This window comes from Callospermophilus lateralis, chromosome 14, assembly GCF_048772815.1.
Source record: "Callospermophilus lateralis isolate mCalLat2 chromosome 14, mCalLat2.hap1, whole genome shotgun sequence".
In the NCBI taxonomy this organism is placed as follows: domain Eukaryota; kingdom Metazoa; phylum Chordata; class Mammalia; order Rodentia; family Sciuridae; genus Callospermophilus; species Callospermophilus lateralis.
This window is the reverse complement of record NC_135318.1, coordinates 106,627,762-106,771,940: the sequence shown is the minus strand read 5'-3', so window position 1 is coordinate 106,771,940 and position 144,179 is coordinate 106,627,762. Positions and strand designations below refer to the sequence as shown.

The following is a 144,179-nucleotide window of genomic DNA, read 5'->3' as shown; positions in this document are numbered from 1 at the left end:
ACCATAAGGGAGTTGTACCCGTTTTTTCTCCTTTATAGAGAGGACAAAATGTTATGATTCGTTTGTCTCCGGCTTTTTTTGTTCAACATAATATAATACTCTGCTGGGTTACAACAACACAATATATTGACCCTCCTGGTTTATATCCAGTTTTTGATTATTTTGAACAATGTGCTGTGGTCAGCAGTCTCTGAGCCCCTAATGATCTTGCTTCCTGATGCTCACATTCTTATACAATTGCATTTCAAAGGACCTTGGCATTTTTGGTTCATCTGCTGAGGATAGCCAGTGGCTCTGTTGTGAACTACTTTTTGGCAGGTTCATGGGACAAGGAAGTGAAGGTGGCCTCAGGACAACAGGCCTCAGGAACTGAAAGCTGTCCGTGATCCTGGAGTGAACTTGGAAGCCGATTCCCCTCATCTCATCTTTGAAGAAGACAAGCTAGCCTTCAGAGAGGACCAACGGCTCACGTGAATCCTCCAGTTAAACTGCCCACCGATTCACCAGCCACAGACAGATTGGAAATAACAAATGTTCATTATAAAAACTGCTGTGTTTGGGAGGGTGATTTGTGACATAGAAAAAGTGAACTGATAAAGTGATATTAGCATTTGCATCCATATTTGTGTGTGTGTGTGCACAGCTTGCTTGGATGTAAATCCAACCATGGAATCCTTGGGTCACGGGGTCAGGTGTACCTTTATTCATCCTAGCAATTTGTCAAAGCAGTTGTAGCAACTTATTCTGCACGTGGCAAAACACGAGAGTTCCATTCCCTCTCCGTCCTTCACCAATGCTTGGTGTTGTCAGTCCTCTTCATTTAGCAAAAGTGGTGGGGGAGCAGGGGCAGGAGAGGGGTGTCATCAAGGTTCCCTAAACACAGTGCAGCTGGGTCTCTTCATGTTTGTGGGCCTTTGGGATATACTACTTTATGAAGTGCCTATTTTTAAATCTGATTGTCATCATTAATATGAATTTTTAAATACTATTGCCTGCAAGGTAATTGTTATTATACACGTAGCAGATGCTATCTCCCGAATTTAGATGGTCTTTAATTTTTAATCCTGATAAATTTAAGTTCTTAATTATAATATAGTCCAGCTTATGCTTTATTCTTAGTAATTTCTGTGTTTTATTTGACAAACTTACCCTATCTAAAAATTATGAAGCTGTTTTCCTGTTATCGCCTAGAAACTATCTCTGTTTATCTGTAGATCTATGATCTACTTGAAATTGGGTTTTTTTGTGTATGATGAGAGGTCGATATTCATTTTCTCCGATATGGGGAACCAATTGACTCAGCACCACCTCATTGAAAAGACTTTTAGTACCCACCACACTACAGTTCTCCCTTTGCCATAAATCAAGTGCATGCCTACAACATCTGTTTCTCAGCTCCATTTCTCTCTATTGGTCTGTATATCTGTCCTTGAGCCTAATGCATGGTGATTTAGTTCTTGTGGCTTTGTAATAAATCTTCATATCTGGTAACTTCTTCAAGATCGTCAGTATTCTTGGCCACCTTCATTTCAATACAAATTTTAGCATGAGCTTATGATTTTCTCAAAACAAATAAATCCCTTTGGTATTTTTATTGGAATTTAAATTAATTTACAAATCAACATGGAAGTTATTATTAACTCTACAGTGACTTATTCAATTCATGAACATGGATTGCATATTCTTTATTATATTTATAAATAATGAATTATAGTTTTCTTTACATTATTCTTCTTTATGTTCGCTCTTAGGTACTTAAAGTTGTTTTGATGATTTTGTAAAACTACTTTCTATTAAATTTTATTTTGTTGTTGTTGTTGTTGTTTCTTATTTGTGTTGATCAGCTTTTCATTATTATGACCAAAAGACCTGACAAGAATAACTTAAACAAGAAAAAGTTTATTTTGGGTTCAAGTTTTCAGAGCTTCAGTTCCTGGTTAGCTGACTCCTTTGCTCTGGCCCTGAGGCGAGGCAGAATATCATGGCGGAAGGGCATGGTAGAGGAACACTGTTCAGCTCTCGGCATTCAGGAAGCAGAGAGAGCAAATAAGGAACCAGGGCAAATCATGATACCCAAGAGCATGCTCCTGTAATCTGCTTCCTCTAACCACGTCCCACCTGCCTAGAGTCACCACCCAGTAGTCCATTCAAATTATTAATCCATCAAACGGATTAGTACACTGATTAGGTTACAACTCCCATAATCTTATCATTTTGCCTGTAATTGCTTAACACATAAGCTTTTCAGGGAGCAACTAAGAGCCAAAACATAACATTATTTATATAAAACTAAAATTTCTTCCACAAAAACTAAAGAGAAGGCTTGCTAAATTGATTTATTAATTATAAAAATGCACTGAGTATGTTATTCTGTATTTTTCATAATCCCTATCATGAACAAACATTGATACTTTTATTTTATTTCTCTCTAACCCTTACAGTCTCATAGTTTTTTTTTTTTTTTCCTGTCATATTGTACTACGCAGGGCCCACTTTAGAACTGGTAACTAGATATAGAGAATAAGTCATTTTTTTTTTCACATTTCTGACCTCAAAGAAAAGCTTTCAACACTTCACCATTGAGTATAACGTTCGCTGTTTTATTCAGATGATCCTCATAAAATCAAGAAAGTTACCTTTTATCCTTAGTTTGCTATGAGTTGGGAATTTTTAAAATTATGAATGGTTTTCTACATTATTAAGATGATCATTTAAGTTTTCTCATACCCCCTACAATGGTGAATTATATTGATTAATTTTGAACATTAAACCAACCTCACATTACTAAGGAAAGACAAACCTGATCATAGTATGTTACCAAAATGCTCGATTTTGTTTGTTACTATTTTAAGAATTTTGCAGGGCTGGGGATGTGGCTCAAGCGGTAGTGCGCTCGCCTGGCATGCGTGCAGCCCAGGTTCGATCCTCAGCACCACATACAAACAAAGATGTTGTGTCCGCCGATAACTAAAAAATAAATATTAAAAAAAATTCTCTCTCTCTCTCTCTCTCTCTCTCTCTCTCTCTCTCTCTCTCTCTCTCTCTCCCTCTTCCTCTTTAAAAAAAAAAAAAGAATTTTGCATAGATTTTTACATGCAGATTGATTTGTGACTTTCTTTTCATTGAATGTTCTTATTAGCTGTTGATGTTTAAGTTTTGCTCTTCTCACAAAATGAGTTTGGGTTTATTAAAATATTTCTACTTTGTGAAAGATTTTGTAAGATACTGCAGTTACTTTTTCCCTTAACATTTGTATAGATTACAAGTAAAACCAATTAGGTCTATGATTCTCTTCATGGAAAAGCTTCCGTATGAATTCAATGTTTAATAATCACAGAACAGAGTCACTACTTATTCTTGTGCCATCTAAATTTTCAAATGTATTGTCATAATCTTATGTGTAATGCCTTTCTTATAATATTTATAAATGTCCATAAGTTTGGTATTGATCATGATATTCCATTTTGTTATTCTTAAATTGGTTTTGTGTATCATTGCTCCTAAATTATTAATCAGGTTTGCCTAGTGTGTGTAAATTTTAATAGTCTCTTTTAAGAATCAACTTTTGTATCTGTTGATTTAATTATGTCTGTTTGCATTTATTGTTTTCTTTTATATGTATTGAGTTTAATATGTTGTTCTTTTGCATCTTTTTGAAAGGGTGTCTATATCATTATTTTCAGTCTTTTTGACATATGTATTTAAAACTACAAATTTTCTTATAATCTGGACTTTTATTGCATCCCACACATTTTGATATATAATTTTCTTCTTTTTTTATTACCTAATAATCTGAGTATTAACCAGGATTATCTCTCCTTTATGGCCCCCAAACTTCAATCCACTTTAACCCTGCTTTATCTGTGTGGTGAGGGCACATTGAAGGACAAGGTGGGGTGGACATAGGGCTCAGCTCTTGTCTTTCCTCCTCTTCTTTGCCCAACAATTCTTTGGTGGCCCTCTTAAATTATTCAGTGATTTACATGAAAATGATTAGACAGCCATCGACCATATAATATTTTCAAACAGAAGCTTTACATATTTTGATCAATATTTCTAAATGTTCTCTTACCTGCAATTTAGTCAAAAATACTGTAGTATAAAAGTGCCAATCTATATTCACAATCTATATTCACTTTTGGCTCACTGGTGAAGTAATGGCATCAAAAGTTTCGGTAAAGTCACTATATGTATATAAAATTGTCTTGGTTTTCTCAAATAATGCACTGAAGTGGAAAAAAAATCAAGATTTGTGAAATTTTATCTCAGGGAGTTTGAGCACAAAGCTCAAGTAGATATCTCCACAAAATATGACAAATCATTCTGAACATTATTTATAAATTAGAAAAATCATAACTTCTTTACAGTACTGTTGAGACAATTATAATAAGTCCTATACAAATAATAACAATTATTCGAGGCTCTAGAGATATTAGGCAATTCATGATGGTTACAGGTCCATAGCAAAACCACAAAATCATTATTATTCGTCACTTGAATATATGTGCAAAATCACAAATATTTCGGTTTTGAAGTCCAGGAGACTGCAATATTTTTTGGTCCCCTTTTGAATATGATGTCTTTAGCTTGTGTGTCCTTGTTAAATTCAACCCCTCCAACTCTAATGAGAGAAACCCTAATGAGGTAAAATAATACACCAATTTCTCAAAGGGTAGCATATCTAAACTCACCTATTGCAAGCCTTAGCCATCAGGAGTAAGAAGTGTACAGCCATAATTGGTCTGCTGAAATTTCAAACTCAAATTATTCACTGGTTTGCCTGAAGATTGTTAGAATGTCATGGTCTATGAAATAATTCATTCCACTGACAAGAAGCCTCTGGATTCAAAGAAATTATGTAATAACCCTGGTTTATTTAAATTGGTTGACTAGCTGCAGAAAAATTCTTCTAAAATAAGATACAGATTATAGACGATAATTAATTAATATCTTGAAAGTTGTGAAATGAAGTCCAAGTAGTCCAAAAGCATTTCTCATTAAATATCATTAGGTGATTCACCTTTTTCTATTGCTTTCCCACTAGCCACTATAGTTTGATTAAACAGTAATTCAACCTAGTTCGTGCTGTATAAAAATATTTATCATTCATATGTTTTAATATGTATTATCAATTTATTACTTTTGTTTAATATTCTTATCCAATTTTTTTTAAAACGACACTTTCCAACTGGCGTTTTAACTCCATTAAAAAAATTGTTTTTCATTCATGATGCGGGAGCCACATATAAATCTGTATTTTAGACTTTGAAAGCAGTTTTGTCACCATGTCTATTTACATCTCAACTATCCTTCAAACCAAGTGATTAGACCATTCACTTCAGCATTCCTGAGTACCGTTTGCTCAATCCTGGAGCTCATTGTTAGCTAAATTACTCCTTTCTGCTTATGAAATATTTGGCAAAGTTTCTCCATAGCAACTACAAGGATGCAGAGAAAGATTAGCAAAAATTGCCATTTTCTGCCTTATGAATGACTTTACAGTGGTTCAAACTCAAGAATATGATTAGGGTTTTCTTTTGTACACTTAAGCATGTGTGTCTGTGTGCATGAGTGTGTGTGTGTGTGACTTGCCAAAAAAGAACATCTCTGAGTGCATACCTTCTATCTCCATGTTTCAAGTCTCTGGCTCTCATTTCATCTTAATAGGATCAGAAGTCTACACTTAGATTTCACAATAATCTCTACTACAGGATTTTAAGCACTAGGGACATTTTCAATAATGAATATAAACACAATTGCAGCCCAACGTAGTGTTTGAAACAAAAACTAAGTCTGTCTTATTTATACCTACCATGACAAATTGTATTTTACTTGGATATTTGCTTTCGACTCAATTACTTTTGCTTGTCTCGCTTTAGCATATTAGATTTCTTTGAAGGTGATATTCTGAGACTACTGGGATGGGAGGTCACTGAACAAGGATAAGGCATGCTTTGTGCCTGTTCCTGATTCCTACAAATATCTTCCTTCCTCAAATCTTCCCAGGGCCTTTCTATAAAATTGAGATTAATTATGTGTTCTTTTCTGTGTGTGGAATGACTAACGGAAAGGAAAATAAAAGAAACCAATTACTTGCAAAACAGGAATTTTGCCACTAGATGTGTGCATATGTCTGATTCCATCTTACTGTTTTCATTATCTTACATTCACTTGCCATCCTTAAAGCTGATTTTTTATCTCTTTCTACATCTAAATTCTGCAGGTGAGATATCCCCAGTCCTTTGACCCTTGCAGACGACACCCTCTGCCTGAGACTGGGACTCTATTCTCTTATGGACTTCACCTGTCGTGTCTGCTTGGGAATGATTTCCTGAAAGACCTCTCCTCAGTCAAGTCAGATCCTTCCGCTGTCATAACCAGAGTATCCAGCTCTCCGCCTTCTCCTCCTTTACTGTACTTTGCATTCTTAACATTCGATTGCTTATTCCTTTTTTTTTTTTTTAAACCAGGGATTGACCTCAGTGACACTGAACCACTGAAGCACACCCCCAGACCTGTTTTATATTTTATTTAGAGACAGGGTCTCACTGAGTTGCTTAGTGCCTTGCTTTTGCTGAGGCTGGCTTTGAACTCGTAATCCTCCCATCTCAACCTCTGGAGCCGCTGGGATTACAGACATGCACCACCGCACCTGGCGCTTGCTTATTCTTAAACAAGTGTTTCATATGGGCACATCTGTCTCTTTCTCTTCTGGTGACTGTCCATAATCTGCCACAGACCTCCAGGGTAATCAATATCAATTGGTGACCAAAGGGGCTGACAGTGCCTTTGATTCTCCTCCCCAAACTAGTAAAGTAGTGCCCTCCCAAGCCACTGCACACAAAAATAATAGATAGATAAAAATCTCAGGGAAAGTATGAATAAATAAATCATTAGAAAACATTGTGATGCTTACCCATCTATTACATACACCTTGGGGGAAAACGGAGACTCCCAACTCAAGATTCACCCTGGAAACACCCCTGCAAGTTCCTACCCACCTTAGTCCCTCCTGAAGGCAACCCAGCCAGTTCTCCCCCAACTTGTTTATTTGCAATTTTTAATCCCCCTGTATCCAGGCAGGGCTGAGAGCTTCTTTTGTCCATTCTATAAAAACTGGATATCATGCATTTTTTAAAAGAGGATGTGTTGTCCAACACTTCAGGGGTGTAGGTGACGACAATCTCTCCGGAAAGTAAGCTGGTGATCTTACAATACCATCATACCCTTTGATTCAAATATCTCGCCTTCCCAGATTTTTACTCAGAAATCATCAGATGTTCATACGTGTTTTATCTACAGTGTTACTGTTATGATATTTATAACAGTAACTCAGAAGAAAAATATGCCCAATCCTAGAAAAATGATAGCAGTCGTAGACACAGTACATGAATACTTTGCTCACATTATTATTTGGGATGGTTATGCAAAGAAAATGCTTATACCATCAGCCATCTGTATCCACGGGTTCCACATCTGTGGATTCAACCAAGCTTGGATCTTGTAAACCTTCAAAAATGAAAATTCCAGAAAGTTCCAATAAGTGAATTTTGAATTTGCTACACGTGGAGCACTACACTGATTCCAGACAGGTGGAGTGAAGGGTAGTTCACCCTGCCCCAGCTGACCAGCTCCTCCCAGGACCGCATTCTGTCTCCAGCACCAGCTTGGGCATCTCGTGTGTGTGCTGTGTAATTGGGCCTAGTTCTGGGTCTATAATGAGCAGTAAGACCTTCTCTCCATAATCACTCACAAAAATGTATGTATGTAGATTTAGATATACTCAGATCATAGTAGCTATTCATGTAGCATTTACCTGGGTTAGGCATTACAAATACATGAGAGGATGTATGCGGGTCATAAGCCAACACTATGACATTCTGTGTGACAGACATGAGCATCTGTGGGTTTTGTTATTACTCATGGGGACCCCGGAACCACTCCCCTACAGATGCCAAGGGGACATTGTAATTGCCTGTAGGGCTTTTTATTCTACTTCCTTTTTAAATACTTTCCAGTTTTTCTACCTAGGACATACGGCCCACTTATTTTTAAAAAGATGATGATAGCAAATTCTAGGTAAATAAGAAAATAGTAAAAAAGTAAGGAGCATTGTTTACCTCAATAATGAATCACAGGGTACCAATCTGTCCATCTTTCAGAGCCCACTCACATCGCTCTCCCTCAGAAAGCCTTCCTCAGGCCCCGTCCACCACCTCTCACCTCCCCCATCCACAGCTTCAAAATGTTACTCAAAACCATGTCGATGTGCTTTCGTATTTCTCTTGGACATGAATCCCTGCAAGAGAGAGAGAGGGTGCATTTCATTCACTTACCCACCACTCAGCACCCAACCTCATCCTGACAGTCACAATGCGCTTATAGATGATCACTGAGTTCCAGATAATGGAATGCGATAGGTATATATGCATATGCATATTAGAGATGTGATTAATAGGTATATATTTCATATCCAAATCACAAACTGTAAATCAGCCAATGTCCATTAAAAGCAAAAAAATTAAAATGTGGGCAATTATGCCTGGGCTGACATGTCTCTGTTTAATGGTTTGTTTAGATTGCTGCCCTTATTAGGGGACCTTAATTCATTAAGAGGGTACTTGTTTTTCCCTTTACAAATAGCCTGGAGACAAAATAGTAAACCAAAGCAATTTATCACCTTGCCAGGCTAAGCAAACATTACATATGGCACACTGAAGAAACACTAATTAGATCTAATTGAGGGAAATTAACACAAAATCCAAATTACCAAGTATCTTAAAAGAAAGTGAGTCTTATGGTTTTAAATACAGAAGGAATCTTCCAGACTAACTCCTGATAACATGCTGCCAAGTGGCAGTCTGACTGGGCCTGTTTAACAAATAAAGAAGATTACATTCTGCTGAGCAGATTATTTGTTTGGGCTCAGATTAAAGCTGTTAAACTACATGGTGTTCTCCAGCTCCTGGCTTCAGAGATTTGCTGTCCTCTCTTCCTGCCTGGGCTCCCTCCACAGGTAAACTCCTCATTGCGGCACCTGAACTTTTCCATGCTGTGGTCCCAACCCGCATCTCAGTGGTAAGACTCATGATATTTCCCTCTACCTTGCATTTCCAGCCATTCCAAATTCATGGGCTCCGGCCTGTGGGCTGGCTGGTCCTACCGTAACAGGCCCACCCCATCCCACCAGGATGGACACCAGCGTCCCTGACAGTGGTAACAGGCCCACCCCATCCCACCAGGATGGACACCAGCGTCCCTGAGTTCTCCCGTGTCAGCAACACTTGAGGGACATCATCTTGTTCAATCCAGCCCAGCAAAAAAGTAGAGTTGTCTCCTTGGCAGGACAGGGAAACGAGGCTCTGGAGAATTAAGGACAACGATCACACAGTGAGTGGCAGACAAGCTACACCGCAATTCCCGTTCCATCTGACTGCAGACCCCTACCTCCAACTCTGAGCAGCTCCCTTTTCCCTGGGGAAGGCACCAGCTCTCTCCTGCCCTTGCCCTGCCCAAGCCTTTTCAGGACTCGCCCAGGCAAAGTCAGTCACTCTCTCTCCTCTGTTTTCCCCAGATAGCTATAAAGACCTTCTGCTCTGGCATAACTTGTCAAGCATCTGAACAGAAATAAACCAAAGACCACCAAGAGGTCTATGAGTCCGATCCCCATCAGACTGTCCTGCATTGAGTGAAATAGTCCAATGACTGCTGCCAGTGGATTCAGGAACATCTAACAGCAGCATGGTTCCCTCATTTGGAGACCTATGAAAATCACAGCCACCCACTCTGAGTCAGAAGTTAATGTATGTCATTATTTATTAACGGAAAGAGCATGCTCTACCATACAAAATGTGGTTGACTTAAGGGTAACTATATATCAGAAAGTGTAGATGATACCTGCTGGGGTTGACCATTAACAGTTTTTTTTATTTTTTCATTTCCCCTAGAAAGTAATTAGTAAGATACCTGTGCCTCAACCAGGATGATGATAATAATGAGCTGGCTTTGTTCTTTGTGCGAGGAGTTCTATAGGTAATAGCACCTTTAATGATCACACTTCTGCCTTGTGTGGCTCTGATGCCCAGCTCTCTTGCAGGCTGAGGAATGTTCTTTGCAGGAAGAACAGCTTCCTGATTGGGGGCAGCCCTCAACCGTTTGTCAGTGCCTCAGACCCCATGACATTTAACTCTTAAAACTGCTAAACCCTCTCCCCTCCTCTAGCTGCTTGAAATCAGGAGCATCGTCTGTAACTCTTTTCCTCCTGATTTTGTAAGGGCTATAACAAAAATAGAGTTAGTTATCTCCCTATTCTCAGACTATGGGCTTCTCAAGGACAAGGTCAGATTCTTATTTCTCTTTGAATCTCCAGTATCCGAGACCTTGCAAAAGCTGAAGAGTGTTTCTGAATCAGCAAGTGAATGAATGAATGAATATTACTTAGGAAACTGGAGAAGAGGTCCTGTGTCTACATACCTATCTGGGCCATCTACTTCCTCAAGGCAGAGCTTCTCTGGATCTTAATATTTAGAATTTTAATATCCATATGTGTATTTTAATTCCTGGAAGTCTTTAAAAGGTGGATCGAAGCTTTTACTAAGATATACAAAAATTTCTTGTCAGATCATCTGAAGGCTCAGTGTTCAAAATCTCACTCCTACACACTTTCACTAAATAGAGATGAGATTAATAGAGTCTTTTTAAAATATCAGTCTCCCTCAAAGGGAGATTACATTAGTTGATTAAGTGGAAACTCTATAGCCAAACTGGGGAACAAGCCACCTATGATAGAATGAGGTCTCAGGCCTGCATGAAGGCATATTGGGCTACAGGCACTGGAGATTAGAGAAAGGGATATAACCACAGAGAAAAATAAAACACAAGAAACCTCTTTTTTTTTTTCCCCTGGGGCCACGTAAAGACCATGAGAGGTCATTCCAAGGTTGATTGCCAGAAGTACACTTTGGGCCCCCACACTGCCTGCCTCGGGGCTCAGCAGCCTCTGCTGACCTTCTCACACCTGAGGGGGAAGGGGTTAGGGAGAAGAGGACAAAAGTGCTGCAGCCACTTCGCTCACTTTGCTCCTCTGCACAGCTGCAACTCTGAGTAAGGGCTCTGAGGCTGGCTTGACCCCTTCCTCTAAGACCCAGGCCAAGGGTCTGTGAGCGGGAAGGACTGCACAGCCTCCAGGTGTGCATGCATGTGCGTGGCCCCCAGGTGTGCACCCATATGCATGCCCCTGTGTGCTTCAACTGCATGTGTGTATTGGGATTTATTGTGATCTCACTCTGCTCCATAACTTACGCATGCACAATGCAATTTAAAAAATAAAAGCTCTTAATTGCCCAACATTAAATGGAGGGTCCTAGAAAGAACATGGGCTTTATTTATTCCACTGCGTGTGTTCCTTTCTTCTGTACCAAATGATTATGCACAGCTCAGTTTAAAACATCCATCAGTAATTTCTGTTATTTTCTTATTTCAGTTTCAATGAGAAGAAATAGATGTTACTATCAGGAGGGTTTGATACACGTGAAATTTCATTCCCTAGTTAACCTTGAAATCTTTCTTTCAGTCTTGTACACACGATTAATATAATTCAATAAAATGTCCCTGGTGTTAAAAAAAGAAAAGTTTGGGTCTGACCAGGAGAAATGTTGACAAACTGCATACTCAACTTTGCCCAAGCCTTTACTGTATAAGGCAAAGGAGCCTTGCCTTAGAGGGAGAGGGACTCAGGGCCACATGCCAGGTCCCCCTTCATCATCCCTATCACAGACTTTGGGACCTTATTTCCCCACAATCCATGGGTTCTTCTGAAAAGTGGGTGCTTAAGGAAATGGATACATCATAGTTCTAGTTCCTGTCTTTCAAAACTAGTGATGATAAAAATATCTGCAACTGGAAAGTCTGATTGGGCATGTATTAAAAAATAATTGGGGTGACTGAAATCACAAGTCCACCTATAAAAGTCCTCAAGTAAACTTTTACATTAAAATGAAAACAAAGCAGAAAATGTGCATAAGCTACTGGATGCATTTTGTGTTTCTCAGGTAAACAATACGGGGCTTTTCACAATGAATTTCCATTTGACTCTGAAAGGCCCTTTGTCTGCAGGCTTTCAAAGCAATGCTTACAGATTTTAAGTTGCTGTGAATGCAGGTAATATATCCATTGGGAGGCATTTTTTCCTGGGTCTTTTTTCCCCACTCAGAATGAGCTGAGTCAGGGAACAGAGAGAGAGAGCAAAGACTAGGGTAAGCAGGGGTGGGTGAGCGGGTTCCCTGCCAGACACAGCAATCTCACATAGGTCGTGACCTCCCAAAAAGGAGAGCTGCTCTGTGCAAAAGACCAGCTCTTGATGACAGTGTACATATTCTTTATTTCCAATATGCTTTTCAAAACAGGCCAAGAAGCTTAAAAAAAAACAAAAACCAAAAAAAAACAACCTGGATGGCAACTTTGTAGTCACATAGATCTGGACCCAAATCCTGAGGCTGGACATAGGGACAATGAGAATTGCCTTCTCTGAACGCCTGTTTCTTCATCTGTAAAAACAAAAGGAACTCATGCCAGAAGTGGTGGCGCATACCTGTATTGCCAGAGACTCACGGAGGCCAAGGCAAGAGGATCACAAGTTCAAAACTAGCCTCAGCGACTTAAAGAGGCCCTACACAACTTAGCAATACCCTGCCTCAAACTAAAAAATAAAAAGGGTTGGGGATGTGGCTCCGTGGTAAAGGGTGTCTCCACGTTCAATTGTCAGCAATAAGTCCTCCCCACAAAATAAACAAATAAAATAAAAGCACTTATATTTTCTTGCAGGTTTGATCATGAGCATGAAATAGAGAGCAGATATGATCGTTCCAGCTCAGTGCCTGACACACATGTGGAGCTGAGCAAATGCTGGTGGATTTCATCATAAACTCCAACCCCTCTGAGTTTCCTAACATCATAAGCACCACGGCAAACAAAAAATCAGAGGTTAGGTTTTCCCCAAGTAGAACAAGACAAGCAGGCCTAAATAACCACAAAACACTGGTTTAAAAAAAAAATGTATTTATAAGGTTGTAGAACACGTATTTGAGGAGGTGGAGGAAATGGACAGCAGAATGAATCAGGAAAAACTTAGAATATCTCTGTAGCCTTTTTGTGTAAATGTTAACCAGTCTACAGTTCAGTTGTTATTTGGAATTAGAAGCAAACGTTCCAGATCAGAGTTGATAAAGCGTCCTGTGACCTGCAGGGTGAATGTTTAGACTCATCGGTTCCCTAAGATATGCTGAGCGACAACGCAGTTTCTGCCCCATTTTCTTTTGGAACAAGTCAGAGTATATTTGAATGAAGGAAGGTATGAGTGGGTGATTGAACAGAAGGATATTCTAGCCCAGTAGATAAATGCCATTTATCTGCCATTGTTAGGCTATTGACCTAGCAAGGCCAATTTGGAATATCAATGTGCTTCTAAAATGACTTAGAAAATTTGAGAAGTAGCTCTACTGAAAACATGTGATCTGCAAACATTATCTACTTTACCTGAACCCTCTCAAAGAAGCCTAAACAGAGATCCAGATTCAGCAGGAGGCATATGAGAACCTTAAGAACTTGACCTTCAGCTGTGGAACAGAGATCCCTCCTGCCCTTCCACCAAACACTCTCAAAATTTAACCAATAATTCCTGTGATAAGAACAGTCTTCCCAGATTAGGTAAGACCATCAGTCAGGCCTACCAATACCATCATGTTAGATACACCATCACATTTTCCTAAAACAGCAATAATTTGTCACAAGAGGGACTTGCAGGACATTGCCATGATTATAAAGTCTAGTTTGAGATGAAAATTAATGCACATGCAAGCCTGGACCACTGTGGGTGTGACACAGGCAAACTCTTATGCAGTATGGCTTTAACAATGCTCAGAGTTCCCTCTCCTCTCCATATGTATCTTTTCATGTCTTGTCATATATCTGAATGATATATGAAATCCACCTGCCTGTGTTACTCGACCTGAGGACTTTGGTCTCTTTAAAATCATGAATACTCCTGAGTAACATTTTAGGCACTATTCATTTGGAACTCAGTGCAAATTATCTGTAAGCAAGACTGAGTTGGGGAAAAGATACTTGTGGCTCAGACTAGACAGTGCCAGAAAAGCCAAAGAAACCATTGCAGATTGACAGGTTAGGGAGCTTAAATGGAGCTCTGATTACTTTATAGTTGTTATGGATCCAATGCTGCTCACAATCATAGTCAAACTCATTCACTTTGCAGGGAAACCTCACCTCTATCCTGGATGCTAGATTTGCAGGTGGCTCAAGGGACTTTCAGCATGCTGGGTGCAGTCGGCACCCCACGTCATCAAGTCATGGGCACGGTAGGGGAAGAAGAGTGGTCAGAGGGGTGCAGAAAAGGATCAATAGAAGTTGCCACAAAGGGGCCGATTGTCCCATCTCCCTTTTTGATTATGTGACTCCAAGTTCAAGGCCCTTGGAAGAAAGCCAAATAAAAGGGAGAAATAGAAGCAGAACAGGAAGATGTATGTTCCTTGATTGGGAGTTACTGTAAAGAAAGGACTTGTCGGGGAAGAGGGAGGGGTATACTCAGAAAGCATGGCACAAACTCCAACCCAAGTGCCTTACAACCGGTGGAAAATGCACTCTGATCTACCTGTGTGATGAATGATAAAAAGGAGCAAACTATTGTTATACTCAAAAACATGGATGAATCCCAGAAAAATCATGGTGAGTGAAGGAGGCCGATCTAAAAAGGTTACAAGCTACATGATGCCGTTTATAGGACACTCTCAAAAAGACGAAACTACAAGAACCAAGAACAGACGGATGGTTGACAGATGGGGATGGGAGGGTTTGACTACAAAATGTCAGTACAGCGGATTTGGGGTGAAAAAATTCTAATTATGGTTACAAAAATCTCTACACGTGTTAAAACTATAGGAGCACACACAAAAGTAAATTTTACAGTGTATGATATTTTAAACAAATAAATGCAAACATGCAAGAGCAAAGAAAAAGAGTATGACAGATGATTAAATTGAAATGTATTTTTAAGTTTTATTTTATTTTAATTGAAATTATAGTGAAAGACCCTAGCCCAGTAACCCCAGGCCCAATTGCAAAACCATCAGGGCATGTTGCAGACCCATGCAAATTGTTTATCTGATAATCAGTTAAGGGTAGCCAGCTGTGAAAGAACAGGATGGTTGGGAAAGAACAAAAACCCAGGTCCCAGGGCATTCTTAGGCAAATAGGAACTGATAACATAAAGTGAAGAACAACTTTGCCCTTTAGGTAATCTATATGCTGGGTTCAAAATAACCAATAAGAAACCTGTTGCTTACCGCGCGCGCGAAACCTGCCCCTTTATCCTATAAAAGACCTGTACCCCAAAGCCCGGTGTGCCAGTTCACCAAAGCTCCGGCTGAGGTTTTGCTGAGCACCCGCAGGCGCCTGTGTATCAATAAACTGCCTCTTGTTTTTGCAGCCAGTGTCTCGTGCATTCTTCCTTGGACAGGGAGTCGGAGGGTCTTTCAATAGTTGTACACATTTTCAGGGGATAATGTGATATTCCAACATGTATATATATTGTGTAATGATCACGTCAAGATAATTGGCGTATCCCTCACTTCAAATGTCTATCATCTTTGTGATGAAATACTAAAAATCCTCTCTTCTAGTTATTTTGAAATGTACAGTATGTTATTGACTGTCGTCACCTCGCTGTGCAACGGCACACTAGGACTTACTCCTCCAACTAAATATAACTTTATATCTGTTGACTAACCTCTCTCCACACCCTGTTCCCCACAACCATGTCCAGCCTCTGGTGACCATTATCCTGTTTCTTAAGATCACCTATTTTTAGTTCACATATGAGTGAGATCGTGTAGTATTTGCCTTTCTGAGCCTGGCTTACTTCACTTAACTTAATATCATCTAGGTTCATTCATTTTGTAGCAAATGACAGGATATATGGCTGAATAGTATTCCACCGCCTAAATTTTCCTTATGCATTTGCAAGTTGCTGGACACTTTAGTTGATTCCATCTCTTGACTACTGAGAATAATGCTGCCATAAAGGTGGGCGCGCAGGTGTCTCTTCAACATAGATTTGAATTCCTGCGGCAGTTCTAATCTCAACTGCTTCAGGAAGCTCCATGCTGCCTTTCATAACAGATGCACTAATTTACATTTCCACCAACATGCTCAAGCACTCTCTTTTCTCCACATCCTTGCCAGATGTTAGCTTTTGTCTTTTTGTCATTCTAGCTAGTGTGAGATGATACCCTACTGTGATTTTGATTTGCATTTTCTTAATGATTAGTAATTTCTAGTGTTTTTTTCACTTAGGGCAAGATTATGATGGTAATGGCCTGGGATAAGCTGAGAAAGGCTCACTTTTTTTTTTTTCTGGTACTGGGGGGATTGAACCTAGGAGTGCTCTACCACTGAGGCACATCCCCAGTCCTTCTGATCTTATTTGAAGACAGGGCTTGCTAAGTTGCCCAGTCTGGTTCTGAAATTGCCATCCTCCTGCAACAGTCTCCAGAGTAGCTGATTACTGGTGTGCACCACCATGCCCAGCAAGGCTATGCATTTCAAGCCCTTGATCCTCATGAATCTCCTCCATGGTATAGATCAAGAAAACTGGACTTAGAGGAATTAATCATCTTGGCAATTAATGTTCAGATACTAATTGGTAGAACCAGAAATCTAAGCCATGTCCGTATTTCTCTAAAGCCTGTGGTCTTTGCATACATTTTACCAAGTTCACATGTCCCTCCATTCCATTTGGTAGAACACAGCCAGTATAGAAATGGCTTAAGGTATATTGTTCATTCATGAGTTGTTTAGTGTTAATGGACATGACTGAATAAAAACAGATTTGTAATAAGAACTTTTTATTTTCAAAAAATAGGTATTTAGAAGCATATTCCAAAAACCAACTGATAGCTGACTTTTTCCAAGCAGAATTCAATGCAAAAGAATTTTCATCCATTCAGAAAATCAAGACAGTGTTTTCAGATGGAGGAATGGGGACATCACAGCAACCTCAGTTCAAGTGAAAAGAAGGGAGTGATGGAAAGTCGTAGAGACTTCCCAGTTTGCAAGGACTCGATAATGTCAATATTGGTCACAAGTGAGTCCAAGAAACGGATATTTTCCTGCAGATGTAGAAATGGCCTTAATGTTCAAAGAAGATCCAAAACTTCCTGACATGTTTGAGTTCGGCGGGGGGTGGGCAGCCTTGGCAAATAGTATGATGTTTTATCTCTTTAAAAAATAAGAAGAATGAAAGGAGAGGAGAGGCTAGAAGGAGGAGTAAGGCGGGGGCAGAGGGGATCAAAGGGAAGAAGTTCTGGTACCGTGGTCTGGGCCTGTGATCCTAGCATTTAGGGAGGTCGAGGCAAGAGAAGAGCCAGATTCAAGTTCAGCTGGGCAATTTAGCAAGACCTGTCTCAAAATTAAAGATCATTAAAAAGGAAAAAAAGGGCTGGGGTTATATTTCAGTGATAAAGGTCACAGGGTTTTGAACTTCTATACAGCAAAAGAAAGGAAAGAAAGAAGTTATACTGTGAATTGAAACCAACCTTTAAACACACACACACACACACACACACACACACAACTTCATGACATACTTTTAATCATTCTCTGGGAGAAAAATCAGTACAGACTGTGCTCAAACAAACAAACCAAAAAAGACTCTTTAGCTTTACTAGAATAATCACACAAAGTCAAATTGCATTGCTGGCCACTTCTGAAATAAAGAGCATGAAAATCTGAAAATTAAAGGCTCTGAAAGAGCAGCTTGCCCGCTCCACCATAAGCTGGTAGATCTTTCTGTTTGTCACTGAACAAGCCATATTTTCAGGTCCAAGCATCCATTTTGTCTTTATTCTAAATAACACGAGGCAGGAGGTCCTGGGAACCAGCCCCAGGAAGACCCTCCTATAGACCCTGGTGGTGGGGAGCTGGTGGCCCTCCCAGTCCCAGTTCTGAGTACTCAGATCAGCATTTCTTGTGCCGGTTCAGTGATCATGAACTTGCATATATTTTTTTCCTTACTAAAATCAGTTACATTTTTATGAATCTTTTTTTAACCTTCTACAGCCTTAAGTTTTTGTTGCTGTTATTGTTGCTTTGTTTGCTTTTGCTACCAGGGATTGAACCATTGAGCCACATCCCTACCTCCTTTTATTTATTTATTTATTTATTTACTTTTATTTTGAGACAGGTGTCTCTCTAAGTTGCTCAGGGCCTGGCTAAGTTGCTGAGGCTGGCTTTGAACTCACAATCCTCCTGCCTCAGCCTTTTGAGTTCCTGGAATTACAGGTATATACGACCACACTCAGCCCTGCAACTTTAAGTTTTTAAACATTGGCTCATAAATTAAGGACAATGCTATTCTATGATGAATTTTGTGTTTCTGTGTATTTCCCAGGATGTAAATGAGCCTACATGCACCCAGGACACAGAATATGTGTGCTTACACATGAAACTCCAAGGGAGGGACTGGGATCAAAATGCCCCAGCTCAGCCCATCTTAGTAACTATGGAACACTTCTTTGGGTGTATGTAACTGTTCACCTTCACCTTCACCTTCACCATCATGACATTCTTATCTACCTGCTGTAATTTACTAACAGCTTACATTTTAGTTGTACTTAAAAAAAAAAAAAACAGCTTTATCGAGGAATGATTTACATACCATAAAATGCATTCATTTTAAGTGTACTGTGTTGGTTTTTGGATTAAAGTGCTATTGCTGCCTTAACAACTGCCCATAAACTTACCAGCTTAAAACAACCTGGATTTATTATCCGACAGTCTCCATAGATCAAAAGTCTGGCTCACTCCAGCCATCTTCTCTGCCATCCTCAGGCAGAAATCGGGGTGTCAGCAGGGTAGCATTCTCTTCTGGAGGCTCTGGGCAAAGATTCCTTAAAAGGTCATGCAAGTGTTTGGCCAAATTTAGCTCCTTGTGTTTTCAGGCCAGAGGTCCCTACTTCCTTACCAGTGGTGATGGGGCTGTCTTCACACTCTGAGGTCATCCTAGTTCCTTCTCTTGCTCTTCCTGTGGCCCCTCCATCCCTAGTGGGTCCACTCCTTCCTGCACTTTAAATCTCTCCAACTTTCCCTTCCAGCCAAAGAAAGTTCACAGCTTTTAAGGTCTCATGTCAAGACCCTGAGCCCATGTAGATAACCACGGATAATCTTCCCATTTTCAGGCCTGTACCTTATTACTTCTACAAAGTCCCTTTACCATCATGTGTTAGTAACACGTTCACAGCTTCCAGAGATTTGGGCAAAGACATCTTTGGGACACCATTCAGCACACTGCAGTCTTTATTTCCTCTGATTCCCCCAAAGACCTGATCTGATTAATGGGGCAGCTCACGTTTCTCACCATGTGACTCGGCACAGGGACTCCTCCAGTGTGTGCTTCCATATTGACTTCTTGGGGGCAAAGAATAAGAGTCTGACAAGAATCTGACACTTTCAAATCAATTTTCTCATTTAGTCCCGGCACCCCTGGCAGCAGGTGCCATTGTCCCCAATATACAGATAAGTAGAGGAGCTCGGTGGGTTGAGTAACTCGCTCCAGGTCACACTGTTAGTAGAGAAAACAGGATTTGAACTCAGATCTTCTCTCAAACCCAAATTCTGTCCAGAGGAAGTAAAAGATGGGGGGAAGTGTCTCCATCATTTCCTAAGGGTTTTAGCTTCCCTTCCTGGCAAGACTGTCACAGAGACAGACATTCTTTTTTTTTTTTTTTTTTTATTCTGTCCATAAATAGTTACTGGGTTCATGTCACATGTCAGCTACTCTTTTTAGGGTACTGAGGGGACTGGGCAGTTAAAAGGAAAACCAAAACAGACAAGTATGCCTGGTTTGCCCAGAGCTCATGTTGTTATGTCAAAGACAAGCAATAGTTAGATGTGTCCTGTAAACACGGTAAACTCCATCAGGAAAATCAAGCAGGCTAAGGGGCAAGAGAAGAACTATAATAGGGCAGGATGAATGAGTGGGACTCAGAATGAAGGTGACGTTGGGGCAGAGAACTGAAGGAGATGAGGCACACACATGGCAAAGGTCACAGGTGAATAGAACATGCATATTTATTTAGAAACTAGATATGTGTAGCATAACTAACTCAACTGTGGCTCTTTCCTTTGGTTTAAAGGGATTCTGTTGTTACTTAGGAGAACCTGACCTTCTCTCATATCCCCCAGTCAACTTAGTATAGATACCTCTCCACTTCAGGTCAAGGTCAAGGTCATGAGGTTTGGCCTTCTGATCATAATAAACTTTTATTGGCTCATACAATGTGGCCAGTCCAGCAAGTACTCTGCAAACATCACAACGACCCTGCGAAAGAAACACTCATCATTGTCCCTGTTTGTACAGCTGAGCATGCAGGGCCTTGGAGTGCTCATCCAACATCCCAAGGTCTCAGTGTGGCCAATGCTCATTGTCACAGCCCCTTAGCCATTGTGACCTGAGTCCTTTGAGCAGGGATTGTAAGAAGACAAGTGGTGTCCTTCTGACACCGTAAAGATCGCCCTGGTCTCCACTCCTTTTTTCCACTCACGTAGAAAATCTTCCCAAGAAGTAAAATTGCAGGCTCAATTCTAAACACATGCACTAGACTCAACAGGCAAAGGACTTGCTTTTTTATAATCTGCTTTGATGGAAGAGTGAGGGTAGAAGAGGTCACATGTAGGAAGGGATCCCTTTAAACTTATACAGAAGTCAGGACAGCTAAGTAAAAGGCAGTGGACCAGCAAAGAGCAGAATGGGGCGCCAACACCATGGCTGCTCCCAGGCATCTTTCGTTTTCCCTACTCCAGGAAATACCCACTGACTTATTGTCACAGCAAATCAGACCCCAGCAGGAAGAGGAAAGCAAGTGAACAGCTCATCCGTCTACCTAAGTTATTGACTTACTAGCTTCAAAACTGCAATAGTCTTTTTCTGCCCCCTGCCCCAAGGGAAAAGAAAAGGGGAAGCAGAGAAGGAAAAAGAGAAAAAAAATTAAAAAAAAAAAAAAGAATGAAACTAGAAAGAGAAAAGACAAAAAGTGAACAAAAGATCAAAAGAATCAATTTTCATTCCAGATTTCCCCTTGCAACTTAACTTTGCCCAAAGCCAAGAAAGAAATACCTATTCCTTATCTCAGATCTACAGAGATTATAATGTTTATTTCTTTGAATGCCAAGTCTCATATCTTTTTTTTTTTCCACATTACTTTTTATCAAAGATCAGGGAGGGCAGCTCCCTGGACTTGTTTCTGCCTTTATTCCTTTCTCTTTTAATAATAGCTCAGAAATCTAGCCACTCTCTGCCCACATGTGTTGGTTTTCATTAAAAGTGGAACATTTCTTGGCTAAAAGTTGAAAGAACACAACCTGCTCAGCTTAAGTTAACTTCGTCATTTTATCTCGCAAGTAGCAATAGAAATCTCAAAGTTTTGTTTAGACACTATTCTTTGATTTTGGAACAAGCTTCCAAAAAAAAAAAAAAAAAAAGGATTATGACTTTAAAAGCACACATTCACACGGGAACTCCGACAACCTTTAAAAGGTTTCAAATTCAAGTTCCAGCTTGAAAGTGGATCGTATTTGAATGGATGAGATTTGGGGTTCTTTTATGCTGAGCATGCTCAGTATTTGGAGGCTGCAGGACAGGTCCTCAGGCAAGTGGAGCAATTACAGAGTTGAAGATCAACAGCAAGAGGAAAAAATTCATCACCCGATCTATAAATAGATGTTTGGAGCGTTGTTGCTGAGGAGAACTGACCTTCTTTCATATCCCCCAGTCAACACGTCTGCCTGTGGAAAGTTGACATTGGGTGGCACTATTTTTCTCATGTAATTAAAAAATAAAATAATCACTTGATTCTAGTATAGATACCTCTCCACTTATGATGTGATCACATCCTGATTTAGCTCACCCTCAGTTGAAAATATCTTGTAGAAAATGCTGTATTTACTTATTTACATATTTATGTATTTTTGCAGTACTGCAGATGGAACTCAGGGTCTTGCATATGCTGAGCAGGTGCTATATCACTGAGCTACCCTCCTGGCCCTGGAAAATGTATTTAACACACTATCCTACCAAACATGCTAGCTTAGCCCTGGCTCCCTTAAGCACGTTCACAACACATTAGCCTACCATTGAGCCAAATCGTCTAGCACATTTTATTTTTATAATAAAATGTTGAATAGCTCATGTCATTTATTGAATACTTGTATCAAAAAAAAAAATCACTGGCAACACAGCAACAATCGTCTCTCCTCTTGAACTGACTGGGAGCTGACTAGGAGCTACAGCCCACTGCCACCGCCCAATGTCATGTCAGAATATTGTGCCACACATCACTATCCTGAGAAAAGATCCAAATTCACAACTCCAAGTACCATTTACATTGAATACAAATCATTTTTGCATGATCCCAAAATAAAAATTAAAAAAAAAAAATTCAAGTCCAACCGTAGTAAATCAGGGACCATCTGTATAACATTCATATGGAAAATTACAGAAATTAGAAGTGATATGATTGATGAATTAGGACAAAGGGAGTTCTCCTGTGTAACCAGCATGGATGTCAAGAAATAGCTATGTATCCCTTTGTATTAACAATTTTGTGTGCGAACTGAGCAGTTGCCAACTTAAATGTTATTTAAAACATGCCTGATGGGCTGGATCCTGACCAAAGTCAGTGTGCAAGATACGTGGGCTCTTCTATTTTTCTGTATGGATCTCTCGACTTAACATTGCACATGTGTCTGTGCCTGCCCATGCACACACACACATACACACACCAGCACTTCTGACCAGCTAGGAAGGAAACTGAACTTCTAGCATTACAAACATTAGCCAAATCCAACTTTTCGTACTGTTCACCAGTTGGAGAGGTGGGACAGGTAACGGGGAGACCGCAATTGTACAAGCAATCTGTGCCTTAGTAGAAACTAATTAAAATCTTTACAAACAATTCTGTTGCAAATCCAGGTTTTTAAAAATTCTATTAAAATGTTAAGTTTCAGTCCAAAGTCAAAAGGACTCCAAAATACCAAAATTGATTTAAATGTCACAAAAACCAACCCACTTAGATTTACGACAAGGATTCTTATCATCACACTAGTAATAGCACATGTGTTTTTTGGAGATTGCACATAGTACAGGAAACAGTTCAAGTATTTTTTACAATATCTTCAGTGAACCAACATAATAGCTTTTAAAAGGAAAATAGAAACAGCGATCCATAAAATTAGGAAAATTAGGAATCAACTGTAAAGTGTCCAGAAACGCCATTGGCGTATTAAAAATTCCTAGTTTAAATGTAAAAATACAGTTCCACAGGACAGAACTCCACAGAGGAGCTGGCCCATTTATGCAAGTGAAAGCTTGCACTAATTAATTTTCCACATGTCCATAAGGAAGAATGCACGACTAATACCATACATAGCTGCTGGTATTCTGTGATAGGAAAAGAAGAGCCAGTGATCAGGGGCACCCGAGAAAGGCTGCAGAATCCTTGTCTGGGTGATCACCTCCCCTCAAGCTTCAGATGGGGCGTACTGCATGTGGGGCAGGCCTAGAGACGCTGAGATAAAAAGATTCAGAACTATAGAAACTCCCCTGCAAACTAAACCCTATGTCCTCTCAGCCCGAATAGGTTCCTTTTCCGCAGTGGTTTAGGGGCTAGGGCCAGATGACCCAGTATCAAATCCCTCATGTGACACTGTCTCTGACTGGCCTTGAGCAAGCTGCTTAACCTCTGTGGGCTTTAGTTTCCTCAGGATGAAACAAGTAGACTCATAGCATTTCCTTCCTAGTGCTGTTGTAGGGGTTAAATGCAATAGGATATGTCTAGAAGAGTAGCTGTCACTTAGTAAATGCTCAGTAAAAAAAGAGCTTTTACGGTTATCATCTTCAATAACTGTTTATGCTACAAAAATTAAATTTAAACCCTGTCATTCCTTATGAGAGGCCACTGAACTTAGCAAAGAGTGGAATGCATAAATACCACTCTGGAACAAAGAATATAAAATGAAATGGTGACAAATCAAATGATGATTGCAGTTTTAATGGTGCAAAGCTGGTGGGAGTATTGATAAGGCATCCCAAGTTCTCACATTCAGTGGCCTGGAGTGGGATGTGACCTGGAGAGGCTGTGAGGCCCATCGGGAGCCCTATCAGCAGTGAGGTCTCACTGAGCTAGGAAACAGGAGACAAGGCAGGCTATGGCTCTGGTGGCAGGACACTGTCCCCCAGCTGAGCTGTGCAGGTTACACTGGAACACAACAGACTTCCTGCTGGGAGTGACTTCAAAATCTAGTTCAGGCTGGACATGGTGGTACACGCCTGTAATCCCAGCTGCACGGGAGATTGAGGCAGCAAGATCACGAGTTCAAAAGTCAGCTTCAGCAAAAGCCAGGCACTAAGCAACTCAGTGAGACCCTGTCTCTAAACAGAATACAATAGGGATGGGAATGTGGCTCAGGGGTCGAGTGCCCCTGAGTTCAATTCTTGGTACCAAAAAAAAAAAAAAAAAAAAAATCCAGTTCAGAAAGCAAAGCCCAAAGAGTAGGCAGGAGCCAATGATTCTCCTCCACATTGACTATTCTCCATCTGTCATTTCCACCTGGGGATTGTTCAACACCCTCTATCCGTTCTCCATAGCGAATTAAGTCCTTGCCTTTTCCATTATTTGATCCCCAACATGACATAGGAGGACCACCCTGAATTGTTCAACTAAATAGATTGGATCCATGGATGGGAGAAGATGCAAGTTCTGTTGGCTGACACAAAAAAAGCCAGAATCCAAAGAGAAACACCAGCAGATACTACCAGGTCCAGTGGGAAACTCCCATGGGGAGGGGTGAGTGGCAGGATTCACTCAGGGGAGCCCCCTTGCCAAGGAAACCAATGGGGACATCATGGAACAGAGCCAGGGCCATCACCAAAGGAGGGGAGTCATCCCCGAGCACCAAGATCCCCCTTGGAGACATCACCCTTGCCACAACGCAAACACAAAACCCTTGGAGGCCATATGAAGAGATTGTCTCTTTTAACATCGTTCTTGCCAAAGTTCCCTGCTAAGAAAGGTTGCGTGTTAAGAGGACCAAAATCTTGGAATATGGAATGACTCACTTCACAATGTAAAATGGTAACCTGACCTCAAACTCAAACTGACACTGTGGCTCAGGAACAGAGGAGTATTATGGTAAAAAGGAAAAAGAAACTCAGCTTACAGAAGATAGGCAGGCTGCTCTCCAAGCTTGGGTGGTGCTTAACAGCACAATCATTTAGAGCATCCCCCCTCTTCTTTCCAAGTGCACTTCCACAGAGTTCCAGAGCTCTTGCAATAAAACAAGCTAAGAAAAATATGGAACACTAGGTGTGTATCTGCTGGGCCAGACATAAATAATAAAACAAGGGCACATTGATTGTTCTCCACACCTGACATAAATACAATTAGCTGTGCCTACCTCTGACTTGCTCTTATGTTTCATCTAGACATAGTTTATGGCCGTGCCTGAGAGTGAGATGCTATTAAGTTGAGCTCCTCTTGGCAGTAAGAAATAATGAAGATGACAAACTTCCCCATTCCAGGACTTCCATGTCATGTTTTTTGTTGTTGTTGTTTTGTAGTTTTATAATGGACGTTTGATTTAAGAAGGAAATTCTTTCCCCTCCTTTGCTGCATAGGAAGGAGTGAGCAGGGACTCACTAAGCACACTCAATGCACATGCTATACTCCCAGGTTGCAAATCCCTCTGCGTGAGTAAATGGCAAAGAAAGGTGGCAGTAAAACAGAGACTGATGTCACAAAAGAGTGCGGTGACTTTGGATCCTCCTGATAAGAGGATTTGCATGCAGGCAGCACATGCATATCCCAACATTTATTTGGAAAGCAGAGCCACGGAGGCAAATGAGTGCATCTTCTCAACAGAGGTCTTGCTGGGGGAGGGGCACAAAATACAAGTGGAGGATTTAGTCCATCTGAATTCCTGGAGCTATTTACTACAGGGTCAGCCATCTGTCTCTTGCTGCAGTTTCCATGACAAGGCAAGATTTACCAAAAAAAAAAGAAAGAAAAAAGAAAAAAATAAGGCTTTAGCATCAAAAACAAAAAGTAATTTTTATAGAAATGTGCAGAATGTTTTCCAAGATACTTTTGTATCACACAGAGGGAAGCTAAGGAAGAAAAAAAAAAAAAAAAAGGCTAAGTTGATGTTAGGAAGAAAAGACTCAGGATCAAGAAAAATGACGAACATCTTGAAATGGTTTGTGTCAGATATAATTCCCATCGCGTGAAGAAGGAGGGCTTTCCTGTAAATCATGTAATGTCTGCATTTCTCTAGAGAGGAAAAAGAGTGCTCCTGCTCCTAGAAACTGCATTGCTCCTACTGGTGTCCACCCATCTGTGCCCCCACAGCCCCTGTGTCCTTCAGGATGCTCCCCCAGCGCACTGTGTGAGGCTGGAGAGCTTCTTCCAATCTCTGTGGCTACTCCCCTCCACATCTTCAAATCTCCTCTGTTTCTGCTTCCTCAACTCTTTTGCACACCTTAAAAAATATCTGATGAAATTTGAATGTTTAAAAATGTAAGTGAATGAGAACAGGATGGGAGCAGAGGTCCAAAGAAATAAAGAAATGAATTTTGCTTTGTCTTTAATCCATAACATCCCGAACAGATGCACATGTGGGGAGCTGATTTCTCAAATCCCAAAAAGGATCACCAGATTTTAGTGGACCTTCGTGGCCTGTAACAGTGGTTTTTAATTTTCTTACTTTATCCTTTAACCCATTTAAATCATTTATTCTACAAATGTCTTTGCTTTGTGCCAGGTCCTATTGTGCTAAGAGGCAGGGATGCAGTGTGGTAGGGAGGGGAGGGGCAGGAAGTCAAGGGGAAGAGGAGGGGGCATGAGGTGGGGGAATCCTGGAGGGACAGGGGAATAGGGAAGGGCGTGGGAGGACCACTTGAGCTCTGGCAGCATTAAGAGGCTGTGGGCTTTTCATTCTGAGTACAGAAATGCCATGGGGCAATTTCCAACATGAGGCTCTGTGGAAGAGAGATCACAGGATGAGAAGTACAAACAGAATATTTAAGGAAAGCCCAATGCAATCTAAACAGGATCCTTTCTGGCTAATAGGGCAAAGGCGGGCTCCAAGCTGTAGAATTCATTTCTTTCCTCCTCAGAAAATTTCTGAGGCAGAGAAATCCTGAAGGTTCTCAGCGTGTTCTGAAATGCCTCCCCGAAGGGCACCTCCAGAGCAGCCTGCCCTCCTGTAGGAACCGACCTGCAGGGCAGCTATCTTCAGGATTCGTGTGTTTCTGTCTTAAGTGATTTTTTTTTTTTCTTTCAATAAACCACACATTTCAGACACAAATATAAAATATATATGCACAGTTGAATATATAATTCTGTTACGGAATAAAAAATTTTTGACACTCAAAAAATATGCCTTGTCCACATTCGAGACTCCTCTGGGTCTGGCTGCAGCAGCCATGACTGATTTTTCTGTCCCCTGCCCTATTCCTCAGGATGGACAGTACCCACCTGCAGGGAGTTGATGCTCTGCTGCTGACATGGCCTGTGGGCTCCTCACTCCTCTGTCCCGTCCCTAACCCTTTCTTTTCCACACTGGCACCCTTTACCATTCCTCATGCTCACACCGGGCTGTAATTCCAAGTGCTCCGACGCCACCCCTTCCTCCTATTGTCATAGACACAGTGGTGCAAACTCAGAGTTAAATTGCTGTATCTGCTTGTTTACTGCCACCTATCAGTGTGGTTATATGTAACTTCTAGGTCTGTTGTCCCCCTCAAAATTTAAGTTAGACAAGAGAAGGAAGTACATCGTGCACTTCTTTGCACCTACCAAGGAGTTTACTTACACATATATCATGATCATTATAAAACGCTCAAAACCAAAGGTATTGATGTCATGTGGGGACTCAGACCTAGAAAACAGAATTGGGATCCCAGCAGGTGGAAGAAGATGCAAGATGCAGTTAGGAGAGTAGATGTGTTTTATTCAGAGGTAGCAGCAGCCTCTGGCCAGCCCCCAGCCATTTCCATTTAGCCCCGGAGTCTTTCCCATAGGCTTTTTTATATGCAGGGCAGACAGAGAAGGCACACTGCCAACAGATTGCATCAGTGGGCGCATGCTCACAAACAAAGGTTCATGACCGTGGTACCACCGTGGAATCAGTGTGTATGACCTTCACTCCACGTTGAAAACAGCCCAGCAGAAGCCTCAGTGAGTGAACCTAACTGTATCCATATAGGGTCTGCCCTAGTGTTGGGGACCATTTGGGTAGGGATCCTTAATCCTCATGGAGCCCCAGAATCATGGGTTCTCAGGCCACAGTCCCAGCACTTACCTGGGGTCAGTTTCTTCACAAGGCTCTGAGGGATGCTGATGCTGCTAGTTCAGGAAGCACAATTTAAATGTCCAGCATTTGACCAGAACTTCTTCCCTAGAATCTAGTAAACCAGAAGTATTCACCCATTTTTAGTTGTTAATAATGCCATCCCACAGAATGGGTGAGTTACAAAAGAAAAAGTCTGATTTTGGCCCACAGTTCTGAAGGTCCATTTCTGAAGACCTGTCTCTGGTGATGTTCTTCTTGACGGCAGAATCCTGAGGTGGGATCGGGCCTCACATGTCGAGAAACAGGAAGCCAGAGTGTGTCTGTCTGGTCTTTCTCTCTCCTCTTATAGAGCCACATGGGGGTCCCATGACTCCATCTACTCCTAATCACATCCCAAAGCTTCACTTCTAAATGCCATCGTAGGGTTAAGTGCAGACCATCTTATTATTTCACAAATGGGGAAAAAATTTCCACACATTGAGTCTGGGGAGGCACACTCAAAACACATGTCCAAACCCTAGCACCAGGTCACCCTGTGCAGGAGGTACATGGATCGCTTCAAGGGGTCTTATAATTTTCTGAAATACTACATCGTATCTCTGTGTGTGCACATCTGGCATTTTCTGAGGAAAAAAAAAAACTGAAGGTTTCACTGGATTTTCAAGGGTGTAAGCCCCCAAGAAAGGCTAAAGAGCACCAATTCCAGTCTCACTTCCTTATTTACAAACCATGTCCCAGAAATGTTAAGTGAGATGGACCTTACCACCCTGTATGTGCAGTGACCCCCGACCTCAGGTCAGAGGTGTTGGACCCCTGTCCAGTGCTTCTTCTACTAGGCCACATAGCACTGAGATAAGGTGTAAGTGCGTCTGCCCCGTGTGCTAGGCTGAAGTATCTCATCACTTATTGACCAAGGGAGAATCTGGTAGTGAACATAATTATTGCTGCATTCTGCAAAAGAATAGATAAATGATCCATTTCAAAGAACTTACAGATAAACACACACAGTTTAGCCAGCCAAACACATACAATTGTCATTTCAGAATGTATGAAATAATTACAGTTCTTACAGTGTTGGAAAAGAGACCCAATGCCTATGTATATAATATTTTTTCTTGGTCCACCATGGTATTTTATGCTTCATGTCACCTTATTTGAGGGTTAGTATAACATGAAGAATAAGCTAATGGTCTGGTTTTCCATTTTTAAGTGGCTTCTATTTTGATGAAAATTATCTGTTTTGAAAGTATTAAGATAATCAGCTTTTACACAGATGGAACACCGTGTGTGTGTGTGTGTGTGTGTGTGTGTGTGTGTGAGAGAGAGAGTGAGAAAGAGAGAGAGAGAGAGACAGAGAGACACAGAGAGAGACAGAGAACCTAAAAAACCTAAGGAAGGCAGGTCATTTTGCTATAGCAGTAAGGATTTAAGAGGGAGTAGAAAACACTGAGCATTCAGCAAAGAAAGACAAAATGAAGAACGATAAGGATTCTTGAAAGACTCCTCCCCCAGGCAAAATTAAAAGAGTAAGTATCTGCAATATTTGCCTCTACCTTGGTCATAATCAACTTCCAATGAGGTGGAGTAGTGTGTCCTACAAAGTAAGAGCCCCAGAGCTGGACACACCTGTTTTCAGATCCCCACTCCGCCATTTATGGCCATGTGATCTCAAGGAATTTACTGAATTTCTCTAAACCTCAGTTTCTCTATCTGTGAAATGGAGATAATCACCTGTGGACACAGCTGTTGTGAGAATTAAAGGCGTTAGTTCTTATATGTGTGGACTGTACAATGATTATTAAATAAATCATAGTTACATAGGTCCCTAAAAAGTACAAATATAAATACGATATTATGATTATTAAATAAATTATAGTTATAATAATCATTGTGTAGCACTTAAATCTGTACCTGTTAAGGATCTATATTAAAAACACATCTTTAGTATTTCATTAGGTAGCTTTGCCCTGACATGACTAACATTCAAACAACCTCTTGTTTCATTCAACTCTAAACCTCAAGTGATATTTTCCTGACATAATGTCAGTGGAGTTTCATTTTAGTCTGAGTATCGTATTGTGTTATAAAAAGAACGTGAACACCAAATATCATGGAATCTGTTCACAAGAGAATGGTTGTTAGACCGTTCACGGGCTTTTCTTGAGCGATTCTTAGTTCTGGTGAACACGGAGAAATGCCCCCAAAGTTTTGAGGGAAAGATATTTTGAACCTAGAAATCTAAACCCAATCACACTGTCAACAAGATGATGAAGACAAAACAAAGACAACTTCAGACACGCAAGAAATAAGAAAGTTTTACTTGTGAATTTCATTCAAGACACAGTCCATTAACACTGAAAGGTGATCTGAGAAGGAGGAGAGTTGAAGAGGCCAAGTAACAGAAAGGTGAGATCAAGTGCGCCAGAACGACAACTGAAAGGTGGTCAGACAGTGGTCTTTCTAAACTAGAACTCAAGCAGGGGGATTTCAGGGGAGGAAAAAGAAAATTTAAAAATGCAGAAAAAGTATTTATTTATTTGATTGGCAAATAAAATTGCATATGCTTATTGTGTACCACAGAATATTATAAAATAGGCACACACTGTGATATTACTTCACATGCTCATCATTTTTGTGGTAGGAATGAAGAAGTTAGTTCCAGGAGAAAAACAGGCATCCCGATGACAGACTCACAATGTGGAAGATGCTACTCTTTATTAAGAAAGAAAAAATGCATTTGGAAAATAAAACACATTGCAAAGTAAAAATAAAAAGCACTTGAAACATGGGGAAATTTAAAAGGTGGAGTGATATGAGTAATGAAAAAATCTAGCCAGGCATGGTGGCACACACTTATAATCCCAGCCACTCAGGAGGCCGAGACAAGAGGATCACAAGTTCAAGGCCAGGATCAGCAACTTATCGAGGCCCTAACCAAGTTAGCAAGACAAACCAATCACAATATGTGGTTCTGGAGTGAATATTATTTTATAATCAAAATATTTTAAGGATTATTGTTTTTAAATTTTGCAATCAACTAAAAGCAAACAATGACAACGTGATTTCAGTTGTCGAATATAATATAAATAAGTAACCTTGGTAATGTGAAAGGGGTGATATTGTCCTTGTTTTACACTGATGGGGGCTGGGAACAATACACTTTGCCTATAAAAAGACCTGAGAAAATCAAACCTCTGTGACTTAAAACTAGAAATCTTACCAGTTAAGAATAGGACAAAGAGTCCTTGAATCACAAATATTTCATACCAACACCCTATGGTAATCAACATACTTAACAGATGCACTCAAGACGCATATCTTAAAATGTCATTCATGTCAAAATCACCATGATGCTGGGCGTGGTGGCACACACCTATAATCCCAGGGGCTCAGGAGGCTGAGGGAGGAGGATCAAGAGTTAAAAGCCAACCTCAGCAACTTAATGAGGACCTAAGAAACTTAACAAGACCCTGTCTCAAAATAAAAAGATTAAAAAGATGGGGATGTGGTCAGTGGTTGAGCACCCCTGATCTCCAATACCACCCCCCAAAAAATTTTATTATTACCCCAGCATGCTGTACCCAATCTCAAGGTGACATTATATTTATCAACACTCCAGGTATCACATCCTGTGTCCAGACACCAAGCACCACTAACTAAAGGGGGTTGGGGATAGGAAAAGAGGAAGATCTGTTTGAATTTCTTTCTTTTATCAAGATTTTCAGAAAATCCCCTGTAACATCCCTGTATATGACTTCCTATATTTGTATTTAAATAAAATTCTTCTTCTGGCTTGATAAATTTCATGCATTCCCATTTTCCTCTTCAAATTTTATTTTCTTAAAGGGAGGTCTATAAGTAGACTCAAAATCAGAGGGCATAAATATTGATTTGATTCTTTAACTCTCTCTACACAAAATAGTCTCTGGGACCCAAATTCCTTATGTTGAGAATTAGACCTGAACATTTTTTATGATTTTAGACTAAACATGCCCTCATTATGTCTATAAGTTTTTTTATTTAATATTTAATTGAGTTTTAGAAAAGCTTCATAGAAATTAATACCTAATGACCTGTAGCTATCAATCTCAATCTTCCAGAGTCAATTTGCCTTTTTGTGACAAATATTTTGTTAGGCACACTTGACTATCCTGAGAATATTACATAGTTTAAAAAGAACTGATCTTATTCCCTAAAAGACTGTGTTAAAGATTTCAGGTTAAAGGATGTGATAGGCTTATCTAGTGCCAGCTAAGCTTTAGAGGAGAACACAGAACTAGGAACATGTCAGGCTGCAAGGAAAGCCTTAGGAAGGTCTCAAGACACCCAGACATGACCAACAACGTCCAAAACACAGTGTGCAGGTTACTCTTGAGCCACGAGTACTGACACGCATGCAAATCGCATCAGCACAGGTAACTCCCAGATCCAGGGTTTGTCGGCTTAAATACTTGCTACAAGTGTAGCTCTTAGATAGGTGAATGCCCAATTTCCATTATTTAATGCAGTTGACTGTAAATTACAGGTGATAAAATACACAACCTTGACAGCCAGGCTTGGCATGTTTAGGAACATTCTCAGATCAGTAGTCGGTAACTAGCAACCCAGCAAGACCCTTGTTGGTCTCCAGTGGATATATTTGTTGACACGATGTTGAAGAAAGGTTGGCTAAGGATCACATTTTTCTTAAACACCTCTGAGGCTGGAGGAAGGATTACAGCACAGCCCTTGAAACCTTTCACGATGAATAACTGGGATTTTAAAATATACATTCTTCCAGACAACTGTGCCAGAAAATATCAAATAGACTGATCCCGATCCTGTTCCTATAGTAAGTGTGTATATTGTGTTTATATTTGCCATTTTTCAGCCACAAGAGGTACTACTGGTAGTATAATCTTTCTAAAATAGTAAGCAACACAGTATTAACTTCTTTTCATGTACAGGACAGATATATGTCTGGTAGGACATTTGTGAGGCACTGGGTTCAACTGTCAGCACCACATATAAACAAATAAATGTCCACCAACAACTAAAAAAAAGTGACATAATGATATTTAGAAAGTTATTTGTGATGACTTATCAAGTGCAATCACGAATTAGGGAATTACATATGTTACATACTTTTTAAAATTTAAAATCTATGTGAGTCATTCAAAACCAATTTAACTATTTACATTGACATGATTTTGCTTCTTGAAGTCTTGCTTTAAATGTTAAACTAGTAATTTGATGTTTATGTTATTGACCAGATACCAACACTATTATTTTAATAACATTTCATCTTATTTTATGCAAATTCTGTATGTTTGGCAAATGCATGCTCTGCCAGACATCCACCCCCCAGGCAGGGAAGAGAGTGTGGCCATAATGAACTTCTGCACTCTTGAATTTGAATGTAAATAGTTAAATTGGTTTTTAATGACTCCTCTAAATTTTAAATTTTAAAAAGTGTATAACATATGTAATTCCCTAATTCGTGATTGCACTTAATAAGTCATCACAAATAACTTTCTAAATATCATTATGTCACTTTTTTTTAGTTGTCGGTGGACATTTATTTGTTTATATGTGGTGCTGACAGTTGAACCCAGTGCCTCACAAATGCTAGGCAAGAGCTCTACCACTGAGCCACAACCCCAGTTCATCGTTATGTCACTTTTAAAAACTAGTTTCCTATCAGTACATGATGGCACTATGCCATGATGTGCTTGATTATTCTACTATTTCTGGGTGTAAATGTGATTTGATATTGTTTTACTTTAATGTAGCAATTAATATCCTCATATATCCTTAGCCATTAGTAATTTTTATTATAATTGTGATTTTCCATTATCAGCACCACCACTATCAACAAAAACAGCAGGAAGTAGAATAAAAAGAGACAAAGTGGTTCAAATTCCTACAGAGCCCCTGACCCCTTCAAGAAGCAACTGTTACTATCACTTTGATGTTTACAGATTTTCATCAGAATAAGTGCATCTGAGATCGTGTTTATACACTAATATGAATAAATGTGCCCAAGTATTTCTCAAGGATATGGTTTCTACAAATGTAACTGTGGGTCAAAGATAAGTATATTGTAAACACTCATTCTCCCATAAAATAAAAGACCTGTTTTAACTTAAAGAGTTGTATTTCTCCATTATAATGGTATTTTATTCTATTTGCATTTCTCCATTACCAGTTAAATTCCATTAAAAGTAAAACTAGCTTATCATAAGTTTCTTTATTATTTGAATTTCTCCTTTGGTGAATCACTTTTTATATCCTTAGACTATTTGTATATGAGGCTGAGTATTATTTTATTGGAACCTCAGCCTGATTTGTATATTATGGATATTTATCCATTACTTTTTATAGGTATTGCAAATACTTTTTTTCACTTTCTTGTATTGTTAAGGCGAGATTACAATAAATCACCGAGTTGATCTTAAAGCCGATGATAGAACCTTTATTCACCAGCTGGTGGTCTGGATCCACCAACTGGCAAATCAAGGGGTAGGCTGCAAGTCTACACCTTTCAACCCCCTACCAGGGTTTGAGTACATCTTTTATAGCCCAAAACCATATTAAAGCATAAGTAGCTGTTGCTATGATTCAGAACCATACAGAAAAGTCATGAAATCTAAAATTATAAGCAGAAAAGGGAGGGGGCCAAAACGTCCCTAGTTGTATACAAGTTAAAGAAAGGTTCCTAACATCTAGACAATCCACCTCTGACACGGTACATTGTCCAAGAAAAGCTGCTGTATGTATATAGGTGCCTGTATGACCAATGTGACTCTGCAACCTGTACAATCAGAAAAATGAGAAATTATATCCCATTTGATTCAAATGTATGAATTGTCAAGATCATTGTACTGTCATGTGTAACTAATAAAAAAAATTCCTGGATAGAAAGTAATTCAAAACAGAATATAGCCCATGACTACTAAAAAAAAAAAATAGGTGCCAAAGAAAGAACACTTTTACATTGTATAAGAATTGTCATTTTGTGTTGCCAAACATGCTATGCTAAGCAACTTTTGATGGGTATAGAGGTGGGGCTTTCCGTGGGAGAAACATTTCTTACATGATGTGGAGTCTCAGGGCAAAATGCAGTCTGTTTGGTCATTGCCCATACAGCCTGGCCCATAACAGTCTATGTTTTAAAACTCATACTGAATTTTCATCTTCATTGATATTATTAATCTTCTTATTGTGCTTAATAATGTTGGCCCTAGAAAAAGATTATAAAATTGTTTTTATATTTGATTCTTTTTATAACTATCTCTTTAATTTACCCAGTTTGTATGGGTGTGAGATAATGATCTAGTTTTTCCTTTCGCTTGTTTGTTTTTCAGATGGATTTTAGTGTCAGCTTTTCAGATTCTGTAAAGGCTGTGAAACAGAGGCTGGTAGAGTAGTCGATGATTATTTCAGGGAGCTTGCACCCTTCACCATTTATGAAGCTTCCACCCTTGCTTTGACCTTGTCCTCAGTAAATGGCAAGCTCACCTTCCATTTGCTAAGAATAAACATCATCCGATACATCCCTGACTCCTCCTCCTCTTTTTAACTCCCCAAATCCAAATCATCAGCAGTTTCTCTTGCTTTTGGCCCTCTCTTTAAAATACACCTAGAATCTGATCTTGTCTCTGCAAGTTTGATCCCAACCTGGATCCTATCCAGGTCTGCCTCTTCCAGGATCCATCTGCACTGTTCAGTCATTTGTTGATGTGGTCCTCTCAAGAGTATCTCACTCTCCACTGATAACCCATCAGTGAGTATCTTCCCATGCATCACCAACTCAGGTGCTCAGAGCAGCCCCATGGCTCTGCACTACCTGGCCCAAAACACCTCTCCTGCCCTGCTTGCTAATGCTCATAGGTTCTCTGCTCAAGATTCACTGGGCACACCCCCTCCAACAACCTGCCCAGGCTTCCTCCAAACAGCGATTGTGTTTACTGACGTGCAGACTCCCTGGTGAGGACTTCTGGATGAACAGCTATGTAAACAGTGGCCTTACCCATCATCCAGCACTCCAGATCTACTTCCACTACCTTGTCTTCCTTCTGTAATACTCATCAGTGTACGACATGCTATTTATTTATACTTCTTTAATGTCTGTCGCTCCCTCATTGCAGAAATTTTTTTTTTCTTGCATTGTCTTCAGTATGTGGAAAAGAGCTTTGCACAAGGTACGGATTTAATAGATATTTGTTGAATAAAAAAATATTGAGTATTTGTGTTCAGAAACATACCAGGTCTCCAAATTTTGTCTGTTTTCTTCTGATCTTTCGACAAGGTTTTTAAATAGGTTTTCATGCTTACTAAGTGAAAAGGATGTATCTCCTATTACTTTTCAAATGGGTTACTGACAGGGTATAGAAAGATATTAGTTTTGTATATTGATTTTAAATTCAAACAACTTGTTGAAAATTTCCATTGTTTTCTTTACCAATCTCTAAATAGATCATAATTGTCTGCAAATGATGCCAATTTTCTTTTTCCCAATGCACTTTTCCTTACTTGTTCTTCTTTCTTATTGTACCTTCCATTCAAATGGAAACGATAGGCAACTTTTCTTATTCCAGGCTCTACTGAGAATGACCCTTAGATTCCACCATCAAATACCAAGCTCCCTGCCATTTCCTGATGGACCATGCATGCTGTGACCGAAATTTTCATCTGTCAGGCAGTGCGTATTTTACAAGAAATGGCAGCATTTGATTAATCACTTCTCTGATATTAGTTGAGATAAACATCTTTTAATAGATAATGTAGTGATTTATATATTAATAGTTTCTAATGTTAAACCCTTCACACATTCCTTGGATAAATGCTAGCAGATGATGAATTATTTATTTTGTAAAACACTTTATGTAACAGTTCACACATGTATACATACAGATTTTATATATATATATATATATATATACACATATATCATATAGTTAGAATATGAGGTATATCTGTGTTGTCAATATTATATATTCGTATTATTATATATGTGAGATTATTATAGATACCATACACCAAGTCCCTATAATTGACATTGTATTACATATAATATATTCATATTATAATAAAATGAACATTTAAAGCCCTTTATCTTAAGAACTAAGATGGTTGCTGTGACAACTCATTGTGTGCTTCTGGTTATCAGGAGCAGAATTCTGATTTTGTAATTATCTCTCTTTTCCTTGTTTGGTAATGGTCTGTTTATATATTAGCACATACACACTTTTCAGTACAAACAACCAGAACGTGAAGGAAGATTTAGGCTTCCCAGTGTGTGTGTGTGTGTGTGTGTGTGTGTGTGTGTTTGGGGGGGTATACCAGGGATTGAAATCAGGGGTACTTAACCACTGAGCCACATCCCCAGCCCTTTTTATTTAAAAATATTTTTATTTGAGGACAGGGTCTTGCTAACATGCTTAGGTCCCAGACCTTTTTGATATTTTATTTACAGGCAGGATCCCACCAAGTTGCTTAGGGCCTGGATAAATTGCTGAGGCTGGCTTTGAACTCTGGATCCTCCCACCTCAGCCTCCTGAGCTTCTGGGATTATAGGTGTGTGGCACTGCACCCTGCATTACAGATATGTGCCACAGCAGTCTGTTTTTATAGGAACCAGTTTGGTCTGGATGAAGGTCTTTGAGGATCACAGGGTTTGGATGATCCCTAAGACTCAGGGGATGCCACACCATGAGCAGCAAAGAGAACCTGCTCAGTTATACTTAGCTCCTTCACCTATTTTTAAAATTAATTTATTTACTTATTCTAATCTGTTATACATGACAGCAGAATGCATTTCAGTTTATAGCACACAAATGCAGCACCATTTTTCTTTTATCAGGTTGTACACAAAGTAGAGTCACACTGTTCATGTCTTCATACATGTTCCTAGGGTGAGGATACACCTGTTTTTCTAAAAAGCCAAGGCACTTCCAGCGAGGAAGTGGCAATTACCCAGAGACGGGTAGTTCTAGAGGGATCCTTATTGGTTCCCTTCCCTCCCCCGTGGTCTGGGAATCCGCTCCATCCTTCCTCCCTTGCAGGGAGAGGCTAAACAGTGTGGCTCCCTGCCAATCCGGTTATCTCTGTTCTTGGGCAAAGGTCTTAAAAATGAGCCCTGGATGAGCTCCACATGTGTCAGCTCAGAGACAATATTGTTTGAGGATGTTTACCAGTCCCCACAGATGTGCCCAGCAGAGACAAACAAGCCAGGGTAGAAAATCAATAAATAAAATTAAACATACTTAAAAGAATTAGATATAAGACCAGAGAATTACTGATTAATCTGTAAGTGGTCTGGAAGCCAAGTCTTTGCAGATTACTATATTAAAAAAATTAGTTAGTTGATTCTTACAACATAATTTAAGAGAAGAAAAGAGTCTTAGGTAATTTAACATGATTCAATATTTATCTGCTTTCTTTTGGCAAAAGGAACATATTCCCAGTGTTTGATTGGCAAGAATCAAACCAGTTGGCAAGAATTTAGAAACAGAATTTTTGTGGTTTTGTTTGATTAAGTTTGGGGTTTTCTTTTGTGTTGGGGGGGGGGGAGGTGTTTACTTGTTTGTTTTGTTTTGGATTGTGATGATGGTTTCTTAACTTGTAAATGCACAAAAAATTATTGAACACTGAATGCTACAATGAATTCTCTGGTCTGTAAATCACATCTCAATAAAGGTATTAGGAAAAACAAATTGTTCTCGACAGCATACAATGCCACGATTATCAATATTATCTTATAAATAATATTTTATATTTATGATAGTATATTATATTTCTGGCAGTTTTCAACCTCTGAAACACAAGAAATAAAAACCGACACCTATTTTAGCAGAACAGTGTAGGTGGAGGTACAGTGCAGAATGGAAAGTGGGTCTGATTCTACACCCAGCAGCCAGGGGACTGTGTCCTTGAAGAAGTGTCCTTGGAGAATCCCTACTGCGCCACGGTGGGGGGGGGGGCTGGAGATGGCTGTCAGTTTCTGCCACTTCAGCAGCTTCCTCTACTTCTCCCAAGACCTATTCAGCAGTAATTTACAAGGTGCTAAAATAGAATATCTGTCTAATGATGGGAAAATGACTAAACTGCATTAGCTCTCAACAATGCAGCTTAAAGCACAGGAAAAAAAAAATGATTCTAGGTATTTCCAGTGTTTAAAGATTTGTGCAGATTTGTGCAAAAATCATCAGAACAGTAAATTGAGTATGGCCTGGAGAGGTAGTCCTTTAATAGTGCAACTTCACACTGCCTTCCCTTAAACCGATGGGAAAGAAGCAAAGCCCCACAGGAAGCAAAATGAATAAAAGTTAAGAATTTAGAAAGATGATCGCACTGGAAAGTAGGATAAAAGAAGTGCTGGACACTGGAATTGTTCTCAACACACAGATTTATGCTTCCACTTTCAACATGATTTGAAAACAACAAAGACCTACGTGTAGGTTGATTAACTCATGACATACTCAACACCAGCATAAGACTGAAGAAGCTAACACTTGGAAGGGTGGAAAGGCAGCCTCACTCTACCACTCCTTGTTGGATGCCCTCTTCAATCTTCCTGACAAATAATGACTTTCCCTCTTTCTATATGTTAATTCTAAACCCCCTCCCAAGCCCAGTATTCATTTTGATTTTGAGAAACAGACCTTTCAGCACACGGAAATGGAAATCCTTAGGACTGTGCAATGTACAACCTGCACAACTGTACCCATTGCCCTCTCTTCCCTTGGGAGAGATAGTCAAAGTGAACCACCCTCTAGGAGAGGGTGTGAGGCCCAAACCAGGCCAATCAGATGTTTCTACTTATCAAAATCTTAAATTGAGTCAAGTAACAGAGTCTACCCAAAGGTGGCACCCTGAAAAGATGGCCCATTCATTTCTTCAAGTTGGGTTCTTAGAGCTGCCCTGGTTTCTGATTTGAGACCTGTTTCATCAGCGTTTCCCGCACTTTGTGGGCTACTAGAACTCCAACCAGTGCTGCACACATTTTTAATTATTTGGAGACTATTTCTGCAACCTAAAAACCATACCTGGCACAAAGCATTTCCTATGATGGTAACTCATTATTCCTCCAGGAAACTTGTTTCTTGAGCAATCCATCATACCTAGCTGGCATTTGGCTTCCAGGAGTTTCTAAACCCTGGGCCTAACTTTATTTCCTGAGGCTGTCAATCCAACTGAATCCTTTTTAGAGTAATAGATACCTACTATTTATTTATCTGTCTTATCTATTTATTTATTTATTTTGTGGTGATGGAGTCTAGAGCCTTACTCATGCATGCACTCCTTCACCGAGCTATATCACAGGTCCTAAATTATTAAATTTGTAAAGATCGATTCTATGTTCACTCTGCCAAATTTGGCTAAATTTTCTATTCCCTTAGTGGTTCTCTTTTCAACATGTCAGATCTTAAGCAGGTATCCTTTGAAGCCTTTAATTTTGCTGGAGGAAATATATCATCTATGGCCACCAATTATAGCCTAAAACTTCACAAAAACCTTTCCTGGCATATGCTTGGTCATATGTGTGGCTAAATAAATGAGTGCAAATATTTGCAACATCTTACATCTTATATGCCTGACATCTTGCCTGTAAATGAACCCAAAGTCAGTCAAGAGTTGTGAAAAAGGGCTGTTTGGTTTGGTTTGCATGTCAGTCCTGCTCAGTAACTGACTTTGTGCAGAACAGATGATTTGTATGTGGGCCTTGTTCTTATCAAACAGAGGTGTTCATTTCTGCATTAATTCATTTAACTGGTTAATTTGTGTCAAAGAATTTCCTGATAAAGAGGAATGCATTTGCTGTGTCCTGACTGACCACATACTTCATGGCCTACCTTAGGAATACTATCTTTTATAAGTCCTTATGATGGTTGAAAAGGCAGATGCACCCAGGTTATAGCTCCTGGTGACTCTGTGTGTGACTAAATAGCACCCCCAACGCAAATAAAGCAGGAGTCCCATCTGTCTTCCCGTGGAAAGACCTCTGAGTTATAGGGTGGGGTGGGTCACCTTGTCTCTGACCTTGACTTATCTCAAATAGTTCCTGCCCATCCCATGGCATTTTATAATCTATTAATTTCAGCTTATGTTTTAGCTTACGTTCTTATTCACTGAGAAAATGACAAAAGGTAATAGTTACAAAAGTCCAGTCAATAATCATGGTAAATACCAATAAACTAAAATATCATGCTGGGAAAAACCAATCATTGTTAAGGTGAGATTGCAATAAATCACTGAGTCAATCTTAAAGCAGAAGATGGAAACTTTATTCACCAGCTGGCGTTCTGGATCCACCAGCTGGCGGGCCAAGGGATAGGCTGCAAGTCTACACCCTTCAACCCCCTCCCAGGGTTTGAGTACATCTTTTATAGTCCAAAACCATACGAAAGCATAGTGGCTGTTGCTATGATTCAGAACCATAAAAAATGTCATGAGATCTAAAATCATAAGCAGAAAAGGGAGTGGGTCAAAACATCCTTTGTTGTGCACAAGTTAAAGAATGGTTACTAACATCTAGACAATCAATCTCTGACAGAGTACGTTGTCCAAGAAAAACTGGTGCCAAAGACAGAACACTTTTACATTGTATAAGAATTGTCATTTTGTGTTGCCAAACATTCTATGCTAAGCAACCATCGATGGGTATAGAGGTGGGGCTTTCCGTGGGAGAAGTATTTCTTACATGATGTGGAGTCTCAGGGCAAAATGGAATCTGTTTGGTCATTGCCCGTATAGCCGGGCCCATAACATTATCATCTCTAACCCAGTGGAGATTTTCTTTGTGAATTAATATGAGAGAACTTTTCCATGGAAGCCATTAGGAACCCATTTACTCCAGAGGTCTGGACTTGAGGTGACCTGTACAGAGTAGTTCTAATTGTGCTCCTCCCTCATACCTGTCTGAGTTCATTCCCAGCAAACCCTCAGCCTTGTTTTAACTTAAGGTTTGGGGGCAAAATGCAGGCAGGAGCTACCCACACAGGCAAGCTCCACCTTGGGTTTCTCTGGTACAGAGAACACAAAGAGGTGATTCTGGCTCCTCTTCTCCAGGCCACACTCTCACCCTCTCTCTCCAAGGCTTTAGATTTTCCAACAGAGAGGCATGGGGATGCACCAGATGACCTCCTGACCCCTTCCGGATCCATCTGCTATGAACCTCCAGTATCTGTTCCAACAATGGAGAGAAGGTGGAGCTGCACCTGCTTCTCCAATCTCTTGCACGTGTTTCCTTATTACAACATCAATGGGCTCGCAGATCCAGAAAAGGGAAGCGATAGTTCCTTCTTATGCCCATGTAAAAACTATAATTTCATGAAATCATTGATGTGCTTTAGAGGCATTGTTCTCTGTAACTCCACTAGACTGGACCGTGATTCTCAAAGCTCCCTTCCCTTTGTGTTTCTGGTTCGAATGGGTCACAGAGACCCTCAGGAGCAAGAGCTGGTGGCAGATGTGAAGCAGCAGCCATTTGGTGGCTCACTCTGGCATCACGGGCATGAGGCAGCAGAGGGTATTGAAGCCAAGTCACCTCGCCTGATCCTCCTGCAGTTGCTCCCGTTCCTGGTTCTGCTGTATGCTTACATGGCAAAAGATGCGAGCTCTCCCACAGGAACCAAAACTCAGGGTCTGACAGAGTGCGGAACATCCTTGGAGGTTCCAGCTTCTCCATGCTCTTCCTGCGTTATATCCTTCTTGTCCCTACCTGCCTGCCCTGTGGACTTCAAGGCATGGCACTTGTTACAAAGCCAAAGGCCCAGAGAGAGTGCTTGACCAGCTGCCTTCATCACCTAGGGTCAAAAAGCATATATATATATATATATATATATATATATATATATATATATATATATATATATTTTTTTTTTTACATGTAAACCTATTAGTGGTTTCACTTCTGATAATGAATGCTGATGATACACTTGATCTTACCCAAAAAATCAGAGAAGCAATAAAATGCTAATGATACACTCGTCATTAAATAATTTTTGAAGAGAATGTTATCATTTTAAAACTTATTTTTTTCTTAATTGATCTAATAATTGAACACATTTATGTTTAAATACTTGTAAACATTGTATAATATTCAAATCAGGGTAAGCATCTATCTATCTCAAAATATGTACATATACATAAATATATATATATATCAATTTTTTTAAAAAAATTAACTAAATTAGCTAAAAGATAAGCTAACTAAATTAACTTTAAAAAGGAGATTGACAAGGAGGTTAAAGAATTTAGCATTTATTTAGAGAACAAAGAATTGTGATCTCGGTGCACCAAATTAGGGCATCAATGAATAGTATCCGCTAAATCAAGAAAGTGTGGGAAAATATTTTATAGATTTCTACAAAAAGTTGTTTTGGGGGCAGTTCATTGGCTGGGTGGAATGCTAAAGGTAGACCTAGTCTCATTGGCTGGTCAGTTAGGTTATTGCCAGCTGAGAGACACTCAGGGACAGTGAACGGACACTGACTGCAGGTATCTATTCAGATCTACTGAAACATTCTGCAGTTTGACTTTTAGCAATGAATGCAATCTTCAGATTCCACTTTGGAAAGTCTCAACTTCAATGACTGCATTTTGTTTCACGTTAGATTGAGTTGGAACCTTAGGAAGAGGTCAAGTAGATCAACCCTCTTATTTGAAGTATGAAGAAGCCACCGCTCAAGCAGAAAAGATGGATTTGGAGGCAAAGCAAGGTCCAAAGACAGGATTTCTGACTACCCGTCCTGTGTCTCTGTCCCCACATGAGGAAAATCCAGAGTTCAACAGAACATAGTGTAACACATTGACCATAACTGTACTTCCAGAACTGTGGGTAGAGCTCAGTGGTAGAGCATTCGTATTGCATGTGCAAGGCCCTGGCACTATCTCCAGTCCTGGAAGGAAGAACCACTGTGCTCTTTGCATGCATTTAAGCTCTTCTGAGACCATCGGTGTTTCATGTTTGATCCAGGTTTAGGGGAAGATTAACGACATAATGATATAGTCTTCAAAAGCTTAATGATGTAATGATATAGTCTTCAAAGACTGAAATTCCTCAGTATCTCTTCCAAAACACATCACTGATTCATTTTTTCACTGATGGAATGTTTATTGAGCATCTGTCATGTCCAGGCACTGTCCTCAATGAATACAGCAAAGAGATGCGCACAATGGGCGAGGTCCCTGTCCCCATGGATTCTTGGAGAAAACAAAACAAACAAAATAAAGACAAAGAAAAAGTATGCGTTTCACATAGAGGTCATTTCCATGAAGAAAAATCAACATGGTGAGTATATGAAGGTAACCAAGATAGAGTCTTTGGACAGAAGGTTCAGTGTTGTAGTCAGGATTTTTTTTTCCTGCTATAACCAGAAGACCTGACTAGAACAGTTTTGGAAAAGGAAAAGTGTTTATGTGGCACTCACAGTTTCAGAGGTCTCAGTCCATAGATGGACAGCTCCATTGCTCTGGGTCAGAGGTGAGGAAGAACAACATGGGGCAAGGCAGAGGAAGGCAGCTCAGGACATGACACCAGGGAGCAGAAAGAGACACTGCAGATGAGACCAAATACCTCAAAGGTACACCCCCAGTGGCCCACCTCCTCCACCCACTTACCACCTGTCCACATTAATCACCCAGTTAGGTTAGGGTTCTCATAACCCATTCAGTTCAACTCTGAATTTCTTGCATTGTCTCACACATGAGCTTCTGGGGAATTCCTCGTATCTGAACCCTAACTTTGGCAAGGTCTCTGTCAAAGCTGACATCTGAATGGCCTTGCCCATGAGGGCAGAAGTGAACTTCTGATGGAAGATGGTTCCCCTCAGAGAGAACCACAAATAGTCCCAAGGAGCTCCTATGTGCAATGACCAAATTGATGAGGAAAGACACTGACAGGAGATGAGCACAGTGTAGGAAGGAACTCTGGATTGGACTTTGAATATTATAGAAAATCACTAGAATTATGAGCTGGGGGAAAAAATCTTTCAAGTTTTAAAAGGTCATGCTCTCTGCTCTTTGGAAAGGCTTTGAAGGACACAAGAGTAGAAACAGAAAGCATGGTGCTTCAGACCGGGGTTTCAGTTGGGAGGATGGTGAGATATAATTGGATCCAGAATATATCTTGAAGATACAGCAGCAGAACTTAATGAAGAACTCCTTTTAAAGCATAAAAGAGAGGCATCCTGAGCAAGTCCTTGGGTGGAAGGACCTGAGCAAAGGAGTGCCTAGAGGTACTGTTTACTGGGATGGGAACATATCTGGGTGTCAGGGTGAGTCAAATATTCTGTTTTTGAACATGTTAAAATCGTGCTGTGTACAGACATCCAAGTAAATATTTCAAGTAAGTGGTGAGATGTACTCATGGAACCCCATCCACCATATCTTGAATGCAACAGGTTGTGTCGAAGCCTCTGCATATTGTGGAAACATTGATCTACATTCATAAAGCAATGCTAGGCTGTACATGAAGTTGAGAACTTAGATCAATCTACGAGAATTATCCCACCAGAGTTTTGTTAGTTTTTCTTTCCTTACCTATATGAGGTATGCATCTATGAGACTTAATAAAATTATCAGGGTTAATTTTATGTTATCCTAGCAAGTCCATCCGAATACCCTTCCCCTCCACTACTTGTATCCAATCTCACTAGTCTGTCTTTAGAGACTCAGGTTTTACACCAGATGTCCACCAGATCTCCTCCACAAAGATATTTCCTACTTAATTCAGCACACACGTCTCTTTGCTTACATTGCCCCTAGTGTTGAGTCAGTACTGTAAAATCTACCACACCATTATTCTTGGAGGGCTTCCTATGTGTTTCTCTTGTCTCTTCCACTAGATTAGAACTTGGGTTAAGTGTCATATGTTTCTCTAATATCACCCACGGTGACAAACACTGAGGAGGTATTCAGCAAACCTACTTCTCTTTCTCTTTGGATACACCCCTAAACTACATTTCCCATTCTCCTTTGCAGTTTTCCTGGTTGTTACTTAGACAGTGGTCAAGGAAAACTGGATGGAAGTACCACATTCTCAGCTTGTCCATGAAGATGTTCCAAATGATAATACTTCTATGTCCCCCTGTTCAGTCTGTGCATCCCTCCCCCAACTGGATGTTGATGCCCAAGAGGAATATACTTTGAAGATGGCATATTTTCTGTCATTCTGGATGCAGAACGATCACATGGAGCAGGGCCTAAGTTAGCAGTTGGGCTTTTCACTAATGGGAAGAAAATTCTGCTATGTTACTCCATTCAGATATGAGGGTTTACTTATTACAGCATATAGCACTTACTTTAATTAATATCCTGAGCCTAGGGGGAAATTACAAACCTTTGTTTATAAGGCTGCCGGAATCTGTACAAATAAGGACCAATTTTTGCCAGGCAGACATAAGTTACTTGCTCAGAACATGCAGCTAATAAGTGGTAGACAGCCAGGCACAGTGGCGCATGCCTGGAATCCCAGCAGCTTGGGAGGCTGAGACAGGAGAATCACAAGTTCAAAGACAGCCTCAGCAAAAATAAATAAATAAATAAATAAAATACAAAATAGGGTCAGGGATGTGGCTCAGTGGTCAAGTGCCCCTGAGTTCAATCCCCATTACCAAAAAAAAGTGGCAGACACAGGCCAAAACCTGTCTTAACCATCCACTGGTACTGAATCTCTAATGTCATTGATAGTTAATGTGGCAATAAAAGCATTATTGCAATTTTGGGCAGTAACTGAAACAAACCTCTGATGTAAATTTCAGCAGAGTGTGCAGGAGGCTGAGACCTGTGGCTCAGGCAATCTCTGCAGAAGAGCCCAGGAAGAAAATGCAGAGACAAATGGAGGGAACAGTAATGCCTCTTCCTTGGAACACTGTAGCACACATGATTAACTGTCATGGGCTGTAAACAGATCACTGTGTTCTGATTAATTGTCAGGCAGACCCCACTCATCAATAGATACAGCGCAAGGCCTCCAACATTTCATTCCAAATGCCTGACACGTGATGAAAACCTCCTTGTAATAGAAGACTGGGAAGAAAAATGTAAGAAATAAGCTAATAGACAAGCAGTAAACCTTCTGAAAACTGAAGGAGAATCAAACCAAAACGCACTTCTCAGGAACAATATATTAAAATGAATGTACACGAACATATATCGCAACTACTCCATGTCAATTCACTTTGCCAAGGTTTCGAGTTTATGCGTTTCAGATTGAAAAAAGCAAATACAATAAAAACACTTCAAGCCAGCAAAATTTAATTGAGAAAAATCTTCCTGTTTTGTAAATACCATACTATTTACATGTGAGGGTATATATGTTATAAATATATGATGCTAATATGCAATGTCTCATATAATTTGTCCCTTGAAAGCATGATATGGACAAAGCAAGAGCTATACCTATTTGGATTCAGCCTGTGCATCTTCCTTTGCATTACACATGTATAAAAAAAATCATTTGATGGATTGACCACGTCCCCAGTCCAGACCATCTGACTTACAAATCTAGGTCACTGACCAGTGGAAGGACTGGATACAAGTTTGTGGGCCCTTTTTTCTTTTCCTTTCTTTTCTTTTCTTTTTCTTTCTTTTTTTTTGATATGTAACAATAACTAACAATAACTTCCATTTATTAACATGAAGATAGTAACAACCTTTACATTTCACATGAGGGTTTTAAAATTGCTTTTGTATTCATTATATAATTTGACTTTACTAACAGCAGACATGAACTCTTCACGGTAAGTGTGTGTGTGTGTGTGTGTGTGTGTATTTATTTATATTTATTTTTTAATAAAAGTAGTAAACTCTGAGAGGGTGAGTTACTTCCCAGAGGCCACCTTGACAGTTCTTGGTTCCAGGCCAAAGCACTGGCCTTCCCACTGAAGTGCCTCTTCCATGACACACATTTCTAAAGCAAGAAGCATTTACAAAGCATTGAAGGAAATAGTGCAGAGAGTGTAATTCTAAATCACAGCTGTGAAAACTGAGGCTCTGAAAGTTAAATGACTTTGCTTCTTTTTGTGACTGTTATCAGGATCTACCCAATTAAGCAAACCAGAAATGGAATTTCAGAGTTCACACTTTATTGGGGAATTCAATTAGTGATGTTAAGATTTCAATTGGTCCCTCCTGGGGTAGATCTTTTGACAAAGTGTTTGCACTGTCAACTAAAGCACCTGATAATTCGTTTTAAGTTTTGGAGAGGTCTGAGAAGAAAGGTGAAGGAGCTGAAAAGCAACATGTGCATCAAGGTAATCCAATCCTACGTAAAGCATGAGAAACTTATGACCTACTTTGGTGTGAATAAAAGTGAATGCTGAGCTGAGGTTGTGGCTCAGTGGTAGAGCACTTGCCTAGCACATGTGAGGGTTAGGGTTAACACCACATAAATAAATCAATAGTATATGAAAACAAAGTGAATGCTGCCTGTCTCGGGAAAGCAAATGAACATTAAAGGTTACAGCAAATGAACATTAAAGGTTACAATATTACAATGTGTGCTAATATTGGATCGTTTACCTTGCAGAATATCTAAGAAATTTTACGATTTATAAAAAGAGGTGTGTGGGTTTAAATAAAAATGACTAGATGGAAAAACAACTTTGTAATAATCAACACATGCCTGCATATTTCTACATGTTGTTGCTTATGCAATTATACTTACTTTGTTTGAATGAAATGAAACATACTATTAAATGAAATTACGGAATCATTGGGAAATTTTTCCCAAGATGTTTCAGTTGCTAAAAACACAAAGGCCAGCATGAAAACAGTGGTCTTTATTGTTCAACTAAACTCCCCAGTTGATGATTGGCATCCAAATGAAGATGCCCAGAAACAGCAGCATTATTTCTGTCCGCTAGGATCAGGCACAGAGTGCCCTGAGTAGCAGGATCAGCAAGGTCACTCTGCACTCTTGAGTTTCTAAAACCAACCTTGCATGGAGGAAACGGATTTATCTCCTCAAGGGCACATCAGAAACAATAAATGCTGTTTTATAATAAATCACTTAAACAGAGCTGGCCACAAAAGATAAAAGATATTAGCCTCATAGAATGAGTTTGGAAGGGTTCCCTCCTTTTCTCTTTCATGGGCTTATTTGAGGAGTATTGGGGTTAGTTCTTCTTTGAAAGGTTTCTAGAACTCAGCTGAGAATCCATCTGGTCCTGGGCTTTTCTTGGTTCGTAGGCTTTTGATGGCATTTTCTATTTCATTTCTTGAAGTTGATTGGTTTAAATCATGTATGGCCTCCTCATTCCCTCTGGGCAGGTCATATGTCTCTAGAAATTTATCAATGTCTTCAATATTTTCTATTTTATTAGAGTATAAATTTTCAAAATAGTTTCTAATTACCTTCTGTATTTCAGATGTGTCCATTGTGATATTTCCATCTTCATCTTTTATTTTAGTAATTTGAGTTTTCTCTCTTTTTCTCTTTGTCAGCATAGCCAGTGGTTTATGTTCTATTGTACTTATCTTTTCAAAGAACCAACTTTTTGTTTTGTCACTTTTCTCAATTGTTTCTTTTGTTTTGATTTCATTAATTTTAGCTCTGATTTTAATTATTTCCTGTCTTCTACTGCTTTTGGTGTTGAGTTGTTGTTCTTTTTCTAGGGCTTGGAGATGTAATGTTAGGTCATTTATTTGGTGACCTTTTATTCTGTTAATGAATGCATTCATGCAATGAACTTTCCTCTTAGCACTGCCTTCATAGTGTCCCAGAGAGTTTGATATGCTGTATCAGTGTTCTCATTTACCTCTAAGATTTTTTTTATTTTATCCTTGATTTCTTATACTATCCATTCATCACCCAATTGTGTATTATATAGTCTATATTTGTTAAAGTAGTTTTTATTTTTTATTTTATCATTAATTTCTAATTTCATTCCATTGTGGTCTGATAGAATGCAGGGTATTATCTCTGTTTTTGTTTTGTTTTGTTCTGTTTTGTTTTTGTTTTTACTAAGAGTTGCTATGTGGCAGAAGATATGGTCTATTATAGAGAAGGAGCCATATGCTGCTGAGAAGAAAGTATATTTGCTTGTTGATGGATAAAATATTCTATATATGTCTGCTAAGTCTAAGTTATTTATTGTATTATTTAATTCTATAGTTCCCTTATTTAGTTTTTGTTTGGAAGATCTATCCAGTAGAGAGAGAAGTGTGTTAAAGTCACCCAGTATTATTGTATTGTGGTCTATTTGACTCTTGAAATTGAGAAGGGTTTGTTTGATGTACATAGATGCTCCTTTGTTTGGGGCATAAATATTTATAATTGTTATGTCCTGCTTATATACACTTCCCCTAAGAAGTATGAAATGTCCTACTTTGTCTCTTCTGATTACCTTTGGTTTGAAGCCTACTTTATCTGAACTGAGAATGGAAAACCCTGCTTGTTTATGCAATCCATAGGAGTGATAAGTTATCTCCCACCCTTTCACCCTTCTCCTTCAGCCTGAGGCTGTTTTTGCCCATGAGGTAAGTCTCTTGAAGACAGTATATTATTGGGTCTTGCCTTTTAATGCAATCTGTCAGTCTGTCTTTTGATTGATGAATTTAGGCTGTTAACATTCAAGGTTATTACTAATATCATCCTGATACCAAAACCAGACAAAGACACATCAAGGAAAGAAAACTTCAGACCAAGATCCCTGATAAACATAGATGCAAACATTCTCAATAAAATTCTGGCAAATCACAAACAAACAAACAAAAACATTAAAAAGATATTGTACCGTGATCAAGTGGGTTTCATCCCAGGGATATACGGTTGGTTCAACATACAGAAATCAATAAATGTAATTAATCATATTAATAAACTTAAAAAAAGAATCATTTGATTATCTCAATAGATGCAGAGGAAGCATTTGACAAAATACAGCACACCTTCATGTTCACAACACTAGAAAAACTAGGATGGTAGGAACATACCTCAATATTGCAAAAGCTATATATGCTAAACCCAAAGCCAGCATCATTCTAAATGGAGAAAGATTGAAAGCATTTCTGCTAAAAACTGGAACACTTCTAATCAACCACTTCTAATCAACATCATCCGTGAAACTCTAGCCAGAACAATTAGACAAAAGAAAAAAAATTAAAGGAATACAAATAGGTAAAGAATAACTCAAACTGTCACTATTTGCTGATGACATGATTCTATATCTAGAAGATCCAAAAATTTCACCAGAAAACTTCTAGAACTAATAAATGAATTCAGCAAAGTAGCAGGATATAAAATGAACACCCATAAATCAAACACATTTCTATACATAAGTGATGAATCCACTGAAAGAGAAATTAGGAAAATTATTCTATTCACAATAGCCTCCAAAAAAAAAATATGTGGGAATCAATTTAACAAAAGAGGTGAAGGATCTCTACAATGAAAACTACAGAACACTAAGAAAGAAATCGAAGAAAACCTCAGAAGATGGAGATATATCCCATGACCCTGGATAGGTAGAATTAATATTGTCAAAATGGCCATACTACCATAAGCATTATACAGATTAATGCAATTTCTATTAAAATCCCAATGACATTCTTCATAGAAAAATCAATCATGAAATTTATTTGGAAAAATAAGAGACCCAGAATAGCAAAGCAATCTTTAGCAAGAAAAGTGAAGCAGGAGGCATCACTATACCAGACCTTAAACTATACTACAGAGCAATAGTAACAAAAACAGCATGGTATTGGCACAAAAATAGACTTGTAGACCAATGGTACAGAATAGAGGCCACAGAGACAAATCCACATAAATACAGGTATCTCATACTAGAAAAATATGCCAAAATCTTTCACTGAAGAAAAGATAGCCTACTCAACAAATAGTGCTGGCAAAACTAGAAATCCATATGTAGCAAAATGAAATTAAACCTCTACCTTGCATAAAAATCAACTCAAAGTGGATCAAAGACTTAAGTACTGGAACAGAGACTCTGTGCCTAAGAGAAAAAAAAATAGCCCCAAATCTTCACCATGTCAGCCCAGGGTCTGACTTCCTTAACAGGACTCCTAAAATGCAAGAAATAAAATCAAGAATCAATATATGGAATGGATTCAAATTTAAAAGTTTCTTCTCAGCAAAGGAAACAATTAATAAGGTGAGGAGAGAGCCTAGAGATTGGGAGAAAATATTTACCACATGTACCTCTGATAAAGCATTAATCTCTAGGATATATAAAGAACTCAAAAAACTTAACACCAAAAAACTAAATAACCCAATCAATAAATGGGCTAAGCAACCAAACAGACACTTCACAGAAGAAGAAATACAATTGATCAACAAATACATGAAAAAGTGTTCAACATCCCTAGCAATCAGAGAAATCAAAACTACTCTCTAAGATTTCATCTCCCTCCTGTCAGAATAGTAATCATCAAGAATAGAGGTAACAATAAATGTTGGCGAGGATGTGGTGAGAAAGGCACACTCATATTGCTAGTGGGACTGAAAATTGGTGCAACCACTAGGCAAAACAGTATGGAGATTCCTCTGAACACTGGGAATGGAACCACCATTTGATCCAGCTACCCCACTCCTTAATTTAAACCCAAAGGACTTAAAATTAGCATACTATAGTGACTCAGACACATCAATGTTTACAACAGCTCAATTCGCACTAGCTAGACTATGGAACCAACCTAGGTGTCCCTCAATAGATGAATGGATAAAGAAAATGTGATACATATTCTCAAAAGAATATTATTCACCTTTAAAGAAGAGTGAAATATGGCATTTGCCAGTAAATGGTTGGAATTGGAGAATATCATGCTAAGCGAAATAAGCCAAACCCACAAAACCAAAAGCCATTTTCTCTAATATGTGGATGTTAATTCACAATAGGGCAGGGGACACTAGGGAAAATAGTGTTACCTTAGATTAGGTAGATGGAAGTGATGGGAGAGGAGGGAAGGGGAAGTGGAGATAGGAAAGATAGTAGAATGAAATTGACATTATTACTGTTTGTATATATGTGACTGCATGACCAATATGATTCTGCAATGTGTACACTCAGAAAAATGAGAAATTATATCCTAATTATATATCCTATATTATAATTATATCCTATATTGGAAGTGCATAGATGCATTCTACTGTCATGTATAACTAATTAAAACAAATAATTTTTTTCTAAAAAAGAAAAGCTAAAAGAGATAAATTGGACTTCATCAAAATCACAAACATTTATGCATCAAAGGACACTTGTCAAAGCAGTGAAAAGGTAACTCTGGATGGAGGAAATGTTTGCAAAACATATATCCAATGAAGAATCAATGAAGAATATATAAAGAAATTCTATAATTCAATAACAATAACAACAAACAAGCCAGATCAAAATTTTTAACCTGGGCAGCAAGCTCGAATACTCACTTTTCCAAAAAAGACAAACAGATGCTCAACAAACACATGAAAAGAGAATCTACGCAGGGCATGGTGGCACATGCCTGGGAAGCTGAGGCAGAAGGATTGCCAAGTTCAAAGCCAGCCTCAGCAATAGCTAGGCGCTAAGCAACTCACTGAGACCCCATCTCTAAATAAAATACAAAATAGGGCTGGGGATGTGGCTCAGTGGTCGAGTGTCCCTGAGTTCAATCCCTGGTAAAAGAAAAAGAAAGAGAGAGAGAGAGAGGGAGAGAGAGAGAGAGAGGATTTGCAACATTAGCCTTTAGGGAACTGCAGATCAAAACCACTATGAGATACCACTTCACACCCATTAGGAGGCTGTTATCAAAAACAGAAATAACAAGTATTTGGGAGACTGTGCAAGAATCAAGCCCCTCGGGCATTGCCAGTGGGAGTACAACACAGCACAGACTGTGAGAAACAGGTAAGTATTCTTTCAAAAAGTCAAACAGAATTATAATAGGTTCCAGAAATTCCATTTCTGGGTAAATATACACCCAAAGGAATTGGAAGCAGAAATATGAAACTGCATGTGGATTCTCATGTTCAAAGCAGCATTGCTCACAATATTCCAAAGACAGAACAGCAACCCATATGTCCCTTAACAGATCAATGGCTAAACAAAATGTGATCTATACATACAACAGAATATAATTCAGCCACAACATGAAATGGGATTTTGATACCTCGACAACATGGATGAATCTTGGAAACACTATGCTATATGGAATAAGCCAGGGTAGACAAATACCACATGATCTGTACTTATATGAAATACCTAGAAGAGTCAAATTCATTGGCAGAGAGTATAATAAAGGCTTCAGGGGGGCAGAGAGGGTGGAATGGGGAGTTGCTGTTTAATAAGTGAAAGGGCTTATGTTTGGAACAATGAATAAGTCCTGGAGGTGGACAGAGGTGATGGGCACACAACATCGTGAAAGTACTTAGGGCCCCTGAACTGTCCAGTTTAAAAATGGTTAAAATGGCAAATGTTATGTCATGTATACCTTACCAAGATTTTTTAAAAATCACTTAAACAAAATGAAAACAATTTAGAAGAGCTAACTCCTTGAAGATGCTGAAAAATAATTTTATAAACTCTTTTGTTCATCCTTTAACTAAGTGAGGCTGGTTGAACTTAAGCCAGGGCTAGATGTTGGGATGGAGGTTTTCTTGCCCCAAATTGTGAAGCAATATAAACAGCCTTCAGCAATGTTGACTTTTCTCAACTAAATGGACAAAAAAAGTAACCACATCATTGAGATTAAAGGAAGAAAAGCAAAATAATTCAAGGGGGAGATATTACACTTTCTGTCTATAAGCAAATAAGCCTTTTTTGCAACCTATGAATTCTTCTCTCTGAATACTATCAATAACAAAAAGTAATAAGTAATTTTATAAAGTGACAGAATATTAAAATATCTGCCTGTTATCAGACAAAATCACTGAAGACAGCTGCTGAACTTGAACACACACTTTTTATGGGCCAGGCATTCAACTGTGTAGTTTAGTCCTTAAAAACCATGTGAGGTGGGCATTCACTTTAAATCAATTTACAAAGAAAGAAAAGAAAAATGAGAACAATTAAATAACTTGCCAATGCATGCACATCTAGAAATGACCACACTGAGATTGAAAATGACCATGCTGAGACTGAAAGTCCAGTGGTCACTCTACTTCACTGTACGTGGCCAAACAAAACATATACAAGCACACTTAGAAAATTCTAAGAGTCCTGTCTCCAGTTTCCATCATTCCTTCGGATTCTGATTCATCTGGTTCTACTCTTGGCCTGAACATACGCACACAGAAACCCACATAACATGTGAACGTGTGTGTATATAAATATTTGGCAGCCTACGGAAAGAATGGAAATTCCAGCAGCTCTCATCCACTGCTGGGGGAGCTCACCGACCTTGCTTGGCAAGCGCAGTCTGAATGAACTGCGGTTAGTTTTTGTGCCTCTTTGGATTACATCCACTCTATTCATCAACATGTTTCCACTGGGACCTCAGAATGATCCACCTTTAGTTTCAAATTGCAAGTGGTTGCATATTTCACTCCCAGCAAACAGCAAACAGACAAAAGTGGCACACCACCACATCCTCGCCCTGCTGTTATCCCGGGATCTTTTCGCCCCTTGCTTTGCTTTTAAGAGGATCAGGTTTGAAAGCCTGGAAATTCAAAGCCACCACGACAATGGGGAGAACTGGCCATGTTTGTGATAACTGAAGGTCTACTGGGCTGTGCCAACAGTTCCCAGCTTGAACCTTGAGTCTCAAAATAGAATGACTAGTCTGGGCAGGTTTTTCTTTGCCTTCAAATAGTGCTGTTTTCTTTACCTGTTTTAATGAGTTTGTCAACATGTGTTGATCTATTATCAACAGAGATTTGGAGGTCCTCAGTTGCTGACTTTGGTTTTGAAGTTGCAAGTATAATGGTATGCTGATTTCCGCATGTATTCTTTAATGAAATACCACCAGTGACTGGGCACGTCTACACACCTTGCAAGCAAGGTGTGTGTGTGCTGATTTGACTCCCCAGAAACAGCTTGAGTCACTGCCCAACAGCTGCCCTGAGAACAAACCCTCCCAAGCCATAAATCCACCCAGCCTTCATAATTCCCCACAAACCCATCACATCCAAATACTTGTGAGCTTTCCTTGATGGTGCAATTTGGAAGCCACCTTTACAAGCATCTGGGCCTTTGAAGGTTATTTCTACAATGAAAACTTGCTATTCCTCCTTCCCATTCAAATATATAAAAATTCCATTGTATATGGGATGAATGTGTTTGCATCTTCATTTATTTGGGGGAAAAGGTGGTAGGTCAACATTTAAACAAATTCTGCTTTGTATTTTTAAAAAAAAAAAACATCCATTGCCTACTGGCTGACATCCGTTGACCTCTTCACTGTTTGTAGGTCTGGGTGATACCATAAATATGATTTATAAGACCACCCAGCAATTATTTGCGAAAGAGACAAGGGATCTTCTGGCCCCTGTCTTCCCCTCCTTTGCCCCACACATGCACCAATTGCAGGGCTTTGTGCAATTTGAAGTTACCCTGCCTCTGTACTGCCACCACTGAAAGGCTATTGGGCCCAACCATAATCAAATAACAAAAAACATGTGTCCTCTACCTGTCACTCCCAATTTCTAATTAGACTCCTTTCTATAATTCCTCCCAGCAGATAATGCGAATCCTGTCACTTTCCTTCCTATCTTGTCATGCACAGCTTGATTTATGAGAGCCGGCTTCTGCTAACTGAAAGCTCAGCACAAAAGCATGGTGAAACCAGCCAACAGCGATCGTAAAACTCAGGGGAAGGTGGTTTTTAGTGTGGTTGTCCTTGGCTATGCATATTCACAAGACCCCGTAGGTCAAGTCCACTCCGGCACCTCCTTATTGCCATACCTACCTGTGTGCATGATGCCCGGGACCCGTGATAACCTGTCTTCTCCTCGTCTTCTCTGCTAGCTGCTGCATACCAAGCCAAGGACTCAGATGTTTATGGATGGGAGATGCTGGGCAAGTGTTTGCGGCCCAGTCATAAGAAAGATCCTAGATGCTCTCCCTAAAGTAGGCAGGCCCAGTGTGTGGAGGTGAGTGTACAGGGCCCCCTGCCAGGCTGCGGCAGTGCAGGGACCCCCCTGCACCCCACTATTGATGTACTTACACCACTCGGCCTGTGGGAGTGTCAGCATGACCCCTCTGGGCATGGAGCACCCAGTCGTGGGAATATGTACCAAGGAAGGGAGGGAAGAGACAGGGAGAGAAAAAAGGAGGAGAGAGGAAAGAACAAAGAGAGAAAGAGTGAGGGGAAAGGGAGAGAAGAATGCAGGCAAAGAGGGAAGAGAAGGAAAGAGTACGAGGTGGGGAATAAAAATGGAGAGAGGAAGAAAAGAAGGGATGATTTTTGCATATGAAGAACTTAAATTTGGGAGAAACAGATATTAGAAAAAAAAATGGACGTTTATAAAATTACAACCCTGAAAGGCGCTATTTAATTAGAGCTTCAGTTGAAGGTAATACTGAGAACTGACCTAGTTAGATCAGGAAGTGTACATAGAAAGTTTAAGGGTTTTTGGTTTTTTTTATGAACCAAGATACACAATGTGTGTGTGTGTGTGTGTGTGTGTGTGTGTGTGTACACGTGTGCACATGAGTGTGTCTGCCTGCATTGGAGTGGGTTGTCTAGAACCCATGTGAAAAGCTCGAATGTGATCAAATGATAGAAACACAGTATTTCCTTTCCCCTGAAATGCTGCACAGCACATTACCAACGGATTTAAGGGGTTTGTTTCTGCCTTTTTAAAATGACCATCCTCCAAAAAGTGACAGGTCTTAATAGTGGAAAACTAGCTGATCAGAGACGGGCATCATTCCTGAGACACCATGAGAGCACAATAAATGGAAGATTTTGTTATTGTAGGAAAGGGTCTCAGGACTGAGGGACCGTACAGAGAAGGCTCCCCAGGGAGCCCCATTCTGACATGGGGAGTCCTCGCCTTTGGGGCCCAAATTATTGCATAAAGTGAGGGGGGTGGAAAGTTGTTCTATATTTTAAAAGGCCATCCTGGCAAAGGGATATCAAAAGAATATAATTCGCTATTTCTATGATTGTGGTTTAGAAATTTTCAAATCTGAGAAAGCCTTGTAAAAAGTACCATGCATTTTTCTACTCCCCACAATCAGTGCCTACCATTAAGAAGGTACGGAGGTAAGAAAACAAGAGACTTGAATTACTAAGTCAGACAGGGGATGGACACCTGAACCCTTGGGGATTGTTATCAAAATGCTGCTTGCCCTTGGACAATGCTCTTTGTAACTTTTGCGATATCTGGAAACTTGATAAGCACAACTTTTCTCATTCATATTTTAAAATCTGGATGGATTAAATGTCCAAGACTCAAACAATGAAATAAGGATGCAGGGGAAGAAATGTTCCTCCCAAAACACTGAGCCTATGATAACTCTGAAATTTATGCACATGGCAATTAGCCATATTCTGTCCTTCTCCTTTGAACCTGGAGTGTAAAGCTTCCTTTTGATATGACAAAAAGCCTCTGCTTGTAATGCTTTTGCTTGAGTTCTGTGGATTGACTTTAGATTAAAAATTATGCAACTGAGCATTTCCATTAAGTAGCCACAACTTTATGAGGAGATTATTCTAAAATAATATATTATAAACCCACCACATTGACTTATAATGTTCTGGAGAAGTAATATTTTTTAGAAATATAGTATGTTCTAATAGATGAGAACTAATTCAATGAAAAGTAAATCCTCATTGCTTAAGAATTTCCTGAATCAAAATTGTATAATTTAAAATGCATATAACTGAGCTACTTTGAATTTTTTTGGACTTTTGAAGAGAAATTACTAGGCCAAATAATAATAAGTAGCAACAATAATAAAATGATATGGGATGTGTTTGAGTTTAGTATCTTTCTTTCAAATGTAGTCCACCTCTTGCACTTGCTTTCTCAGTCAGTGGCAACGCCAGACATCTATGCCAGTCATTTAGTCTTTCAAGTCACAATTTTTGCCAAGGACCCACCACAGAAAATTGAAGGTAAATAAGACCCACAGTGTGTGCTCAAAGAGCTCCAAGTCTAGTTCTGTATACTCTGGAACAAATTGCCATACAGACTCTGTATCCTTTTCCAAAATGCTTGGCATCCGAGTGTTTTGTATTTTTTTTAAACTTTGGAATATTTGCATAATAAGATATCTTGGGAATGGAGCTCAAGTCTAAACATAAAACTCATTTATCTTTCATATACCATATATACATAACCTGACAGTGACTTTATGCAATATTTTTAGTGTGCACTTGCTTTATTTTTACCAAACCAGGCCTATTTTGCCTGCCACCAACCATGCCAATCTCTGAAACAAGTTTTGCAAAAGACAAGAGTTTCTTGGCAAGGAAGCCAAGTGTGGAGGTGGGGAAGCTAGACCACAAATCCACCTACCTGAGGATAGGGTTTACAGATAGTTATGAAATAAAGAAATGAGCCGAGAAAGTGGTTGGAGGTGAGGTAATCAATTGAGTGTATGGTCAATCTTCATGGCTCTTCATGGGACACATGTTCAGAAAATGGTGGCATTAGGATGATACAGAGGTGGGGTTCTCTGCCCCCCTGAAATCACAAGGTCAACCTTCATCTGTGCAGGCACAAGTGAAGAGTAGTGGTTTCTACAAAATGAACTTCAAGTCTCTGAAAAGTAATCTAGGCACCCGTTACATCATGACCCACATGTTAGAGGTGTCATCCATAGCAGAGTTAGTAGGAGATTAATGACGTGTTGCATGACCTACAGAATTAGTGATTCTTTAAGTCAGCTTAAAAAAAAAAAGACACTAAAACTGAGTGAAGCTGGAGGGTTCATTGTTCCTCTCCCTTGGTTTCATTATGGCTGCGACCCATCACCTGAGATCAGAGTGGAATTTTCCAATTGCGGAGCTTAAGAAGTTTTAGTTTGGGGAGTGTTTTGAATTTGGGAATTTTGGATTAAGGATGCCCAGCCTGTAATAGAGTGTGCATCCAGATGACAGGTGTTTGGGAGTATAGAGGAATGTGGCAAAGCTCACTTTCAGGGGAGTCAGAAAAAGATTCCTGAGCTGTCCCTGAAATAATGTATGGCAACTTTCTCCACCTCCTCTTCAGCCCACCCCACCCCTCCTGGACCACTGTCATCCCCCCTTTTCCATTTTCCCCACCAGCCTCCAGTGGGACTGTTGAAATGCACCAATAAAATTTCCTCTCTCTTCCTATTGCCCCTTCAGTTCCTCAGCATATTACACTGATTGATGGTCCTCAGCTTACCATGGTCAATTTAGGACTTTTCAACTTTGTACTGGTACAAAAGCAGCATTCATTCAAAAGAAACTGTACTTCAAATTCTCAACTTGGATCTTTTCCCAGGCTAACGAGATCCAGTCCTCTGTCACGGTGCTGGGCAGCTCCCAGCTCGCCCTGCAACCACAGGGGAAGCCATGGGCACTCCACCGTGTGTGGTGTTGCTGAGAAAGATGTGTGGTCAGGTGTATCACATGCATTTTTTACTTAACAGCCTTTTCAACTGAAGATGGGTTTAGGGGGGACAGGATGCCACTCTGAATGGGGGAGGGTGATCTGTACTAAGGAATTCTGAGACTCAAGGTAGGAAATCGCAAAGGGAATCTTTTGGCAGAGAGCCAGTCTGTAATTGCCTCTACAAGTCCACTGCTTAGTGTCTACGATATATACCACTCTGAGTTCTAGTGGACGTTGTGATATATAAGTCATTTTCTCCCCAACATCTTGAATAAACTTGCAACTCCAGGCATTGAGTCGGGTTGACAGGGCAACTTGTCCTCCCCTGAGTGGGAACCAACCCCTCCAGAGATCAAGCCCAGGGCATAGAATGAAACCAAATGCCTCAGAACACCATGTGGTCTCTACAGTTTTATTAGTAGGAGTGCTACAGAGAAAGATAATCAATAGGAAGTATACGTCCATAGAAAAAGAGACTTCTTTTAAAGAATTGACTCATGCAGTCTGGAGACTAGCAGGGGCGAACTCTGCCGGTTGGGGTGACAGGCTGGAGACCTAAGGGTGCTGATGATATTGTTCTATACAAAGCCTGCTATCAGAGCTAACCTCTTGCCCAGGGGAGGTCAATTTTTTATTCTATTCAATCCTTAAATTGATTAGATGAAGCCCATCCACATTATGGAACTCAATCTGCTTGATTCAAAGTCAACAAATTTAAATATTAATCTCATTCACAAAAATACACCCTCATGGAAAAAAAACACTCTTCAAAATAATTTTTGACCAACTATCTGGCTCTGATGTCCCAGCCAAGTTGACACCTCAGATTAACCATTTTAGGACCTGTGCCTTTTAGACTGGCCCCTATTTCTCGCCTGGTCTAACAGCAGGTCTTCGACATGCATGATCTCACATCATCACTCATTCTTTCAACATTAATTGTGGATACATTAGAGAAAAAACAAATTGAATTCCTGACTGCGTGAAACATATATCCTCCTGAGATGTTAAACACATAAACACAAAAACAAATGTAAAATTGCAAGGGTGAAAGTTGGAAGCAAAAAGCACTAGGAAGCAGCAAGGTAGAAATTTGACCCAGACCAGGAAGTGGTCTGGAAGGGGAAGGTGCCCAGGGGAGAGGGGATCAGACAAAGGGAGGCAGGTGTGAAAGCTGGCTGGACTGAGCCTCACAGGCTAGCATCCTCAATGTTGCCATCCAAGCCTATAAAATATTATGTAGATGAATCATCCACCAGTGTCTAGCAAAAATTACAGGAGCCACCACTAGGAGTTTGCTCAAATAGTTCCCCCATCCCAGAAAGAGCATCTTTTGACCCAATAGGAATGAGAAACAGGAAGTTGTCAGGAATACTCCAGATCTCCAGAGCTCTGTGGGTATAACTGATGATGTCTGTTAACAAAAGTGTGCTACCTTTTACTCTGGTCCAGGACTGCACTAGGGCCACAGAAAGACACCATCCTAGTCTTCTAAGAGCCAAGAGTCAAGGAAGATCTGTTAGTAAGTTTTGTGTTTCTGTGATAAATACCTGAGAAAAACAACTGAGAGGAGGAAAGATTTATTTCAGGTCATTATTTCAGAGGTTTAAGTCCATGGTCAGCTGACTGCATTGCTCTGGGCCTGAGGTGAGGCAGGACATCATGGCCGAAGGGCATAACTCAGCTCATGACAGTCGGGGAGCAAAGAGAAACAGAGAGAAAGAAAGAGACTGGTGACAAGAAATCCCCTTTCAGGGCACGCCCCCAGCAACCTACTTCCGCCATCATTTTCCCACCACCTAAGATTTTCACCACCACACGATAATCCCTTCTGCTACCAGTGGATTAATCCATTGATGAGCTCATCGCTTCCCAAAAGCCCTACCTGTGAACATTGCTGAAATGGAGACCAAGCCTTCAACACATGAGCCTTTGGGAGATTTCCAAATCCAAAACAAAACAGAAGACAGCAAACCATGGAGCAACAGCTTATAGAAGTCTTGGGATTCTTCACTGGACCCTGCTGGGAGCTGGAATGACTCCAGGTGGGCCAAGATAGGGGCTACTTGATGGGTAGACAGAGAAATTCCCCTGAAGGCCCACCCTCAGCTAACTCCTAAATGGTGAGTCCTCACCAAGTAGAGGAGAAAAAATGGGTTTGTCATAGAAGTAGAAAACATGAGTTGAGGCTCAAATGGAAGAAAAATCATGTTTAGGCTGACAAAGAGCTGGAAGTAACCTGCCCTGGCTGGAGATCCAGTGGGTCCCCGGAGAAACTGTCTTGGAGAAGAAAGAAATGGGAGGAGGAGGTTTCTGAGAAACTGATTTTCAAACTTGGCCGTGAGCCACAGTAAGAGATGTGTTTTGTGTCAAAACCTAGTCTGTGTACATGCTTCCACGTGTACAGGAAACATAGCATAAATTTCCTGAGACGGCAGGTATGCTTAGAGCTACTTAGAATGCATTCTACAATTTTCTATTTCAGTTTGTCATAGTTTTTGTAAGATGCTGGTCTTAACCCACTAAACGTGTTTTGTGTCCCACGTCACCGTCACTCATAGCATTTTGATCAACACTATTCAAGATAGACTCAGACTTTTAAATTTGATATTGAGGGTACAAGAGAGTTACAGTCGTGCATCATTTCACAATAGGCAGATGCTCTAAGAAATGTGTCATTAGGCAATTTTGTCACTGTGCCAATGACAGAGTCTCTTCCATCCCTGGAAGAGCATCTTTTGACCCAATATGGGGGATAAAACAGCAAGTTGTCATAAAGTGTTCTTAGATCAAGACAGCTACGATATCAATAGGTGGCACGTGACATCTTGTGGGACCACCACCCCCCAGGTGATCTGTCATGCCACCTGTGACTGTAGTGGCGATTCGAAACTGGATGGCTACATCCCAGTCTTATCAAGATCCTGTGGTAAAGGTTAGGGAATGGAGCAGAGACACACACCTAGAGTGCCATTGGAAATGCTACAGTATTTAGAAGACAGAATAGTCAAAACCAGGAGACAGAAGACAGGCAGAGAGGGAGGGGAGCATTAAGGAGACGAGTTTTCTGATGGACAAGACATGGGAAAATGAGATCTGGTGGAGGAGGTCAGCAGCCTTGGACATGCTGGGCAACCATGGGACATCCTAATGGAAGTGGCATAAGGGTGAGAGTGCTGGAGAGAGGTCGTGCATTGGGCACCCCCAAAGCCAGACAAGAGCATGAGTGTATGCCAGCTCCCCAACTAAGTCTAGAGAGGGGAATCAAGGGAAGACGCTCTGAAAAAACTAATATATCTGATATTTTGCTTATACTAGTCCTCCGCCCAGAGCAGCTGTTCTCAAAGTACAGTTTAGTGAACTCTGAGTATCCCCTTGAGAGTCCTTAAGAACCTTTTAGGTGGCTTAAAAAAGAAAATATATTTTCATCATAATGCTAGGGTGTCATTGTCTTTTTCACTCTAATTCTTTCATAAATATGCAATGGAGCTTTCCAGAGAGTTCATAATGTGTGTTATCACAATAGATCGGTTACAAAAACAGATGTGAGTAACTGGTTGGCTGCTTTTCAGTTAGACACTAAAGAGATTTGTCATAATGTAAAGTGGGGCCACTCTTCTCACCTGAATTCTGTGTTTTTGGAAAGTGTGTTTATTTTTCATAAAATACTATATTATTGATGACAACAGGTAATACGTTTGTTATGTTTAAGTGAACTAAGAAATATTTTTAAAACACAAGTGTTCTCAGTTCTACCTTCTGATACAGTAAATATCAGTTGATAAAACACATAAAATCAAAAGCTCTCTGGAGTTCTCAATCATATTTATGAGTATAAAGAATTCCTGGAACCAAAAAAATTGAAATTTACTGGTCTAGAAGATTATCCCCTCCCCCCATGTCCTCTTACCAGACACAGCTACCATTGACCTAAATCCTCCTCCTCCTACCAGGTCAAGTTCAGGTGTCTTCCCTGTTAAAACTTCGCAAAGCCCATCAGGCATCATTAATTACTATCTCTTGTGTGCTCATCAAATTTCGTCTGTAAACTTCTACAGAATTCTGCCATTTAAAAAAAAAGTATTTGTTGATTTAAAAGTTTTAAGCTGTTTTATTTTAAATTGAAACAACAATTTTACAAATGTGTGGGGTATAATACGATGTTTCTGCACATGCAAACACTATAATGATTATATCAGGGTAATTAGTATATTCATCACCTCAAATGCTTACCACTTCTTTGTAGTGAAACATTTGAAATCCTCTCTTGAGTTTTCTGAAATACACAAAGTATTACTGACCATAGTGGCTCTCCTGTGCAACAGAATATCAGAACTTATTCTTCCTACCTAACTGTAACTTCGTAGCCATTGACTGAACTATCTCCATCTTCTTAGTCCCCTAACTCTTTCAGCCCCTGGTAACCATTATTTTATTATCTATTTTTTATGAGATTAACTTTTGTAGTTGGGGATGTAGCTCAGGGGTAGAGCACTTGCTAACATGTATGATAACCTGAGCTTCAGTTTCTAGCACCACTAAAATAAAATATAATAAAATAAAATAATAAATCAGATAAAACAGTCCTCTATGTGTCATTACATGATTTAGCCTTCAAATGAGGAAGACTTGTCCAGTAGATACACCTTTTATTTTTTTCCAATTATAAATTCTCTCAACATTGGAAACCAGAAGAACTATGTCAGAGTCAAATAATATCTTACTAGTCCCAAAATGGTGAGACTCTATCTCATAATTAAAAGATTATTCATTTTGACCAACTACCATACCATTAATGTCTGTGGATTTTGCTTAAGATAAGCTTATGGTTCTGAGACTACCATTAGTTGCAAGAAAAGTACCTATTGCAGTTCAATTTATTTTCAAAGACCTATCTAGGAATTCAATATTCAACCTCAACATTTAGAAAATTAGTGTGCAGTGTCAGCTAGTTCCACTTAGGCAAAGTCAATTACTTTTTCAAGAACAAAATGACTTTCTGGTTTGTTCTAAACTTCAAATTGAGAGATTAAAAGTTACAAGCTTATTTAGGTGGTGCACGCACCCAGTGGCTTGAGAGGCTGAGGCAGGAGGATGGCAAATTGAAAGCCAACCTCAGCAATGGTGAGGCACTAGGCAACTCAGTGAGACCCTGTCTCTAAATAAAATAATTCAAAACACTACTGGGGATATGGCTCAGTGACTGAGTGCCCGAGTTCAATCCTTAATACAAAAAAAAAAAAAAAGATACAAGCTTATTTAAAGCATATTATGTACTATTGTTCTCAGTTACATCTTAAAATCCTGAAAGACTTTCAGTCTAGCATTATAGAGCAAGGAAGGAAATAATGTATTCAAGATGTATGCAAGTGCCAACAAGCTTCCAAAGTGCTCATCCACAACAAAGATGTACAGGTTCCAACTTCAGATAAGCAGGGACAGTTGGGCAGTGGTACAAGAAGCAGCCCACTCCATATACCAGGACACTAAAGTTTAACTTCAGAAGTAACACTCTACTGATTCTCTTCATAAATATCCTAAGTCCTAAAGTTTTCAGAGAAGTTCCAACACCTTTCCTAAAAATATAGGTATCCCTCAGCATCTATCTGCAGGAGATTAATTCCAGGATTCCATATTGATGCTAGAATCCATGGTTGGGCAAGTCCTTCGTGTAAAATGGCAGAGTTTTTGCATAGAACCTACACACAACCTCCCAAATACTTTAAATCATCTCTAGGCCCTATAGGACCTATCAAAAGTAAGTACTCTGTGTGTTAGTCAGCTTTTTATCACTGTGACTAAAAGCCTGAGAAAAGCAACTTAAAAGAGATTTATTTTACAGTTTCAGAGATTCCAGTCCAGAGTCAGGTGGCTCCACTGATTCTGGGGACATCATGGAGGAAGGGTGTGTCAGAGCAAAGTGGCTCACCTCATGGAAGTAGGGAGCAGAGAAACAGAGGAAAGGGCTGAACACAAGATAAACCTTTCCAAGGCACTCCTTCAGTGAGCTGCTTCCTCCAACCAGGCCCCACCTCCCTCAGTCTCCATGGCCTCCCAATAGACCACACAATTATGAACCCAACAATGGATTAATCCACGGATGAGATCAGAGCCCTTGTGACCAATCACTTCCCAAAATCTACCTCTCAACATGGCTGCACTGGGGGCCAAGCCTTCAAAAATGAGCCTTTGGGGGACAATCCAGATCCAAAACACAACAGCATGTAATTGTTAAGGTCTGTAAACGAGTCTGGATGGCACCTGGCAAAATGCCAGAGGGAGTGGTTTGTGAAGTGACGCCAGTGAGCCATTAAGTGTGGAGATTCCTGATTGGTTGACTGCTGTATCTAGTTTATGCTAATTGAGATAAGCTGTGTGGAATGTATAAATACCACTCCTACAATAAACGGCTCCCACTCCTGCTGTATCAAGTTGTTCGTCACCCCCCTGGTTAGTCTGCAGCCAGCAGGGCTGCGGCATGTAAATAGTTGTTATATTATATCATTTAGAGAATAAGGCCAAGATAAACCATCTGTACATGTTCAGTAGGGTGGGTCCTGGGGATTGGATTCAGGGGTGATCTAACACCAGCAATCCCAGACATTTCTATTTTTTTTTTTATATTGACACAGGGTCTTTCTAAGTTGTTGAGGCTGGCCTCAAACTTGCAATTCTCCTTTCTCAACCTCCTGAGTCAGAGATTACACACATGTGCTGCCATGCCTGGCTAAGATACCACACTTTTTTTTCAATTATTTTTGATCCTTAGTTAATTAAATCTTCAGATGTGGAACCTATGGGTACAAAAGTCCAATTGTAATTAATTATGTAACTAGATGCTGTTTAATGTCCATAGTTTTATGACATTTCATGTAAATAAACTTATAAATCTGAAAAATAAATTTATGTCAGACTATGAGTCTCAGTCGGGGTTCCTAAAAAATGTGATCAGCATTGATATAAAAGGACCCTCGACCTCATGAGTTGGGACCCATATTCAATAGAAGTGCTACAGGAAGGTCCCACCTGCTAAAATCTTCCTATAGGTTTTTTGGGGTGTTATCTACTCAAAACAAAAAAGAGCAATTTTCCATTCCTATTTTTAAATGTTGCAGTAAATAGGCTGGGGGTGGAGCTCAGTGTTAAGGAGCATGCTCAGCTTGTGCAAGGCCCTCAGTTGAATTTCCAGCACCATTTTTTTTTAAAAAAATGTTGTATTAAAAAAGGGACATATTTCCTATCGAATGTTCTCACACTTTTCACTTGAGCTCAGTGGAAGATTCTGGATCAGGAATGGACAAATGACACCCCACAGATCAGTCCAAGCTGATCACCTGCTTTCATAGGTAGCCCGAAAGATGAAAAAGCAGTTTTTACATTTTTAGATAGTTGTCAATCTTCTTAACTAGAATTTCATGACACATAAATCTTAAAACTTGAGGTTGTCTTGTCCAGAGTGAAGTTTCATTGGAATACTGCAGAGACCACACAGACTCACGACCTCCAGTGTTTACAACCTGAACTTGGATTGAAGAGGGTCCAGCCCCTGTGCTACAGAATTCTAAGATTGAGTTACTTAAGCCTTCCTCATTCATGCTTTTGAATATTGGGAGTTTGTGAAGGTACTCTATAAAACCTCATTTAAAAAATGCTCTCCACAGTAACCAAGATACTCTACACCCTGACAGATACCACCTTCTGCCTCTTTTGCATGACATTTACATTGTCTAATTTTTAAAAAACAGTTTGATGTTCATAGACAGTAATAACCCATATGAGTCATAAATGGAAGAACACAAGCTTTCTGTTATGTTTCTCTTCTCGATTCCTTTTAGAGCATCTTAGTTTAGAGTTTGACACCTTAAGAGATAGGTGGAAGGCTGGAGAAGATTCAGAGATATATGGGGATGACTGAATAATTAATAAATCTGACAATCCCTACATTAATAAGGACTAGGAGAGTTAATGTGAAAGTCTATGCAGAGTGTGATGTTTACTAAGGATATAAAAATCTCTTCGGCAAGTAAAGCATGTGACTTATCTCTTAAAACATAAAAACCAGATTGAAACAAAGCTAGGGATCCAGGCAGAGTGAAAGACAGACTCCAAGGGACAGAATTTCCCGAGAGTGACAAATGTTGAAATAGGATCTAGCGTCTCTCTGTGGGTTTCTTTCAAAGTGAGAAGTCTTTCTTTTCTCAAGAGCTGACCTGAAGGCAGAGAGATGGACCCTGATCTTAGGATAAAGACTGAGGTGGGTTCTTTTCTTTTGGTTGGTCCCAGACATGATTCTGACACCTCCCCAGGAGGGAGAGGGGAAATGCAGTGAGGAGCATACAGGCAGGCTGCTGTGGGAGAGAAAATGAGACTGTTCCCCTGCCTCCCTTATGCTGTCCCTGCTGGATATATTTAACCTTGGCTGGGAACATCCTCCTCCTCTAGAACGGGTGTCTGGGATGACTCAGAAGACGGGAAGTGCAAATGAAGAAAGTGAGGTTTTGTCTTCTTCCTCTGAAACCCAGAGGTACGACTTCTTCTCAAATCTGTGCATGGGCTCATGCTTTGAGATCATTATTAAAATCTGTGGAAGCGATAGAAAAACTAGATTCTCTAATCCAGGTTAGGGTAAAAAAAAAAAAAAAAACAGAAGGGAAATGGGTGAAGGAACATTGACCATGAGTTGATGATCATTGCAGCTTGAAGAAAGTTTCACCAGGCTTGTCCTAGACCAGTTTCTATTGCTAATAACACAGAACCACAGATGGGATGGTTGTATGGAAAAGAATTCATGATTTGTGGCTCTGTTCCAAGGTCAAGGGGCTGTATCTGGTGGTGGTCTCTTATTAGTGGAGTTCCCAGGAGGCTCAGAACATCACCTGGCAAGAGGTAGGAAGCATGTAATAGAGACCTAACTAAAGTGACTTCTAGAGCAGACCCATGCTCAAGCTCACCCATCAACCCACTAATACAATCATTGCATTAATGGGCTAAATAATTCATGAAGGGAAAGACCTAATGACCTCTTAAAAGTCTCCGCCTGGTTCCTCCTCTTCATCCATCATATTGGTGATTCAATTTCAAAATGAATCTCAGGGACTACAAACCATGTCCAAGCCACAACAGGGTTCATTAATATTCTCTTTACTCTGCTATGTTTGAAATTTTTCATAATAAAAAATTAAGATATCGTAGTCTTGGTGCACCATAAAGTCAGTGAATCTCCTGATTCCAAAACAGTTATTTTATCAGATCATTTTTTCACCCCAGTGCACAAACCTTCACAAACTTGAGCAGAATTTGATCTTCATGTTTCAGTTTCATTTGCTCTTAAAAATAGCAAAATGCAAGGTTTCTCTTTAAGAGTTATTAGATGTCCCAGATGGCTTGGCTCAGACTGACTAAATCCTCCTTCTTAGAAGCAGGAAATCACAGCCGCCAACCGCATGTTAGTTGGAACTCCTAGACCCAGGAGATGCTTCAGGAGCCCACATCCATTGCAAGATCGTGCTATACCCAGCTTGTGCAGGTAAAATACAGTAAAGGCAAAATCCACACAGTGTTCAACTGTCTTCCAGACCCACAGAAAAAAGAGTGCACGTTGTGCCGACATCTTCACAAGGGAAGTGTGTCCACCTGATAAGCCAGCGAATTCTCACCTGTTGGCGTTTCTGGTCCCCTCTGCTCTTGGACTCTCCTCACACAGGTGCCCACCTGCATCAGATCTCAGGTCAGCAATGTGCATTATTTACAATCAAGATGTTCAGGATAGTTATACTTTTTGTATTTCTGTGCACTATGAAGACTTTATATTAATTTTTATTATAAAAATATTCCAGTTGTATACTTGTCATTTCCAAATGATCCAGGGTTATTTAGTGATGCCACTCCCTGACTCCCTGAGTTACCACCAGTTCTTCCATACCACAAAGAGAGTGGTCAACACAGGCATCTACTCTCAGGTGGTGAGAAGCTGTTTAAAGACCTAGGTCAGATATTTGTACACCTCTCCTAAAACACATTCTATAGTTTCCATTAAAATGCTTCAACCTTCACAAAAACAGATCAGGGAAGATTTTGATCATGCCTATATGGTGCATAACCTATTTGGGCACATAATTGCCCAGATTTATTATCTCACATTCTCATGTGTTAACAGTCAAAGCAAAGCTTAGCTGGGCCCTGTGCTCAGAGGGTACAAATAAAGTGTCAGTGGTCTCATCTCAAGTTCAAATTCTCTTGGTCACATTTGTTTCCTGGCATCTATAGAACCCCCACCAGCTTTCTCAAGACTAACAGGAGAGAAACTTGTGATCGTTGACTATTTTACAAAGGGCCTAATTAGGTGAGGTCTATCGAGAATACTCTCCCTTTGATTAACTCCAAATTACTATAACATTTAAAAATTTGTTGGCTATATATGGAAAGAAAGGAGTTAAAAATATGTTCCTCTGAAACACACCACTCTGAGATTTTAGCCATTTGAGTCAAAGGCATTTAAAAATCAGCAGGTACAAAAAATATCACTCTGATCTTCCTTTTCTTTCATAAAAGCAGAAAATGCATTTCAGTGCAAAAGCTGTTTCCCCTGTGCCAGAAGGAAAGTATCATTCTTAACATCAAGGATGAGAAGTTGAGCTGAAGGAAAATCAGTACAAGCAACCCCTATTAGACAATCGGGCCTTCCTAGCCATTTCTCCACCCAGTTAACAACCCCAGCTGATGTCCTTCTGCCTCCTCATGCTTTCCCAATTGATTACTTTTTATCTAATCAAGGATGTAATTCTTCATCTCCAACTACATTTTTGGTTCTTCACTTCTTTATGTGTATTCCCATGCCATATGAGGCTGTGTTGAATTTGTATGTTTTTCCTGTTGATCTGCCTAATGCCCAGTGAAATCTTGGGCTCAACGAAAAAACCAAACAAACCTTGAAGAGGTAAAATTTTTGCCTCCACACTAATTCAGCTGAAGATGATACTAGCAGGTCCTCCCATGCCCAAGAGGGGGACAAGGTACAGGGGAGTCCATAAGACGGTGGGTGATCTTGAGGGTCATTCAGATTTCTTGTTCCATCGTAAAACTGAACACTTCCAAGAGGCTCTAAGCTCTGACTATGAATAGGAGAAGTAGACTGGGACAGGTTCTACCTGGAGACAGGCCAAGACCAGTAGTTGTGAATCCTAACTTCTCCTCCACTGCAGGTTGCCACTAATATAATGATCATGGGGTCTAGACCTTTACAGTTTGGTAAATGCATAATAAATCACATTTTCCCAAAACCTATCTCAGGTGACACTGAGAAAGGCAATCAGTTGGGAAAAATGATTCTTCACGCTACATTTTTATTTTAAGACAAAGAGATGTAACTCAGATTTAGTCAAGGTCACAGAGTAGCTTAGTAAAACAGACATTCACCTCTCAGTATTTACAGGCTGTGTGACCTTTGGGAAAATTGCTGACTCTCTCTACTCCTTGGTTTCCTAGTCCGTAAAATGAGGTCACTACACTGCATAGTTCATAGCCTCATTGAGAAGAGTGAGTGGCTTTGATGAAATAGTGGTTTGAGCCCCAGGCGGATGGGACCGTGCACTAGCCAGAGTGCAGGAGAGAAGGAGATCTGTTGTGATAAAACAAGCACCCTCAGGAAGCCCAGAACTGGTTGCCTATCTTCAGAATTTGAATTAGGAACTGGACTAGATTTAACTTGAGAACAGATTGAAAGCTATTAGGTATATACATTTTTTTAAATCAGGGCTGGTTCTAGGCAAAGGTTGAAATTGAATTTGTCTTGGCATCCAGCCTTCCCTGGTGTGCCTTTTGATCCCCTCTGGGGTGCCTCTTTATCACCCCTTCCCACTGCATTTTTATGTCTCCACCTCGCTGCTTCCTCGGATGGCTGCTGGCCTGCGTCTTCCCACACTGGTCCTCAGGCCGTCTTTCCCTGCACTTCTTCTGTAGGCCGTCACTGGATTTGAATCTCACTTATATAACTAGTGTTTGGATCATTCCCATTTTTAAGCTCTATTCCTGGATTTTCGATTTCATGCAGGATGTTGTCCCTTAGTCTGTGAGCATCTCAGACTCCATGCCTGAGGTCTCCCTGTCCCCTTCCCAGCCACGTGCGCTCTCTCTCTCTCTCCTGGAGGCAAAGCCAAGCCTCTGGAGTCGACTTGGAATCATCCCCCTTCTCACCCAGCATACCAGCTGGGGTGCCAGCTCAGTGGAGTCTTTCAAAATCAGTTCCCATCTCCTCCCTCCCTAAGGCTGATGCCAATTTAGATGTTCAGTGAATCTCTGAAGCGCCACCTGTAGTCATTGGCCCATTCACTGCCACAAGTTGCCTTTCTAAAATACGAATGTGGTCATATTACTTCCCTCTTTCAAAGGCTTACTTGAGACTCTCATCCAGATCTACATCCATTGAGTTCCACGCTTTCAGTTCTATATAGGATGATGGGACATAAAGGGTCGTGCAAATCCTCTTACTCTGGAAGGTTTCCACAGCCCAGTCCTCACAGTGAGTTAGCCCCCTCGCTGTGTTCCAAACCTCCTGGGCCCGGCACTATTACCACGCTGACCTTCCCTCCATGCTTGAATTCTGCCTCCTCTATTAGCCTGTGAGCTAGCTGAGGGCAAGCAGCGTATGCTGCTGAGAATAGGACCTGCGTATAATAAAGATGCAGGGAACACTTGCTGAATTTATGACACCCTAAGACCAAACTTCTCCTTGGGGTATGTGTGTTTCAAACCCCAGTCTTCAAAGGTGATGACATATATCGACTACTTAGCTACAGACTGAACTAAATACCCTCATCTGTTCTTCAATAAGGTACCACTGTCTACAGATGGTCTTTGACTTGTGACATTTAGGCTTCTTGTTGGTGCAAAAGCTTGCCCATACACCATGCTGTTTTTCATTTTCAGTATCGTATTCAACAAATTACATGAGATTTTCAAATTATAAAACAGGCTTTGTGTTAGAGGGGTTTGCCTCACTGTAAGCTGGTGTAAGAGCTTTCAGCCTGTGTAAGGTAGGCTAAGCTGAGCTGCCTCAGTCACTAGGTTAGGCGTGTCAAATGCATTTTCCAGTTGTTTTCAACTTACAACAGACCACTCTGGTAATATTGTCTCAATTATTTGTAAAAGTCTTCAAGGCCATTATTGCTATGGCTATTTAACATATGGTAAAATTAGGGACTTAGGGATTATGGCTCTTCGAGGAGGGAAGTGGCTCCCACCATTATAGAACCAGAGAATAGAAAGCCAAGGTCAGTCGCTGGCTCACCTGATGTTGACAAAGAGAAGAGCCGATGGATGGCCGGGCACCTTCACCCTAACAGAAGGCCAGTGAGTGAAATCAAAGCATTTCATCCCGTTATGTTTCCTTCCATTAAAATGAGTAAAAAAAAAAAAAAAAAAAAAAAATTTGTTTTGATCATTTTTTAAAAATCCCTTGAAAAAAATCTAGGTTTGTTTCCGGAACCCGGGGGAGGTGAGGGAAGGGGTGGACGTGTCTAGGATAACAGGAAAGATGCAAAGCTCCCGTTTATGGTGATCAATCACACCCAGTCCACTGCTTCTTATAGTGAGATTTTGCAGAGGCAGGTGACTACGATTCTGCCATCTGGCCGAGTCTCTCCATCCTGAGTGCTTTCGGATATAGAGCATGTTTCCGAAAATAAGTGCCCTATATATTTCAGGGCTGGTAACTCTGCTAACAGCTGCAGAGCATCTGGGCAGGCACTGAAGAGGTTAAAACACCAGCAGCGTCTTGTCAGTGGCCTGAATAGCTTAGCAGCTCCAATTTCTGCATTTTTCCCAGTTTCTTACTTACTTCCTGAGCAATTCATTCGGAGTGGAGGTGGGAAGGGTGCAGGGTGCGGGGTGTGGGGCAGGTATGGGCAGGATCGCTCTGTAACATAAATCCTACTACCACATATTTGCCTGTTGTGGTCCACCCTAGCAAGTAGAATCACTTCCACAAGGCTTATCTGCAGGCACCTGCCGGAGGAATCTTCTGGCAGTCAGTCTCACCAGAAGGCAAGGTGTGTCCTGAGGGAACTTCTCTTTCATGTTAATCTCCAACTAGCTAACAGTATCCAAAAAAAAGAAAAAAAAAAATCACTTGAGTAGAAAGAAATATGACAAAGGACATGAGAAGGAAGTCAACAAGGGATACTACTCAGGAGGCCTGAGGCTTCCAGCTACAGGTGCTGGTCCACAGGTGGGCTCTGGACACACAGAATGACTTCAGGAAGAACCGGAAGCCTGAAACCACTTTCCCCTGGCATCGCCTCTCTGGATCTGCTCATCTGAAGGCCCAGGGCAGAGCCATTAGTCTTCCTTCTGACTTCTATTGTCTTCCATTTGAAGCCACCCACCCCAGGAGACTGGAATTTCCTGTAGATGTTGATGTGCCCATATCTGCAGTGACAAATAAGCTAGTAACTTATTTTTAAGGATCTTGTGTTCACTCTGCAAGAAGTAACTTTTTTAAAGAGGGAAATAAATTACAAACACGCTCCTAGTCATCTCCCTCGACTGTGCAGTGTCAAAAACGTGTGATTTATTACCTTGTTTTCTCCCAGTCTATTATATTTCCTTGAGCCTCTCCCCAGGGCCTGCTTGTGGCCTGATTAGCCCACACCATCATTTCAAAGTACAGCGGTTGAAGCAGTTCCTAGGAACCTCGGGGCTCCTCACAGGGGAGCCTAAGGGTCTCTGGGAGCCGAGGAGGAATCTGAGAAACAGAAGCTGCCTCAGTGACCGTCACAACCCCATAAACAGCCCTCCTCCCTTCTGGGTCCTTCTTCTGAGTCCACTGACCTGTGCCTTCCCTCTGCAAGCCCGCGAGCTGGGACTAAGGAGAACCCAAGGTCTGTTGTTGAGCGGTTTTATAGTGGAGCAGGCAACTCTGGACAGGCTAGCTCTAGAAACCTTCAGAAGAGCCCTTTAATTGAATAAAAAATAAATCTGTGTGAGCTCTTGGCAGGTCTACAGTATTTTTAGAGCCTAGAATAGTGTCTGGCTCCTATGGGAAATAATCACCCATGGCGTAAGGATTATTATCATGGATGTTCACTGATGGCCTGCTCTACGTCATGCATTATCATTATGGAAATTATGACTACACATGGCCCTTCATCCCTTCTCTTATTTTTTTTTTCCATTCATTCAACAAATATTTATTGAGCATCCTTTTGAAGCACCAGCCATGGTTAGTCACAGGGTCTCTGATGATGAATGAGATCTGGTCCCCAAGTTACTCACAGATTTGTGGGAGATGCAAATGATGTAAATGAATATGAATCATGTGCAGAATCCTGAACAGTATTATGCAGAAAATATTTCAGGAGTGGCTGGATAAAGAATGACTAACTTCCAACAAGAGACATTTTACAAAGAGAAAAATATTTAAATTGGGCTATGGATAGTTTATTAGTTTGGGTTCTTCAGAGAAGAGAGGGATCTATTATCAGGAAATGGCTTACTCCATTCTAGGGGTTGGCAAACCCCAAATCTGCAGGCTACCAGACTAGGATCCCCCGGAAGAGTAGCAGTCCAAATCCAGTCTTCTGACACAATCCCATCTTTCTAGGGATATTTCATTCTTTCTCTTAAAGTCTTCAACTAATGAATGAGGCCTATCCATATTATAAAGAATCATCTGTTTATTCAAAGTCCACTGATAATTCCATCCAAAAATAAGAGGCCTTCATGGAAACATCTAAAATAGAATTTGAACAAATAACCAGGCATGATGATCCAGCCAAGTTGACACACAAAATTGTGTCTATCTTTGACACACTTCAAAGATAGAGATAAGAGTCCAAAAGTCAGAGAAGGGAAATCTGGACTTAAAAGTACCTTCACCATCCCTCTAGTCATCCAAAGAACCTCCAAATTCCTTTAAAAAGCAGTTGTCTTTGCCTATTTTCTGTTGCTACAATAAAATCCCTGAGGCTGGGAAGTTTATAAAGAAAAGAAATTTGTTTAGTTCACAATTTAGGAGGAAGAATGTCCAAGGTCAGGCAGCCCTTTGGTTCAGGCTGTGATGAAGGCCTCTTGGTGCAGATGGTGTCATTGTCAGAGTACAGGTGACAGGAGGGGATCACATGTGCCAGGCAGAAAGGGAGAGCTTCAGAGCTCCCACTTTTACAACAATCTCTCCTTAAAGGAGCTAGTCAGTCCCACAGCATCTACAGTAGAAGACTACTCCCCCAGCCATCTAACTGTCTTGCTCTAACCCACCTCATAGGTTCTACCATCCTGACCATCAAGCCTGCAGAACGTAAACCCGTGGGGAGCACATCGGGCCCTGGGAGCAGTCAGGCCAATACTGGAAGCTCCCCAGATGAATGCCCCAGCCACACATTTCCTAGTTCCACAGGTTGGATACATACACTGGCCAGAGCCACTGCTAGCCATTCCCCAAAGGGAAATGCACCACTAGGAGCCCTGTGCAGGGCCGGCCCAGCCCCATCAGCCTGGAGAACTCCCGGGTCCTGTGCAATGAGAACCCCACCTTCCGGAAGGCTGACCCTGCTCCCAGCCAAGTCATGACCTTGAATTAAGGCGTTTAACTGCCATACTGTAGCGCTTCAACTCGGTCTCTGGTCAAAGGGAGCCATGAAAGATTTTTAAACAGACCAGATTTTTAACTCAGATCAGGTTTGACTTTCTGAGAAACTCACTTCGGCAATCAAACTAAGATGGATTAGAAGAAGAAGAGGCAGGTTCTGCTAGAGGCAGAAACCAAGTAGGAGGGTAATGATCTCAGAATGTCTCCCGGAAGATAAAAAGATAATTAACCAAGTAGAAAAAAAAAATGTGAAGGTCAGAGTTAAGAACACAGATTTATACCAGCAGAGTTTTGATGAGAGAAAAGAAAATGAGCAATTATTGAAACCCTACTATGTGCAAGAAACTCACACTTCTTATTTTATCCTCATCATAACCCTTTCATGTGGTGCAACCTTTAACTCCTAAGAAACCAAATCTAGAGAAGAATTACCCTCAATCCCATGCTAGAGTAGACCCAATTTCTAGGATTGTACAATGTTTAGGCATTATAATATATAATATAAAATCATAATATAAAATCATAACTGCATACATAGATATGGCAGTGAATATTTATTTAAAATTAGAAAAATTCCAAATTTTTAAAAGCAAACATTAAAACATCCTAAAATCCAGTAAACTAACATATTTTCCTGACAACTTTTGCAATACTTTCCCCCAATATTTTTATTTGAATCTTCTTTGACCTCCCCTTCCTATCACCATAGTTTCATAATTCTTTCTATAAAAATAATACAGAATTTAATACAGTTCTATATATTCTTTGCAGCTTGATCAATCAAATTTAATTTTTATCATTAATGGTTTTAGAAAATTCATTTCACCTTCATGACTCAATATTGGTAATGTCATGTAAAGTTTTGAAGCTAGGCGTCAAATTCAGGGAAACTTTTATCAAGTCACTTTTAAGCTTTTTTGAGTTTTCATACTCAGTGATTAATCTTAGATTCTCTTTGAACCGTGCATGGATGGTGCTTCTGGCTCTGCTTTTGCATATTTTCTAAGCCAGACTTCATAGAATCTTTTTGACTGATCACTCCTGTTCTTACCCCTCCTGTTACCATCCCAGAGAGCATTCCTCAGAGTCAGTCCTATATGGGGATGGTTAGCAGCTGAACAATACACACAAAACTGACTGTAAAAGCACATACCATATCCCTCTAAAACTAAATTAAACATACGCCTCATTCAACTTCTTATCTGCATCTCCACACTGCCTTCTGCCTCTCCAATGTCATTTGATCTGAGTGAAAGTATAACAGAGGGAAAATTAAAAGACGAAAATAGCCTTATCGACTGAGATGGAAACAGGTTATTTTGCAAAATTTTAAAAGCATATGACATGGTAAACACATTGCTAGAGCCCCTCCCAGAACCCTGGAAGTGTCCTGTCCAGTAAAGGGCCCCAATCAACGTCAGAGCAGAGAATGAAAGTCAAACCGAGATCCAGTAACACAAAAATCCATTCTCTAAGATTCTGAATAAGCCTCAAAGGTACTTTTATAAATTTTACCATTTTTAGCCATTTTTAAAGCACAATTCAATGGCATTAAGCATATTGATAATGTTGAGCAAATATCACCAACATCTGTCTCATTCTTCATCTACCCATTCTCCACTGCCCTCTGGTCATCTCCATTCTACTCTCTCTTTGTGATCTATATGTAAAGTTGGCCATTCTAGAGATGCCCTGCAAATGGAATCATACAATATTTATCCTTTTTCCTGGCTTATTTCACATAGTGTTTTCAAGGTCCATCCATGTTGTGGAATGTCAGACTTCTTAAGACTCAACAATGGTTTGTTGCATGTATATGCCACACATTACTTATCCATCCATCCACCAGTGGTCACTTGGCTTGTTTCTCATTTTGGAAACTGTGAATAATTCTGCTACTAACATGACTATATGAATACTTCTAGTTCCTGTTTCAGTTCCTTTGTATAAACACCCAGAATCAGAACTACCAGATCATATGGTGTAATTGTGTGTTTAATTCATTGAAAGTTCCATTGACTCATTTTGCAGAGTCTGTATAGTCTTTTACGTTCCTACCAGTAGTATACACAAGAGTTCCAATTTCTCCACATCCTTGCCAATACTTGTTGTTTTCTCTATTTTTATTTTGTTGGGTTTTGATAATAACCATTCCAATGGGCATGAGTTGATACCTCATTATGGTTCAGATTTGCATTTCCCTAGTGATTAATGATCAACATTTTCTGTCATCCTTTATTGACCTCAAAGCCAGTTTTACTAGAATTATCCTGTTAGTTATATTAAAATTCTCATTAGAAAAACTTTTTTTTTTTACTCATTTGTGTTTTTTTTCCATTTAATAAAATAGTTATAACTAACTTTCAATGAGTCATACAATAGAAGATTCACCTGGAGTAAGAAGGATGGTGTGTTTTTTTTTAAAGAGAGAGAATTTTAATATTTATTTTTTAGTTATAGGCAGACACAACATCTTTGTTTGTATGTGGTGCTGAGGATCGAACCCAGGCCGCATGCATGCCAGGCGAGCGCGCTACCGATTGAGCCACATCCCCAGCCCAGAAGGACGGGTTTTAATCAACAAAAACAGAGTCCTAAAATTGGCAGAAGTCCAGAGGGTGTCTAGACTGCAGGCAGCACAATTCAGGCTAGACAGTCAGTGTGCTCCTGGGTTTCCACCCTCAGGGGTGTTTCAGGGAGGGGGAAATACCTGCTATCTCTTAATGTTCACAACGAGAGTTTAAAAATCTCTAGATCATCCTGGATTGTTCTAGAATCTTTATCTGCAACCAGGACAGTTTATAAATCCTCCTATAAATATGTATGGTTAGCTTTAAATAATTCTATCATCTCTTTTATGAACATGGGCCAGGTTGGACAACCTTTGCTGTGAGGAAATGTTAGGCCAAAGATGTTTATATTAGTCCTCTTCAAAACATGGAGTAGAGCCAGGGGCAGTGCCACAGTTCACACTGACATCTTTTGATAGAAAACACATACTTATGGTCATGTTTTAGTAGCAGTCATCTGTAGACCTCCTCTGTTTCCAGCAGCTTCACAGAATGAATCAGACACCAGATGGGAAACTGTGTAAATTAATTCAATCTGACCTGATGTCTAGCCATCCATTTGGCAGACAGGATCAGTGTCTGGACTAGTTTTGCCTCTAATAGTGTCACAAAGGAAGAGTATAATAGGCAATCGCTGATGCTGTGACAATGGGTACAACTTCCTAATTAGCCTATAAATTACGTTATACACCTAAAAAGTAGAAACTCTTACTCAGTCAATAACTTCAAATGGCCTAATGGAAATAGTGCAACTTAACCTTGACTGTCTGCAACAAGTTAATTGACACATTTATGCAATGAGATACCAAATAGATCAGCTGCCAATATGGTGGCCAATGTAAAATTCAGAGAATATAGATATTCTAGGGGCAAGGGGAATGGTTTACTTTCTTCCCGAGAAGGTGTGCACATTTAACACAAAAGTTGCAAATTGAATGCTGAACTTGGGTTCAGGAATATAAGGCCTGCCAGAGTATTCTAAATCCTCTAACAAGATTTACTAATAGAGCTGTGAGACACCAGAGCTTGTTATATATGGCAGGATCTTGTTGATGACTGGCTGTTAAAGTTGAGTTACTGTGGTGCTTATTCCAACTACCACTTTGAAAAGAATTATTTCTCAGTCCGTTTGTGACACTCAGAACCAATCCTGTTCATGGCCACAGATGAAAAAATAATTTTATTTATAATTTTTAAAATTGCCTTATTCAAGTATTAAAAAGGAGGTACCTACAAAAAATTTAGTTTTAAGTGATTTCAGAAGAAACCTCAAAAAAGTTTTACTTAATGTAACATATCACACTTTAATACAATTTCTGGTTTTAAATATCTATTTTTAATATTGAAAACAGTTACAAATTTGTTAACATTAGCAGTTGCATAAATGTCAAGTAATGTCAATTCAAAGAAATGAACATCACTCTGATTGGAGATTATTATAAACTCAAAAAATGCTGCTGATTCTTATGGCAGTTTTTGAGACATACGTATGGATTTATAGCAAGAAATGAATCCTTTTTAGCTGAATGTTTCATTTGAGGTGATTTCTCCCTTTGTAAAATACTCATAATTGATAATCATAGCTACTGTCTTGGAGAAGCAGCAAATGACTTTCCATCTTGGCCTTTGGATTTTGAACAATAAGATAGAAGTTAACCACATGTTATGGTTTTCATATAAGATGTCCCCCAAAAGCTCACTTGTGAGACAATGCAAGAACGTTCAGAGATTAAATGATTGAATTATGGAAGTTGTGACCCAATCAGTGGATTAATCCCCTGAAATGAATTAACTGGGCAGTAACTAGAAAGATAGGGTGTGGCTGGAGGAGGTAGACCACTGGGGGTGTGCCTTTGGGGTTTATATTTGCCCCATGTAAACAGAGGTTCCCCCCTCCCCCTTTTCCCCTCCTCCCCTCCCCCCTTCCTGATTGTCAAGTCCTGCTTTCCTTCTCCATATCTTCCCGCCATGATGTTCTGCTTCATCTGTGAGCTGAGACCTCTGAAACCTCAAGAACCAAATGACCTTTTCCTCTATGTTGTTCTTCTTGGGTCTCCACTGGTGAAAAGGCTGACTAAATCACACCCCCGGGCTACTTTGTGTTAAATGAAAAAATGCTGATGGTGTTCACCCTTCCCGCAGTACAAACTCACTGAATCCTCCAAAACACAAGACATGCAACCAAACAGAAAAGACTGTATGCTTTCTCTGAATTTCCCAGTCAGACATTCCTGGGCTCAAGTATTTCGGATAATAATCTTGTCACCTTGCAAAACTGGACAAAACCTGAACTCCAATGGAAAATGGGTGACCTAATTTTGTTTTCACCTCCTTGATCAATGAATCAAAAACCTACATGTCCAGTGTAGTTCAATTGAAGATAAATCCTACAATTCTCCTGCTTACTCCTGATTATTATATAGTTCAAATCTCATAGGTTAACAAGCCAACATGTTAAAATTGGAGGAAGAAGAGCTCATACCAGGAATAGGAAGAGCAAGGCTTTGAGCCTAGGATTCAATCAGCAATCTGCTCTTATTTAAAATTCCCTGTGGTGGAGAAGGTGAAAGCAAACTTCCTTATGCAGATCTTTCTCAGCAAGACTCCGCTAGTTAAAATGGGAGCAGTGAATAAAAATGGGAATGATGGGGGAGCAAGTCAAAACCACAAAACTATCTTTGCAATTCTTTAGAAATGCAGGCGGAACTTTCCCTTTGAATTAGCAGACACCATGGGATCCCAGCAGAGAGACAGCCAAACCTTCTGTACTTCTGAAATCCATGGGGTATCTTTGACCACCTTCCACCTGAATCCTTACAGGTAGAACCAATTGCTCCTAATGATCTGAGATGGGGTAAACAAGAGATGTGCCACTTTACTTGCCTTCCAGTTCCGTCTAGTAGAAATAAATGATTGCCAGAAAGCCAATCTGTGCCTCCTCCTCTCGGAAGAGTATTTAAGGTGAAGAGAGGTGACCACCTCTGCTCACCTGAGCTCTGGTATATGTTTTCCTGCTTTTCCTTATTGGCTCTGCCATGTTTCAGATTATTCCTTCCTCTTCCTTTTCTCCAGGTCCAATCTTATGCCTTCTGCAATTTTTATTATAGACCAATACTCTTAGCTCTGGTCCAGTGGACATAATTCCAACGGCTACCTGGCCCTGCTGCTGATAGCTGCAGGCACTTGTCCCAGGACCTGGTCTTTTTCTGGATAGTCTCTCTAATGGCTCAAGAAAACCTTTCACTGCAGAGATCTCTCAGTCTCAAGAGTTCAGGTTTAACAGGTTGTGAGATTACAGACTCTCAACACTTAGTACTATCATGGTTATTTCTTGTGCCCTGTTTTAGGTTCTGTCCTGTGCCGGGCATTCCACAACAATGACTTCATTTAACTTTCACCCAATAGTTTTTGACAAAAAAAGAGCAAAGTACTCTATTCTAATTTTTATAAAAGAGGAGATCGCAGTCGAGATGGCAGCACCAGTATTGAAACCCAGTCTGCCTTCAAACCCCATCGTTACCCTCTTCCATTCCTCCAAAAGGATTCAGAGAAGGAAAATGATTTAGGAGAGAAATGTCTTTGGTTCTGGTCAAAACCTCCTTAACTTTTCTCATCTGCCTAATGAGGTGGGTGGACTAGTATTACATTTTTATGAGGGTTGTGGGGAAGTTACCTGGATATTCTGCCTGGATATGGAATTTTATATAGAAAAGAAAAATGTTTGAGCTCTTTATTTGCCATAGCTCACTAAACTTGGGTTTTCTACTAAATTTAGTGTTTGTTACAGTTTCCCCAAACTCAATGATGTCAACTTTTCTCTCTGGCCCTGGATTTTAATTGTATTGCCCAAAGTTGTCATTCCTTTTATATTCTGCAAGTGAATGTGGCTTCCAGCTGGCATCTGAGCCCAATTACAGAGCATTAACTCTGATCTCCAAGCTACATACTTCCATTCCCTGAATATCTTCAAAGCTCGATCTAGAAACCAACCATGGGAGCAGTTTGCAGTTACCCAGCTCACACAAAGAGGGCCAAGGTAATCTTGGGATTCCCATTTTAAAAATGTTTTTGTCTGAATTTGAGAAATTAAATCCAACTGCCAGAGAGTAAAGAATTGCTCTGGAGAAACCAAATTTAAAATAGCCTGCATCAAAAATTCTCAAATCCAAATCACGGTCTGAGTATGTCCAAGAGTGCTGTAACTCTGTGCCTTCCACCAGGAAGGGATTGATACCCATCCCTAACTAACATTGATGTGTGTATGGCAGGGACCTCATACACCAGAGACAAGTACAGAAAGGGATTGAGACGCCACTGATAAAGAGCACATTCTTCCACAGGAGCCACAGAGGGGAAAGAAACTAGGACAATGCCATACACACCACGGTACAGTATGTTACTGACATTTATTCAACTCCTATTTTCTCCAAGACCATTTGCATACTTTTCAGATAATATGCACATCCCTAAATCACAAAATACAAAAGAGATGCCATAAATTGCTTACCATGTTAGTCAAAGCGTAGTTGGTTTTTTTAAAGTCCCACTGAACCATTTCCCCTTGTGTTTATTATCCAATAAAAAAGAAGTTAAACCAACAATGGCATTAAAAGGCATTAAAATTCATAAAACAAAACGGATTCTAGAAAGCTTTCAAGTTTTGCCCTAGGTAGCGTATCTATGAGGATCCATCCTCCATCTGGTTTGCCAGTATCCCCAGATGTTCTATTTGAAAAACACTGCCATTAACATGATCTCATATATAAATTTTTAAAGGCAATGATACTACCACTAAATATGTTTTAGGCAGGAAGCTGTACTTTAAATCTAAAGTGTCAATAACTATATAAAACCAGCTATGATTTGGGATTCCAAATTGTTACCTAATAGAGAGAATGTATTCTCTGATTGTATGTATTTGTACTTATATGAGAATAGGTTAAATATCATTTTTGAAATATTATTTTTAAAACAAAAAAATCCAAATGAAATGAATAATCAAAATCCAGGTCTGCTTAAAAGAGGAAGACAAGGAAAAATAAGAGGGTAAAGAGCACCTCCCTAGCCATCTTCTTCACCTAGTCAGATGTAAACCTTTTTGAACAGACAAACCTTAGAAAAATTATTAAATTTTTATCTGTTAAAAGGCTTATACTAGGTAGACATGGTGGCATACGCCTATAAGCCTTCCATCTTGGGAGGCTGAGGCAGGAGGATGGTGAGTTCAAAGCCAGCCTCAGCAAAAAGCAAGGCTCTAAGCAACTCCATGAGACCCTTTCTCTAAATAAAATACAAAATAGGGCTGGGGATGTGACTCAGTGGTTGAGTGCCCTTGAGTTCAATCACTGGTACCCCACGCCCCCCCAAAAGAGGATTCAAATACGAAATTCCTCGCCTTGATGTAGGACAGGTGTGACTGGACACCTGAGGAATTTTCAGGAAGTGGGTTTATTGGTTGCAGTGTCCAGAGCAGCTATCATGTAAAAAAATAAATAAAAAAAAGAAATCTGGACCCTGAGTGCAGAAATCCATTGAACTTTATAATCAGTGGGAAGAGGGGTTTGAAGTTTCACATGACAATTTTTGCTTTTTGTTCCAATTTTTTTTAGACTAAATAGAGGTTTCACACATCTTTACCACAGAAAGCAGAAGTAACAATTCTTATATACCATCCAGTTAGCAGGCAGATTTAGCTTTTGCAAGACAGAGCAACTCAGCCCTTCCAAAAAAAAAAAAAAACAGGAAGTCTCAAACTACATTGAGTTCTTTGTAGACATTTTTGCTGACATTTTGTTGATAAGAACAATTGTTGAGGGTCTCTGGAGAAGCTGAATTAAGACTCTTTGCTGGAGGAGGGCTCTGCTACAGCCTGGCTTTCAAAGATCTCCACAGTCTGATTGTGTCTGATCTTGCCAACGTCCTGCCTCACTGTGAAACTCCTTCGCCATTGTCCAGCTACCTCTTTGTGATTTTGCATTTCTCCCAAAAGATTTTGTTCTCATTTCCACCCTGCATTTCCTTCAGTCAGGGTAGAAGGCTTTTGTGAAAAGTTAGCTCCTTGATCTCTTCTGCCTTCTTTTCCTCTTTTTTTTTCTTTAACTTTTTCCAATTCCAATCCGTAGTATTGGGTAATATGTATTTGGTCTTTGTTCTCAGTTCCTGGCAGATGGCTCCTAAAATACTTGAAATTCAAATTATACGTTACATTGTATGCTAAGGAGCTGACTGGTGGCCCAAAGTGTAGGGGCTGGTCACGGAAAGACCACTGTGAGGTTAGAGGGTTGAGACTTTCATCCCCATTTCCCCCAACTTCCTGGAAGGGGAGAAGAGTTGAAGATTATCACCGATAGCCAATGGCGTCATGAAGCCTCCATCAGAACCCAACGGGAGAGGATTCCCAGAGAATTCCCTGAGAATTCCCAGCTAAGCCCATGGAAGTTCTTGGAGAGGATAAGGCAGCCCTGAGCCCCTTCCCACTGACCTCCTGTGTGCACCTCTTCATCTGTCTCTTTTGTGATCTCCCTTATAATTCCCTTTTAATGACACAGTAAATGTGTTCCCTGACTTTCATGAGCTGTTCTAGTAAATCAATCAGACCCAAGGAGGAAGTGTGGGAACCCCAATTTACACCTGGCCAGTCAGTACGTTGAAAGCTGAGACCTGCAGCAGGCTTCTGAAGTGGGGGGCAGCCTTGTAGAGCTGAGTCCTCACCTCTGGAATCTGATGTTACCACCAAGTGGACAGTGTCAGCCAGCCGGAGTCCACTGCCACACCACCGCTTGCTTCATAGATGGGGAACACCCTACACATCTGGTGGGAGGAACGCATTGTAAGAACCTAGTGAGAAAAACCGAGTTGTTGTTTTTTTTCCTCTTTCATAACTCCTTCACAAAATTTCCCCTTCTAAATCCTTACAAATCATTTGTGTTTTTCTCTGAAAGTCTGTCACTTTGCCGTGCTCCATCACAGATGTTACTTTGGTTGTTTATATATCATTATCCACTCCCTTGAACTGTGAGCCTCCAGGGATAGGAGCAGGAGATGTCCAGGATCACCCTTGGATCCCCAGAGTCTGACATGAATTCCGCATACCACCAACATTCAGTAACTTATGAAAAATGAATGAGGAGAGATAGAAGGCAGAAGAGATCAATGAGCTAACTTTTCACAAACACTGATCCAAAGAACTTTCTCTCAAAGAAAAGATGTGTCTAAAAAACAATTTAGTACCATAGTTATTGATACTAGTAGTTTTAATATCAATAATGCATGAGCTTTGAATGCCAAAGGACATATTGTATTGAGCTTTAATTCAACATATACATCTGTAGTGACAGAATGCTCTAGATTATAAGCAAAAAAATGACTTAAACAGTACAGTAATGAATGGCTATTTCAAGAATTGGTTCACTGAAGTCATCAAAGACCCAGTGTCTTTCCCTCCTTCAGCTCTGCTATCAGTTACTATTCTTTTCCATTAGGCACCATCCTTCATGGTTTCAATAGGGCTGCAGAATTTCCAGCATCATAATGAAATGTCACATCATTCTCAGTTTTTCACTGAAAGTCTCTTGCAATGGGAGTCCTCTCAGTCCTGGTAGAACAGCAAGGTTGCTTACTCTACAGTAAACTCAAGACAAATGACAGGTCTTCCTACACAAGTCTTACAAGCTAAGAAAGTAACTATTATGGGGAAGGAATCAACCACATTTTTTTCCTCTCATTTCAAAGAATGCCACATGTATTAGTCAGCTTTCTGTCACTGGAACAAAACACTTGAGAAAAACAACTTAAAAGGGGGAAAAGGTTTATTTTGGCTCACAGTTTCAGAAATTTCAGTTCATGGCCACTTGGCTGTGTTGTTTCTGGGTCTGAAGTGAGGCAGAATATTGTGGAAAAGAGGGCACAGAGGAGAAAAGCTGCCCACTTCATGGCAGCCAGAAACAGAGACAGGAGGAGGAGGAGGCCAGGAACAAGACACACCCTTGAAGGACATATTCCCCGTAACCAGCTTCCTCCAACAAGGTCTCACCTCTTGAGGTTACCACCTCTCAATAGCATCACCAGATTGGGGGGTCAGGGAAGAAGGGTCTTTACAATGAAAAAAAAACTGGCAAATACTACTTTCGCCAGGTGGTCAAGGTCAACATCATCAATAGTCAATAAATGTTGAAAAGCATACACTTTTGTCACAGTGTGGTGAAAATGGCACTTTACCTCTGTAGTCATTTCCTTAAAAATCCATAAGCCCAGTCAAATGAGAAAAAAAATTATTAAATGAAAATTAAAGGATAGTCTACAAAATGTCTCAGCAACTTTCCTCAAAACTGTCAAGGTCAGCAGAAGCCTACAAAGTCTGAAAAATCATCACCGGTACTTACCATATGACCCAGTGATTGGTCCCTTAGGCATTTAATCAAAGAAATGGAAACTCAGGTTCACACAAAAACGCAAACACATTGTTCACAGCACCTTTGTTAGTAATTGTCCAAAACTGGCAACAACTCAAATATCTCTCGTTGGGTGAATGTCTCAATAAGCTGTGGTACATCCATACCATGAAATATTTAGCAATAAAAAGGAATGAACCATTGATACACATAGTAGATGGCTCTCCAGAGAATCATGCTGAGGTTTTTTAGAAAGCCAGTTGCAAAAGGTTATGTGATGTATGGTTCTATTTATATAGCTTTTTTGAAGTGAAAAAATCATACAGAGGGAAAACAGATTAGTGGTTGCCAAAGGGTCAGGTGAGGGAGGAGGAGGGGAGAGCTAAGTCATAGCTTAGTCATGGCTACGACTCAGGGGAGGGACCTTGGGATGGTAACACAGGAGATCCTTGCAATGGAACGTTCTGCAAGTTGACTGTGGTGGTGACCTCATGAATGAACAGATGTGGTTAATTCCAATGGAACCAAATACACATGTATACAAATGAGTACATGTAAAGCTGGTGAAATCTGAAAGCAGTTGATTAATTGTGTCCCTATCGATTCCCTGATTGTGACATTGTCGTATGATTACATAAAATCTATCAATCGAGGAAATCGTGTGAACCCTGTAAAAAGGAGATGAGGGTCTAGAGGTGATGAGGATAGGTGCAGAATTTGGGTTTTGCACCACTGTGAGAACCTGAGTTTGGAACGTGAGTGAAATTCTAGATAGGACAGAGGGGTGGGAGGGAAAGGTAGGAGGCAGGGGACTAGCAAGGATGGTGGAATGTGATGGACATCATGATCCAAAGTCCATGTATGAAGACACAAATTGGGTGTCAACCTACTTTATATACAAACAGAGATATGAAAAACTGTGGTCTATACATGTAACAAGAATTGTAATGCAAAGAAAAAAGTACATGTATAGAGACATGAATTGGGCTGTAGAGCCAATGTGATCCTGCAGTCTGTACACGTGGAAAAATAACAATTCAGACCCCATTTGAATCAAATGTATGATATGTGATATGTCAAGACCATTGTAATGTTTTGAGCAACTAATAAAAAAAAGAATAAAGAATAACTGGACAAAACAGAAAAAAAAAGACATGAATTGGCATGAACATACTTTGTACACAAAGATCTAAAAAATTGTGCTCTATATGTGTAATAATTGTAATGCATTCTGCTGTCGTGTATTTAAAAAAAATAAAATCAATTAAATAAAAAAGAAATATTTAAAACAAAAGTTCTCTCTGTCTTACTTCTTACTCTTACAATTGCATGTACATTTACACTGATATGAACAATCAGAGCTTAAAAAGTAATATAAACAGCCTAAGGGAAAACACCAATATAGGGCTACTTTGACAGATAACCTTTTTTTCCTTTTTTAGTTTTGAAATATCTAAATCATCACAAAATAATTTTGTTTAAACGATTCAGGAAAAAAAATACAATTGTCCTAAAATGGAGTAGCTCTACAACTAGTTGCTTCTGTCATATCACGTCGTTTCAGTTTGTTCAAGAGACCACAGGCTCAGCAAAGGGTATTTCTATATCTCTATTATCCAAGAAGCCAGGACCAGCATTTGTACACAATAATTCTGCTGTTGTCTTGCAGTAAGAGCCATAAGGAAGACATCTACTTAACTCCAGGTAGGACAGAGCCAGAATCCTATGCCATAGCTCAAATTTCCTGTAAGCTGATGTTCATTGATTAACTTCTATTCTACAGGCAAAATTGTTAAACTAGTTATAAATTTGCCTATTGACAACCATTGTTGAATACACTTTTTCCTCTATAGTTGCAAGCATATCCTGTTTCAGAATTTTAAATGTCTCACTGAAATCAAGATATTCTTCATCAACAACATTCATACCCTAATCTATATTTATCATATAGAAAACTTTCTAAGAAAGAAAATGTGATTAATCTGGCAGAGCCTAGTCTTATATAATCCACTCTAACTTGACAAGATTCCTCTCTTTTTTTGACATCCTCTAGGGGAACAATTTTCTAATCTATAAGCTAAGGATTTGCCTTTATTGTATAGTTTGATGATTGGAACAATGGTAAGATCCTTTCTATGCTAGCAGTCCAGAAGGATGGAGAGACAGAAATAGAAATGTACCAAGGGGAAGATGAGAAAGAGCAGTACTTCTATCCTGATTTAGAGAGCTGAGTATTTTAGGCTTCACAGTACAGGTGAGTTTTAAGACATTCTAAAAAATAAAAAGTGTTTAATATACAGCTGTTGCATGAATGACAAGTATAAAAATAAATAGGAAAATAAACCTGTATTTGATTAAAAAAATGTATATGCAAGTGTGCTTCTCTTTATAACAGAAATAAATTCTAACATCTAGAGAACATTGAGGAGTAATGGGTTAAATAAGGCCCTCAGCATATACTTTATGCTATGTTAAATAAAGGAAATAAGCTTGATGAATTAATATGGAAAAATGCCCATAGGTAGGATAAAAACAAAATGGTAAAGATATATACATATAATTGCACACACACACACACACACACACACACACACACACACACACACATGCATGAATATATACAGCCAGATACCACATAACAATGTTTTAGTCCTTTTAGACAACATATATGATGGTGGTGTCCCACAAGGTCGTAATGGAGCTGAAAATTTCCCATCACCTTATATTTTAGTGTACCTTTTCTACGTTTAGATACACAGATACTTGCCATTGTTATAACTGCCTACAATTTTTGATACAGGGAAATACCACACAGTGTTGCAGATTAGGAGCAACAGGCTATACCACACAGCTTAGGTATAATAGGGTATATCATCTCAGTTTATAAGTACATTCTATGATGTTTATATGATGAAGAAATTTTCTCACGATGCATTTCTTAGAATGTGCCTTCATCCTTAAGCAACTCACAACTGTATACAATATCATTTTTAAAATACAATAATTGTTGGCATACACATATAAATATACTATAAATTGTTAATTGTTAATAATTGTCTAGGTAGAGAAGATAAATGGATATCTCTATATTTGATTTATTTCTGTAATGTTCGATTTCCTGACATAGCATCATACAGAATGAAAAAAAAAAATCGAAAGACAAGGAGTCCCCAGAACAGCTTCTTGAGAATCACGCAGGGTCTACCACGTCTCCGGACACATCTCAGGCACAGAGGAGGAGCTAGAGACTGAAGAAGGGGTTCCAGTAGCATCTCAGTGAGAATAATTCCTACAGAGAATGGGATTTTAAGAAAGGATACTATCATCAGGCCGGCATCTCAAAAGGCAATTCACTCATCATTTTTATACTTTGGTAGGACTTCTTCACTCATCTGGAGACTGTACTTTGAAGTTGCTTGAACCATGCTCATTTTTTAATCTTTGTTTTCTTCATATATATTTTTTGTCATTTTTATTTTCCATCCCATTGTGTTTCTTTTGTATATTCTCTCCTTTAGCTGTCACCTCCATGCCCATTTTTTCTCTGCTTCTCATCTGAAATTGTGCAGGCGGAACCCTGATCCCGAGAGCCACACTGCCGTCCCTCTCGGGCCCTGTTCCGTCTGAGTGCTGGGCCTATCCCTTTTTCTCCAAATATTTTTAAATCTTTATCTTCGTTGAGTTTGCAGGGCCTCTCGTCTCTCTGCTTCTGCAGTTTCTAAGGTAACATGACCACTTTCCCATTGTCTATTACGTATACATCTTTAACCAGTTTGTCCTTATCATCCAAAGTAACTCCAAAGTAGGTTTTCACCATTGATTTCGCTAACCCCAAGGACCAGCCCCTTAACTGAAGAGCTGAGAATACCGATGCCCCAAACAAGCATGTGCCCAGGCTCAAAGCCCAGGGCCAGAACTGGAGTGCGGCACCTTGCTTTGACTTTCGATTTGGCATCTCTGCTACAGTGAACGATCCTCAAGGAAGGAAGCTGGTGGAGGGCAGAAGGGGGTTAAGAAGAAGTTTTCTTCTTTGAAAGGCTGCTTTTCTCTGACATAGGTGTATTATTACAGAAGGTGAATATGAATGTAGAAAAGTAATTATTTCTTATTTTTTTAATTAATTTAACTCCTAGGTTCACTCTCTCCCTGTCTTTGCCTTTGATTCTAATCCTCGAAAGAGACCTAGTTAATATCTTGTTACAACACGATAGGAGGCTCAGTGTTTTAATAGGCCTCTACTTAAGTGTCTAAATCCTACCTGTCTTGATTTTTGAGCTTTATTTGTCTACCCTGCAAAACATAAACTGAGGAAGATCTGCAATGGAATATTTCTTCCTACTCTCATCTGCCAGTCTTCTATTGCCCAGAAATAGTTGTCTTCCTCATATGCTATCACCACCACCATCGCTGAAATATTAATACTTTTACAGGGAAACAGCAGTAAAAACCAATTTTGCCCACACGCACGCACTTGGGTTGTATTAATGCCTTCAGAAAACTCAGCTCTGCCCCATGCAGTTTAGAAAATGAGTAGAAATCTATGAAGCATGCCTAAAACTTGGAGGTGGAGTTTTTACCAGCATGAGTGCTGTGTGCTCTCACAATCTGAAGCCTCACCAGGTAATAATGAGGTCATAGAAGAAATCATCAGCTGGGAGAGGGAGCCTGAGAATCCATTGCCAGGGCTTTTTACGACCTGCCTTAGGAAGACATCAGTTGCTGAGGGCAAAGTCCCCGACTGCACAGAAAGTCCCGGCAGGTGCTAATGATGTTGGTGCAACAAGGTCATCTAGGAGACCTGTTGTGCCTTTTGGATTCAATGTACTCTTAGTCACAAATGGGCCTCGATGCAGAACACTTCAGAGAATATAGTAGCCCTAAAAACCACCTGGATATATTCTAGTTAGGAAAGTCTTGCAGGTAAATAAATATCTCACCAGCCCCCAATGTTACATGGTCTGTCTTCCTGACCATAGGACAGAGATAATGTGGTCATTTAAATATCATTCTTCCTATTTACCTGAAAGAAACTATTTCTTTCCTTTGAAGAAACATGCAATGTTATTACTGAGAACTCAATGAAGGCCAGTCCCCGTAATTCCATGGCACACAAGTAGGAGTGTGGAATCCTAGTATCCCAAATCCGGAGAAGCCTGGTCATTCCACCTGCATCCTTTCCACACGTCACCTCTGAATTCCAACATCTCTTCTCAGTGCTCTGATCAGGAGCTGTGACTTCTAGCATCAGGCTCTTTGTAGCAATTTTCACCTATTTACTGCCTGAGATTTTTACTGTCACCCTTACGGAACAACCTAAAGTTCACCCTCCCCGGAAGAGTTCCCAGAAACCCAGACACATATAGGCAAAGTTGCTTCTGGACTTTACCAGTTTTTGTATATATTTTTATTATGCATATAAAACACAGCATGATAGCTATCTGTTTACCTGTATTTGTGCATATTTCGTTATGACATAAAACACCATATCATATTTATTTATTTACCTGTCTTTCTCTTCTCCCAACTCCCATAAAATAAAACAACCCCCCAAGGTTCTAACTTCTTTGAGGGCAAGGACTTTATCCTATACAGTTTTTAAATCATGTGTGGAAGCAGATGATTAAAGGATAAAGAGAAGGGAAGATTTATGTTATAGTGAAATCAGGGTAGATATAAGTAATTGTATCTGTATACACACATGGGAACTGATTCTTTATACACTTGTCTTTGGCTTGCTTTTATGTGGGTAGATGTTATTACATGATTAGGGTTGTTATTTTCAGACCTTCACAATACTGTTTAAATAGGGACTTATAAAAGAACAGGGAGGGTTTTTTAATTCTCTCTTAATCGATGCAAAATAAAAGAGGAAAGGTAATTATGTGGTTTTAGTGAAAAGGTTTCTCTGCTTCTGCGGTGTTTGGTCTAACTTGGTTCCTGAGAGCGCTCCCTGGCCTGGCCCCTCCCTTCTCTTGTCTTCAATGCTCAAAAACACATAAAAATCGTAACCCCAGGTCCCCCCAAGTCACGGAATATGCACCCCCGATGATGGGGCCACCCAGGTTTGATGCTTGAGCCATCTGTATCCTGGTCTGCCTCAGTCCTGCGGCCTTCCACCCACCCCCAGCGACAGGTCCCTGTCGTCCTCACAGTCAGTGTCTGAAGCTGTCTGGTGTGGGATCGCTGCAAGGCGAAAGGATTCTGCTGGAACCCACTGAAATAAAGGAGTAATGGAAGCAGCTCAGAGAACGAGGTGCAGGAAGCTGGGTCTCAGAGCCATACACTCTCAGCTCTACTTTCCCCTGCCTCTCCCCTCTCTCCTGATGACCTCCTTCAGAACTGAGGCGTCCTGACTCTCAGTCCAAAATCTTTTTGATGTCTATTACAAAAGGATGTTTTTCTTATGACAGAATACTGCATTACAAGCAAAAATTAGAGTTTTCAAATAATTAGTTTTAATGACAAAATTTTATAATACATATAAAGTAAAATGTTAAGTGAAACAAGCTAGGAGTATATAATACAATCAACTTATTCAGAATATTATCATAGAAGAAATACTGGGACTCTTTACAATGATTATTTGCTAAAAGGTGATAGTATTAGGAATCATTTTTACTTTTTTTATATTTTTTAATTTCCACATTTCCTAAACTTCTGAGTATACTCATATATCACCCTTGCAAAACAAAAATAATCCAAATTTGTTTAGCATCCCACTTTCCTTTTAATCTCCACTTTGCTTTGACTTCCACCTTTATTTTCCACCAGGGCGAGAGAGAGAACAGTGACTAAGTGTTCACAAAGTCTATTACCCTCTTTGATTCATTAGCTTTCCATCTGTTTCTCATTACTATTGCATCTATTATAATTTTATCCATATTTGGATACTTATGAAAATTATGTAAGAATTTCAATTTGTTTAACCGGTTGTCACTAAGTAAGAAGCGATTTGCCTTTCTGCTTTAGCATGTGCAGTGACCTGGGGTGAAAGAGCTCCAGTGAATGGAAAGTTGCTTTGTAATGGAATCACAGTAAGATTTATAAGGACTAGGAATATAAATGTCTTGGCAGAATTACTGTCAGTTCTACATTTTTCTCTACTTCTCTTGTAATTGCTACCTTAGAATTCCTCTGTGGTAGAAATATGCTGTGCTTCATATACAAACATATGAATATAGAGACATTGTTAGTATGCCATTATAAAACTTGCCATCAACTTTTCTAATCCTTTTTTCTCACTTCTGACAGGTTGGTTTTTCTAAAGAAAGAATGCCATCCTGTTAATTCCCTAGTGTGAAGTTCTTTTAGTGGATGCTGTGCTGTGCTACCCAGGAACCTCAAGACTAAGCATCTCTCTCTCTAGTTGCTGGCAGTGTTGGGGGCTAATGGCTCTGTACAGAGTGAACCCCCAGTAGTTGCCCCCAGGCCAAACAGTGGCCTCACCCAAGGCCACACCCTCTCCCTAGAACAGCCTCCCTCTAAGAGCTAGTCAATGAGAGACAGAAAGCCATGGCCTTGTTTCTAGTAAGAACAAACCTGAAGGACCATCCTGTAGGATCTGCTCTGAAGGTCACTGCCCTCCTCTGTCCACTTCTACCTATTTCATTACTCAACCGATGTCACTGCTATGAATATTTCTTAATAAATACCTGCATGCAGGTGATAAATCTGTCTCTGTGTCTGCTTCCTGGAGAATCCAACTAAAGACTTGGTCCCAGGAGTGGTCTGGGGAAGCTGACGTTTGGATAAGGAGGACTCCAGCCAGCTGGCTCTAAAGAGCATTGTCACTGCCACCAAGTAGGGCATGAATGGCCACAGGCACCCTGTATCGGCAAACTGTGGAGACTCCCAGAGCTGAGCTGGGACAGGAAAGCCCTGGGGTGAGATCCATCCAGTGCTCAAGGAGTTTGAAAGCAGGGATCGCAAAACTGTGGAATCCCGCAGAGATATTTGGATGCAGTCAATGCACTAAAGAAAAACAATGAAATGTCCAAAGTGATCAACTAACGAGTTTAAGAGGCAGAGGTCTTCTTTTGTATGATATAGAGTGAGTCTCATCTTCCATAGCTAAAAAGCAAAAAAAAAAAAAAAAAAAAAAATTAAAAAAAATTTTAAAAAGCCTAGAATCAAGCCCAGAACAGGCTTATTAAAGTAGCAGAGCTCCAAAGAATGTTGGATTCTCAACCCCTGCAAGTCTTCTATCCCAAAATCAGGGCCTTTGGGAAGGAGTGGGGCCATGAGGCATGGGATGGGAATATCTAAGTGGAAATCCTAGAAAATGAGGTCTCTCTGAAATTTCTGTGCCTGCCAAAATAGCTTTTGCTGTCCTGTAAAGGCCCTCCCCCGTTCCTAAAGACAATGAGCAAGCCCCTGCCTTGCATGACCACATGTGCTTCCTCTAGTGCCTATCCCCACATCCTCTCTTTGGCATAGGCCAATAACTAGGAGTGTAGTCATAATATAAACTTGCCAAGAAGGTACTACACTGACTAAGGGAAGAAAGAACTATTCCTCATAGAAGCTGCAGGGCTATCCTACAGCAAGAGCTGATATACAGGACTGCGTCTAGAAGGTGCTAGATCAAGGGAAGCAGAAAAGTTGTATAAGAGAATGTTCACTGATATGGACGTGCTCTCCCATGACACAGGACTTAGCACCCTGGCTAAGACCTCAGAATCCAGGAACACTGAAGAAAACAGTGATTCATGTGCATGAAGTCAATATAACAGAAGGACCATGGGAGACAATGCATTAGGAGATCAAAGGCCCAGGGAAATAGGTGGGGAGCGGGAACTTATGCGATGGCACAAACCCACTTACATGCCTATGTTCTGTGAGCAGCATGCAGGATACTATTTACCAAAGCAGTAGAGGTTAGAGGGGCCATTGCCTACTGAGAATCTCAGAAATGACCCTGTTCTGCAGCTCAGCCTGAAAGCAGATGTTGTTACAGAAGTGGGCTCACTGACTGCCGAGAGGATGATAAAATCCCAAATAACAAAGGTTGAGAGGTGCACTTAAATATCAGAAGAAATAGGGTTTCGTTTTCATAACAAATGCAGGACTGTTACAGTAGCCAAAAATCTCCAGAGGCATTAGAACATGTGGGGATGAGGCAGATGGCTAGACAACCAAGGTGATGTTCAGTCTATACAATCAACATATATCAAAGTTGGATGACCAAAGGAAGGAGGAGAGCTGCTCCAATAAACCATCATAATTACTTTTCCAGTTTCTAGACCTCAGCGTTAAGACTTAGACACTGAGCACCGCAGGAAAGCTCAGGTTCACGGGAAGAAGAACCCTGCAACACTGTGGCAGCTATGTTTACTGGTGCTATCTCCAGTGCTTTTCTCCAAGCATAAAGCACCCTTTACTGGAGTGATCATACAGCGGAAAAAGGAAAAGGCCCGAATAGTTCAATGACTATGATGCACATTATCCAAGTTGTTAAGAGACTGAGAGACTCGAGGCCTCCCTATTAGTGTGGAGGTATATGAGGACCAAGTAATAAATGTAGTTCTGGGTCAGAGCTGACCTTCAGGAGGTCCAATGGATCCTTGACCCAAACGGCAGTCATTAGGATGTTTATGAGAGCTGGCACACGTTGACCCTTTGAAATATGAGGTGAGGGATGTCACAGGGCACAATGGCCAAATGAAAGCCTCTGACTCACTCTCCTGCCACCGATATCAAAAGAGTTTTGCACTGTTATGGTTTGAATGTGAGTTGTCCTCCAAAAGCTCATGTGTGAGATAGTGTGAGAGGGTTCAGAGAAACTTAACCCAATCAGTGAATTAACTGAGGGTAAATGTAGGCAGGTGGGGTGTGGCTAGAGGAGGTGGGTCATTGGGGGCCTGGCTTTGGGGCATATATTTGCATTTGGCAATCTCTCTCTCCTCCCTCCCTCTCTCTCTCTCTCTCTCTCTCTCTCTCTCTCTCTCTCTCTCTCTCTTTCCTTCCAGATCATTCTGTAAGCTGCTGCCCTCCTCCACTCTCTTCTCCCACAACGTTCAGCCTTGCCTCGAGCCCAGAAGAATAGAGTCTGCTGTTTATGGATTGAGACCTCTGAATCCGTGAACCCCTAAATAAACTTTTCTTCCTCTGCAGTCGTTCTGGTTGGGTCCTTTTAGTCACAGCAGTGAAAAAGCTAACTAAAACATTCTAGGAGAATTTGAGATATGCACTACCCTTAGAAACGTAAGATGTAGCAGGGATGACCCCACTATGTCCCTATTAATTGCCAGCTTAAACCCCCAAACTCCCAATGGCCATACAAAATATGGCCATTGTCTATACACAAACTCAGCCACCGAGTTTCCCAATTGCCAAATGAGGCATCTTTGCTAGGGCAGGGTAACACTCTTGTGAGTGCATGTTATGGACCCAACAAATGCATGGTTTGCCCTCCCTCTTCATAAGGAGAATGAGACAGTTTGCTTTCTTCTTTCTTCTGTAGCATACAACAGCACACACTCACAGCCTAGCTCCAGGGCCATTGACTTGTCTGTCACACAATACTCTGAGGAGACCTGACCATCTGGATATCCCTCCTACCTTACTGATGACATTATATTAATCATATTGGAGAAGGAAAAAGTAGCAATCATGTTGGAGACCTGAGTGGATAAATCATATCATCCCAAACGATAGACAACAAACCTCATGAAGACTCAGGGGCTCACCACCGTAGCAATGTATTTTGTCTGGACATGCTGAACCCCTCATGGTAGATGAAAATTGCTGCATCTCATATCAGAAGACGGGAAGCACAATGCTTAGGGGGTCCCTTCAGGCCTTGAGAATTGCCATGCAGGGTTCAGCTCATTTACCATGTATACAGTCAAGGTTCTTCAGATAAATAGAATCAATTGTGGTGTGTGTGTGTGTGTGTGTGTGTGTGTGTGTGTGTGTGTGAAGAGGATTGGCTCCTGTGATAATGGAGCCTGGCAAGTCCATGGTCTCAGGGTAAGCGTGCAGGCTCAAGACCCAGAGAAAATCTGATGCTCAGTTCAAGTCTGAATACTTTAACAGTAGAATTCCTTCTTGCTTGAAGGGAGTTCAATCTTTGTTCTATGTAAACCTTCATATGATTGGATGAGATCACCCATGTTGTGTAAGGAAATCTGCTTTAAACACTTCACTCTCATCCTAAAATAAAACGCTCATAGACATTCAAAATTACCTTTGACCAAATACCTGGGCATCATGGCCCAGCCACATTGACCCATAAAATCGACAATCACACATGGTAACCCAAAAATGTTGTCTGCTGTCACTGGGGCCCAAGCAGGAAGTCCAAACTGAAGTGCAAGAAATCCTGCCCCATAATCTTCCAGACAGTGTGGTGGTCCTTAAAGGTAACAGTGTTAGGGAAAGAGGCGCCCAGTCATGGGAACCAAGTGACACTGCAGACAGAACTTTCCAAAGTGACCTGGGTCCTGTAAGGCTCCCAAAGTCATAATCTCAGGGCACAGCAGAAAAACCTTTGCAAAATGAAAGTGATACTTGTGGGTTCAGGCCTAGGCGGGGCTAGAAGATACAAATAATCGGCATGAAGAAGTGTTCCCAAACCCATGTGACCCACCCCTGCTGCGCTGATGCATATCCTCCAGCTCAAAGTCACAGCCACATAGAATAGTCCACCTGACTCACTCAGCAGGAGAGGGCTGGTTTTGTTTTATGGGTGAATTCATTCCGTATGTGAGAATGAGGAAGAAACTTACCGCTACAACTCTGTTTCCACTGAGAGAGGTTCTGGAAAGGGAAAGTAAGGGAAATTCCTCCCAAGGGCCAGAGCGCAGGGAGAGCTCTGTGGGGAAAGAGAGCAGCTTAAGGTAAGAATGTACATAAACACCTGGGAGGTGTCAGATAGCTTGGCTGGTTATTGGCGCCTAGAAAGGAAAAAAAGATGGGAGACAAAGAAATCCAAAGAAAAATCACATATGGCGAGATCAGTTGCAAGCTAGAACACAGAGATTTCGTGCCCCGGCCTCTTGGACAGGGTGTACTACTCTCTCAGCACTTAAAGTGTTCAGTAACCAGAAAGCTCCCCTGAGCCTGGCTCCATCTTTTATTGGGGTCTATTATGTGGGTGGGATTGATTGAATTGTCATCTGTGTGAGCTCAGGCTCCAGTCCCTCTCTCCTCCCTGGAGATGGGGCTGGCCCTATGTTCTACCCTCTAATCATATAGTTGGTGCTATGATGTGGATATGGTTTATGTGCTGAATGCTTGGTTCCTCTAGAACCATATAAAGATGCTAAAAGTCATGGGGATCTTTAGGAGGTGGCACCTAGTAGGATGTGATAAAAGCATCACTACCATTTTGGAGGGATTAATACTGGTCACACAGAAGTTCTCCCAGGAGTGGATGAGCACCCAAGGGCAGCTTATTATTAAAAAAAAAAAAAAAAAAAAGTGAGCCTGGGGTCTTCTTGGTTTCTTGCTTCTTCTCTGTCTGGCAGCCACATGGCACATCCGGCCATATGGATGTTATCCTCAGATGAGACTCAGATGAGATGAGATATCAGGGCTGATATCAGCATTATATTCTTGATATTCTAGCATTATCAACTAAATAAACCTTTTTTCTGTACCACATACCCAGTCTCAAGTATTTCGTTACAGCAACACAAAATGGATTAAGACAATTGGATTTTCAGGTGACTAGCACCCATCCTGAAGCTGTCTGGGGGACCACCAAGAGTCACTTCGTTAGCATAACAAGACTTTCCTATCATTCCTATCCTTCCTAGAGGCATCAAATAAATTTTGGCACACGTTGTACAAAACTGGTTAGCTGATGATAAATGGCTGCCATAGCTGAGCACACCAGTAGTATTCCTGACGGTGTTGCAAAGAGAATCGGTTTCGATGACATTGACACATACACTATTGATTCCTAATCCCAAGTGTTTGAAACTCTTTGCCAGAAAACAAGAACAAACACCTAAAATAGTCATCGTACCACCCAACATAACTGCCCCTACTTGAGGGCGGCATCCTCTGACCACTGGCCAGTGTGAAGTCAGGAGTCTGGTGTTAAAGTGTGACTCCTGCCCCAAAGTGGGACCACCCCTGGATCCAGGGATCCTCTGAGATGAACTGTAGCTTTAGTCGAAGTTCTCCCTTCAATTCCCAACAAATAACTGATCCTCAAAAGCAGCCCTCAGGAAACCTTCTCCGTGCATGCCCCTGAAGAGTCTGCTCCCTGGGCAGTCTAACCAGAGACAGTTTTAATAGCTCCCAGGACAAAATTCAGACATCTAAACAGCCCAGGCCATTCGCATGCTGACTACCTTGTTCTTTAATATCAGTTTGTACCATCTTTGAACTTTGTATTCTACCATATTGAATTTCATTGTAAAGGCCTTGAATTCCTTCATTTTGCTGATGGATTGGGTGAACTGGTGCAGGGGATCAACTGCCACTTCCCAGCCCTCCGCAGAACATGCCGACTTTGCTGCAGGCGGCCTGCTCATCAGGAAGTCCACAGAAATGCTCTTCCCCAGTTGTGTTAGTGACTATCTCCAGATATGCTAATGCTTCTTGTCATTGGTGCAGTATGATTTAATTAAAAACTATATCCATCAGAAAAATGTGCAGGCAAAAAAATGTGTTTTCTATGACAGCTAAATTCTATGCTTTGGAAAGACATGAAAAAGGTGAGTTTTCAATTATGGCTCTCTAATTTGGATGAAACCCTAGGAGAAAATTGAGAGGGGTGGTAAATCCCTAGAAATTTTCTCAAGAAGGCTATTCCCAAGCAAATTCAATTTCTCATCCCACTTGAAAGAGAAACAAGAATTGGGAGGACACACTATGGGTGCATCTTATGCAAGAAGGAAAACATGGAACCATATGTAACCAAGAAAAGGCATTGGCCTTTTATTTAAAAAAAAAAAATGGGCAAAGATAAGTGCATCTCCATGTTTTAATGTAAAATGAAATGCTTAAAGTGCATGTGGTTCTTTTTTATAATAACCTGTGTTAATCAGCTTTCTACACCTGCCAATCATCAACCTGGTTCACATCACAAGATGACCTCTCCCCTGGGTGTTAGTTCCCTTGCTCTGCCCATGACTCTTCTGTCCAGGACTCTGCACCTGTGGCCTCCACCTGTTAGTCCTAAAATCTCCCCAATGATCCCCTTCAAAATTCAGCCCAGGCCCCACTTCCTCCTGGGAAGCTCCCCAGACTCCCAGGATTTCACAGACACCCCGGCTGCCCCCTTGATAGCTCCTAAGTACAGTCTTGCACTTATCCACTGATGTGTCTCCCCCCAAGTCTGTAAGCAGCACCTGCCTCTCAGCCATCCTGGCCGCCCTGTGCTCAGTATATGGGAGAAGTGTGATAGATAAATATCATCATTTATGAATGGTTCAACACTCTTGGATTATCTTTCCATAAGAAATGGGCTCAGATGTCATTATCCTCCTTTTCTGGATGCTGCCTTCCTTCCTTTTACATAAAAAAGGGGGGCTTAGAGATGCTGGGGACAGATATGAATTAGTAGTGAGTTCCTCCTGCCTTCCTCTTGGTGAAAATGTAGCCCAAATTATCCTCACTTAAATGCACACAGTTGCCAGAATTTTATTCTTCTTTTTCCTTTCCTTCCCTCCCTTCTTCCTTCCTTCCTTCTTTTCTTCCTTTCCTTCTTTCTCTCTTCCTTTCTTCCTTCCTTCTGTAAATGTCTTGATTTACAAAGACATACAATGGCTATAAGGATCCTCATTTTCCAGTTGTTTATACTCAAATTCATATAATTGCCCTTTATCGATTAAGGAAGCAAATTATACTTTGTTAGGAAGGTAGCTGATCACTGCCCTCAGAAAGAAAGGTGCGATAGATTTGTAAATTACTGTGACACTAGGAGCAAACTGCATTAATTAATCTACCTCCACACACATCATTTCACTCCTCCTAGGGGCATCAAATAAATTTTGGCGCACGTTGTACAGAACTGGTTAGCTGCTGATAAATGGCTGTCATAGCTAAAACACCAGTAGGATTCCTGATGGCGTTGCAAGGAGAATCGGTTTCGATGACATGGTGCCCTCTGGGTTTCAACTGGAAGTTCACCAGAAACTTCTGTCATTGGGACTCCTTGTTTGCTACTGACAGACCCCACCCGGCTGTGCTCCCCACCTCTGCCAGCAAGAGCTCCTTCCAGAAGAGACGCCACTGCAGGAGGCTCTGAGCAACATCACCACCAGCTACCTACTCTCACCTGCTTATGAGAGTCCCAGGTGGCAGCTATATCAAGCACCTAGAACAGAGAACAGCGTCATAGAGTTTCTTAGAGTCTAAGAGAGATTCTCAGAAGCCTTCTGTGTTTTCCTCCTAGAGTTTCCAGTGTGAAGAATCAATGGAGATTTGTAGCAGAAGCAGCCTGGGCATTGCCCCACACCACCTGTCCCTTTAGTGTTACCTTCCTCGGCCTTTCCCTCCACTGCTGGCCTCTGTCCTCCCAGAAGCAGCTGCATTAGGGGCCACTAGACCCACTTTGCCCATGGAGGGAAAGTCAAAGTCCCTGGGAATTTGGAGAACAGCTCCTCAGAAAGACTGAGGGTTCCAGAAGCATAAATAACCAGCCTCTTGTTGGGCACGGTGACACACAACTGTGACCCCGGCCGCTCTGGAGGCTGAGGTAGGAGGGTCATGAGATCAAAGCCAGCCTCAGCAATTTAGTGAGGCCCAAAGCAGCTTAGCAAGTCCCTGTCTCTAAATGAGATATAAAAAGAACTGGGGATGTGTCTCAGAGGTTGAGTGCCCCTGGGTTCGATTCCCGCAGGTACCCCAGATAAATAAATCAATAACCAGCCTCTTCATCCCCGAAGGGTCAAGCCAGTTACCTTCCCATAGAACTTGTTAGTAGCTCATGTTGATTGCTCTCCAGCCCTTCTCTCACTAGGGTGACCAGCCACCCAGCTTGCCAGGACTGTCCTGATTTTCACATTGAAAGTCTCACCTTCCAGAAACCTCTGAGTCCTGGACAAAATGGGAAAATCCCCCATCTTCCATTGCTGGTGGTTCCCGAAACAATTCCCAATAAATCACCTTCACGTGAACCCTCCTCTCGGGGATCTGCCTCTGGAAAAATCTAAACCAAGGTAATAGATTTTCAAAACACCGGCTGCCTAATGAGTCTCTTTAACCTTCCGTCTGTCCGCTCATGCCAACACAGGCCACTTCGACAAGTCAGCTCAGAACACTTTAGGGAGTGAGACGGGGCTTTCACACGCACCTGCACCAGCACTGCTGCCTCCCGGTCCTGAGCCAGTCCCGTCTCTCCTCACTGGCAGGGAAGCCACAAGTAGCCTCCTCCAGTGTCTCCTCCTTCCATCCTTCATTCATTCTCGGAGCGACTTAGTTATAATATGAACCAGGTCAAAACCCCTACAGTGGATCCCCACCTCACTCAGAATAGAAACAGAGGTCTCCTCCATGACCCAAAGCCCCCATGATGGCCAATTCTGACTTCCCCTGTCCTCCTGTCTCACGCTGTCCCCTCTCTGTGTGCTAGCTGGACCACAGAGTTGGCTCTCTGTTGAGAGCCACAGCCGAAGGGGCCCCAGCAAACTTTCAGACTGCCAGCTGATGAGCTGAAGGGGCCCCAGCAAACTTTCAGACTGCCAGCTGAAGATTGGCTCACAGAGGCCCCAGCAACATCTAGCAACATCTAGCTGATTGGCTCCTCTGCGGTGAAGCTCATTGGGCTGTTTCCCTGCCTCAAATACAGGGCATGTTAATACTTGAGATCCTGTCTCAGGATCTGAACTATCCACTGCGGGGGTTGGGGGCCTCCCAGCATGTGGAGGTGGCCTTGTCAGTTGGACACTTACGTCCTCTGGTGATAGAAAGGTGTTAGTAGCAGTCTCCCTTTGTAACTTTCCCCCTGACGGCTTTTTCTGCTTTACACTTTCTTTCTCTGTCTGACTACCTTGAGAGACCTTCTCTTTTACTTGAATATTTCTGCTATAACTATAATACAACCCAAGAAGATAACGCCAAACAAAACTGAAACAGAGTGAAACAAAAGTGGAACAACAGAAAATCATTATAGCCTTTCTATCCTCCTGAAATGTCCATTCGTCCTTTCTCCCTATCTGTTCCTCAGATGTGAGCGGTTTTTCTTCCATCTTACACATCTCCAGGGACAGGCAACTTAAAACAAAAGTGAAGCAAAACAAAAGAGGAAAATGGCTCCCCATCCTCTCGCCCTGCCCTCAGGGGCGAGCGGTTTACTTACCCTCAGTCGCCCCCCGTACGGGCCACCAAATGCCGCAGTCTGGCTGGGCACAATTCAGGAGCCACTTGTCAAAAGAAACTAACTTTATTTTTAGAACCACACACGATAAACAAAACAGCTCCTCAGGAAAAACCCTCAGAGCCCAACTGCCACCACCGGCTTCCCACAAGCCACCACCCCAACCCAGCCTCTTCCTCCCACAATCCTCCTGCTCTTGAGGCCGATTGGCTGGGTTGCGTGGGCGGAGCCAAAAAAGTCCCCCAATGAGCAGCTCTGTGGTCTGAAAGGGCAGGGAAACAGCCCAATGAGCATCACCGCAGAGGAGCCAATCAGCTAGATGTTGCTGGGGCCGCTGTGAGCCAGTCATCAGCTGGCAGTCTGAAAGTTTGCTGGGGCCACTGTGAGCCAATCATCAGCTGGCAGTCTGAAAGTTTGCTGGGGCCCCTTCGGCTGTGGCTCTCAACAGCTCTCTCATTGGTCGGCAAGATGACTCACTTCCTTGAGGTCTTGGCTCAGAGTCCCCACCTCAGCAAGCCTTGCTCTGGTGTCCCCTGGGAGCTGCGAAGATCCCCAGACCACAGGCACCCTGATCTTGCTTCTCCCCCATTTCTCAGCAGTTCTGCAGCCCAAGCTTCACAGCACAGCTCCAGGAGGGCAGAGGACAGGCCTGGTCCAGGACGTCTCCCACAGTGCTGGCTCCAGGAGTCTCCACCTCCCACTTGCATGCAGCCTCCTGAGACCAGGACGAGGTATCAGAGTCTGCATTATGCTACTCAACGGTGACCTGTCACTTGGCTGATGGCACCCCATCTCCTCAAGACTTACCCCTCCCTGGGGAAAGATATTGGGAAAAGCCACCTGTTGGAGCTGCTTCCAGTATTTCTCTTTATTGGGACTGTAAACGGATGCCCTTGGATGTCTTGGTACTGTGGCTGCTGCTGTCTCCCCGGTTGCAGACAATCTGACAACCCAGGGAACCCACAGGTTGCTCTCCAGACACCCCCCTCCTATAAAAGATGGCTCTGCTTGCCCTTTTATCTTGGGACTATAGTTAGAAAACGATAACCCCAATAAAAATAATATCTGATGAAAGAAAATAAAGCTTAGTGTTGGATTCCCCTTCAGGTATAAGACAGACCTGCATCCCTCAGCAGTTCCCAAAATGGGGTACCCAGAACAACAATGCCAATATCAATGGGAACTCGCTCTTGCAGCTTATCAGGTCCTTCCAGCCAGTCCCTAGACCTACTGAATCAGAAATTCTGGACCCAGCCACATGTGTCTTAGAAAGAGACCCAGAAGATTCTGCCGCACAAACTTTGAGAACTTCTGACCTGGCAAACAGTTTTCACTGGGGATTCTTTTATCTAGAAACTTTCTGCTATGAATTGTTTCATTGGGATTCCTTGGACCAAGGTTTCTTAATCTTGGCACTATGGACATTTGGATTATATTTTTGGTTGTAGAGAACTGTCCTGTATCTTGGGATACTTAGCAGCATTCTCGGCTTCTGCGCACTAAATGTCAATACTTTCCCCTCTCATCTCTCAGTTATGAGCAGGAAAAAAAAATATCTCCAGGCATTGCCAAATGTCCCTTGGAGGACAAATTTGCCCTTGCTTGAGAATCACTCCCCTGGACAATTCCTGGAAGGCAAGAACAAAGCTAAGCCCACCAACCTTACAATTGGATGACTGCCTCCTGTTTTCCACAGTTGGATCTTAGAGCATCTGTGGCAGGCGGGGGTCCCTGAGAATAGACTTTGGTTCCGTGTGCAAGAGGTTTACAGAGGAGTAACTAGAGGAACAACTCCTGTGATGAGGTAGACAAGCAAGAACGGGCAAAAGAAGAGGCTGGGCTACAGCACAGTCGACACAGAACACCCACAACTCTTAAGCAAAAGCTCTGACAGTCATCTCCCACTCCAGTTGAACTCTGTGGCTCCTTCGACTGAAGTGAATTTCTTCACTAATTCCAAGAGAGGAACTGCTATGGTTTGAATCTGCTCTGTCCCCCGGCAAAACTCACGTGGAGGCTTAATTCCTCAGTGAAGCAATGTAGGGAGTTGGGATTCAGTGGGAGGTGTGTGGGGCTTGGGCAGGTACCCTCCTGCATGAATTAGTGCCTTTCTGATATTAGTTCTCAGTCTCATGGAACGAGATTGTTTATCAAGAGAATAGGGTGTTATAAAAGTAAGTCCACCTTCCCCTTTTGTTTCTTTCCCTCGTGCCCCACTTGCCCTTCTGCTTTCCATCATGAGTTGAGGTAGCCCAAAGCCCTTACCCAATGAACTTGGACTTCCCAGCCTCCCAACCATGAGCCAAAATAAACCTCATTCCTTTATAAATTTCCCAGCCTCAAGCATTCTGTTTCATCAACAGAAAACCCACTAGGAACTGAGCTGTGAGCTACCAGAATCCAGCACTCAGGAACAAGCACACAGGTCTTGAGTGGTGACCACAGAATCCACGACAGTATCTCCACGACAGCGTCCTACTTCTTCACAGAACCAGGACCGTAAATTAACAGAAATCCTGTGATTCCAGGCATGCCCTTAAGTGTTCAAGTTCAAACTTGAGTTCAAAAAGTTATCTACACACTTGAACTAAGAACATTTATTTAGTCAAATGATATCCTAAGACATTCTGTGAATGGACCCAACAATCCTCACTGTCCATCTGTGTTCTACCGGAGCACCATTTGTTCACACACACACACACACACACAAAGTGCTCTTTGGAGTTGTCCTTCTGCATCTTTACAAGAAGCCAGTGGGAATCAGGCCAAGAGATGGGTCATCTGGCTCTGATATGACTCTTCTCAGGAGGATCTGATTATAGATGAGGAGAAGGATCTGGGGTGTGCCAAGGCTCATCTTCTCTTTGGTTTCTGCTCAGAATGACAAACAGAAATTCATTAGCACTTGTCAGTTTCTACCAGCTCTGTGGCCCCATGCATGGCCTGAGCTTTTCAGCCTGCAAAGCCAGCACTGCCTGTCTTCAAGTCAATCAGGACTGACCCCATAGTGTCCCTGAAGTCCCATCATTTCCCGTAGAAGCCCTGAAATGTGTCTGATCTGTGGCTTTAACCCAGATCTCTGCAGACAAGTCCTAGGGTGACCTGTCCATCAAACCATTACCTTTCATTCATTTAGTATTTCTATAATTCCCATCAGGACTCACCTTGAAGGCTGTCCAGCACCTCTCTCTTATCCCCAGGCCTGTCTGATGGGAGGGCTTAGTCAACTCCTCAGCAAACAGGTGAGTCCTCTGGTTGCTAAATGTCTGGCTTGGAAACTTCATGGTAGACTCTTCAAAATCACCTTATTTCCGGGACTTACAATCCTAAAAGGAGTGATGTCAGTAGAAATACTAGAAAGAACAATGTCAAATGCTTTCAAATTTGAAGTCTGACTCTCATGAATCATCTGTAAGTAAAAATGTATATAAATTAAAGCTGACATAACTGTGCGAAGGAAGAAACATCTTTTAACAGATTCTTTTTGACCTTTAAGAATTTGCTACACACACACACACACACACACACACACACACACACACACTCATCTGTTCACTAAGCACCACTGAATGGAATGATGAGTTCATATGAACTCTGTCCCTGGCTGTAAGTAACTGAAGGGCAGAAGCCACAGACTCTTTCTAACCATACTATCTCAGGAATTTTGCCCAGGAGCTGGGGAGGATCACAGGCTGAGAGGGAGGAGGACAGGAATGCCACGTCCATCCTTTGTCCAAGACTTCATCAGAGAGCTACAATTAAAACAGACTAAAGCAAAGTGTTTTGTCAGATGGTGTGTCTGTGGAGGCTCCTATTTAGAGTTCAGAAACAGGATAGCATCTTTACAGTAGGGAAAACAGGAGGGACACCTTGTACTTAAAGTCTTGTCTTCAGGAATGTGTTCGGAGAAACCAAGACTCTGTCCACGACTTTGTGAATCAGACGTATTCCCCTCCCCACCACCCCACCCACTGGACTTAACAAACTTTTTACATACTCTTAGGGGATTCATCAACTTTGAATTTCCCATCCACCCTAGTGTCCAGGAAAAGAATTCTGAGGTCCAGAGAGAAGTGACATTTTTAGCCCTTTCTCTGGCAGACAAGCTACTTGGCTTTCTTTTTCTTTCTTTCTTTTTTTTTAACTTGTTCCTTTTAGATATACATGACTTTCTCAGAAGCATGCAAGAAGATTGGATCCTCATCCACTTTGCCGTATGGCTGCATGAAGTTAACACCAAGACACATTCTGTGGGGGAGTGAGAGCATTTGAGTGTGACATACGACTCCATTACTCAGCCCTCAGCCTGCATCTATTTTTGCCTCAGCAATATTTGTTAGAGCAATGGCCCGTAAGTGTATTTAGGTGCATCATCATTGGGTTTCACAAACTATCAGTTTCATGTGTCGATTTTCATAGAACATAGGATGTGTCATTATAAAAGATTTTTACAGGTGGCTTCCTCCCAATAATATACATTTTAAGAAGTAAAAATGTAGAGAAAATAAGCATTATTTCATCAGGAATGAATGATAATACAGTACTAACAGTATCTACATGACCAATCACACTTCTAAGATTCATATGACAATATCTGATGCTTAGTCCCTCTTTTTGTGTGTGTGGGGGCAGTACCCAGGATTGGACTCAAGGGCACTGACCACTGAGCCACACACCCAGCCCTGTTTTTTGTATTTTATTTAGAAACAGGATCTCACTGAGTTGCTTATCACCTTGCTTTTTCTGAGGTTGGCTTTGAACTCGTGATCCTCCTGCCTCAGCCTCCCAAGCCACTGGGATTACAGGCCTGCCCTTCATGCCTGGCTTATAGTCTCTTTATAATTCAGTATTATTGATTTTTTTTTTTTTTTTTTTTTTGCTGTTTGGTCCTAGGTATTGAACTCAGACCTAGTACATGCTAAGCACATGCTCTACCACTGAGCTACATCTCCAGCTCAGGTCTTATTGATTTTTCATTGTTAGAATAACAATGGAAGGAAACTTGGACTTGAACTCAGGACTGGACACTTGGTTCTGGCTCACATATCATATGAGATGGTTCTTCATGTCTAAGGAAGACTGTTTAGAGCATAAGTCATAGGAGATTATTTTTACTAGGCTCATTTCTTAGGAAACTCTTAGTCACAGAGATATCATGAATAGGGAATGGTAAAAGTAATGTTGTTTAAGTCTTACTTTTATACTTTTAGTGACAACTTTGTCACTTTTAGTGACAACGTTGCCTGTGAAACGTTGAGTTGTTTTTCAGGGAGAGTGCAAGTTCAACTGCTTCCAGGAAGCCATCCAGAAGTATACAATCCATACATCACTCTATCTTTCTTTAAAATTCTCATGGTATTCAGCTGGGAATAGTGGCACAACCTGTAATCCCAGGGATTTAGGAGGTTGATGCAGAAAGATAGCAAGTTCAAGGCCAGCCTCAGCAATTTAGCAAGGCCCTAAGCAACTTAGTGAGACCCCATCACAAGATAAAAAATAAAAGGGCTGGGGATGTGACTGAAAGGTCGAATGCCCCTGAGTTCAATCCTGGAAACCTAATATATAAATAAATAAATAGGCTGGGGATATAGCTCAGTGGCATAGTGCCCCTGGTACCAAAAACCAACCCCCCCCAAAAAAAAAAACCAACAATGTTATAATAGACTTCATTTCACTCCTTTAAACACTAGATTTTATGTAACTTGGTTTCAACTATGGGTACTAAAGCCTAGCTCATTTGCTTATTTTCTAAAGACCAAACTCCTAGCTTTAGAACTTACTGTTCATAAATTTACTGCTCCTGAACAAGTCCATTAATCCTCTGAACTTAATACCTATGGATTTTTCAGGAGTATTTTAATAATCATGAAACAATTTCTGACCGTGGAGAAATTCACCAAGAATGAAGAGTTTTGGGTGCAGGATCCAAGATGGCGGGCCACAGGGAGGCAGCATTCTGTGTCGCTCCTTGACCGGGACTCAAGTGGTGAGAGCATTGCTTCTCCGTGAGCCATGTTCCTGCCCCAGCACAGGAATCACGTCCACCATGCCAGTCCAGGGCTCCAGACCTCAGGGTCAGAGTAGGTCTCCCAACTACTTGCCTACCCAGGACTACTGGGTACCCGAGTGGGACCATCAGCATCAGTACCCATGCAGAACTTTTGGCCACCCATCCAAGCAGAAGTCATGTAATCCACTCCCACACAGGACACCTGGTAGCTTCCCACACGCAGAAACTCTGGCTGCCATTCCCCTGTGGAACCCCTCTACCAATGTGGGGCTCCCCCAGTCGCAGCCTTATTGGGACTCTGCAGCAACAGAGGTAGTCCCCTGTGTGCAGTAGCCGGCCTGCACCTGAGAACCTCCACAGGCTCTGAAGTCACCCGACAGCCACACACTGCACACCACAGAGCTCCCCTCTGAACTCATCATCCCACACCATCGCCTGGCTCCCCCTACCCGACCCAACACCCCATCACTGAAAGCAGGTGCCTCCATCTTGGGTCACCTTCATGACCGTCTTCAGTGGGGACAAGCAACTCCCAGTTTGGAACTCTGGCTGGCCAGCTACCAGTCTCTAATTCTCCCCTCTCTCCAGCGGCGGCTACCCCAACCCAGTGACACCCTGGTTCACTTCACCATCCTGAGGGCAGAGATACCAGCTAACAGCAGACAAGCCCACCTATTGGATGGGAAGGGAAGCAGGAAGGATACTGATCTCCAACCAAAACAACCCTTGTTTCTTCCTTCAGGATTTTTTTTTCTTCTCTCTTTCTATTCTTCCGCCCTCACATTCCCAACATATGTGAAACCAAGTACTTGGCATGAATTAGGATTCTGAGGTCTAGGACATCTGAATAGTATATTACAGTTGTGTCGTATATTCTTTTTTTGTTTATTTGTTTTTTCTTTTAATTTTTTTCTTGTTTCCACCAATTTCTACTATTTTAACTTTTTTTATTTTTTCTTAATGTATATGTGTGTTTGTTTTTTGTACTTTGTGTACTGTCTTCCCACTTATTGTCTACCCAAAATTACTTCCTTTCTCTTCTCCTGCTACAAATCTTCCTCTCTAGATTTCTCTTTCACACTTCCTAAGATATAATAATTCTATATCCTCACCTCCTACCTCCTCAGCATACCATCCTACTTTTCAATCCTGGTTCTTTGTCCACCATCAGAAACTGTAAACCCTTTTATAAACCTACTAATCACATTGTAGATAATAATTGAATTCACCATTTCTTTACATTGTTACCAAACTATAAACATCTTAGTAGCAAACATTTGTTTTTAGGGTGTATATTATTTGTATTGGGGTCTGTTAACATTGTTCTTCACCTCAAAGGAGAGGTATTGGAACCCTACTGTAGGGCATGATGTGGCATGTGGGGCATGTTGCATTGGAAAGGAGGAAACCTAACTTGCTAACTTGCTAGCCGCTTCCCCGTCTTGGGGCCGCACAGGTGGCTAAGATAGCGCCTGGAGATCAGCCAGGAGGCGGTGCTGTGGGTGGTGACAAAAAAAACAGGCCACCTCCAGGATAGGTCCAGGAGTCTTCCACCCTCATGGACAGCTGGTGTCTTCCCTTACAGACCATGGGATGGGTGTACACGTGGACTCGCTCCACCCCTCTGACCTTTATCCCGATTGGTTCCTGCGCATTATGTTAGCTGTGTGTACTTCTTCAATAAATGAGATCCTGCTTTGAGTGGTCTCCCTGGCCCATCTGATTGTCCACCAATGAGGGAGGGCTGGGTGCGGGCGGCCAGCGGACCTTTGCCTTTCTTGGCTCGTCCTGGTCGGGGCGTGCTTTCCCCATCTCTCCCGCAGGTCAGGAGGAAACAGGGGGCTAAAAACCCCAACACCCTACCAGCACTATCAGCCTATAGGGTAAATGGTAACGCCTCGGATCCACAGTGCTAGAAGGATGAAGAGTTTTCTTCTCGGCCACACTGAGGTCCTATGAGTAGTCTGTTTCTACACCAGGACCCTTGAAGAGGTGATGATGTTGGGTACCAAAAGAGTGGATGAATCCATGGTGAAGACTTACCCTGAACTTATGTCACTGATCAAGTGCAATAGTTTGGGGTTTTCATTTGTTTTTGTTTCTATTCTTTTTTTTTTTTTTTTCAGATAGTTAAATTCAAAATGGGGATCAAGGTATCTGTTTCATCTACACCAGAGAAGGCAGACTGCGGGGTAAACCTTTTGTTGATCTTGAATTAGAAGATTAAATCAAATAGTCTCTGGAAAAAAGATAAAGAAATTGTGGGACACAGATTTGTTGCAGTATCAAGTGAAATCATATTGAGGTGGACTGGGTGTTGAAGTATACTGGTCCAAGTAGTCCCAACATGGCCAGTGATGGCTGTGTACAGCGTGGAGGACTCCCGATTGGGTGTAGCAAGAAAGAGAGTGACCAGCCCTCCTCAGGGTTGGAAATCATGCCAAATGGGATAACATGGCCAGTGCACTTCCGAGGGAGGAATGTGGGGCAGGGCTACATGCAGTTTGCTTCATCAGAAACTAGTTGAATATTTTTCACAGAAAATAGTTGAAAAAGCGCTAAAGAAATGGAAGAAAAGAACAGGGCATGTGTCTAGTGAAATCTTTAAGAGCAAGTGAGCTGAAGGTAGAACTCATGATCCGCCGCAGAAGCTCATGTCCATTCAGCAGCCAGATCTGGGGCTGGCAGAGGCATAACAGCATCAACAGAGGAGCTGGCTTTGAGAGAATGAGGCGTGGTGTTCATGGTGGAGGCTTTGGAGGCTACGGTGATTATAATGGCTTAATTACAACTAAGAGATTTGAAAGGGGCTTCCGTTACTATTTTTCAGGTGTGTAGATATGGAGGTGGTGGCTCTTTCAGAGGACAAGGGAACATTTTGTACATATGTGGGGATTATGTTACAGAGTTACTTAGTATCTCCCCCACACACTGCTGAAACCTATGACAGTACTAATTGGGGTTGGTCCTGATGGTAGAGTAGAAGTCAAGTTTGCAACTCATGAACACGCTCTGTAGAGATGCCAAAAGACAAAGCAAATGGCAATACAGATACGTGGAACTCTTCTCGAATTCACAGTAGGAGCAAGCATTGGTGCTTATGGTAGCCAAATGATCGTGGCATGGGTGGGTTTGTCAAACCAGTTCAATGATGGTGGCCTGGGCAGCCAACAGCTGAGTGGTGGTTATGGGGGCAGCTATAATGGCCAGAGCCACGTGAGTGGATACAACCAAGTATTACAGCCAAACTCCAGTGATTTGCAATCAAACATTGCATGGATAGCCAAAGAGCAATGATGAGCAGCTACTATAAACGTGGACGGAGAATAGCTATGGGCAGAACAAGAAAGAGAGATATGTCCAGTATGCCCAGTACCAGGGGTGAATGGGGGAGGTGACCTGGATCACTGGCTATTCATCGCCTTTTTAAAAGAAAAAAAAAATCAGTTTATTTTTTTTTCAACATAAGCATATGATTTGTGCTTACTCTATAAGTGGAAGTCAGGATTGTTTTAAAGACTTGAGGCTCAGTATTTTCTAACAGAACAAACTAGATCTAGGATGTAATGGTGAAGTTGAATAACTATCACTATAAACAATTTTCACTTTTCTCAAGCTGTGTTACAGGGTGTGTCTGAGCAGTAACCATAGTTAGGGTAAAGGAGTTGAATCATGTTGAATGTTGCTCTTATTCCATGTTACATGAAACACTGGTTAGATGCATGCTGAATGACATGCTTTTGTTTAAAACTCAACACAGGAGCAATATCTACAATCAAAGGTGAAACCCTTGGCATGTGTGTTAATTCTAGTTTGGTTGGTTGGTTGGTTGGTTGGTTGGTTGGTTGGTTTTTGTAATAACCTGTAAGACACATGAGTTTAAGTTTTTGTTTAAGTTATTAGGAAAATTTTGAAATGGAATAAAAGTATTTGGGGATTTTGCTTTTGGTGTTTGTAGAAAATTATAAGACCTTGATTTAAATACTTCACTGAATTCTGATTTCTTCCTTTAAAAAAAAAAAAAAAAAACTGGGAAAGAAGAAAGGAGAAAAGGGAGGAAGACCGGAAGGAGAAGGGTTCAAAAGAGAAAAAGAAAGAGTGACAAATAAGATTCACAAGGCTACCAATTCATTTTATGGACAATAATAGTACTGGCCAAAGTAAAATTACTATTTTATATAAAACTATTACTTTGGTGTGATTCAGTATACAGTTGTGACCGTCAGCTTTCCATAACTACACCTTACCTAATCAACCGGTAAATAGAAAAGGTTTATTTAGGCTCTCAGTTTGGGAGGTCCCTGTGACTTTGGGCCTGTGGGAAGGCAGCACATCAGGCCAAGAGTGCATGGCACACCACACTGCTCACCTCCTGGCAAGAGGGAAGAGGCCAAGAAGAGACGGTTCTTTTCAAGAACGATCCTGTGACTTCAGCACCTTCCACTGGATCCCTACTTCCTAAAGCCTTCACCACTCCCAACAGTGCCACTGCGGGGAACAAGTCTTCAACCCATAGGCTTTGGGGACATTTAAAATCAGTGGCACACACCTGTGATTTCAGCAGCTTGGGAGGCTGAGGCAGGAGGATTAAAAGCGAGGCACTAAGGAACTCAGTGAGACCCTATCTCTAAGTAAAATACAAAATCAGGCTGGGGATGTGGCTCAGTGGTTGAGTGCCCCCGGGTTCAATCCCTGGAACCCCAAAATAATTAAAATAAAATAAGATCCAAACTATGGCACAGAATATGTATTTATATAGGCATCCTGGTAAACACGTGCTAAAGAAATGACTAGGTTCTGTGTTTGACAGCCTACTGAGAATTAGTCATTATTTATTTAGCATTCTGGAAAGTTCCTACTTCATATTTAAAAGATACTGAAACAAACCACTAATAAGCCAGTTAATAAAAATATAATAGGGGCTGGGTAGAGCACTTGCCTTGCACTTGTGAGGTCCTGGGTTTAATCCTCAGCACCACGTAAAAAATAAATCAATAAAATAAATAAAGATATTGTGCCCATCTTTTTTAAAAAAAATCTTTAAAAAATAAAAATATAATTTTTTTAAAATTTTCTAATGTGAACTGTAATAAACAGTTTGAGCTGATACATTTATGTATAAAGATACTTGTCAAGTACACATAAAATTAAAACCTGGAAACATCAAAAATTTCTAAGACATAGAGTCTGTACAATCTACTGTTACAAACCCATTAAAGAGCATTTTAGGTGGGGCAGGGGCATTTAATGTAGCTCATTGGTAGAGCACTTGCCTTGCATTTGTGAGGCACTGGGTTCAATTCCAAGTCCAAGCAATGTGTACAAATAAATTAAATAAAGGTCCACTGACAATTAAATATGAAAAGAAAAAAATCAAAAAAGAGCATTTTAGGTAATATTTTATAAATATAATAATAATATAAGTATTTTAAAATACATTAATTTTTTAAAAGTAGATGATTATGTAAATCTGGGGTTTTATTTATTTTAATGTATAAAATCCAAAGAAAAAATTATGGATAAGTGGGGGGAAAAAAAGAGTTACAATGATCAGAATTTGCTAATGAGAACTTTATTATTTGTATCTTTCTGAATTTTAAATTTTTTTCCACAATGTGCATACTAGTTTTAAAAACAGAAAAGAAATAAACAAGCTTTTTTTTTTCAAAAACATGATATGTTGTAAATACAATTTTTAAATAAAAGTTGCAATCGTGAAGCATAATTTCTAAAAACAAGAAAAATGGTAAGCAAAAAAAAATTCTTCTCCAATATTTTATAAATAGATTGTACCCAGATGTTCTTTTTTGTAACATGCCAGAGAGCAAGGATGTGCTCAAAGAAGGGCACAGAGGGCACCTCAGAATAATAAAATATACTTATAGAAATGCATTTTAATCCATAGAATGAAACATGTACAGCTTAGAGTTCAATCTGGTATGTAGATGATAAGTGATTGATATATGATAGACAATTAGATTAGTAGATGGATAGGTTGATCAAGGCATAGGTAGATAGAGATAGATAGATAGATAGATAGATAGATAGATAGATAGATAGATAGATAGATAAATAGATCCTATGACCCTGAGCTCTTGCATAGGTTGCTAGACAGCATAGTCCTAGCCTTCTGACTTATAGAATTGAATCCACATGTTGGGACATGAGAGGACAGCAGGATAGAATCACGCATGCCAAAGGGGCCTCTTCCTAACCACTCAGAGCAGATTTCCGGCCTGGAAATCACCATCAGCCCTTCCCATCTGGACAGCATTAGCAGGAATTTCTACTGGTAGCATCAGAACTGCCTTAGGAGCCTTTGGGGGCCTGATGACAGCTCAGAGATAGTCACAACTTTTTCAGAAGCAGAGAAAGAGTGAATGTTAGATGTAGAGCATGCAAAGTGGCTCTTCTTACTATGAGATCTTGGTCAAAACATACAGTGGCCAAAGTAATCACAAGGCATCTATCTGCTCAGATGCTATCACATAACTTCTAAGCAAATAAACAAGAGGCATAACAAGGGACACACCCTCTGTCCACATCCTCCAGAACCATATTTTCTAGTAGGATATTATCCTCTACCCCACCCTACCCAGTCCCCAGAAATGGTGGCTTAGAGCTGGACAATGGGGGAAAGCAAGCTTATACTTCCTTTCCTGGGAGCCAGCACAGTCATCCTGTTCTCTCCAGCTGGAACTAGGTTGTTGCTATAGCAACGACCGAATGATGGACAGATTTTTGAATGTGCTGTGGTCTACTGTGTGTGATAAGAGCTTCCAGGATATCCACTCAGTATTTTCAATCCTGCTAAAACGTGCTCACTGTGTAATGACACTAAATGCCATGTTTCAAGATCAATTTTAAATGCCTTTTGTTTTAAAAATTGAAATGATAGAGTCTGAGCTATTTTTAGTTCTAAATAACCATTTGTGCTAATTTCAGTTTTATTCACTAACATGTCAAGTCAAAACTTTCATGTTTTGTGCAGCACTCAGTGGCTTTGAGGAAGGCTAAACTGAATTAATGAAAACATACAGTGTCCCCTAGATAACAGTAACTTCTTTCCAAGGTGAATTTAATCACAGGTGTCATGTAGGTTTTAAGAAACTATCATAGTAAAAAAACAGTAGGATGCTTTTGACCTTCTTTTGCTATATATGTTAGACTCCCTTTCTTAAGAAAGTACTGTACCATAAAGCAGTTTCATCGTGTAAAGAAATTGTGGATTTGGGAATGAATAATGCCTGAACTATGCTAGCCGTCCTAGGTAATCGAGGTTCAGTTCTCCACATTTTATGCAAAATGCCCCTGACTTTGATTCATCTAAAATGATTCTGACACCTAAAACGAGGCAGTGCGATTGTCCTAGTTCAGATCTTGACTGTCCCCCAAAGGCCATGTATTGAAGACGTGGTCTCCATCCTGTGGCACTGTTGGGAGGTGGGGGGACCTTCAGGAAGTGGGCCTAGATCAAGACAGTTAGGCCGTTGGGCCTGCTTTGGGTGGGGATATTGGGACTGAAATAGACTCCCAATAAGTCTATCCTCCTCCAAGTTACTTTTTCTCGGTATTTGTCACACTGATACGAAGAGAGAGTGTTAACTGTCATACTCTCTCTTTACCTCCCGGCCACCATGAGGTGAGCAGTTTCCTCTGCCATAGGCCACATTCAGGAAAGCCGTTTAGTGAGTTCGCATAATCATAATTTAGTTTCCTCTGGTGGAATGTAGATTGGTTTTACTAAGAACCCTAGGCTACATGTTATCCATCTAGAGGTAAAGAACTTCAGAGTGATTTTCTTGAGTGCACTTTTTATTGAAGCATGTTAAATGCAGATCGAGACAAGCACCCCTATCGTGTCATCAGCTCAATTAATTTCCACCAAAAGAACATACCTGTGTAATCAGCACCTGGATTAATTCTTATACAATAGGATGAGAACCAGGCGCGGCTCTCCCCATCCCTCAGCAGCCAATGGAGGCCTAACTTCATAGATTGGTTAGTTCTGCCTGTTTTTTTAACTTCTTGCAGATGGAATCAGGAGGTTCTGTCACAACTCACTCAACCCATGGTTATGTTTGTGAGACTTTTCCACGGTGCGCTTTGTGGGGACGGCAGTTGCTACACAGCATCTTATCTATGGCTTTATTGAAAGATGCTCTGGGTAAACTCTAGGACATGGCTACAATTTTCAAAATAACTTGTCCCTGGTGCTAAAAATCAACAGAAATAGAGTTGGAAGATGCAAGTGTGTTTTTCTTTGAAATCTGAGTGTTCATAATCCTAGTTTACTGCTTTGGTGGGGTCTGAGTTAACCACCAGCCTGATCGTCATTGAGCACCAAAGAGCACAGAGAAATACTAATGTTTTTAAAGTTATCGTAACTTTTTTGTGCGAGACAGTTCCAGTCTCAATTTTGTTTTGTTCATTTCTTAAATGTATCCTTAGGTTTAATGAAATCGTTTCAGTGAGGTACTACATCTCACTTCTCTTTCTTGTTCTCTTCCTCCTCCTCTTTCTTCTTTTCCTTCTTCTTTTAGTTTTGTTTGTGTCTAAAAGGTCTAAAAGGATTTTTGAAAAAGGAAAAAAAAGCATCTGTTAGCAGAGATGTTTGCAAATGTACAACCAGTCAGAAGAGACAGAACTCCATGCATTTGGACCAGTGGGATATCTTCAGAGATATGCTTACTTTTATTATTATTGGGGGGATCACTAAGGACAGTTTGCAGAAGCTCCCGGAGATATCATTTTGAGAGCCTGAAACATCTTACCCAAAGCACAACCCTAAATTTAGACTGATTTTTTGGAAATCACTTGTACATATTTTTACCATATTGTCTAAAAGGAGATAACGTGGTCATAAAATCTTTCAAATACATAACATTCTCAAGTTCATTTCCTGGGAAGCATAATGTGACCTCTGTTTCTAAACACAAAGACTCCAGCTTAACAATCAGAACTCATTTCATCTTTTACACTCTGTTACATTAACCAACGAATCAAACATTGGCTATCTTTTCTGCCTAATATAGGAGCTTTAGGAACTAGGTAACTACTTTATTTTTCAAAAGTAAAATCCAAAAGATTTTAAAATAAAGGTCTATTGATGATGAGGTCAAAACCAGCTGTGAGTCCCCGGGCTCACCCTCTGTTTTCCTTATTTGTAAAGTAAAAGGATTTGACTATCTGGTCTAAGTTCCCTTCCAGAACTAACATGCTTTGATTCATTTGCAGAAATAAATCATGATGTGAGAGCCAGGAATGAGGTCAAAGCGGAGGCCAGGAGCTGGGGCGATCATGGCGAGAGGAGGCAGAATAGGAATAAATAATCAGACCTTTGGGGAATTTAGGGGAGGATTCAGGATCCAGGAACAGCAATGAATGGAAAGAAATGAGCCTAAACCTAGTACCTTCTGAATTTCCTGCTTTGTAACAGTGCATGCCAGAGACAATAGCAACAAAGAACTGTCTGACCCGTGTGGAGGCAGAATTCCAGGCACCTACATCTCAGGACTGTTCCCCATCAGAGAGGGAACAATCCAGGTGGGACATTGGATTTGGGCTTTTCTAAATAAACTTTTAAAATTTTGAGAGTAGTTTCATATTTAGTGAAAATTTGCAAAGGTGGTACAGATTTCCCATGTACCCCCACCCATTTTCCCTTATTATTAACATCATATATTATTATGGTACATTTATCACAACTAATGGCCTGATATTGATACATTATTATTAACTAGAATCTGTACAGTCATCCTGGAACTCTAGCAGATAGCAAAATCTGCAGATGTTAAGTCTTTTACATAAAATAGAATAGTATGTGCATATAACCTATGTGCTTTGCCCCATATACTTTGTTATCTCTATACTACTTATAATATCTAATACGAGTAAATGCCATGTAAACAGTGTCATAATGGATTGTTTAGGGAATAGTGACAAGGGGAAAAAAGACTGCACACATTCACTGCAGCTGCAATTGTTTTTCACATAGTTTTGATCTGAGGTTGGTTGCATTGGTGGATACAGAACCTCCGGACATGGAGGGCTGACTCTGCTTTATTCAGACCTCCCTCATTTTCACCTAGTGACCTTCTTTCTGTTGCCTGGAGTCATTACGTCTCCCTAAGCTCCTTTCAGCTTGTCTCTCAGCCTGTCCTCATTTGGGGTGGTCTTGAGGGCTGCGAGAAGTACTTTGTAGAGCATCAGCTGGGATTGGTCTCGTGGGTTACTGGGAGGAAGACCATACAGGCAAAGTGCTCTCTCACCCAGGGTGCCCACCGTCAGCAGACCCAGCACTGCTGGTGTTAACCTCGACCGCCGTCAGGTTCTCCCGTAAGCTTGCCCTTCTCCACACTTCTCACGTGTGGTCTTTGGAAGGAAGTCACTGGATGCAGCCCACACACCAGAGTGGGGCGTTTGCTCTACCTCCCCAAAGGGGAAGAATCTGCCTCTGTTATTAGAGTGCATTTCTCCCATTTATTTATGCAATCATCTATTTAAATTCCTGTGTCCCCTGGGCATTGATTTTACACTTTGAATAGAATCCAATACAACTTTACTTTCCTGTTCTGATGACTCATTTCACCAGTTCTTTCCTAGGGCTCTTGGGTCCTTTGACACATCACAGTCACTGTGAGGTTCGCTCTTAGTTTGTTTCAGAACTTACTAAATGTATAGATTTATTTATAGGATATAGAATTTGGATTCTGAAAGGCAAAAAAAAAAAAAGTGGTTTCTTAGGACAGTTTGATCCTGAGCTTCATGTTTCCCTCCTTAGCTTTTGACTCTGATCACCTTTAAAATTATTCAGATAATCTTCACATTTAGATATTTTCAGATTTCATTTAGTTCTCAGGAAACAAATTAGGAGATTTCTTTGTAATTGTCCTAGCCCTGGGAAATATTTCCTTTAACATGCTTGATAAATATCATCTCTACATTTTCTTTGTTTTCTCGTTGTAGAACTCATTAGTTAGATCACCCCCTGGATTGATCCCCTGGAGCCTCAATTTTTTTATCTTTTTTTGTTTCCTTGTCTTTTTGTTCTACAAAGAGATTTTATTCTTATCTTCCCAACACACACACACACACACACACACACACACACACTCCTCTCCATTTTTGTGGCATCCAATTTTTGATATTTATTTTGTGGACTGAATCTCCTTGGATCCTTCTAGGAAAACTACACCGAGGATTTTAAAAAGTTGTCTTTGTTTTTACCTATTTACTTCTTTAAAAAAAAATAGAATCTTTGTTTCCAGATCTTGGAGTAATTTAGCAATCAGTGCTCCTCCCAAGGTCTGGGGGCCCTTGATGGTCTGCTCCTATTTTAAAATGTGGCAATACAAAGAACCCCTAAAAGCTCATGCTGATGGACAGGCTGTTTGACCTTCATGTTTCCTGAGCGGTTTTATGAGTCAGAGCTCTCACTATGAGCACTCGCACCCTAACTCTTCCCAGAGAGTCAAAACAGTTCCTCTGGAGAAGAACCATCTGATTGATTGCACTACGGTGTGTGGCTGCAAGCAAGTGAGGGTGTAGACTATTATGGAACTCAGCACAAATGATCATTCCCACCCTCCATTCTCTGTTTAAACAGTGGTAACTGCATCACTGACAACAGATTCTCCAGGTAAGACAGAGCAGTCTTTCTCAGCAGAGAAAGTCTTTCTCAGCTCCTTTACTTCAAAGTGTTTACATTGATTTGTAGGATAAATGCCTAGAAATTGTACTGTTAGGTCAAAGCATTTAGGAGCTTTGTCATTTCGATAGGTACCTACAATTTTGCCTACAAATGGGTGGCTGGAGTTTGCCTTCCCACAGGCTAAAAGATGAGAGCGTCTCCAAAATATTTTCAAAGTTTGGAAAAGTGCTGTCATTTCCCCAGTCTGGTCAATGCAAATAGTATTTCAGTGCAGTCTCATTTGCCTTTATCTTATTATGAATGAGGTTGAGCATCATTTGTTGTATATCAGAGCCACTTGTATTCCCTTCCTGTGAACAATCTGGTCATTATTTTCCCCAAGTATTCTGTTTGTTCTTTTCTTATTGAAATTTAGATACTCTTTATATACTAAGGAGGTCAACATGTAATAAAATATAAATATTTATTATGTTTCAGTTTATTGAACTTATAATTCTTTTCTAAGAAAAAGATTTTCAATCTTTTAATTTGTTCTAATTAGTTGTACATGACAGTAGAATGCATTTTGACACATCATACATAAATGAAGTATAACTTCTCATTCTTCTGGTTGTACATGATATAGAATTATACTGGTCGTGTAATCATATACACACTTAGGGTCATAATATGTATATATGTGGGTATAGATTCATTCTATTACCTTTCCTACCCCCATATCCACTTCCTTCCTTTCACTCCCCTCTGTCTAATTCAAAGTTCCTCTATTCTTCCCTAACCTTCCCCCACTGCCTTATTGTGAATTAGCATCCACATATCAGAGAAAACATTCAGCCTTTGGTTCTTTGGGATTGGCTTATTTCACTTAGCATGATATTCTCCAGCTTCATGCATTTACCAGAAAATGCCTTAATTGCATTTTTCTTTATTATATTAACATATTATTTTCTTTAATATATTAATAATATATATTTAATATATTGAGTAATATTTTATTGTGTGAGTATGTGAATACACAGTTTCTTTGAAGAGTAAAATGCATCCATTTCTTTAATGACTTTCAGGGTATGGTTCATAGTTAGAAGAAATTTGCCTTCTCTAAACTAATAAAAAAATTATCAGTTTATCTTATAGAATATTTTATAGTTTAATAGTTGAGTTTTTGTTTTATTTGATGTATATCTTAGATTTGGGTGGGAGTTATAAATCTACTGTAACCCTTCTGTCTTTTCTTCATCAGTCTTCTACAGTAAGAGAAATATTTTCTTTCTATTCATGTATTTATTTATATCAGTGGGGATTGATAGATTCTCATTTTATTCACCTGATAATATTCTGTTACTATTTTGTGGCTCACATTGTCCCAGAACTGACCAGTAGGAATTCTTTATAAGTTCTTGGGAACTTCTGACATGACTCCATCATTATCTGATCATTTTCTTACACTCTGACACAAAAGAATGTCAAATTTTTCATTTTGTATCTACCTGCCACAACCTTAGAATCAAATTTTTTCTCAAAGGAAGCCTTTTTGTTAGAGGATAATGGATAGACCCCAGATCTGGGTGCTCACTGGCCTGCTCAGTTTGAAGAGCTATGAAACATGTAGAGTGTGTGTGTGTGTGTGTGATTGTGTGTGTGTACGTACATTCATGCACCAGTGTGTGTAACCATGAGTTATACATACACTTCCACTTCTACCCCAGGCCACAGCATTCGTTTTATTCTCAGCCCTCTATATGTGGTCTCGTACAGCAGCATTTCAATGACGGATTGCTTCTACGATGGTGGTTCCATAACATAATGGACCTGAGAAATTCCTATCGCCTAGTGACATTGTAGCTGTTGTAGCGTCCTAACAGAACCCATTACTCACATGTTCGTGGTGATGCAGCAGTAAACACAGCCACTGCACTGACGGCCTATAAAAGTACAGCACATGCAGTTACTTATAGTAAATAAAGATGTCAAGCTGTTTGTAGGACTCTTACTGCTCTTTGCATTTTCTGTGGTGTGCTTTTTACCATTTTTAAGAACATCCTTATAAAAAAGGGTCAACTAGGACAGCCTCAGGCAGCCCTCTGGGGGGTTCAAGCAGGAGGCCTAGCTGACATAGGAGGGACAGACAGCTCAAGCGTGTCATGGCCCTTGAAGACCTTCCAGTGAGACAGACGTGGAGGTGGAGCACAGCGAAACTGACCTGTAAAGGTCCGAGCTAAGGTGCATCTGTGTCCTAGTTTTTAACAAATAAATTTAAATAAAATGTAAAACTAGAAAAAAAAAAAAGCTTAAAGAGTAAGGATGTAAAAAGAGGAAATATTTTTGTGAAGTTGTACAATATATTTGAGTTTAAAGCTGTTTTATTACAAAAAAGATCAAGAAGTTTAAAAATATTGAAAATTTTACCCAGTAAAAGAGTTACACTAAGGTAAGGTTGATTTATTCCTGGAGAAAAATAATCATTCTATAGTTCAGAGTCGCCTAAATCGTCGATGTTTAAAATGTTTGTAGTCGCGTACCGCAGTGTGCTGAGCCTTCACGTTCACTCATCGCTAATTCACCAACTCACCCAGAGAAACTTCCAGGCCTGCAAGCTCCTTCATGGTAAGCGCCCTATACCCATGACCACGTTTTGATCTTTTATAAAACATTTTTACAACACCTTGTATATTTTTAGATATGAATATTCACCATTGTGCTACAATTGTTTTCAGTGTCCAGCGCGTTATTCAACCAGGGGCAATATGAGCTGTGCTCAAACACCCAGTGAGTGTAATAGGCCACACCATCTAGATTTGAATACATTCTCATATCTGGTCCATGAAATTGCCTAACGAGGAACTTCTCATCCGTGTTAGTCAGCCTTTTCATTGCTGTGACCAAAAGACCAGACAAGAACAACTTAAAGGCGGAAAGGTTTATTTTGGCTCCTGGTGTCAGAGGTTTGGTCCATGGTTAGCTGACTCCATAGCTCTGGCCCCCGAGGTAAAGCAGGGCGTCATGGAAGAAGGATATGGCAGAGGAAAGCAGCTCAAGACATGGTAACCAGAAAGTAGAGAGAGAGCTCGTCTCACCAGGGATGAACTAGAAACCCCAAAGTCACACCCCAGTGACCCACTTCCCCTACCCACAGCCCACCTGCCTACAGTTACCACTTCATTAATCCATCTCTGTGAATGAATTCACTGATGAAGTTGCAGATCCCACCATCCAATCACCCCACCTCTGAACATTCCCATATGGTCTGACTGACTTTTGGGGGACATTTCATATCTAAACCACAGCAGCATCCTCAGCATTTGCACGTGACTGTGCTTGTAGCTCAGTGTTTCAGCAGAGGGAGACCTAAGCCCATTGTCTTTGATGTGTTTACTTGTTCACTCAATTCTAAAACACCCAGAATGAGTTTCAGGATTACAAACACACATGACTAGGAAAGACAAAGGTACTAGTTAAAATGGAATAAGTGAGGTTTTTTATGTTCATTCTGAAATATACAACCAAAATACTATATTCAGAAGTTATTTGGGTTAGTGTCATGACTAATTCGTTGTTTTCCATAAGACACCTGCCCCCTTGCTCCTCACCTCCATATGCAACTGCGTCCAGCACAATTGTGATTTCTGTGCAGTCGATGCTTGATATACCTCATGCTTTTCTTTACTGAGTCACCCTCTTTCCATATTCTCTTTTTTCACAAGTTTTCCTTCAGTATGGAAGCCACAACTTCCAATTTTACCTTTGTTAGCATTTTTAAAGATTGTGCAGTTGAATTCCGTTGTTGAGAGCCTTTTGTAAAAAGTCGTTACATCTGTAACTTTTGTCTCATAAATATTATATTTTCTTAAGCCCCTGACCTCTAAAACATAGAGCTGCCTACTGCCAAGAGCTAGTAGCTATTTTCCCAAAGCACTAAATGTATTCAATAGAATCCTTTGAGACAGTGCCAGATATATATTTTATGGATGTGTTTCAGAGTTTCCTAGCCTGGGTACTCAGAACAAAGGCAGGGGAATAAGCTTATGTGGGATCTCATGGGTCAAGGGTCAAGGAAAGAGAGCAGGAAGAAGGGATGAAGAAAATACAGTGCCGGAGTGTGTGAATGAGACTGCCATCCCTCCACATCCAGCATGCCAGACTTTTCATTTTTCCCTTATTGTCTTTTGAGAAGCCCTTTTTGTGATTATCTTTTATGACAGCCTGGTCATAGAAGGAAATGGAAAAAAAATATTTTGAGATCCCAATTGATCAAAGATTTGCTCCCCGGTTGTTAATTTTCTCACTCGTCCAAGTTGCACCTGCGGGGCAATGCTATGATCTGAATGTCTGTGTCCCTCCGGAAATGTATGTTGAAACGTCATCCCCAGCAACACCGTTAAGGAGGGCGCACATGGGCTCTGCCTTCAGCAAGGAATCCCTGCTTTCCTGAAATGGCTACAGGGAACTAGCGAGGACCCTTTTGCTCCTCTGCCATCTGAGAACTCAGCGCTTAATGCACAGACCTTAGAGGTAGAGAAACTGCGGAAACCCTGAAACTGCTTCAGTCATGGCCTTGATGCTGGACTCCACAGCCTCCAAAACTATGAGAAATAAATACATGTTCTTTATACATTCACCCAGCCTCAGGTATTTTCTAATAGCAGCACTAACTGCCTGAGACAGGCACCAAGTCGAAACCATACCTTACACCTCAGAGTCAACAGGAAAGCCCAGATGACAGTCCCAGGCGGGCCAGTGGGAGTCCCCACCAGACGGAGGGTGGTCACAGGAAGCAAGTCCTCCAGAGCTGGCTTGGCCCTACACTCTGTTCTCAGTAGAGTCCCAGTTGAGATCTATGGTTGCTATGTAATCATTACACATACCTCACTTTACTCTAAAAACTCTATTGAATTGGGTCTCAGATTATATGGCTGCTTATGAGAGATCTGTCATGGGAAAGCCAGGAACAATCGGCCAGTCCCCAGAGATAGGTGTCCTAGAGATCAGACGTTCAAAACTGACTTCTTTGTATATTTTCCACATTCCAGTACCATCTTTAGCCAGTTATGCACCTACGGGATAAGAATGGCTTTTCCTTTACTCCCAAATTGTAATCCTGATGTGGTGGGGGCCTCGCCCTCTTCACAACTTGCCTGTGAAACTCTTTAAATAATAACCTAAATATAAAGACAAAAGGCTCCGCGGGGGTGGGGGGTGGGGTGAGATAGGGTGCTGGCTGCCATCCCAAAGGAGTTGGGAAGGGATTTATGCTGATGAGATATCCAGTTTGAGCTTGGACTGTAGGCTCAACCTATAATTCCAATCAACTTAGAAATGATCAACATTTAATGTTATTTTCATGCTGACCTACATTGTTGAGTTTAATTAACTGCCCCATAATATACTATTACAAAATATCTCTACTCCAAACTGCTTCAAGAAAATCCAAGTAATTTGGAAACTGTCACAGGTGCTGGATTCTGCCAAATCTGGGAAGAGTATTATCAAGCAAGCTTCAGCTTCCTAAATGACCTCTGAATATTTCCAAGTAATCTAGCCATGGTCCTCAAAGTACTGTTCTGCTCATTGTAATTTTGGCCTCAAAGGTAAAAGTAATTGGATATATTGAAAACAACCAAATTCCATAGGTAAAAATCATCCATTTTAATTATGAAATCTTCAGGACCTATCACGATCAATCAATCTGCTAGCATCTGAAATGCAGATCATGAGTCATTCCAGTATGAAAATCACAAAGCAAGGGGCAAGAGGTTTTTATCTTCCACAGACTGGAATTTGCATTTCAAAGGGAAAAAAAACCCTGTATTTCTAAAAGGTATGGTCACAACAGCAGCAAAGAAAAGCAAACCAAGAGAAGCACTGGCTATTAACTGCCAAAAAAGCTATTTGCTAAGGTAGAGAAAAAGGAGTTGGGATGGGTCGACCATGAACTCCTTTAATTAACAAGGTCAATGCATTAAAAACAAAACTGGGATGTGAGTCCAGAATAAAACGATTCTAGACAAAACTCTGAAAAAGAAACTAAAAGAGAATATGCTTCTTTTCCCTAATATAAACAGGCACTATTTCCTTGATGATTGCTTTAGTCAGATATTTTGCTGCTGTGAGTAAAGGACCCAACCAGGACAATTGTAGGGATGAAAAGTTCATTTGAGGCTCACAGTTTCAGAGGTCTTGTCTACAGAAGGCCAGCTCCATTCCTCAGGGCTCACGGTGAGGCAGAACATCCTGGAGGAAGTGTGTGGCAGAGGGAAGCAGCTCACGTTATAGTGATTAACAAGCAGAGAGAGAGACTCCCCTCTCCAGATGCAAATATATACCCAAAGCCATGCTCCAATCCCCACCTCCTCCAGCCACACTCTACCTCTTCAGTTTCCACTCAGTGAATCCCTATCAGGGGATTAAACCACTGACTGGGTCAAGACTCTTAGAACCCAATCGTTTTTCCTCTAAACCCTCTTGCCTTGTCTCACACATGAGCTTTGGGGGGACACCACAGCTGAACCATAACATAATTCTGTGACATTGTCCAATAGAAGCTGCATCAACCTAAAAACGAAATTTTGGAGGAAAAAAGAGAATATATTTTTGTGGGTTTTTTTTTTAAACTAACCATTAGTAGCATACATATCACATACTAAGTCATCATACTTTCCCTCTGTTATGAAAGATTTCTTACTTTTGGAGACGAAAAAATTACTCTAAAAGACTTTTAAGGTGATGATAACACATAATTTTTCAAAATCCAACTTGTTTGTGTTCTTGACATACGTAGCAAATTTAGGATTAACAGCAAAATTTCTGAAATATTTCAGAAAATATTAGGGTTTCCTCTGAATTCTTATGATTAAAAGTATTGCTTTTTTTTTTGCTTGAATCATATTTTGCTGTGAGTTATATAGTGACTCTTGAAAGACAGACATTTTGACAGACATATAGTCACTATTTGAGTGACAGAAATATGAATTAATTATACAAACCATTCCAAACTCTCACTATGAGAATTTTGGCAATTTCTACTACCTTTGATTATATTGCCTGGAATGTGACAGACAGGCATTTTTTTATTATTATTTTGGCTTTCAAAGTGACTGTTTCTAAAACTATAGTTGTAAAACTATATTTTTAAGTATCTTCAGCAATGAATTATAGATAGAAAGCTAAGTTAAATTTCAAATGCTTCTACTATTACTATTTCTGTTGGAAGTAGATATATGTAGAGAATCCAAAACACATTGAGGACATAGCCAACCCATGAACAATAAATAATGCCAGTCAATAATAGTTTATAGAACATGTCTACTTCTGGATCTGATGGAGTGGCTTCCAGGAGATCAATGCTCCTACAAATCCTGGGTAAAATTTAACAGTTACGTAAAAATTCATTTAAAGAAATTGGGCAGTGACTGAGGCAATATCCAGGTTTTGGAAAGGGGGAGGTTATTGGGGTGCACCTACCAATCTGCACGTTGCTTTTATTCTCAAAATATTTTTTGATTCATGGCCCATAGCATAAGACTGAAAAGCTGGTTAGTGAGTGGCTTCTAGAAAACAAAGAAGTAGGTGAGCTTTAAGCAATATCATAACACTAATTAAAAGAGAGAGAGAGAGAGAGAGAGAGAGAGAGAGAGAGAGAGAGAGAGAGAGCAGACCTGCTAAGGTAGGGACCCACGCAAGGTGGCCAGCAGAGGGTTCAGAGAATCCACATTGGACTTTGTAAGTGTCCCTGGTTACGTTTGTGTTTGATCTGCTCCTACAGTTTGGATCTTGAATGTCCCCCAAAGGCCGATCTGTTGAGGACTTGGTCCCAGCCTGTGGCACTACTTTAGGAGCAGGGCCTTGTGGAAGGAGGTTAGTCACTGGGGCCGTGCCCTTGAATAGGGAGACTGGGCGCAAACAGGCCTCCCCTGTCACATGCTCCCACTAAGGCCTTCTCAGCCTTCATGGGCCCAAGCAACCACAGAATGAAACTTTTGAAATAGTGAGCTAAAATAAACCCCTCTCCATTCTTAAGTTTCAAGTAGTGTCCCAGGAATGGAAAGTTGGCGAACACACCTGCTTTCTCTGGTGGGCAGCAGAGAGTGGGCTCTTGTTTCCTCTCACTGGAAAATCTCTGCCTTTTAATCGGCATGTTCATACCATTTACATCAGAAGTCATTATCGGTAAAGGTGGGTCATTTTATTTCTTTTCTATTATTCCCACCTGTTACTTTGTGTTACCCTTGACCTCTTCCTACCTCATTCTAACACGTTCTCATTCCCATTCAAAGATAAAGCACTTTAATTCAATAGGCAATACAAGAAACTATTAAAAAAAAGTTCAAAGGGTATAAGTGGAACCACCTGCTGAAGTTCTAATGCATTTGCTCAGGGACATCGTTTCCCCGAAGCCAGGAGGTGTGTTAACAGAAAGGAAATGGAGAGCTGCAAGGGATTTCTGTGCCTAGGCTTTCTATCCTGTTTGTGGATCTTTATTCATGACCAAAGTAAAAAGTACCTTTTGCGGAAGTTATTGCTATTTAGAAATATCCTGGTTCTTCTTCTCCTAAGCCCACTGTATTTCCCTTGGCCTTTGAAATTAGGTGTGAACATGTTACTTGCTTTAGTCATAAAACATGAATGGAAATAAGAATCACTTCTGGGCAGGAGCTCTGAGGGCAAGGATCTGAACTACAACATTCTCTTCACTTCACCTCTGTGATCACACAAGCTGTGGAACATCAGAGTCTCTGTCAAGCTTAATACCTGAGTGACTGTGGCAAACCCCCTGCTGGGACCATGCTAGGAATGCTGTATAAGAAATAAACTGTGCTGTGGTAAGCTGCTGGCATGTGGGTTTGCTTGTTACTGCAGCACAACATAATTCATCCTAAAACTTTTTAGGTGAAATAATGCAGATTTTATAACTTCGTATGCACACAATTTAAGTTTCTTTTTCACCATGTTTGGTTTCTATTTTATTAATATTCATATTCTCACTTGTACTTTCATTCTCAATTTCATTCAACAGAATTAAATTTTTAACTTTACAAGTTTTATCAAGTTAATGTGTAAAATCACATGCTTTTGGTTATAATGAGTGCCTTCTTTGGGGTCCTATTTTATAACAATTTCCATGCTCAGTATTCAATTTAAAAAAATATCTATTCTTGGAAAAACTTGAACTAATCCATCAAGAGGGTCATTAAAGGAAAGTATACTTAATATGTATACTCCTTGTACCATTTTGACATTTCCTCAAACACAAAACACTTACAAAGAAGACATTTTATTGATTAAAAAAAAGTATAAATATTGAGCTCATTAAATAATAGAACTGGAGTCCATTTTATCTATATTTTTATAAATGATCTATAAATTACAGAATAAAAACTCAGCCTGCAGCACCACTACAATCTGCTAACTAGATAATAAATCTCAAAGTCAATGAAAATAGCTTGTATGGAATCATAAAATTATAAACCTTCTTCATTAATTCAGCATGTATTTATTTATCATAAAATTTTTAACATCTATTCTAAACCAGGCACTGGGGGATACAGTAGCAAACCAGACATAATTCTTGATCTCATTAATTTGCATTTTTATAAAAGAGTCAAAAAATAACTATTTGTGTAGCATAAAATAAAAATTTTAAAGATGCTCAAAATCTGAGTGTGCACTCTCCTCTCCCCATGCCTCCGTTCCCTGGTGCTTTGCCTCCTTTCTGAGTCTACCCCGTTTCCTGCCCTCTGACAGCTGGCTTTCTCCCACTTCGACTCGAATATTCTCTCAACATCATTGCTTTCAATTAGTCAAAATTTTTGGATTCCTCAAAACTTCTCCTCGTCACCAGGTTCCTATTCTATTTTGTGACCTTTCTGAAGCATCTTACTAGTGTCAGAGCTCCATTCAAGCTCCTTACATCACTCCATACTTCTCAACTATGTTCCCAAGAGAGATTTATATTGTTCCAGAGCCTTGAGATAGCCATTCAGAAAACATTTAGACCACCCACACCTCAACCAGTCAGAACCCGAAGAATAACATCTTCTTTCTGTACACAGTGGACTAGGAGCATGTCCTCAAAAAAGTTCTGGTCCCTTGAAGACTTGAAGAACAACAGTCACCACGGTTCAGGATCATTCGGTCAATTATAAGTAATCAAAGAAGAAAAGAAATTTTACTTAGGAAAACTTAGACCTGTAGGTTTTTTAAGTACATATTATATTCAAAATATAAATTACCCTGATTATATCATTATACATTGTATACATGAATCAAATGACCACACTCTACCCATAAATATTATAGTTATCATGTGTTATTAAAAATGAATTACTGGAAAAATGAAATAAAAAGGCATGCAAAACGCAATAAATAAATAAATAAATAAATAAAGATTAAGGGCCATTATAGACTTTTGGTGCTACAATGACAAATGAAACTAAAATAAAATAAAATAAAAATTAAGTTAAAAATTGAACATGCCTAGCTCAAGCTGGTGTTCTAGCAAGACAGATGGAAAAAATCCTCTTGATATTGAAAAAAAAAAAGACAAAAACTTATTATTACCTTGGCTTTCCAGAAACCTATGGAAAATCTGTAACTGCTCTTTTCTTTGCACTTCCAGAAAAACAGATAACACTGAAGATCATCAAAATAAGAACAACTGAAATGATTGAGGATATGGACATGAGCTACACAATCGAAACTACTCACTTATGCAAATGATGGTGGCCAGGCCATATGGCAAAAGGACACAGACCCACACCCTACAGCAGCCAGCCAACACAACCTCCGCAGAAGTCAACCCAGGATGATCAGGAACTGATCAATGACTGGGAGCTTCCCTCCTCTTGGCCCTGTGTTCAACACAAAACCAACCAGAAAGTACCAAATAGGATGTATGTCAATCGCATGGGAATCACCATTATTCTTAGCCCATCTCTAGCTCTCCCAGACCAACAGCCCCCAATCAGGACAACAACCTTCAATACCTGGAGTTCTTCCTTTTGTTCCACTATAAACTTTAAATCTCTACCAAACACAAATGAATGATAGTAAATGATTTCTGTCATAGCCCCTTCTGAATAAATAGCCTCTGCTTATTTTTATCAGTGGTCTTTAGTTATTTTCACAATAAAAAAGAGTTTAGGAGTCAAGATGATAAATATCTGTCAATTCAGGAATCATAGAGAGAGAGAAAGGAGAGAATGAATGAACTGCGTTCTTTGACGAGGCTATAATAAGTTACTCAGTATCTCTTGAATAGAAAGGTATGATCAGGAAACGTCCCTGTGAACATTATTACAACAAAGTAAACATCAGATAGTCATGAAGAGACCTGATCTTAAGAAATTATGTATAAAGTTGTATTGCCACAGCTACTATTTGTTCCAAGATCATCCTGCCAAAAAATTTTGATCAAGACACGAATAAGTAATAAATCCACAGGGCAAAGCAGAAACCAGGACAAATGAGAGTCAACTCCAATCCAAACCCTTCTTCCCCCATGAAGTCATCCCTGTCTTTTCAGTGTTCCCAGGCCTCTACCTGTGCACTTGCCCTTACAGACCATGATCACCACGATTTTATTCGACATGTTCTATATGTAGTCTAACTGGGTGAGAATTCTCCCAAGCCTCTTGCCAATGTCTCATGAATTAAAATCAAGAACTAAGAACCTGCATATTTTCCCCTAAATGTTTTCCAGAAATAATGACACAATTTCACTGACCCTTGAATTTGAGTCCGGAGGGAACCACTGTTAGGTGTCCTTGTGATATTGTCATGATCTCCTAACAGCTCTTCCCATGGTGTATTGCATTTATTTATTTTCTTACCTGTGTCCATCACCAAATAGAAAGTCCTTAAGGTATTGACAGGTGTTTTTGTGTGGGTTTTTTTTCTTTTTTTCATCCCTATACCTAGTAGAAGAGCTAGCTCCTACTAGAGCTTTGATGCTGAGGTGTGTGTGTGTGTATTTTTTGGTCACCATCTACCTGAGAAGGAACTCTAAAGAACTAGGTATGAATCTGCAGTGACCTAACCCAGGTTATAGCAGCAAACTTCCCAGGGTTCGGGATACTTTTCCTGAAAGGGCCTGATGGCAGATTTTAGGCTTACAGGACAGAGAGGCTCTGTGGCAAACACTCAGCTGTACATCAGTCAACCAAAGTGGCTCTAGACCATGGCAAACCAATGGTCGTGGCTGTTCATATCACCATCTTCACAAAAGCAGAGAACGGCCTTCAGCCTGCAACCCTGACAGGATGTCAACACTTCAGAGAGAGGTAGGAATTAGAAATATTCATCAACTCCAAATTCAAGCAACACCTGATTACAGCCACAGGCTGGGCCCCAGGACCCTCTCAGGTGATGGGATCGATTGCCATTATTCATAAGGAAAAGAATTTTCAAACTTCAGTTAGAAGCTAGTAAAAATGAAACTGAAGCCTCATTGAAGAACCCATCTGTAGAAGGAATGGAATATTCCACCCTCCATAATAACATCTTTCATTGAGTGGTCACATGGGCCAAAGGTTCAATGCCTATCTTCTCATTCAATTCTCAAAGAACTCAGTAGATGGGCATTTTCATTTCCATTTTATGTATAAAGGAACAGAGAAGTAAGTTAATGAAATGTCTTTTTTGAGGGCACAAGGCTTATGTGAGAGAAAGACCATCTCAAACCCAGGCCTGCCCACCAGGAGAACCCATGTACTTTGCAGACTGTGCACCTGCAACAGGTGGGTGAGTAGCCTGTGTCAGGGGAGGGATGTATTGGAAAGCAATGACCTACATTGACCTACACTGCAAACCAACAGCTACATAGCTGCTCTTGACATAGGCTGCCTGGCTTTCTTTTAACGTTTGAAATGTGCCATCCAAAGGTTTGAGGGAAACCCTATATGCTAGAATTAAACAGCTGGGGTTTAATTTAAAACTACATTGAAATTTTATTTATTATCTAAGCAAAATTCAAGAAGCAACTGCACCTTTTTATGGAAAAAGGAATTCATGTTAAAAAATTTCTTCTACCTATTTCAAAAGTAAAAAATATGGTTTTCTATAATTAGACTATTGTTACTGAAACTCATTCAAAAAATGTTCTTCAAGTTCTAACAAAACACTGCATGTTAAAACGTAACATTAATCCATAATATTCATGTAACTTGCTATGGTCTTCATTTCTGGAAGATTTTTTTCTTCTCTCCTATCTGCAGTCTCCCTCCATACAGATTCTACTAAAAAGAATCGGATTCTATTAAAAAGAAAGACAAGCCAGTTCTATAACTGTTTCAAGACACACATTAAAGAGACTGTAAAAGTTGCTTTGCTCTCCAGTGGATTTTGACCTAAATCCGTTAGCTGTCTCTTTTCAAAGGATGCAGGTTTATAGACCCAATACAGAAACCAAGGCTAGATCCCCAGGTGTGCGACTGGAGTTTTTCTTTTTGAGGCACTAACGAAGAGGATGCTACTTGTCTCCTGAGTTTTAAGCACACACACAAGCACCTGCACACTTCACATGTACACATGCACACAAGGGCATACATGCACAAAGGTATAGTCTTCTTTCTTAGACTTCAAAGGCTTACACATCCATAGCCTTCCACTTAGGGGTCTTCCATAGCCTTCCACTTAGGGGTCTTCCATAGCCTTCCACTTAGGGGTCTTCCATAGCCTTCCACTTAGGCTGTTCCTGCCCCAACACTCATCACCCCCATCCCCTTCTGTGCCAGGGGAATCTCAACATCTTCCTGCTTACTTAGGCCTCTCTCTTTGCTCTGTAAACTTTCCTGGAGATTTTTGGAAGCCCTTACTGTATGTGATATTCTTTCTTTCCTTTTCAAGTGTTTTTAAAAAGTTAGAATTTCTCTCTCCTCTCTCTCTCTCTCTCTTTTTTTTTTTAATAGCAATTTAACATTTGGGTTATTTTGAAGCCTTTCCAGTCAGACTACACAAGTGAAGGTTCTTATAACACTTTCACCCACATGGTCCATATGTTATATTTTGGATAGGCAAGATGTTAAATATAAGCCTTAATAAATGCAGTGAGGCTACATGAAGTCAGGAATCGTGATATTTGCATTGACTATTTAACCATGATTTTGCTTTATTGTACCAAAGACAGACAACTCTGAGGATCAGCAGAAAGGGATTACAAAAAAGAACAATTGTCTGGTTTTTGTTTTATTTTTGGGGGGGGGAGGGGATTTTTGTTGCTGTCATTATTTTTTTAGCATTTTATGCACACATATTCAAATTTGAACAGTATTACCTCATTTTACTCATTTTCCCTCTTAATTTAGCTTTAGACTCATAAAACTGTTTCTCTTCTTTTATAACCTCATATCAGACCTCAAATTAAAAGGAAGTGGTAAGTTATATCACCAGCTAAAAATTCTCAGGTATGTTTGGAGATCAGACTAGAAAGCAGTGGATCAGAATTGCCTTGGACTTGAGATTCACATGAGGTAAATTACCATCGGGATGAATGTTGTGGTTTGTTTTGTAAATCAAGAATACTGATTTGATTGTATAGTGAAAAGCAAAGCAAAGGAAAAATGTGTCTCAGCTATTTGATTTCAAGTATATTCCCAAATCACTCTCAACACTGACAAAAGAGCCAAACTCCGACACTCTTCTTGTCAAGTGGTGCCAAACATCTGGATGCAAACTGAAAGAAAAGAGCCAGTCAAATCACCCATCACTGAATAGTCATGAAATGAAATGCCCAGGTCTTTGCAAACATCAAACACAACCTTTTGATGTTGTCTTAGAAGCTGAGATTCTCTGAACACTGCCTTGTGCTTCTCATATTAAAAAAAAAAAAAAAAAAAATCATAGTGCCTATGTAGAGAATAACACAAAGTTAGGAGCAAAGGGGACCATGATGGAGAAGGAGTTCTAGGGACCGGTGGGTCATCTGAAGAGAGGACAGGAAGTGGAGAGACCCTTATCAAGATAGAGTCCTCAGGATTCCACCAGAGAGAGGGTGGCAGTTCACAGGTAGCGAGGGCTCACTTTGCACCAGAATGTACTTCACATACATGACCTCATTTAATCCTCAAAGCACCGAGATGTGGTGTGTACCGGTGCTATTAATACTACCAACAATAGCACCCATGGCTTCTAGAGTGACTGCTCAATATCAGCCACTAAGCATTTTAGTCACTTGGTCCTCTTAACACCCAAGGCTATTGGCTCCATTCTACAGGTGAGAGAAGTGAGACCCAAGGAGGATCAGTGTGTCCAGGGAAGCCAGAATCCATGTGGAGCAGGTGTCTCTTAAGAGAGCTTCCACTTGTCTTCTAGATGTCCCTGAAAACCTGAGACAGTCTCAGTCTGAAGCATTCTGCAGAGGGACTACCCTTCATTAATTCAATAAATGGCACTTATGAATGCCTGTCCTTTACGGAAGGCTCACTGTGTAAGACCCTGCACTGAGTTAAGCACTACGGTTCTGCATTTCATTACTTTTCCTACATAGAGAACTGAAATCCAACAGGTTAATTAACTTACACAAAGTCACAAAGCTGCTAAACAGAGGAGACTGGCTTCACGCTCTGAGACTAAAGTCCTGCATCAGGTGTTGCATTCAGTAAGCATCGCCTATGTGCACATGGCAAGGTCTGGGTCAGGTGTCAGAGATGCTCCTGGCCACAGAAGAACTAAGGATGAGTTGAGGAAGATGTACATAAACCAATAATTAAGATGTCTTGACATGGTTGTTTTAATAAAATATAGCAGTAGCAAAGCCCCCCATACTGAATGTGGCACTTCTGCCCCTTGAAGGGCACATAGGAAGTTAATTGGCAAAGTGATGCCAGAGGCAAATAAGGGCCTGTCATTAATAAAAACCAAGTACCACTTCTTTGGCAAGACCAAAAAATAGGTGAATGTGTGGTAAATCACAATAAGAAAAAAATGAAAAAATATGAATAATGTAAGGAACAAGAAAAGTGAGAAAACCTAAATGATTACTGTGTGTAACTTTAAATAAATACAATGACCATGTTTTAAGAAGAATATGATGTTATTATTTGGAGTATTGACTACCTAATGACGTCACAACTGCAAAAGAGTTCTTTCACAAGAAAACAGTATGGCATTACAAAGACAAAATATTTGCACTAGCATGCACCATATCACGGTCTGGAGCAGAAATTCCTACCTCTCTCCACTTTTCCATCCTACCACCCTCCACTTCTACTGAACCTGAAGATTCACTATTCCCAGGGCAGGTGTAGATCACACCCTCATTTTAGGCAATACTTATCCTACTAAGTCATACTGGTCTCTTTCCATCTCTGTCTCGCCCATTGGACTGAAGCTCATATACACATCAACCAAGGCCTCCCCAGCTCCTGCACCTAACAGCTGTTGAGCAGGCAGCTGAGGGGAAGCTAGGGGAAGAATGGAGCCCAACCTGCTCATGCCCAGAGGAGCTAAAGTCACTCCCATCCAAGTAAGTAGGGAGTCAGAGGTTCCTTGCTTTCTGGTCCAGCTTTCTCTCCATCACAATCCAGTGCCCCAAATTAAGCAGAGACTGGTGAACCCAGTACGAACACACAGCCAGCAAGTCACTGAACTAGGACTCTGGCAATTTGGGTTGCCAGATTTCCTTTGAGGAGAATGAAGTTCTTTTCTACCATTTCTTTGCAAATAATTAAGGTTCTATATGGAGATGATATTTATAAAGACAGTGATGAGGGGACCCAGACGGACGCGATGAACCCTAGGAGATAATAACATGAGTGATCAGTGTGAGAACTTCCCAGGTGAGGGAAATCCAGGGGCTGCGCCCTGTGCTGGATGACTGTCCCCAAAAGCCAAAGGTCAAGGCCAGGTCTGCACACCTAATTTCCCCTCTAGAATTCTCCTCTAGATGTAGCTGGGCTTCTTCTACAGATACCTAGAAAAGGTATCTCTCTCCTAAAAGCCTTATAGAGGTAACTTAAGATATCCACATCAAAGGGTGGTGAAGAGGTTCCCAACCACCAGTATGCCCTGTCAAGAACTTAGAGGTTGTCGTTTTCAATGTTACAGCCACAAAACCCTGCAAAGTGAAAATCTGCACCTTTTCTTAGATCTGTCAGGGGAAGACATCACCTGAATTCTGGAAAGGCTTACAGACATACAATCAGAGTTCACCACGAGCAGAAGCTACTGGAATCAGAAACTGATAGGAAGAGTTAAACTGCAATTGATGAATTGCTGAAACTCCATCCAAATAAAAGCTTGAGAGATAAATGTGGGGAGTCACACATTCATCAGTTTCATTTCCAGAAAACTCATCAGATTCTTCCAGTGAAGACTGGGAGAAAGTAGCCAATTTGAAATACACGAGAACTTTGATCTTCTTAACAAATGCTTTTCCCAAGGGAAACTATCTCCCCCAAACCTGTCAGTCGGGAGTTTTTTTTAAGAGTCCTAAGGAAGGGAACCATGCAAATCTGGCTTCTCTTGTCATTCTGTTCTACATAAAAGAGAAGAAAGCAGAAAGCAAGGTGCCGGACCAGGGCACAGGCTCACAGAATGATAGAGACCTAATGGTGGTGTTGTAAAAGGCCTCCTCTCCACCAGCCGCCTCACAGCCCCTGTGTGGGTTTCTGTCTAACAACTGGGGAATGCAGACCCTGTTGAAGGAGTCTGTAAGGAAACCCAGTAAGCACAACCTATCCCTGAGCTGGATAAACATAACCCTAATACCTAAAGCCATTTAGCTCAGTTCTCTCCCTGGACGTAATGTGTTTGACAGTCAAAAAAAAAAAAAAAAAAGAAAGAAAAAGAAAATTGCAAAGCATGATGACAGACAAAAACACACTTTGAAGAGACAGGGTGTTTTAGTAAGCTTTGCAGCACTGTGAACAAAGGACCCAACAAAAACAACTTAGAGAAGGAAAAGTTTATTCTGGCTCACAGTTTCAGAGTTTCAGTCCATAGTCAGCCAACTCCATTGCTCTGGACCTGAGAAGGAGAGAGAGAGAGAGAGAGAGAGAGAGAGAGAGAGCGCACTCAACTCACCAGTGACAAAATATAAACCTCAGACACCTCCCCAGTGACCTACTTCCTCCAGGCACACCCCGCCTGCCTGTATTCATCACTGAGTTAATCTGTATCAGTGGACTAATGCTCTGATTGGGTCACAGTTCGCGTCACCTCATTAGCTCACTTCTGAACGTTTCTTTCATTGTCTCACAGGAGCTTCTGGGAGGAACCTCATGTCCAAGCCCAAACACAGGGCCAACACCAGAACAGACTGAGACATAGGAGAAATGTAAGAGTTCTTTGTGAATTTAAAGTAAATGGATGATTATTTGCTAAGGGCTCTAATAGGCAAGAACAGATGGGCAATGTAAGCAGGAAGATGGAAATTCTAAGAAAAAGTGAAAAAGGTGTGTTTGTCAATGAGTATCCAGGTCCAAAGAAAGAGTTAGTGGGCTTTATCATATGTCAGTGGGAATTTCCCAAACTGAGAAATAAAGATGAAAGAATGAAATAAACAGAATAGAATGTTTAAGAACTGTGGAACAATTTTAAAAAGGAGTGATGTATGCATAATGGGGATACAAAAATAAGAGAGAAAGGAACCTTAAAAAGCACTTAAAATAATAATGTCTGAGCAATTTCCAAAAATAAAAACAGACATTATGCCACAGATCCGGGAAGCTTAAAGAACACCAAGCAGGATAAATATCAAAAAGCCCAAACCTATATACCTCAAATTCAAACTGTAGAAAATCAAAGACAATAAGAAATTCTTAAAAAAAAAAAATCCAGTTGAGTGGGTGGAATACTCAACCTATAAAGGATGGGAAGAAAGATTATACCAGAATTCTTTTCAGAAACAGTGCAGACAGGAAGAGAGTGGCATGCAATATTTAAAGCACTGGGAAAGAAAAACCTATAACCTAGAATTTTTCAAAATTTTCATCAAAAGTGGAGGGGAAATAAAGATAAGTGAATTTATCACCAGTAAATCTGCTTTGAAGGAAGTGTTAAAAGCAATACTTGAGAAAGAAAATTACATGGATCACTAACTCGGATACACATGAAGGAAGGCCTTTTGAGAATGAATGAATATAGATACCCCTTCTTTAGTCTTAGGTGAACTAGCAGGTAGTGTTTCTTCAAACAAAAGAAATAGCAATAATGATGATGATGATGATGATATACTGTATTGGGTGATAACAGTTTTGGGATAAGATAAATGAGTGACAGAAATGTCATAAGTGTCAAGAGGAAGCATTTGAGAATACTCTAGTAATGATGTACAGTGTTATTTGAATGAGTTGTAAATATATTTTGCCAAATGAAGGGCAATCACTTAAAATTTTTTTAAAAGTATAATTGATATGCTAAGAGAAGAGAAATCGGAGTCATATAAAATCCTCAATTAAATGAAAAAATAGTGGAAGAACAACAAAGAGTAAGTATAACAAATAAAAAAACAGTTATAATATGGTATATGTTAATTTGACCATATGTGTAATGATTTTACATGTTAATGGTATAAATATACCAGTTAAACAACAGAGATCTTTAGAGTAGATAAAAAATAAAAGCCAACTATATATTGTCTACAAGAAATTCACTTTAAATACAAAAATACGGGTACATTAAAAAATGAAGATAAGATGGAGAAAGATGTAACATAAAAATGCTAATCAAAACAAAATTGGCATAGCTATTAAATTCAAACAAGCAGCTATCAGAGCAAGAAAAATTATCAAGGGAAAAAAAGTGATAATTCCAAAAAGACATAATAATCCTTAATCTGTATGCACTTAACAACAGACACAAAAACAAGGTTGAAATAAGTGAGGCAAAAATAATAATAATAATAATTACAAGGAAAATGGATGAACTCACTATTGTGATTAAAAATTTCAACATATTTCTATCAGTAGTTGACAGACCAAACATACAAAAAAAATCAGTAATATTATACTTGAACTGAACAACACTACCAATCAAAGGGATTTAATTGACTTTTATAGAATATTTCATCAAACAACAGTCAATTATACATTCTTCTCAAGCTTACATGTAACACTCTCTAAGATTGAGGTCATCTTAAAATACAAACCACACTTAAAAGAACAGAGATCATTTAATAATGGAATTAGAAATCTATATAAGATAGCTAGAGATCAATAAAAATAGGTCGAAAATTCCAAAACATTTGTAGATTCAACAGCCTACTTCCAAATAAAGTATGGGTCAAAGAAGAAGTCTGAAGTTAAAAAAATATATCTTAAATGAAAATATTATTTATCAAATGATGTAGAATGCATAAACAGCAGTATTAAAGGGAAACATAGGATTAAATACATATGTTAGGAAAATATAATTCTGTCTATATATAAATAGAAAAAAAGATCAAATTAAATATAATATATGCAAAAGAAAAGGAATAATAAATTATATTAAAAATAATTAACTTAAAAACAAGAGAATCAGAAAAAGAAAATCAATGAAAGCAATAATTCGTTTTTTTGAAAAAATAAAATCAATATATGGCGAACCTTGAAAAAAAAAGAAAAGACACATATCACAAGTATCAGCAATAAAAGAGGCCTACTGATGGATAAATAGATTTTTTTTAAAAAACTATGTATCATATGCATATAATGGAATAGTATTCAGTCTTCAAAGGAAGAAAATCCTGTTTCCTGCTACAAGATGGATGGACCTTTAAGTAGAAGTAGTTTAAAAAAAAAATGATAGGTGTAAAAAGCCTCCTCTAACCTTAGTACTGTTTGTCTGCTGCCTGGCTTTCTCTATCTTTATTATTATTTTTTTCATATGGTGGATTGAAACCAGGGCCTTACACTTGCTAG

At 40.4% G+C, this 144,179-nt stretch overlaps 1 pseudogene; it reads left to right on the top strand.

Moving 5' to 3' along the window:
• The first annotated feature begins 42,375 nt into the window (after positions 1–42,375).
• Positions 42,376–114,989, top strand: LOC143380085 (heterogeneous nuclear ribonucleoprotein H-like; annotated as a pseudogene).
• The last annotated feature ends 29,190 nt before the right edge of the window (positions 114,990–144,179 follow it).